Below are 122,061 nucleotides of genomic sequence, written 5' to 3'. Positions count from 1 at the left end.
AACCACTTTGTGCCGGAAACTTCAGGATGTGGAGAATGGTGGTCCCGGCCCTGGCAGGCAAATGATGTTGTCAGCATGTGTTGTTAGGTGGTGAGACAACCCAGAGAGGCAGTGTGACGCTCGAAATCACTTGGTGAGTGAGGCCCAGCCCGGGGACTCCCGTGGCCACCCTTGCACCCAACATCTGCATTAAACCATCTCTTTTCTCATCTCAGGAGGGAATAACCAGTGGGGAGTGAATGTGGGTGATAAGGAGAAGGCCCAGTGCAGGGACCTGTAAGGCAGTGGGTCAGGGCCAGGAGACCAGGGACCGGCACACCTTGAACTTGGGCAGATCCCTTCTGCTCCAGAGCCCTGGGCATCTGTTCATGAGGAGGCCGAACCAGACAGCCCCTGGGCCTTCTCAACGCTGGCCTCCTGGGTGGACTCGGGGGTGAGCCAGGGCACAGCTGGAGAGTTGACAAGCAACCGAAACTGCAGGTTTCTGGTGTTTTATCTCCTTCAGCCGACACGCGCACAGGACTTCTCAGGTGCTGGGCACACTGTCCTATAGCCTGACAGAGGCTGACATCGAACTCTGTGACGTGGGGACATCACCGGCCCTCTTAAAGATGGGCCAGAGGCTCAGAGAGGCCAAAGCAGACCCAGGTAGCCAAACGATTCAAGAGCAAAATTATAATAATCCTTTTCGAGTTTTTTTTAAACAATGACATTTGACAAGAGTACTCATGTTTGAGGTGATGTGGGCATCACCTCCTAAAGCAAGTGACTCGGGGCAACAATCAAGAAAGTTGACCACCCCTTGCTCACCTGAGGGCAGGGGCCCGAACCACCTGCTTAAAAACCACCCGCCCCGCCCGCCATGCTGAGCTCATACACCCTCGGCCTGTCTGACCCCGACACAGACTGCAGGGTGGGACCCTGGCCATCCCCATTCTGCTGGTGGGAAAACTGAGGCTCAGAGACACCGGCGGCTTACTGAGGGGCAGCACAGCGGGGAGCTGTGCCCACGGGCCTTGAGAAGAGGCAGAGTCTGTGTTTGTGTGTCTTGGTCTCACTTCGGGCCCGTCGACGTGTTTCTCCCATGCCTGCGCCGTCAGGCCTGGTGAGGAACCCTGAAAAGCCAGCAGGAGTTCCCACCCACTGCTGTCCTCTCCTGATGAAGGTGTCGGGAGCAGTGGTGCATTCTGGGAGTGACAGGTGAGGGGCTGAAATTAGTCTGAGGCCCACCTCTCACCCCTGGGGACTCACAACCAGATGCTGTGTGATACATGCGACCGATGGGCGTGTTGTTTTCCTGCACCCGCTGTGCCGAATGACCACAGCCTAGGCGGCTCTCTCGTGGTCCTAGAGGCTGGAAGTCCAGAACCAGGGTGCCTGCAGGGCTGAGCTCCCGCCAGAGGCTCCAGGGGAGGGGCCTGCCTGCCTGTCCAGATTCTGGTAGATCCAGGTGTCCGGGGCTCCGGGCTGCCTCCCTGCGGTCTCTGCTCCTGTGGTCACAGGGCCGTTCCCTTCTGCGTCCCTGTGTCTTGGATCTCCTCCTGCCTCCGCCTTATACTTGACACTGGATGTAGAGCCCACCCTGAACTCGGGATGCTCCCTCCCAAAAGCCACCACTTCCATATCTGCAGAGACTTTTTCCTGATAAGGTCGCTCCCGTTCTCAGGCTCCTGGCCGACACATGTTTGCCAATTCTGAGGGGCACCACTGCATCCACTACTTCTTTCGCAGGTGAATCATCCACTCCATCCTCTTCTTCCCGGGGCCCTGGAATCTCCCTCAGGGGCCCACCCCTTGCAGTCCCTGTGGACTGAGCCCCATGAGCCAGGCCTGGCCCATCTGTCATGGCAAAGCATCTCCCTGGCCACAGTGATTGGTCCAGGGCCGGTCTGATCACAGCCAATCTCGGACTCGGGCTGTCTTGGCAAGGAAGCTGCTGGGAGGACAGCTGCAGGCAGCCACTTAGTGGGAGGGCTGGGTGGCCGAGCATGGAACCCACAAGGAGGAGAGCAGGACCAGAGAGGAAAGTGAAACCAAGTGTTTGCAGTTGTCAACTGCGAAGTGCAGGAACCAACACACTCCCCTTCCCGCCGAGAGGGGGTTCTGTCCTCAGCAGGTGGTGATGGGAACAGATGTACACCATGAGCCCCCACTTTACTGAGGGGTGAATTTAGATGCACTTGGCTGTCAGGGACCTCCTTGCCAGAGTGGGAAGGGAGTCGCAGGCAGCAGATCGTGAGCACTTGGCAGGGCCCAGGAGGCCTCTGGTCCAGCCTGCTCATTGCCCAGGTCGGGGACAGAGTCCCAGAGAGGCAAACCTGTCTGAGGTCATACGTGCAGTGTGACCCCGTGACCCTCAACCTCAGCCAGGCCCTCCATGCAGCTCCCTCGGGCTGCCTTAGTTGAACTTGTCTTCCTGCCAAAGCTCGGTCGGTCCGGCTCGGTAACAGCCCCGTGGATTCTGCCACCACCGGTCACTGATGTTTTATTTCTTGTTGCCGATGCTGTTCCGCTCACCGAATTTACCAACTTATGCCTGGCCAGGCACGAGCTCCAGCCCCACATCTTGGGGTCTGGAGATAGAGTTCAGGACGTCTGTGGGCTCAGGTGGGGGAAATCCTCAGTTTCCCCATCTCTAAGAGGGAGGTAGCCTTGCTGCTTTCTGGACCATAATAGCCCAGGATTCCCTGAGGGTGCCCCCCCCCCCGCCTCTTCCCCTTGGCGCTGTGAACTGCCGGGCTCGCTAGGAAACGTGAGTCCTCGGAGGCTCTGTAACCAGTTCCTTTCTGTGACCCAGAGACGGCCTGAGCTCTGTGTTCTGGTGGTTCAACTAACCCCACTCTGGGGGGCCTTGAGACCTCAAAAATGGGGGCGAGCTCTGGTCGCCAGGCGGCTGCAAGGCCTGTGCTGCTCAGGCTCAGCGGGGGTCTTTCTGCACCAGAGTCTTCCTTCCCTATGAGCCCTCAGGAATGAGGGGGGCCGTGGGGACCATGCCAGGTCCTTCCTGCTGTCCGTGTGGACGGAGGGACAGAAGCAAGAGCCTTTGGGTGGGGGTAGCCCAGGAGAGAGAAGTGGGGGGAAGAAGGGCACTTCTCCCCGCCACTGTGGGGGCTTCCACTTTCCAGCCAAGCCCCGAGCTTTCTGACAGCAACCCTGCCCTCCCACAGCTCCTCCTCCCTTCTCCTGTAGGGGGAACCCAAGTCCACCCGCTCTCCTGCCTCTTGCTGACCTCGTCACCTAACCTTCCCCCCTCCCTCACTTCGCTCAGCCTGGGCCCTTCTTCCCAGGCTCCCCACACTTCCCTCCATTCCTCCTTCAAGGGGCAGCTCACACAGCCTTCCCTGACCACCTCTGCAAAAGCGCCCCTGCCCTCGGGGTGCCCCTCACCTGCCCCTGCCTTGTCTTCTTGTTACCTCTGCACACAGGAGGGGCTCCTGATTCTTCGCTGCATAACTTGAAGAGAGAAGGGGCCTCACGTCTGACTGGGGTCAGGAGGGGGCGTGAGGACTCAGGGAGGATGCGGAACACCTGGGTGCGGGGCGGCCTCCACCAGCCACACATTGATGTTCTGGGTCATCTCCTCGTCCCCAAATCTGCCGGTGTTCACACCCTTTGACCTCGGAGGGCCCAGGTCAGAGAGGGCAGGCCCAGATGATGCGTTAGTATGACTTTCCTGGACCCTGGGCACTGATGCCTTTGAGGGACCTTTCCTTGATTAATAATAATAATAATTAATTAATTAATTAAAAACTGTTGTACGACTGCTTTGATATAAAGACAAATATATCACAATTATATTCTAAGATTTTTTCTATGTGAAAGTCCGTTCTCCTTCTGATTCTGATAGAACTTGGCTAAGTCTGCCGTGGGGTGGAGGGTTCCCCCATGGTCAGCAGTATCCCCACCGCGCCCCCCCCGCCCCGCCCCCGTCTGAAACACCTGCGAGGGGGCGCCGCCAGGGGGCGCCAGACACCAGCGCGCAGCCCCACGGGGCAGGAGGAAGGGGCGCAGGAGGAAGGGGGGGCGACCAGCAGCGCACCTGCAGGCCCGCCCCAGGCTGCATTGGCTCAGGGGGGCTGGCGGCCTCCTGCAAACAGAAGGGTCGCGGCCCGTTCTATTCCCAGGCCGGACACAGGCCTGAGTGCCGGCCTGGTCCCTGGTTGGGGGCACGTACAAGAGGCAAACGATCTGTGTGTCTCTCTCACATCCATGTTTCTCTCCCTCTCTTTCTCCCTCCTTTCCCTTCTCTCTAAAAATAATTTTTAAGAAGAAGTAATGTGTATTAAGTGCCTACTACTGTGTGTTGGGAATACAATTACTCAAAAAACGATGGGAGGAAATACACCATGCCCTCAGGGTGCCTTCCACTAGGAAAAGGAGGGACGTCTGCCCAACAGCCACACAAAACCTTGTCAGATGAAACCACCACAGGGTGAGGAGAGGCTCTGGGAGCGCAGAGCTGGGGCTTGGACTCCTGGCAGAGCGGCAGGAAGGGTGGCCCCGGGAAGGGGGATTCTGCCGGGGCCCGAGGGACACGGCGGTCCGGCAGAGGGTCAAAGCCAGCGCTGTTGGCAGGAAAGGCCCCACTGAGGACTGCTGTGCGGTTGGGAGACCAGCAAGAGGGGGAGCAGCTGCCAGTGACTTTTACCCCAGGCCTTGTGTGTGCATGCGGCAAGGAGAGAATCTAGGAGAAGCAGGAGCCCCAGCTCCTGCAGAGAAGCCAGACACACCCAGCAAAGAAATGGGGAGGCACACGGCCTGAGCTCGCTCTCCACCCACCCTGCATCCTCCAGCCAGGCCCCGCTGGCCGGGCCCTGGGGAAGTGGGCGGCTCAGGAAGCCCCCAGATACCGAATCTCAGAGCCGCAGGTGCCCCAGGGAAAGGACCGCGTGGCATCTGGGCAGAACCTCCGCCATGCCAGGTTTGGCTAAAGCTTCCCGGGTCTGACCAGTGGGGGGTTAGCCGAGGCTCATGTGCGTGGTGTCTGTGTCCCCGGCAGAGGGCCCTCCCTGAGGGCGGGCAGTCCTGGCGTTTGGGGGACTGTGCCTGGCACACCAAGTGCGTGGAGAGTGGCGGCGTGGGTGGCTGACCCTCAGGGAAATGGGCCCCGCTGTCCTGTTCTCACAGGTGAGGACTCATCCCTCCGGAAGCTGAGGGGCCACTAAGAGTAGGACCCTGGGTTCAAATCTGCGCCGGGTAGAGAAGAGCACGGACCCCTCTCCCAGCCCCAGGCCCACTGCGCCGCCTCTGTGCAGGGCAGGCACCGTCTCCTTGATTCTTCCCGAGGCGGGGGGCAAGGGGGTGGCTCCGACCTCACCATTCCGGTTTACGAATGAAGACACTGAGACACAGAGAAGTCCGGTAGCTTACCTCAGGTCATAAAGCGAGTCCGAGCAGGAGCAGGGATTTGAACCCTGGCAGAATCACTCCAGCGTATGCCAGGAACTGCGTCTGTGGCGCAGGTGTGAGCCCGGGGAGCAGGAGGCTGGTGTTCGAAGCCAGCTTTTCCTGGAGTTCTTGCCTGCCAGACACTACCCCTGCAGGGCCAGCCCTCCTGCAGGGTCCAAACACAGCAGTGAAACGGACAATTACAGGGATAATGGGAATCCTCTCCAGTGTATTGATTGTAAGAAAATAAGTGCCAACATCTCAATACTGTACTCGCTGCCCGGGGCGGGGGTGACAGGAGTCTCACCTGCAGGCTGGGGGGAGGGTCGTCTCTGCAGTAGGAATGATCCGTCTTTAGAAGTTACGGGCAGAGTTGGTGGGATCGGGGTGGAGCCAAGGGGCCCAGGTACTGAGCCTTGTGGCCACTCGGGCCCTCAGCAGGGGTGGAGGCAGGACTTCCACCACCGGGAACCCTGGAAAGATATATGGGACTCCCAGCTCCCAGTTTCATTCTGGGGTCATGGGTGACCTAGGCCCGGCCCAGCTGGGGAACTCAGGGGCCGCTGTCCTCAGAGAAGGACACAGTGACCGACAGTGTGGAGAGGGCTCCCAGGAGGCAGTAGGAACCCAGGGGAGATGCCTGATCCAGCCTGATGCCCAGGAAGACTTCCTAGAGGCGGTGGTCCCTCAACTGCGTTTTGTGGGGAAGAGGAGTTCCTGGGACAAATGGAGCTGCACGTGGCAGTGGCCACATCAGACCGAAGCCTAGAGCCCTGTCTCCCAGGGTCCAGCCACCACCCCGGACCTGGGGGTGCCCCACCCAGCCCTCCATCTCCCCTACCACCTACCCCCGCCCTGCCCAGATACTGAGACACACACATAAAACGGCAGGGGACAGGGCAGTCACATAGCTCGTAACCCCTGTTTTCTCCTCTGTCAAGCTGGGTGAGGCTGAGCGGCTCCCCAGGCTGCTGCTGGGTGAGGGGCAGGGACAGAGGACGGGGCTGAGGGGCTGAACCAGGTCCTGCTCCCACATCTGCCTCTGACCCTCCCAGGTGGCCAGTGGGGGACAACTGGGCAGCCCCCGTGGTGGAGGGAGAGCAATTCTGAGCCCCCCCCCACCTTGCCCGACAGCCTCCAGGTCACACAGATAAGGGGACGTTAATGTCTAATCCAGCTTCATTCCAGAGATGGACAAACCAGTTTGTCTCCACTCAACTGGGAGGCCTCAGCTTCTCCCCAGGCAAGGGGGCGGGGCCGGACCCCCTAACCCTCCTCTGTCCTCTGGCCTTGATATGGGGTCCCCCAGAGCTTCTCTGGGACCATGCAGGCCTGTGCCCCACACTGGGACCGCGCAGGGGGCAGCGCAGGGGCCGTCCGTTAAATTCAGGCTGTAAATCGGTCCCCGACCTCCCGTCACCACTCATCTGTCCCTGGGTGGGAGAAGCTGCCGCGGGCTCCAGGGACTCACAGAAGCTCAGGGGCGGACGGGTCCCTCGTGGACACCAGCAGGGGGATGGCGGGGAGCACACCAGAGTCTGCCCACTGGGCTCTGAATGCTGTGTGTCCTGGCCCCGCCGCTCTCCCTCTCTGGGCTGCGCATCCTCAACTGCAAAAGGGGAAGTAGAAGGTGTAAAACCCACGTCCTCGATTTGTCCCCTCCAGGCCTGCTCTTCCACATCCTTCCCCGTCTCAGTTCAGGGCGGCGGGGGCCACCCTGACTCCCCCATACCCGCACCCCCCACACCCAGACCACCAGCAAGGTTTTGGCAGCTCCCCCTTCAAAATTCACCCATTGGTGCGAACATTCCTCCCGCCTCCCCTGATGCCAGCCTGCCCGAGCTGTCTCCGGCTCCTCCCAGAAGGGCGTCTGGTGTGAGCGGAGATGAACTCTGCAGCTTGAAAGAGCCTCCTCTCTCGTGCTTATAGTGATTCAACAGTTCTTTCCGTCTTTCATTCATTGAACACTGATGGGCATGTGCCCTGTGCAGGGGCGGGAGTCTCGATAATAAAGAAGATCCGATCACAGCCCAGGCGGGGCTCTAATGCTGGGGTCAGGGGGAGCGAGACCCACCACCAGCACGATGTCGCCACAGCCCCACAGGTCCTGTGCTGGAAAGACGTGGACGGAAGGCTTCCCGGAGGAGGAGGCATCTGGTCTGGGCCTTGGAGGACCAGAGTTGGCATGGAGGGGCATGGAGACCCAAAGGCCGAGAGACAGCACGGAGAGCTCGGCATCTGCTGGTGTTTAGTGGGGCCAGTACCAGGTGTGTGTGGGGGGGAGGTTGGCAGGAGCTCGCTGGCCACACAGTGCCCTTGGACGTGGGGGTTCGAAGTGTGGGCTTCATCCTGAACCCAGTCATTCAGGGCCCTGCAAGGTTTTACATGAGGGCGGTGACATCCAGATTTGCCCAGGAAGGGTGGCCAGCGGGGGAAGATGGGAGGAGAGGTCAGGGCGTGGAGGCTGGGGTCCTGTGGCCCAGGTGTAGAATCAGCCAGCTGCCCTGCTTCCGGCCTAGAGGGCACCAAGCGCCTCTGCGGATGGATCCAGCAAACGGTGCCCGGCGCTGCGCTGGCGCTGGGCTTAGAGATGGGACTCCTGCCCGGTCGGGGCCTGCCTCCCAGGAGGCAGTCACTCCACCCCTCAGAGCCTCGGTTTCCTCACCTGTGAAATGGAGGTGATAATCCTACCTGCCTCCCAGACTGAATGTCATAAGTGAGCTCATACTATATGTAAAACGCTTAGCACAGTCCCTGACATGGGGGGGGGGGGGGGTGACTTTGTTACCTGTCCAGACAGGAAGGCGTGGAGGGCGCCAAGCACGTGTGTGTGGCCGTGGAATCACGTCCCCCAAACCTGTAGGTTGAAACCTCCCCTCTGGCCCTCCGCGTGGGCCTGTAGGACCACCTCCTGTTTGGAGGTGGGCCTTTAAAGAGGCGATAATGTGAAATGAAGTCACCTGTGTCACCTTAATCCACCCTGACTTGATGTCCTCGGCAGAAGAGACGATTGAGACAGACACACACAGGGACCACCACGTGAGGACACAGGCGAGAGGCCTCAGGAGAAACCAGCCCCAAGCACACGCTGATCTTTGGCTTCCGGACCCCAGGACCGTGAGGAAATAAGTTTCTGGTGTGTAAGGCCCAGGCTGGAGCGTCTGTCACAGCGGCCGGAGCTGAGCCACCTGGTTAGAAAGAGGGGAGTAGGAAGACGCACCCCAGGCAGCCACAGCAGACGGGCTGGGAGAGGAACAGGGGACTGCAGTTGCGTTGTGCCCGGAGGGGACTGGGAGGGAGGACTTGGCTGCAGGAGACGGGGGACCAGCCTGAGGGAGGTCAGGGCCAGACAGAGGGTGATGGCCTGGGGGCTGTGGGCGAGACCGTAAGCATGTTCACCCAGGGCCATACTTCATGCTTCCGCTGTGCAAGGGGGCCCCCTGAGTACCCCTACGTTACCAAAAGAAGCTAAGGCTGTGCAAAGGGGCAGGGGCCGCCCCAGAGAGAACCAGAGCCAGGGCCCTTCTGGAACCCCCAGGTGCGTTGTACTGGAGCTCGGGAGAGAGGTGGGGGCTGTGAGAGCCGCTGGGAGCAGGGGGTCGGTGATGGAGCTCCGGGTGAGCTTGGGTCTCTCTGCCTGAGTTTTGTTTGTTTGGGTTAAAGTGACTCAGTCTCTGTGGGCAGGAAAGCTTGGCTTCCGGGCCCCTGGGATGTGGGAACGCTGACAGCAAATTCTTCTTGGGTGGGGACGGGGAGGGGGGTGCTTGCCCGCAACTTCCCTGACTTCTAAAGAAAATTGTCATGGAAACTGGCTCTGGCCTCTCTGACCCTTGGAGAGACTTTTCTGGGTCAAGAATTTCCAGCCCATAAACCCCCCAGGTTTCGAATTCGCAGGAGGCCTGCGCAGGCCTGGGGTTTGCAGGGCCTTTCACGTGGCGGGGCTTCCTGGTTCAGGGCCTCTGGGCCAGGGTTCAGAAGGAGGGTCGGACGGACAAAGATATAGGGACGGGTCTGAGTCACGCTTGATGATGAAGCTCGGTGCCCTGGCATCAACTTGATCAACAAGAGGAAAACTTTTTTTTCAAAAACCTTTCAGCGTGTCCACACAGGGGGTTGGGCCCCGGGGGGGCAGGCAGGCAGGCATCAGGGACCTGCTTCCCTCGCCTCCCTCCCTGCACCAGCCTGGGTGTCTCCCAAACGAATCGGCCCACGCGTGGGGTTCATGTCTCCTGCACGTCCCCTCCTCAGAACACACCAGACAAAAGGCATCTGTGAAGTGGGGGCTTGCTTATAAATCCAAGACTTTGGGGGTTTTTTGCAGAACATGTTTCAGCCTTAGCAGATAGTATCGTTTTAACTTTTCCCTCAAAATGTTGTCTCCATATTTGGGCAAGACCAGAGTGCAGGGGATTTTTGTTTGTTTTCCCTACAGACTGCTGGGCTTTGCAGAGGACAGCAGTTTTCTGGGCCTTCACCCTCCCGGGTGGTTCTGGCTGAACCTGCAAGGTCAGCTCCGTCGGCCTCCGACAGACTCCGGGTGCGCAAGCTGTGGTCCAACGAGAAATGCCAGTCCGTAAACATTCTCCGAGGGGAGCCTCGCCCCACTCGGGAGTTTCTTATCTCCCTGGTGTTTTCTGTTCCCTGAAGGTGAAGATCTGATAATCTACTCTTGACACATGGGAGCCGAGTCTCCTCCCCCTTTCACAGAGGGGAAACTGAGGCCCACAGAGGGGAAGAGTGCGTTTCTGCCTGAGCACAGGAATCTCTTTCTCCCAACACATTCATTTTAAAAATTTTTAAAAACCTGACTGGTGTGGCTCAGTGGGTTGGGCGTCGCTCCCAACACCAAAAGGGTTGTGGGCCAGGTCCCCAGCGGGACACGTGAGAGAGGCAACCGATGGATGTTTCTTTCCCTCTCTTTCTCCCCTCCCGTCCCTGTATAAATAAATAAATAAAACAATAAAACCCTGAAAAACTTCAGATCAATAGCAGCATTTGTAGAACAGGGCAGTGAACACCCACGTTCACCAGCTGTGACTATGGTCCTGCATTTGCTCAACAGCTTCCTCTCTCCCCCTCACTCCGAGTGCCCGTGTGTGCATGTGCGTGTGCGTGCGTGTTCCGGACACCGCAACACTTCCCCCACAGACTCCAGCCTGTGTCCCTTTCGCAAGCACAACACGGCGGTCTCACTCACGCGGTTTCGCATCTGATCACTGTTGGTCTCCAACACACACCCCGCACTACGAGTTTCTCTCGCTGCCGCGCCGACCGTGACGGTGTGTGTGGCCGCCTGTTCATTTCCACCCGAGAACCACCCTGTGATCGAGGGTCACAGGGGCAGTTAGCTTTGTCCCCTGGTCTCCTTCAGTGGACAGGTGTTCTCGGCTCTTCTTGTCACTGCCTCTGTCTTTCCCGACATCAACACTTGCAAGGCATCCGGGCCGGTGGGTTGGCAGGCGGGGCCTCAGTTTGGATGTGCCCAATGGTTTTGTGTTGATTGGATTCGAGTTCAACTTTCTTTTTTCTTTTCTTAAAAGATTTTATTTATTATATTTTTAGAGAGACAGGAAGGGTGGGAGAAAGAGAAGGAGAGAAACATCAACATGTGGTTGCCTCTCTTGCTCCCTGCACCAGGGAACCTGGCCTGCAACCCAGGCACGTGCCCTGACTGGGAATCGAACCAGAGACCCTTTGGTTCCCAGCCCGCACTCAATCTACTGAGCTACGCCAGCCAGGTGAATTAAACTTTCTGGACAACTTTTAATTCAACTTCTTAGAGCTGTGACCCCAGGAAGTCAGCCCTTCATTGGTGACATTAAGTTTGTTTCATTAAGTTGGTGTCCCCAGACTCCCACATACCTGGTTCCCAACAATTCTCTCACCCTATGATTTTAACATTTGTTGAGATGATGTTTTTATCACTATTTTGTGGATCAGTGATTGCTAGGATGATGGTAAAATTTTGAGTTTCAATTTGTCATTCTTTCTACATTTTATTAGTCAGTTCATGTTCATCTTTAAAGAAGAAATTTCTCTTCTCTTTTGAAATGTTTTCTAAAGCATCAGCCTTGACTTATGGGTCTGTGTTTTATCCAAGACCATTATGTATTTTATGCTCAAATTTACTCCGATCTGACCACTGGGAGGCCCTTCGGGGCCCCAAGCCGGCGCCTTGGACAGTCCATTGTGCTCCCAGCTCTCCTTTCCTTTCTAGGCTCTTCTCGACTTTTCCTGAGCCGGCCCTGGGTCATCCCCTCTCCCCGGGGCCCTGCTGCCTTTGGCTGGGGAATGGCGTTTCCGGTCGAAGAGCACTGAGTGAGCTCCTGCGGCGGGGAGCATTGCCTCTTGGCCCTTTCACTGGACGGAGCGAGGAATGTACCATGGTTACTTTTCACAACCGCACTACTAATTACGGACACCACAGGGTTCTTCCTCTTCCTCCATTCCAATCTCCCTCGTCCTGCAGGGAGTGAGAACCCAGGCCCCACTGCCAGTCCCGGGGACCTGAAGTTTCCTCAGGGCTGCTCTGCCCTCCCCAGGGCTCGGTGACCGTTCTCTGTCCTGTGAGTAGCTCTACCCGCCGCGGAAGTGTGGGCACAGGATCTCAGCCCGGTGTCTCCCACACAGTCTCCTTTTCTTTTTCGCACTTGATTGTCATCAGTGCCGCACATTTGTAAGTTTCTGCTGGGTTCAGCCCACCTACAAATAAGAGGGCCTTTCAAAGCAAGAGGCAACCAGCATTTCTTGAGCGCGATCAGAAGAGCTATTTGGGAATCACTGCTTCAGACAGAAGCCCAGATAATGTTCTGAGGAGGAGACAGAGGCGCCGGGTGCTTATGGGACAGGGAAGGGGACCCGTGACGTCACTAGAAGGAAGGCATTTCTGTCTGTGCAGATCAGCTAACTCAGGGACCTTCATTCTAGATGCTGCTTTTTTAACTTGCTGTCCAGTAGCCATCAGTCCAGTGCTTGGTCGTAACTGCTTCCTCGCTGTTGTCATAAACAGGTTTTTGGGAAACAGGTTGATTGGACCCAGTCCAAAGGCCATCCTGCCCTGTTTCAGCACGCCGAGGTGTGGGGTACCTGTTGGGGAAGGCAGCCCCGGCTCCATTTTAAAGGGGCTCACCTGTGTTATTGTTCACAGTCCCAATTTTAGTCCTCCCCGCATCCTTGCTGACCAACTTTTCTTTTTTAAATGTAAAATTTAATACTTAACGTGCACTCAGAGATGTGCATGATTTCTGGTGCTCATAGGAACCATCTGATCCAGGAGAAGGCTTCGTCACTAGTTTCAAATGCTCCCCCAGAAAGTGGGCCTTAAATCCTGGCCCTTCCCTTTTGAAGGGCCCCTGCGCTGGGCCCCCACGTGCCTCCAGCCCGGGACTTTCCACGGAGTCCACGTGCAGCCTTGCCCTTGCACCTGTGAGCAGATAGGGTCACGACACAGGTCTTGGACGGGTCACAGGCCCAGGGCTTCAAGGTTTCCATGACAGCACTGTGGCTGTTTAACCCAGTTCATCTTCACAGGAGCCAGGGAAGTTCTAATACTTAGGGGACTCTCTGTATAAACAGTTGTAGTAATTAGCGTCCCCGTTTACAATATGGAAACTGAAGCTCGAATTGAAGTGGCTTGTCCCCAGGTGTCCTTAAGCGAGAGACGCGGTGTACGTTTCTGCACTCCGTGGGCGCTTGGGAAAGGGCTCCCTGCGTGCTGGGATACCTGCCGGCCAGGAAGCCGGGGGCGGGGCGTATGCAAATAGTTCTCTAGGAGGTCGCGGATTGGCTGAGAGAACGGGGCGGGGCACACGAGGGCCCAGGGCTGGCAGGGGTGCTGCTGTGGAGAAGCACGGTGCGCTGGTCCCAGGCGATGCCTCCGCTCTGGGCCTTGCTGGCCCTCGGCTGCCTGGGGCTGTGCTGGGGTAAGCAGCTGATGAGAGGAGGGCGCCAAGCCCAGAGAGGGCGGGCAGCTGGGCCCTGGGGCGTGCCTTGCACCCCGACCCCTCGGAAGAGTCCTGAGAGGAGCGTTGGAAATGGGCACTTCATTGATTCACTCCAGAAAAAGGCACGGACGCCTGCTCTGTGGTGGACCCCGTGCCGGCTCCGGGGCCCGGATAGCAGTGATGGGCAACACTTCTTAATAAGCTTCTCCTGGTGGGGATTCTAGGGCTCCTGGGTGGCAGAGCCCTGTGAAGGGGGGCGGGGGGCTGTGGGAGAGCCCGGAAGGCATTGGACTAGACTCCTGGTGCCACCTGGACTGCGGAGGTGGAGGGACATTCCAGGTGAAAGGGCAGCAAGGGCAGGTTCAGGGCGGAAGGAGGTGGCATGCTCTGTCCTAGGAACCTCCTCTCCAGCGTCTGTCTGAGGGGCTGGAGCTTGGGGTGAAGGAGGTGTGCACAGAGGTGAGGCTGGAGACCCCGTGAAGCAAGGCCCAGAACGGTGGAGCCCTCCGTAGCCCTCCTGAGGGACTGGGCTGCTTTAAGGCCTGGGCCGGATTTGCATGTCCGAGAGCAGAGGATGGGGGAGGGCTTGTTACTGGGGTTCAGGGCAATGGGGTTCTGGTAACTGACCATCTGCTGTCTCGGGTTGGGGGGTGGAGAGAGAAGGCAGCAGCAGTTCGGCTGCCCTGCCTGGTTCCTGGCCTCGGCCGGCGGCTGGGCGGGGGCCGGGGTGCTGCCTGGACGAGGCAGGCAGGTTCCTGCGGTGGCCTGTGGGGAGGGAGAGACCCAGTGCCCGGCACACAGCGGGTGCTCATAACTGCTGGGTGGGGACGTGTGGGCGCACGCTCTGGGAGAGGGCGGGGAGTGTCCATGGATGTGGACGGTCCTGTGGGGGCCAGATCCTGTCCTCGCTGCTTCCTCCAGGGGTGAGCCTCCAGCCCCAGCTGGCCAGTGTGACCTTCGCCACCAACAACCCTACCCTCAGCACCGTGGCCTTGGAGAAACCCCTCTGCGTGTTTGACAGCACCGAGGCCCTGTACGGCTCCTATGAGATTTACCTCTACGCCCTGGTGGACTCGGGTGAGGCACACTGAAGGGGTCTGACCTGCCTGCAGGGGGGAGGGAAGGGGGCAGGGAGAGGGTGCTCCATCCCTGTGAGTAGCCACCCCCTGCAGCTCCCCAGCCCACCCTGTGTCTGCTCTGGGCCAGCCCTGGGCTGGGGGCTGCAGCCAGTCAGCAGCTTGCCCTGGAGGGACACCAGCCTGCAGGCAAATCCCCACAGCACCCATTGCCACGTACCCCCCTCATGCCAGGTGCTCTGCACACCTTTGAGCTGACCTTGGCAGCCAGCCCGCAAGGCAGCTATAGCTGACCTTGGAACAACACGGTTTGAACTGTACAAGCCCACTTACACGCTGTTTTTTTCAACTGATTCTGGAAATGCACTTTTTCTTATGTTTTCTCTCTCCAGCTTACTTTGTTGTAAGAATATATATAGTATATGCTACATATCACATACAAAATATGTGTTGATTGACTGTTCGTGTTATTGATAAGGCATTCCAGGGAACAGTAGGCTATCAGTAGTTATTTTTGGGGGGAGTGAAAAGTTATATGCTGGTTTTCAACTGTGCCCCTAACTCCCAACTTCTTCAAGGCTCAGCTGTGTTAGGGTGCCCATCACAGAGCAAAGAATTAAGGTTCAGAGAGGGGAATAAGTCTTGCAGCTGGGCGGCAGAGCCAGACTCTGGTCCTCATGCCCAAGTTACTCCCGAGGTGGCTCAAGGTCGGTGCTTTCGCCCCAGCCAGGTAGCTCCACTGGTTAGAGAGCCGTCCCAACATGCCAAGGTCGTGGGTTTGATTCCCGGTGGGGGCACACACCAGAATCCCCCAGTGAATGCATAAATAAGTGGAAAAACAAATCCATCTCTCTCTCTCTCTCTCTCCCCCTTCCTCTTTCTCCAAAATCAAGACATTTTTAAAAGTTAAAAAAAAAAAATCAGTGTTTTCTAGGGAACCTGCTGGCTCCAATCCAGCCCTCTTGGTCACTGGCGGCCATCCCGGGCTCCCGAGAGAAGGAACGCAGTGACAACCTCTTAGGTTTCTAGCCACCAGCCACGTGCCACAGCCCACGTAGTGCCCTCACTTGATTCTTTCAGCAAACACTATTGTCCGCCTCCCTGGGCCCGGTCTGTGGGCAGGGCACGGCAGTGTTCTCCCATTTCACAGGCCTGCAACCAGACAGGGGACCCGAGTTGTTCAAAGTGACCCGGCTAGTAAGGAAGAGACCCAGGGCTGCCCTGGGGCTGCCTGCTTCCACACTGTCCCCCATGCTGTGTGGCCCTCCTCCCCCTTTCCAGGGCACAGAACGCAGGCTCTAAGGGAGGAAATAGTCCGCTGGGAAGGGGGGACTACAGGCCTGTGGCCAGAGGAGGAGGGTGAGAGCCGCACGAGGCCGGAGTTGGGGAGGTGCCCCCTGCCCCGCCACCTCCACCGCACAGGGAGTCCTCAGGGACAGGGCCTGAGCTGCCCGGAGCCTGCCTGCGACCCAGGGCCCAGCGCAGTGCTGGCTCAGAGGATGTTTAGGGGCGTTTCGTGAATGACTGAGTGAGTGGCTGTGCTGGGGTGGCCAGGGGCCTCACTCCCTCCCACACCGCCCCTCCAGGCAGCCCCAGGAACGCCTCTGTGCGGGACAGTGCCAACACCCCGCTGAGCGCCACCTTCCAGCAGACGGGCGGAGGGAGCACAGGCCCCTACAAGGCTGTGGCCTTTGACCTGACCCCCTGCAGCGACTTGCCCAGCCTGGATGCCGTGGGGGACGTGTCCCAGGCCTCGGAGATCCTGGATGCCTACCTGGTGCGGGTGGGTGCCAATGGGACCTGCCTGTCCGACCCTAACTTCCAGGGCGTCTGCAACCCGCCCCTGTCGGCGGCCACGGAGTACAGGTGGGTGCAGGGCCCCCGAGGCCGGGCAGCTGGGCCCCAGCCCCCGCTCAGAGTAGTGAGTGGGAGAGGCCACGTGTCTCAAGGGCCTGCTATGTGCCAAGAGCATCTCAGGTCCCCCGAAGGGCTTCTGGGGTGAGTGGCTCTGCACAGGGCCACACACACAGCCGCGTCCCCACTTGGCTTAATGCTCCGCCACCTTGAAATTCTTAGCTTTTTAGCAAGGGGCCTGAATTTTCGTTTTGCACCATACTCCTCAAGTTATACCCTGGTCCTGGCCTGTCACCCAGGTGGCCGTGGCCCACTCAACACCCTTCCATCTGACAGGGAGGGACAAGGTGGTCCAGGGAGGGAAGGGCGCCACCCGGTGGAAAGCTGGGGCTCAGCGTGACCTGGAGCCCAGTCCGGGGCTTCCCCAGAGTCTGGCCGACCCTCTGAATACCGGGCCCCCTCCAGCTGCCTTTGTGTGGCCCACCCCACCACAGGGGGCCCCTCATTCATTTCCACAGGTGTTTGCTGAGCATCTTCTCTGTGCGGAGCTGGGGGCTCAGCCCTGACCCATGGCCAGGGGGTCTGACCTGGCACCAAAGCCACTCTCATTGCCATGGAGATGCCTAGGTTGGGGTCTCTGTGCCTTCTAGGCTGCACTTGGGGGTGGCCAGGCCATCACTTGCCTGCCATTGTCTCAGCCGGCCCTCCTTTGACCCCAGCCACCAGGCAGGCAGGGGTCCTCAGCCTCCTCTGCTCCACCTGCAGTCCCCCCTTTGACCTTGATCTTAACCTCTCCGTCCTCCTTGATCGCAAAGCCCTCCCCCTCTGGGGGCGCGCCCCTGGAGCTCTCATCTTTAAACCTAGAGAAGCAGGGGATTAGAGATTTTGAGGGTCTTATTATTATAATTTTTTTACGCGTTAAGTGATAGGCTATTAATTTCTTAGTTCTCAGGAAATCCATCATTTTAAACTGACCCATCAGCTGCGGGTATTTCGCACTGCACCTCCGATCTTCTGTGCGGTTCGCTGCGCTTGACGGGGGTTTTCTGCCACGAGCCGTGGCCCTGACCCTAGAGCGGTGGGGGTCGGGGTGGAGGTGGATGTTCTCGGTGTTGTTGGGGCCCGTGTGCAGGACCCAGGACGGGCTGGGAAGATGGAAGGCGAGAACGCAGGGGGGACCAAGAGGTCAACACTCAGTGGATGTGCCACCTGTGTCCCGCCTCTGATAGAGAAACAGAGGGGCTCCTGGGGCAGGGGCTTCGGGGAGGGCCTCCGATGCTGAAGGCTTCCTGGGGGAGGTGGCCTCTGAGCTGGGGAAAGGGTCCTGGCAGTGATATGTGGCACATGGGCCAATGCAAAGCCCAGCACCACCTTGGACTTTGTCCAGCGGGTGCTCGCAGCCCACCTGTGGCCGCCTAGATCTCCAACTAGAAGTCCCCACTGTGTCCTCAAGCCCAGCGGTCTTAATCCCTCCCACTGCCCTGGGCCTGGGGCTCACGGGATGGGCGGAAGTCATCCTCGATCTGTCTCCTCGCAGGTTCAAGTATGTCCTTGTCAATATGTCCACGGGCTTGGTGCAGGATGAGACCCTGTGGTCGAACCCCATCCGAACCCGCCAGTGTGAGTGGGGGTGATCTGGGATGGGGAAGTGGGTGGGGGGAGGGGACGTGGGCCTCCCTGAACCTGGGAAAGCAGACTCAGGCCGCCACTCTGAAAACTCCGCGGACGCAGGCAGGCCGCTGGGTCACGAGGAAAGTGCATTTTAAAATAATTTAACCCCAAATGCCATCCTCCCTGCTGCTTTCTTGAGGAGCAGAATTGGTGGTGTTGGGCCGGCTGGACGGCTGGACCTGCGACAGTGGGGTCAGTCGCTGCCTTCCCAGCTCTCACGATACATGTGCTTGTGTGGGCGTGCGGTCATCCTGCATTCACAGCTCAGGCGGCCCTGTGTTGACGCCTCACAGTGGCAAACGGGGTCCCGGGCCCCAGGGTTCCAGGCTCCCGGTGGCCCGGGTCCCTGCCTGCGGCCCTGCCTTGGACTCCAGCATAAGATGCTTGGTCCCTTAGATGGGCCCAGCATGGAGCCTCCTGCTGCCCCACAGATACCTGGCGAGCCAGGTAGCAGCTGTGGAAGGTGGCCAGAGGTCACATAGCTAGTGAGCGGCAGAGCCGGGCCTGGGCCTGGGTGCTGGCTGGTCCCCCTCTGCACCCGTGCATCATGGGCCCGCTAAGACAGTACCTCCCAGGGTCCTGAGTGCAAGCCCAGCCTCTGGGCCTGGCTGCTGTGTGAGCCCAGAGGGCCTCAGGCTCCCTGTTGAAGAACTGGGGAGAAGGACGCTCACCCAGCCTCCCCAGCAGGGCCCTTTGGGTGATCTGGGCCAAGAGCGCTAGGCCTCAGGCGTGACCTTGGGGGGGAGACAGATCTACAGGCTCGAGTCTGGATCCCGGGTGGGGGGGGACCTGGACTGTCCCCTGAAACTACAGTGAGCCAACTGCAGAACAGGGGTCTTGTGGGACCAACACGTCACCATGGCTGGAAAGAAGCCAGCTCCCAGTAGGACCTGACGTCCTTCACTTAGTCCCAAGGGTGACACTGGCCGGAGCAGAGGGGACCCCGGTGCACCTGGCTTCACCGGCCAAGGCCTCTGCGGCCTGTGTTCTGACAGTTTGTAACCCGCATCCCAGTCCTCGCTGCAGAAGAGTTGGGTCAGTTGATCACGTGAAGTTGTGCAGAAGGACAGTTAGAGGGGAAAGAGCAGACCTGCACCAGAGGAAGCTCGGAACTGGGACGTGGGGTGAGCCCCTCCAGGCCGGGGGAGGGGCAGCAGTCACAGAACCAGGTCCCCGCCTCATCCCTGGGACTTGCGGCCACGGGGGCTGGGACGACCCTGTGTGTCCCAGGGAGAGGGCTGGGGTGCTGTGTCTGGGAGTGACAGGCCTGTGACCTGCCAGCCACCCCGTACGCCGCGATCGACACGTGGCCGGGCCGGCGGAGCGGCGGCATGATCGTGATCACGTCCATCCTGGGCTCCCTGCCCTTCTTCCTGCTCCTGGGCGTTGCCGGCGCTGTCATCCTGAGCCTCATGTGAGTACCCACCTGCTGGAGGGCCGGACTCGGGGGCACACCGTGCACATTCTGTGGGGAGGGTCTCCGGAGGCAGGGGCGGCCCAGCAGGCAAGAAAGCCACCTTCCACCCCAGGTGGGGTGGGGTTGGGGAGAGGGGAGCTGAATCCTGGGGCAGCCAAGGTCACGGTCAGCTGGGTAGGTCAGTTGATGAGCAGAACCCAGTTAAACAACCTCAGGTCCCTCTTCCGGGAAGCGAAGAGTCTGGTAAATGTTACCCCCTTGCAGCCGTTCAGTGAGACAGTCCCTGTGGAGCCCTCAGGGCGCAGTCCAGACCCCAAACAAGTACTGTTTTTGTGGTCACTGTGACTCACCCTGCTGCAGCACAGATGGAGAAACTGAGGCCTGGGGGAGCAGGGTGACCAATTAAAACAGAGGCAGGGCCAGAGCCCCAGTGCCCTGACTTCTCGAGCAGCTCCGATTTGCGGGTTGGAGTCTGGTCTCCGTGGAGTGACTGGAACCGCTAATGGAGCTGCCGGTGGGAGGAGAGGTGTGCAAACAGCCCATTATTCCTGGGAGGACTGAGCGGGGGCGAATCAGGCACCCACTGATGCCGTGGGAATCTGGAGGAGGACAGGGCAGATCCTGGCTGGAGCGTCAGCGTGGGCTTTCTGGAGGAAGGAACAGCAGGAGCCAAGCCTCATCAAGACTGGGAGACAGGGATGGATGGAAAGGTCACGCGCAGTGTGCTTCTCAGTGAAAGAGCGAGCCCCAGGGGGCCTGGAAGATCAAGAGGGAGCCTGTCCCGGGGGAGCCGGGAGCAGGTGAAAACCTGGGCAGAGGCGAAATGAAGTGGACAGGTAGAAATCAGCCAGGCAGGAAAAGACGTGGGTGGGTCGGGAGCTGGTGAACTGGGAAATCAAGTTGCCTTCTGACGTTTAAATTAACAACAACAGAAATACTCGGTGGGATTAGCCTGAGAGCAGTCAGCAGTGGTTATAAGTCCCTCCCTGCCCGGGGGGCAGTGCCCTACATGGCTGCAAATGTCCTATTGTCTGACTTGGGCCTGGCTCTTCCACTTGTCCCTCCTGTCATTTCTGGCTCCGGCTGCCCCAGACACCCCGCCAGACATTCCTGTCCAATGCCCAGAATGCCTGTGTATGCCCACACTCTTCTGCTTCAGGGCCAGACTAACCCCTCCTCCAGGAAGCCCTCCTGTGGCTTCCACCTGGATTTGTCCCTTCTCTCTGGGCATTGCTATGGTCTGGCTCCCCATACAGTCTTAGCCTCCAAGTGTTCAGCGTGTGATCAAACCTGTCTGTGGCACACATAGTCCCAGCACCTGGTGTGTAGTAGGCGCACCAGGAAGTTCGGTTGGCTGGAGGAGTGCCTGCGGCGGCCTCTGTGAAAGCCGGGACGCTCCAGGTCCCTGACCAGCTAGTGCGGTTGGGCTTGCTCTGCGCCCCTAACCCTGGCTCTCTTCATTTTCTTGGTCAGGGATGTGGGCGGTCCTGATGCGGAAACCACGCACGACTCCCAGATCACGCAGGAGGCCGTCCCCCATTCCCTGGGCACCTCGGAGCCCTCGTATGGGGCTGTGAACCGAGGGCTGCCCCTGGACAGGGCCGAGGCGTATGGCAGCAAGCTCCAGGACTGAGCGGGGCACCAGCCGCAGCCTTCTCCCCGGACCCTGTCCCGGGCTCTGCGGGAACAGGTGTTCACCCTGGAGACCACCCACTGTGACACAGGGCCAGAGGTCCAACTGCAGGAAAACTTTTAATAAAGTCTTCCCAAGAATTTGAGTTCAGCGAAGATGCACAGAATGAGTGACTCCGCGGGTGAACGAACCCATTTGTGTTGAGGGGAGGGACTGTTTCTCTGGGTGTGGGGGGGGGCAGGGGACCCACTTTCAGTCCAGGCCAAGTGGTGATTGTGGAGGAAGTCAGGGCTGTGGTCTGGCCGGCCCTCCCTGAATGCCTCACCCGAGCGGCAGGGGTCCTGGGGGATGGGCTGTGCGTGCAGTTCCGGGGTGGTGTCTGGGGCGCACCGGCTGTGAGGTCCTGGGGACCTGGGGACCGGAATGGGTTCTGGGGGCCGCTCTCTGGCAGCTCGCTGTGTGACCCCGCAGTCATTTTTCTCTCTGGGGCTCAGCTTCCCCATCTGTGAAACGGGCTGATGTCCACGGCTCATTTCAGGGCCACACCCGGGCCTGCCTGGGCTCCTCTCCGGCTTTCTGATGCCACTGGGAGGACAGAAGAGGCTGGGGGACACAGAGGAGGGGTGCCCGGCTCCCTTGCGGGGCGCGAAGGGGCTCACCAGCCCCCCATCTCTGCTCAGATGGCTTGATTCTGTCTCCCGAGCCGGCAATCGAGACTGCTTCCCTTTGTGGGATGGAAGAGTCTCGGGCCCACTTCCCGTCGTCAAAGGAGAAGAGCCTGTCAGCGGGGGTGCCCAAGGCAGGGACACAGCGCAGGCTGGCGGGGCCCAGGGGGCACGCATCCACAAGGGGTCCTCCAGCTGCAAAGCCAGGAGGCAGGCAGCAGGGGCCCAGAGGACCCAGTGCCCCGCCGTGGAAACGGGCGGGGGGAGTGGGGGCGCTGCTGGCGTGCCCTGGCCTCTTCCTGGATCCCCCAGACGGTCTTCTGGGCCCCTCAAGACAGTCTGGGGGCACTGGATTTCCCTCCTCCGTCCGGGGCACCCTCCCGGAGCCCTGCCCCCCGATGGGCAGCTGGCCGGCCCTCTCGGCAGACCCCCCGCAGCAGATGGAGGGCAACGCTCCCTTGACATCTGCCCTTGCTGGGAATTCATGCAGGTCTGCGTTCTCTGTCACGACAGGCCTGTGCTCGTTTTACTTTTTAAGTGGAGCCGAGACTCACGTAACATGAAATTAACCACGTAGAGCGAACAACTCGCTGGCGCTCGGAATGGTCCCGGGCCCGGCAACCTCTCTCTCTAACTCCAGACTGGCTTCCTCACCGAAGGGGAACCCATGGAATCCGCAGCCCAGGACACTTCCTGCCCGTGGAGGCACGCAGCACGTGACCTCCTCGTGGGCCTCTCTCACGGGGCATCCTGTGTGTGCGGTCCATCCGCATGGGAGCACGTGGCGTCCGTGCTTCACTCCTGTTGTGGCTGAGGAATGTTCTGGGCCCTCACTCGGGGCTGATGGACGTCCGGGCTGTTTCCACGCTGGGCTGCGTGTGGCCACGTGTGGCCACGTGGAACGGCCCCGGACGGACTGGCAGGCTCGTGCCTCAGTTTGCATGTGTTCTCAGTTCTCGTGGGCACACAGTGAGGAGAGGAATCACCGCGTCACGGGGCTGTCCTGTCGTTCTCCGGCCAGCTTTCTGAGGAAGTTTCTGAGCAGCCATCGCTGCTGCCAGTGTCGGCCGTGGGGTGAGGAAGGCTGGCACCTCGGTTCTTTGTTTTGCTGTCTCAGTCTACCCAGACTCTGGGTCTGTGTGTGTGTGTGTGTGTGTGTGTGTGTGTGTGTGACCAGCCAACTGCGTCCGCCTGGCCCGGGGGGTGCCGGGCCGCACACCCCCACGAGGCTCTCTGGTCCGCTGGGCCAAGATGGTGCTGGAAGCCCCAGCGATACAGAGCAGGCAAAGGACAGAGCCCTTTCAGCTTTGGGGCCCCGAATGAGGGACAACCCGGGAGGCACCTGCTCTCGTCCTCAGTCCCAGAACCTCGCTGTCACTGAGATGGTGACAGTGCTACTCCGTGTCCCGTAAAGCCCGCCCTGCACTTAATCAGCCCTTCCCTCCTTCTCGCTCCCTATCGGAAGCGGCTCCCACTCAGTGCAGCACCAGGGACAGGTACGCTGTCATCTGTCAGTGGGCGACTGAATTCTGGGCCGTGGGGGCGGAAGCCTTTGTTACCTTCCAGCCAGCTTGATCCAGTTCCCGCAGAATGAGCCAGGCTGGTGGGTGGTGGTGGGTGGGAGATGCTGGGCTGGCTCGTGAGCTCTGGGCTGGACTCAAGCTTCACAGAAACTTCTAGTTATACACACCCACAGAAGCCATTTCTCCATCTCCCTGCTCAGATTGAGGGACCCCTCCTCCCACTGGCTGAGAGGGCGGGGCCTTCCGGGCTGACTTTCCACCCTCAGGGATGCTGCCTTCCTTCCCTCCCACCCCCATCAGGGGTCGTCAGCTGATCCCTGTGACCTGCTGTGTGAGTCTGGGCAAGGAAATAACCTCTCTGGGTTCCCCTGACTTTTTGTGTGCAGCAGGGGGCGGTTCCAGGGTGCAGCTATCACCACAGACCGAGCGCTGTGAACACACGTCCCTGTACGGGCACGGCTTTCACTTCTGGTGGGTGAATTCCTGGGTGTGGGATGACCGCATTGTATGGTAGATGCATGACTCATTCTGAAAGAAACTGCCGAATTGTTTCCCAAAGTACTTGTACCATTAAAAAAAAAAACGCTTTATTTTGAAATAATGATAGATCTGCAGGAATTTGCAGAAGATGTACAGGGAGAGTCGGGTAGTCCTCACCCCGCCCCTCAATGCTAACATCTAGGACTGTGGCTGAATTATATCAGAACCGGGAGGCCCAGGCCGGCACCGTCCTTGGAGCTTGCTCCTGTTTCCCCGTGGTTCGGGCTGTGCGTCTAGATTTGTGTCCCCACCACCACCATCAAGACACAGAACTGGTCCATCATCACAAGGCTTGTCCCCACTGTCCCTTTATAGCCACACACTGCCCTCCCCCAACCCCTAACTCTCCCCACCCCCTACAATCACAGATTTCCTCCCCATCTGTACAATTTCGTTATCTCAAAATGTTACAGGAATGAAAATATCCGGGTTTGTAACCTTTGCATAATTTCCGCGAGGTCCGCTGGAGTTGTTGCAAATATCAGCAGCCCTTTCCCTTTCCTTGCTGCGTAGGAGCCGGTGATGTGAATGCCCTGGTTTGTTCACCTGTTCGCCTGCGGAGGGACAATGAGGTTGTCTTCTGTTTGGGGCTATTATGAGTATAGTTTCTCTGGACAGTGGTGTAAGGTTTTTACATGAACGTAGTTTTCCTTTTTCTGCGATAATTATCCAAGAATGCTATTGCTGGCTTGCCCGGTAAGCTCATTTACTTTGAAAAGAGACTGCCAGGCCGTTTGTCCTGCTGGAAGTTGTACGTTCCCACAGGCAGTCCACTTTTTCTGCGTCCTCGCCAGCACTGCGTGTTACCCGTTTTCTAGTTAAGCCCTTCCTTGTGGTGGGTGGGGTCGGCCCACTCCACATCCCCACCAGCAGCGTGGGAGCAGTCAGCTCGTCCCCATCCAGGACCGCGCTGGGATGGCCAGGCTCTTTAATTGTGGCCACCCTGGTGGTCTGTCGTGGTGTCTCGCCCCTCACTGAGGTTTTGATTCACACTTCCCCAAAGAACCCTAATGTCGAGCCCCTTCACAGGTCCTTGTTTGCCATCCGTGTGTCTCCTTTGATGAATATGTGTTCAAATCTTTTGGCCAGTTTTCGAAAATTGGGTTGTTTGTCTTATTACTGAGTTAATGACTTCTTGCTGTATTCTAGATTCGGTTCCTAGTCAGATACAGGTTTTGCAAATCTCACCCAGGCGGTGTCTTGCCCTCCGACTTTCACAGGTGTCTGTCCCTCCCCAGCTCTCTTCTCTACAGTCTCACCACGCCCCGACGCGTGTTTCCTGTGGATTCCCCGTCTACACGGCGGGCTCCGTGGGGGCAGGGGTTCGAGTTCCCACTGCGGCCTCCGCTGCCAGCACAGGGCAAGCTACTGCCTGGCGCCTGGCCGGAGCACGGCTGGGGTGCTGTGGGGGGAACGGACACGGACTGGTGAGTGGGACCTCAGAGCACCCTGTTGCCAGGCCAGTAGGGAGGAGGCCTGAGCTGGAGCATGGGTGGGATGGGTGGGGCTGGGGCGCGGGCCCACCCATTGTCAGAGAAGGAGGGCCAGAGAGACTTTTCTGAGCTGTTCTGGCCAGGCTGCCCTCCTCCCTCTGCCAGCAAAGCCGTCTGGCAGGTCCGCACACCCCATGCACTGCCCGGTGCCCGCATCCATTTTTTGGCCAGCCTGCCCCGTGCTGGGCCACACTGGACTTTCTGTGGGAAATAAATATGGAGTGTGTGTGTATGTGTGCGTGTGTGTGCACATGCATGTACATGTGTGTCCAAAAGGCTTAATTGACTCCTTTTGTACGAGAGTGTCCACAGCACGTATGTGCAAGGAGGGGACATGTACACAGCGGGAGGGTGTGTTATGTGTGGAGGACAAGGTCCAGGGCTCTCCCGCATGCAGACCACTGGCCCTCACCGCAGGGCAGGGCATCCGTGTATCACGATGTGGATCTCTCCACCCAGCAAAGCTGCGGGCCCTGTCCAGGATGGAAGGGTTGTCCTTGGGTCCCTGGTGTCTCTCTGCTCACTCTTCAGAGCGTCCCTCCTAGGGCCCTGCCTGTGACTCTGTCCCTTCTCTCTTTTCTCACGAAGTGAATCCCCTTCTGTAGCCACACAGTCCCTGCCAGCAGTTCCAAGCAGTTGGCCCACCTTCCAGCTCAGCCTCGTTACCGTAAATCCTTTCTGTTTTCAGTCTGTTAAATGGGGACTATTAGTACCTAGTGCAGAAGGTAACTGTGAGGAGAAAGGAAGATGTGTATACAAAGAGTTTAGCATAGCACCTGGTGCATAGTAGGTGCTCAATAAAGAGGGGTGAATACACACACACACACACACACACACAAGCATGTTCTTCCACACACACCAGCGTCTCACTGGGCAGCCTGGCCATTTCGGGCACACACATAGTTACTCCTTTGTTCAGCACACACTGACAAAGATGTGCTCACACCAGCTGGTGGAGGCAGACAGGGTCCCCTGCACCTGCGACCTTCAGCAACGTGAGACACACACCTGCACACCAGCACCATGCTGGCCCCTCGCCACCTGCCACGCCAGCCCCTTATCTACTCTGAGAACGCTCAGGGCAGCCAGGTGGCAGTGCCTCTCAGTAATTTTCCACAACCTGCGAGACGCTGCATCTTGCTCAGAGACGGAGGAGAGGGGGCCGTTGCTCCCAAGGTGTCCCTCCTGCTGGCCTTGTCCTCCTAACGGTGCTGGGCTGAGTTTTTGGGTGGATGGGCTGAGGACTCCCTGCCTGTGCTGGGGCTGCCCTGGTGGCTCCTCCAGTGCCCAGCACCCTGGGAGCCCCGCCCGGGGCCCCGTGGCACCTTGGGTCTGCCTCTGATGGCACCTACCCCCAGGGCTGTGGTTATCAAGGCTGGTGCTGGGACCAGGCCTCCTGCGGGTTTGGGTGCCCACCCCTGAGCACAGGAGCAGGTGAGCACAAACTGAACCCCACTGCATCTCAGTCCTGCAGCCAGGGGTGGGGAGCTGTCTCCCCGGTGGGGAGATGTGTGGCCTGGGGCATGGAGCAGCCTGGGCAACCTTGCAGGGCCTCAGCGGCCTCCTGTCAAATTGGAATAATGACAGCACCTTCCTCATTTGGTTGTTCTGAGGACTAAATGCTGGAACACGTGCCGAGTGCTCAAGCAAGAGCCTGGCACCACATACGAAGCCCATATTGGCCCTGTTCACACCTGACTCACTGGCCCTCACAGAGTTCTGGGCTCCAGGCCCCCAAAGTCTACAGGCTGCTGGAACCCACCAGCAAAGACGGCATCCCCCACAAACGGGAGGCTTCCATGTGGGCTGGAGGGCGGGCAGAGGAAGTGGCTTTTTTAGATCCTGAACAGGAAGGCTTGTTCAGGGCAGGAAAGACTTCTAGCGGCAGAGTAGGGAAGGGGGAGGCCACCAGAATAACAGGGCCACCAGGGCACACTAACCCAGCTGCGTGCCCTGGGGCCAAGCCCATCTCATTTAGTCCTCTCAGCCACCCCAGGAGCCGACCTAGCATCCACCCGCAGTGTACAGACACGGAACCTAGGCACCGATAGCCGACAGGTCACAGGGCCTGACGGACGAACCCAAGCTGACCCCCATTATCAGCCTCCTAGGAGGATTATTTCTTGATGAGGGAAGCACAGCAGGAGGACGCGCACGCATTCATAAGCAGACGTCCGGGCACCGGCTGTGTGTCCTGCCCCGTTCTTACTTGTGGGGACTAGGGGTGTACTTGACACACACACTCGGCTTTCTCAAGGGAGAGAGAAAATAAGTGAACGTCATTCAGAGAGTGGTAAGGATTCTGAAAGAAAAGAACGCGGGGCTTGGGGAGGGGACTGGCGGTCTTAGTGGGCGGGGATGTTTGGGAAGCAGGACGCGTGGGAACCGGCGGCGGAGGCTCAGGTGCTCCAGCGATGCGCAGGGGTGCTGCAGAGGGGCGCTCTGGATCGCACCGAATACTCGCCACGTGCCAGCAAAGTGCGCCGACCCCGCTTTGCAGATGAGAAACCCGAAACGCGCGGAGAGCAGGGGACAGACTGGGGCTCAGACAAAGGTTTGGAAGCGGGTGGTCTCTTTGCGAGCACAACCCACCTGCACCCCAGATTCCGAGGGGGCGGGGCCTCGGTGGGGGCGGGGCCGGCGGCTGGGGCGGACCGCGAGTCCTGGCCCCGCCCCCCGCAGGGCGGTTGCTTTCGGGGCGGAACCTTGGCGCCGCGAGGGCGTGCGCGCGGGGGAAGGTATTGCGGCGGCGCCGCGGCCGGCGGCGTGGGAGTCGCGGCTGAGGGCGCCGGGCGTCCCCGCCACCTCCCGCACGGGTGCGCGCGCAGCCCCTCCGGGCAGACCGCTCCCGCCTGACCCCTCCCAGCGCCAGCGGCGTGCGGCCGCCGGAGCCCGGGGAGACCAGGACTGCTGAGCTGGAGGAGGTGGCGGGAGCCTCAGCTCCGACCAGCGTCTGGGCGGTGCCGCAGGTGAGAGGCGGGTCGGAGAGGCCAGTCAGGACCCCGAGAACTTCTGGGTCCGCTCCGGCCCCTTCGGGGCTTCCGGGCCCCTGACACTCTCGGGATTTCGGGCCATCCCAACGACCTCGGCAGCAGACTTCGGTTCCCAACAGCTCCCCTTTCCCTCGAGAACAGCATTCCCCCATTCCCCGAGAACCCCTCCGGGTCCGCCCCGGCCCCCTGGCCCTGTCCGGGTCCCCAGCTACCTTTGGCCCCTGCCACTCTGAGCACTCTTCGAACTCCAAAACCCTTCAGGATTTTCCCCAGACGTCGAGGTCCCCAGACGACCTCCCACCGCTACAGGGCCCCGAGACTCTCAGAACCCTCGGTTCCAGAAACCCCCAAAAGATTCGCTCAGGGTCCCCGAGACCGTCCAAGATGTCCCCACCCCCAGGCCTCAGAATCCCCCTGTACTGCTCAGGCCCTTGGTGCCATCTCTCCCTAGCTCCTTAGGTCCCTGGACCCCCTCCCCACCCTCGGCTTCTTCCCTGCCCCTCTCTACCCCCTTCCCAAGTTCGGTCCCCGTTTGGCTCCCTCTCCACGCGGGTCTCCAGGCGGGTTTCTAACACCTGAGGTCCCTGGACCCGTGAGGCGTCTATGAATGTATTCCGGGGCTGTGTGGATCCTGGATGACAGACAGCACGAGTAAAAGGAGAGGCAATCACCAGGTCACCCGATGACCCTCTGTAACCGAGCAGGGCGGTGATCTGAGCGCCCGCATTTGCATTTGCGTTTTCTGCTGCATTGAGGCCAGAACCGGGACAGTGATTAACTTTTAATGCTCTTTGGTGAGACTCCAGTGGCCCTGGAGTCAGAGCTGATGGGGCGCAGGGAGGAGAACTAAGTAGGTGAGGGACTTAGGGCAAGTAAGGATGCTTTGAGGTTGTCTCTTTGTCTTAATTTTTTTTTTCACTCTTGGAACTAACATTTTTTCGAGTGCCTGATAGTTTCTGGGATTTGGCAGAGGAACTAGAGAGAGCTTAGTTCCCACTCTCAGGGCCTGTGCAGGGCGGTGAGGAAGAAAGAAGGATGGTTTGATGTGGAGATAATAACAGTGTAGTGACCTTGAATTTAGCTGGGGGCAGGGTGTGGATTCCTGGAAGGGCTGTAAGGAGGGCTTCTGGAGGGGAGGAAGTGACAGGTGACGGGTGAACTGATCCCCAAACCTTGAGGTTGAAGAGAAGTTTGCTAGGGAGGCTCGCTGTGAACCACACCGGATTTTGGAAACTGGGAAGCTGGGCTGGAGCGTGGATTAATTCTGGGTGGCCGGAGAGGAATTGCTTCCTGAAAGGAGAAAGGCTCTCGGGTGGAGTTACAGAGACTCTTAAATGAGGCAAATCCAGCTTTGTTCCTGAGGCCCACCCCGCCCTTGGCCCTTGCTGGAATCACAGCCTCTGTTGTTGGCCTGAGTCTGTGAGGACCCAGCACAGAGCCGGAGGAAGAGGGGAGCCGGCCAGTGGAGGTGAGGGAGGGAGGTGCTTGGAGGAGGGGAGACCGGAGTGGGGGAAACAGGAGGGTGCCCGAGTGGGGTTGTAGCTGGGGCGTGGCAGGGAAGGGGGTAGGCGAGGGGCGTCAGGACCAAAGCAGGAACCTGTCTGGAGGCCTGGAGGGGGTCTGGCAGGGCAGCGCAGGCTGCTGAAGGGGTTCAGGAGAGGACTGACGACAGCTTTGTGCTTTGGGACAGTCACCGTCTGGGCTGCAGGAGGATTGTTGGAGGAAGCAAGGGCACGTGAGAGATGGTGGCCACCCGGACGGGGTGGTGGCATTGGGGACCTCGGCTTCCTCGGCATGGACCTGGAAGGCTGGGTTGAGGTTTTTTCTCTGTGAGACTACAGTGTCCTGCCTGGGGAGTGACATTGGGAACTTTACTCCCTTTCATGAGGTTTTGTCCTTTTCCCCTAGGGTGGGTGGTCCCCTTGGGCTTCCTCAGGGTGACTGCGACCCCACACGGGAGCCGCATGCGTAGCCGGTGGGGCAGGACAGAAGAGGTGGTACTTGGAAGGGGAATGGCACCTGGAGCGTGTGGGAGCTGGGCAGGTTCCCGAAGGACGTGGGAGGCCCTTGGAAAGACAGACAAGTTCAGGTGTGTTATGTCTGAGGTGTCACTCTGGAGACAGTGTGGGACCACCGGTGCTGAGAGGGAGGCAGGGAGGCTCTCAGCTGGGAGACGACTTGTGAGGACTTGAGGCAGAGACGGAGGCTGTGGCTGTGAGACTCTGGACCGACTCGGAGGAACTCGGTCGGGTCTGGACTCAGGTGCAGAGATAGGCCCGCGCTCACGCAGTGTTTAAGCGTATTTCGTCACAGACAGCGGGTCTAGTGGGAGGCAGACTGGTTTTGTTTTCTTTTCTTTTGGAGAGGCAACACACATTTATTTGGGATTAAAAAAAGATAGCTGTCCACGAAGCACCGACTTGGGCAGAAGCCCAGGGCTCCGATTCAGCGGCAAGGACAGTGGCAGGCTTACTCGTTTAGATATCATCCCCCCGTGAGGGGCAAGAGACTGATTTTATGCAGATAAAGGAAACAGAGGCTCTGAGATTGTAACTTACTTTGTGCTAAGTTGTACAAGGAGTACCCGGATGTTCAGCCTCTAAGGCTGGGCTCTTTCAGCAAGATCCCACATCTTCCCAAAGAAGCTCAAGGTGTCCCCTTGCCAGGAGCATGACATCCTTTTGAATGGTGGCATTGTTCCCTGCCTAGCCCTCGCTGAGACAGCGAGATAAGACCAGCAGCAGCCAAGTAGAAAACTGTCCAGAGCAGGTTGTTTCGCCTGAGGCTCCTTCCCACAGTCTGACATCGGGGACTGGGGAGACGGCAGGGGTGACTGCCGATTAGCTGACTGCCACTGGTTAGTCAGGCAGGTTAAGTGTTACCGGGACTGTGGTGAAAGGTTTGGTGGCAAAGGAGGTAGAAATTAGGGTCTTAGGTGAAGTTCTGGAGTCAGTGCACCAGGTGACGCCCGGGATGGTGGCAGGTGACGAAACGGGAGCCAGCAGTGGGTTTCCAGCTTGCCCCTAATTCTGGGGGACGCTGACCTAGTCACGCCTCTCAGCCTCGCGCTCACCTCTGTGACCCTGCTGCCTTTCAGACCCCTCCAGCCCAGGGACGCCTCGTTGCAGGTTGAGCTGGCCATTTACTTCTGGAGCATCTCTTGTGCCCCTCGGCCCGGGGAAGTGGCCTCCCGTTGGCCTGTGGCCCCTGTGCTGGTGTGTCCCACCATCACTGGCTTAGCGTTAAGGGACATGCGTGTTCGAATTGTGCAGCGTGTCACAGCTGATGGACAAACTGTAAAGCAGCTAATGATTCAGCGGTTGGCAGGGTTCCTCGAGAACGGTCGTGTGCGAGTTTGCCGTTCCGAGCTACACTAATGGGAGGAGAAAACGGGCAAGGCCGTATCTGGCACCTTGGCCTCTTGGGCGGGGTGGTCGGCCTTGGCTGGGTCGGCCGTGGGCGTCACAGCGGCCGCTTCACAGGCCATCGAGAGGGTTAAATGAGACGAGGCTCATGAAGTGCTGAGGGCTTTCCCTTGAATCTAATCAGGGCACAAAAGCGTCAGTAATTAATGTATTTGAACTAAACTGTGACCTTTACATTTTTTCTTCGTGGTGGGTTTTGTTATTTCCTTGGTTTATGCCCAGGCAACTGTGTTTGAAGCACTCACTGGTTTCAAGCAGCAAATGAACAGGTTTCGATGACTACAAAATAACCATTTTCCCATTTGGACTGAAGTAGTGTGTGTTCCTGATTTTGTGTTTTCTGTAATTAAAGAAAGCAATTCATTCCAAAGACCCCCCAGCAGTAACGGCCCCCAGGTCAGGGTTTGCCAGCCCCATGGTTAAATTAGTCCGTGGTTCTGCTGGCTGCCTCGGAAGAGTTGCCTTGGCAGCCAGCTGTGGCTGAGGGAGATGAGCTGGCAGCTGACGTGGTTCATAGTAACAGGCAGACGTTTTGTTGCATGTTCGCGCTCCACAGTCTGCGCAGCCCTGCGGTGATGGGGCGGGGCGGCCCTACCAGGGGGCAGACTTGCAAACTGAGGTCCAGGAGCTCTCCCGAGGGGGAAGCAGTGTCTCCGTCACCCCAGACACTGTATTTTCCCCACCCTAGGACCCGTGCTACTGTGGGTCGGGGGGTTCTTGTGTCTTGCGGTTCTGGAAGCTCACTCTTTGTGCTGTGTTTCCAGGTCCCGGAAATCTAGTCATCCGAACCAAACTCTGAGGAAGCGTGTTAGCCAGGCCACAGGGGGTTCACTGGTGGTTGGGCGTGTGCTTGTCAGATGCACAGACGTTACTCTTGCTGCCCATTGATTTCTGCTTTGCCGCCCCTCCCCATCTCCATGGGAACCAGATCTCCATGGGAAGGGCCATTTGTGGGGCTCCAACCAGAGCAATGGGGGTGCTGCTGTGCAGGACCTGGGTGTGTCGGTGTCAAGGTGCTGGGCGGGGCCTGCCTCCAGAGCACAGTGGATGGTTTGGGCCTCTGACCCCACGCCCTGGCCTTTAGGAGCCACTCTGGTGAGCTGCGTGGATTACACCTGGAACTGGTGGTTGCAAGTCTTGGGTCTCCTGTGAGCAGCCCATTGACACATTGTTTTTTTCCATGGGTTCCTTCTGGGCCAGGAGCAGAGCCGTCCTGGGAATGCTGAAGGTGGCTGCCTGCCCTGCTGCGTGGCCCCGACTGGCAACCAGTGTGTGACTGTCCCACACGGTCTGGGCCTCGTACTCCATCACTCCGGGGACTGATTGCAGGGGGGTTACAAGCTGCTGTTTTAAACGTCGATGACTCTTCATGACGTCCTCCCCCGCTGTGCAGGAGGCGCGGACTCACCTGTGTCTGCACTGCCTCTTCGCTGAGCCCGGGTGGGGTCTCCCTGCTCTGGCCCAGGAACCCGCACGCCCGTTCGTTTGCGGAAAGGGAGGAAGGGGCTTTCCTAAGGATATTTTTGAGGATCCCACAGACTTGAAACTTTTTGATTTGTGTGCGTGAAGTGAAAGTGTGGTTTGTAATGAAAGTAGTTTTAGGTTTTTGTTATGCTGAGTTAATAATTACTGTTCTTTTTTAAAAAAGATTTTTTTACTTTCAGAGGAGAGGGAGAAACAGGGAGCAAAACATCGAAATGAAAGAGAAACATCGATCTGTTGCCTTTGATACGCACCTGAACTGGGAACCAAACCCACAGCCTAGGCATGTTCCCTGACTGAGAATCGAACCCACAGCCTTTTGGTTCAGGGGTGACACTCCAACTAGCTGAGCCGCCCGGCCAGGGCAGTGATTCTGTTTTGACATTGTTCTCCCCTCTTCCTCAGACCTCCGGGAACTCTTTCACTCACTGGCTCATTTCCTTTCTGTTTCTTGGCACGTTCGTCTTCCCCCGTTCCCGTCCTCTCACCCTCATGCCTGTGTAGAGGGTGGTGGTCGAGAGCATTCCAAACACCCATCAGTCCTGGGGTCAGGGTCTTGGCCGGGTTCCCCAGGTCTCTGCTGGCCTTGGGGCCGCTCGTGCCACTGGGGCTGTCTGCCTGCTTGACCGGCACTGGATAGCCCCAGGTAGCCCGTCACAGGTTGGGTGGGTGGCGCTGGCTTCTCAGCTCCGGTGCCTTGGCCCCGCTCGCCCTCCCAGGAGGCTGGACGGGGCTTTCTAAGACACAGTTCCAAGAGAGGGCAGGCTCCAGTGTCTAAGTGCTTACTGAGCTCTTGCTTGCTTGTTGAGATTCATTGGCCAAAAAAGTCACCTGAGCAAGCCCAGAGCCAGCGGGTGAGGGACTGGGCCAGGGCATGGTTACTTAGTGGCCCAGGGGTGGGCGGGGTGGCCGTGCACTGCCCAGCACAGTGGGGTTAGGGAGGGAGGGGGTCGTTTGGACAGCTGCAGGTGACAAGCTTGGTGCTTGTGGTTCATTCTCTGTTGCATCGGGTCGGTTTGATGAGTGTTTATTTAGTGCCAGAAGCTGGGGGTTCAGGGAACAAGGCGGTCTCTGGCTGCCCTGGAGCTGGTGCATAAAACACTCCGGGTCTCAGATTTTAAGCAGAAAACATCCTGTTAGGAGTTCTTTTCATGGCTTTCGATAACAAGGACAGGAAAATTGCTCGTACAAATCTGTGTTGGGCCTGATTTTGCTTTCAGAAGACGCCGTTAGGTCCTGGAAAAAATGGGTTGCTGTGAAGGCTTGGCTCACGGGCTGCAGGCTTCAGGGGCTGACGACTTCGTCACCGGGGAAACCAGAAGTTGCAGCTTCCTAAAGCTCTTGGAGGCGTGTGTTAGTATCCTCTGGGGTGGGATTGCCCTGGAAGAGTGGTGTTGGGGGAGGGAGCAGAACCCTGCTTGCTGTCTGTTTGAAACTTCTGGGATCCGGTACACATTGCTTTGGGTATTTCCCAAGTGGCCCTTGGTTTAAAATCAAGGGGAGATTTGGAGTGCTTTCTAGGTGCTTGCACTGCTGAGGGAACAGGATTTGAGGTGCTGTCTTTGACTGTGCGCCAAGGGGGACTCCGTACCAGCCACAGTGCTGAGCGTCCTGAGTCGCTATGTTGAATTCTCAGCTGATTGGGTGCTTCCACATCGGCGACTTGGACCTTTCAGGGCAGATGGCAGAGTTAAAGTTGATGAGGGTGGAGCTGCTGTGACCGGAGCCAGGGAGCAGGGGAGTGGGTGCCCACCTGCCGTGGGAGTGCTCAGTCAGGTTAGGTCAGGGTGATGACTTGTTCTTCTGGGGACCCTGGAAATTACTTAGCATGGAGTTAAGTCCAGCCCAGGAAGATGGAATTGTTTGTACTTTTTTGCAGATGTGTAAATGCAGCATTAGATTTTCCAACCGGTCACTATAACCACACATATGTGAAGAGTCAGGAGCAGTTACACTGCAATGGAAGGGCTCGAGCTGGGCCTTTGAGGTCGGCACCACGGACGCAGTTTGGGGCAGTTACTCAGTCTTCGGGTGACCAGTGGCTGTTTAGAAAGGTTCTGAAACGCAGTTGTGTAGAGAAGGCTGAGAAAGGCCACTTCTCCCGGGTGGGGAGGGGCGACAACGTCAAAGTGACGTGAATTATTTGGGGGGCAGAGATGAGGGCGGCGGGGTTAGTGCGTGGGTCAGCACCTCACATTAACTCTTCAAATCAAGCACACGGTGGAGTAAGCAGGTGTCATGTACAGAGCTACACACCGGAAATGTGCATGTGTAATAAACCAGGGTCACCCCAACCATTTAGTTAAAGAAAGAGGGCCCTGGCTGGTGTGGCTCAGTGGACTGAGCACAGGCTGCGAACCAAAGGGTCGCCGGTTCGATTCCCAGTCAGGGCACGTGTCTGGGTTGCAGGCCAGGCCCCAGTGGGGTCTACTTGAGAGGCCACCACACATTGATGTTTCTCTCCCTCCCTTCCCCTCTAAATAAATAAATAATCTTTACACAGAGAGGGTGAGTGGGAGTGATCCTTTGAGTCCTGCTCTGCTCGGGAGGTTCAGACAGGAAGCGTGTGGAGGGCGGACTCAGCCGCAGGCCGCAGCCCAACTCGGCCTTGGCAGCTCAAGTTCCCAGAGCGCTGCCCTCGGTCCCCAGCCGCCGACACTGGGTCCGTTAGCGAGAGTCCCCGTTTCACTCCTTGTTATACAGGGTTGGCGAAGAGTTAGGTGCGTCGGTGGAGCTCAGGGCTGGGCCAGGGCCGCTCATCCGGTGGGAACTGCAGCGTCACTTTCCTCAGAAAACACCCCCGGGGGGGGAATCACAGCCGCAGCGGAACGGTCTGACCTTTGGCGGCCGTGACGGTCACTCCCTGGAGGGAGGCCGGGTGGGCGAGGGCAGCACCAGCCCTGACTGTCCCCTGGGCAGGTGGCTTCTGGGAGCTGCGTTCGTATCGCCTGGGAACTGCGGTTTCTTCACACCTGGGGGGGAGGTCGCAGACACCTGCGGGCGCGAGGGAAGCCCCGCGCCCTCTGCCCTGGGGTGGCGTCCGGTGTACAAAGTGTAAATGTTCCCGGGGACAGTCTTAAGGTCCCATTTGCTGTGAAGTGTAACGATGCTTAGATGCCGATTAAGCCGTGTTTTCTCGCCCTGGGAAATTATTTCAGGTGACCTTATTCTACTTCCGCGGCCTCCAGGACGGCCTGCGGTGTGAGGAAACCGCAGTTCCCGGTGATACGAACGCAGCTCACAGAAGCCACCTGCCCGGGGACAGCCGTGTCGGGGGGAAAAAGATCGCACATCTGAGAAAAGGCGGTTTTCAAGCAGCGCAGGTGCAGCAAAGTGGCGCTCACCTGGTCTGCTGGCCACCTGTCGCGCGCAGAAATGCGCGACAACCCTCACCTTCTCTGACCCAGCAGCTCTGCTTCTCGGAAGCCTCTCCTGAGTAGAGGGTTTCAAAAGATACAAAAACTGTGGCCCAGAGACGGTTGTCAGATGGCTACGGCCATGTCCTGCGCTGGGGGCGCGGGCGCAGGTGAGTGGCGTTCTGGTGAGACGGGTCTGGGCAAGGAGCCGTCACACCCGCATTTCCGCGTGGTTTTCCTAACACGCGGGAGACGCTGTCACTCTGACGGGTGGGGAAAGTGGGGTGTGAACTCCGCTCTCCAGTGATCGCAAAGTTCCAAGTAAAATGTGGAGGGAAAATCATAGATGGTAACGGCAGCTGTCGCTCATTGGTGGCAGGACTGTGACATTGCAGATTGCATTTTCCCTGTACAGTTTCCTGTTTCCAGTCAGTGGTTCTGGCGCGGGGACGGCGTGGAGGCGGTTTGGCCGTGAGACCAGCCGGGTTCAGTGCTTGTTCTGTGTGCGTGAGGAGCTGACCTTGGGCTTCCGTAGTTTTTCCGGGCTGGGTTTCGCACCGGCCACAGGGGGCCTGGCGCCTGGGAAGACTTGCTGAGAAGTGTCCCCAGACACCTGCGGGGCAGTGGTCAGCACCCCAGGGAACACACACCCTCCCTGAGGAACGGCTCTGCCTCTTCCTCCGCGGGGAGGGGCTCGTGTTGGCGCCAGCTGGACGCTCTTCCGGGACAGGGTTGGAAAGGGGCGTCGTGAGAACAGGGCGCCTGGACTGGCACCGGCTTCCCCTGGTTTCCTGTCCTGTGCCGAGGGCAGAGTCTGGGTCCGAGCCCCTCCTGGCCTGGCAGTGTGAGGAGACATGGGTGTCTGGTTTTTGTGCTGGTGTTTTCCAGGTGTCCCAGTTTAAGGCGACATCCCGGACCTTTGATTTCAATTCCAGCCTTAACTCTCTTCCAGGGGGCTGATGAGAGAACTTTTACCTGGGAAATAGAAGCCGCTTCTGACTGACTTTTCTCCTTAGGTTCACAGATGGATTCACTGGAGAAGATGACAAATAGAAGTGAACAAAAATCAAGGTAAATAAGCGCTCCCGCCTCCGTGCAGTGTGTAACATCCATACCGTCTCCTGCCGCTCGGCACCTGTAAGGCGGGAGCCAGGGGAGAACCCTGGTCAGGACGGGGTCTCGGGCTGTGTGCTCACCTTTGCTCCAGCATCAGAACATTCCAGAAGCCAGTTGTCTTGCCCAGGGAAGGGACCTTAGCCAGGTCTCAGCAAGCAACAGGGATCGGGGGGGGCCCGTGCAGGCCAGGGTGCCGGGCTTTGCTGGGTCTGCCGCCGTCAAGTGGTGGAGAGCAGGAGGCCCTTTCCCCGGAACGGGCTGTGACTGGTAAGGGGCAGAAAACCAGCCTCCTGCCGGGACTTTCACCTGTCACAGAAGGCAGGGTCATCTGTCACGGGAGGCGGGGACCGTTCTGTTATCGCAGTTGTTTATAAGCTCTTTGCAGCTTCAAAACACTAGAGTGGCTGGGCTTTCTGTTCAGTGATAAACATCGTTTACAGTGCGCTTAACCCCCGGTGAGGGAGGGGGGCCCAGGTGAGCGAGGCCAGACCGGGTGAAATAGAGCAAAGGGAATGACGCTTCCTCTCGGAGGAAGCGTTGGCGTGTCTGGGTCAGGCCGCACCCGACCTGACGCGGCACAGGCCTTCCTGACGGCATTGCCGTTCTTCGGGGTCTCGGTATTTCCATGTTGACTTTCACTCTCTCTGTCCCTTCTTTTTAAGCAGAAAGTTTTTAAAAAGCCTCATCCAGAAACAGCCGCAGGAACTGCTCCTGGTGATGGGGACGGGTGTCAGCGCGGCAGTGGCCCCGGGCATCCCCGCCCTGCGCTCCTGGAGGAGTTGCCTGGAGGCCGTCCTGGAGGCGGCGGAGCAGCTGGAGGTGCTGCACCCTGGGGACGTGGCTCGCTTCCGCAGGAAAGTGATGAAGGACCGGGACCTGCTGGTTGTGGCCCATGATCTGATCCGGAAGATGTCACCTGTGAGTCTTTGGCAGACAAGCACTTCTGGGTGCCCGGGGGTGCCCGGCTCTGCGCCAGGCTGGTGAACCCGTCACTCTGGCATTCACTTTCCAACGAGCCTACGCACGTCTTTTCTCGGCGGAGTCAGCTGATGAGCTGGGAACCGTTAGGGCCTTCAGAATGCCATCTCCTTAGGCCTCGGGGCTGAGTGTGAGCTTCCCAGATAACCGCCCCGGGTCCCTGGAGCCGGGCTGTGTGAGGCTGTGTCCAGGATGGCGGCCGGCTGCTTTGGGGATGAGCTTAGGATTGTCTACTGCGTGTGTGGTGACGGGGTGTCTGGAAAGTAAGTTTCGGGTCTAGGCCGGCAGCCACGTGTCTTCCAGTGACAGGTGCTTCCCAGAAGCCCTGGGAGATGGAGAAGTCGTAGCCCCGTTGTCTGCTGGGGGCCCCCTAGTGGGGGAGAAGCACTTGGTGCTGAGAGAGACCAGTGCCCAGCGAGGCCCTCGAGTTGGCGGCCGGCGCGGAGTGGGGTCAGTCCCACTCGGGTGTGCAGCCAGGCCGTCACTGCGCAGGGAGCCGCAGCGCCGGGGCAGGCGTGGGGCCCCAGACCCTGTGGTGGGCACAGGGCCGCTTCTCGCCACACCTGTCTTCACTGAAGCAGCACATCCCACCCAAGGAGTGGGGTGGGGAGCAGGTGTTGGAGGGCTGGCACAGGAGCGAGCATGGACCAGGAGTCAGGAGGGGCGAGAGACCCCTCCTGTACAGAGACACCCACGGCCCTGGGAGAGAGTGGCAGCCTGACTGTCTGGGAACCCGCTGCTGTCCACCTGCTGTGCTGACTGCACCTCCCAGCCCGTGCTCCGGGCCAGAGCCCCGCGCCGGCAGGGACTGACCCCAGTGGGTGGGAAGGGCCTGCCGTGGAAGTCACACGGACCCCTTCTGTTTTCATCGTGGTGGCCGCATGTGGTCAGGCCCAGCTGTGCCAGAGTCTGGGAAGTGTTTCCAGCTGGGTGATGGCCAAACTGGGTGTTTGATCGATGGGGGCAGCTAGCATCACTGATGGACAGGCGGGCCCGACCCGCCTGTAGCCTGTTCTGTGCAGGAAGCTCCGTGGGGCGTGGCCACACCCATGGTTTGCACGCTGTGGCGCAGAGCGGGGCAGTGGCAATGGAGGCCGGCCCGCAAAGCTGAGAACGGGTCCTCTCCATGGAGGACCGGAGTGTGGGGCCCTGTCCTGGGAGAGCGGGGAGAGCGGGGAGGCGTCAGGAGACAGAGCGGTGTCACAGGGCTGCGGGGCAGACCTGGGGCCGTTCCGAGGAGGGCCTTCCTTTGGAGAAAGGCCAGGTGGGTTGCCGCTCGTTTAATCCAGGAGATGTGTATTAGGAGCTTTATTCTGCTTTTCTCCTTAGTTTTGCATATTTTTTAAAACTTCCATAAAAAAAGAGGTAAAGCGTAGCCAGTCAGAAGGGTTGTGTTTTCCCCACCTGTGTTCAGCAGGTCAGGACCAGGTGAGGGGTCAGTGCGTGCGGAGCTGGGCTCTCAGGTTGGGGTGCCTCTGGGGATGAATTCCAGCAAAGTCGGGGAGGTGGGGCAGGCTGGAGCTTACCAGCCTAAGGGGGTCGGCCCTGTGGGGGCGTCTTCTAAGCTGCTCACAGGAGATGGCTGCCAGCGAGGGCATGAGTGCCAAGGTCAGCCATAGCGGGGTCACGGCCTGCAGGTTGCAACCGGGTGGCCGGTGTCCTGGGAGCCTGCAGGTGCTCAAGTCGGGCAGATGGGAGACAGGCTGCACCGGCAATTCCGGAGAGGCTCCTGATGGTGGTGAGGTCCCGGGTGTGGCTGTGGCGTGATGGCCAGGCTGGGACCAGCTTATTGGAGGAGAGGGATGGAGGGGTGTGGAGGCCATTGTGCAGGAATGGTCCCCTAAGTGGACCTGAGGTCAGCACAGACTGCGACAGAAGGACAGCCAGACAACCTTAACAATGATCAGGGCCATCCCACCCCCCAGGCCCCCAGACCAGGGCGCTGGTCTGGGGCCCTGGGGGGCAGTTTTCTGTTGGGGACAGAGGTGAGGATGGAGATGTGGAGGTTTACCCACGACACCCGCTGGGAACATTGGAAGGGTTTTCAAGATTGGGGAGGGTGTCAGAAAAGGAAGTGGCCAGAGCCAAAGGATTATGGCACCAGCGATAATCTGGGAGTCTCGTGACGGCCGACATCAGCAGGGACAGGGGTCGATGCAGACGCTCAGGCAGATGGTGATGGTGAGGCAGGGCGGGCACAGGCGCGCCGCACGGACGCACGGTCTGCTGCCTCGCCCGTCCTGGTGGCTGGGCGAGGGGCGGCCTCATGGGGGTGCGTCCTCCCAGCTGCTGTGCCCACTTGTCCGGCCCCTCACGGGAGAGCGCTTCAGAAGGGCTCGCCGTGTTTCCTCCTCCTCACAAGTCCGCCCCAGCCTGACTCCAGCCACTGGAGCAGGTTGCCGAGGCCACACCTTGTCCTCCTCCTGTGGACTGTCTCAGAGGCGCGTGCCACGCTGTCTGCCACTAATTCGAGATGCCGTAAAGACACAGCACTTCCTAGGCCCCACCGAGGGGAAGACGAGTAGTTAGCTGCTCTCAGAGGGAAGCCTCTGCCTTGGTCTTCAAGGCCCCACAGCACGTGGGTCCGGGTCGCCTCTCCGACCTCGCCTGCTGACACAGCCCTCACTCTGCTGCGCTGCGTTCCCACCTGCGCTCTCCCGCGGTGCCCCGGTGCCTGTCCTTCCCGCCGCAGGGCGTTCTCTCTGCAGAGGCCCCTCCCCGTGCCTGTGTCCCAGCCCCCCTGTGCCCTGGCCATACCTGTCCCCCTTTCTCTCCTTCTCTTTCCCCAAACCATTTAGCACCCTTGACGTATCACTAACGCCTCCCTCTTCTAGAGCTTAGTATACTGCGGGGTTGGCCGCCCCCCGCCATCCCCAGCACCCAGAGTGTCGCCTGGGCAGGTGCTCACGTGGCTGGGAGAGGACGTCTTTTGCTAACTCCCGGCCCACCTTCCCGCAGCGGACGGGCGACACGAAGCCCAACTTCTTCCAAGACTGCCTGATGGAGGTTTTCGACGACCTGGAGCAGCACATCCAGAACCCGCTGGTGCTGCAGTCCGTGCTCAGCCTGATGGAGAGGGGCACCATGGTGCTGACCACCAACTACGACAACCTGCTGGAGATCTTCGGGCAGCAGCAGAACAAGCCCATGGAGTCCTTGGATTTGAAGGACAAGACCAAGGTCTGGGCTGGGGGGGCCCTCGGGCCGGGGGAAAGGCGCCGTGGGTGTGGGGCAGGTGTGCGTCTCTGCAGTGGGTGGCGGGGGTCGGTCACAGTGAAAGGTGCCGTCAGCTCTCCACGCTCCTGTCCAGTGAAACACGACCCTAACTTGGTCTTGAGCTTGTGCCGGCCCCTCCGCGGGCAGCTCCAGGGCAGGGGTAACGCCCTCGCTTGCCTGGACACTTGGAACTGCCTGCTCTTGTCCTTTGTGTTCTGCCCTGTGGATCTGCAGGGCTGTCCGGTCTGCGTTTGCTCATGGTGGTCGTCACAGGGAGGCCTCTCCTATTAGTCAGCCTTCATTCTTATAAACAGGTCACTCAGCATTGAAAATCCTTACACTTCTGTGTCTCTCTGTTTATTCCTTTAGCATAAGTTCCTAGAAGAGGTTTAGGGTCCAAGGGTATGACTTTTAAAGACAGATGATATGCATCACCAGTTGTTTTCCAGAAAGGTCCATAGTCCCACCTGCTGGGTGTGGAGCGCAGGCAGACCTCGCTTTCCTTGCGCTTCACAGGTGTGCGTTTTGTACCAGTTGAAGGCAGGACTTTCGTCAGCAGAAGGATGAGACTTGTTCAGTACGATGCTCTGGGACCAGACTCGCAGCGTGTCGGGTCACCTGGTCCACCTCCTGCGTCTTGTCCACATGTGGTGTCACTAAAAGACAGAAGAAATGCATTTCACCTGGAGGAGAGGGGGACGTTTTGCATTTTTATTTTTTTACCAGCAAGGTTGGACGTGACTATATTCCTTCGTTGCGTCTCTGCGCGTTTTGTGCTTGTGCTTCCAGGTTGTGCATTGTCACTACTCCCGGACGCTGCTACTCGGCCGTCTGGCTCCCCCCTGAGGCGAGGCCTCAGCCCGGCTCTGCTGGCTGGCAGCTGTCCTGAGCACGGCTCACCCGGGCCCCCATCAGACGGGGGGTACCCCAAGAGCTCCCCTCGGCCCCCTTTCTCAGAGCTTGGCCGGGAACGTGTGCTAGGTGGCTGCAGGCACACGCCCTGGGCACAGGCTGTCCTGGCAGGGTGGTGCTGGGGCTGCCAAGCAGGCCCCTTGGTGTAGCTGCACCTCTGAACAGGACACCTGCTCACATGCCCGAGCGGCCGGCCCACCTGGGAGGCTTCCTCACTGTCGCAGGTGGTGTCTCTGGAAATAAATGCAAGTGGCGTGTGGTAGAATTCCAGCTGCTCGGCTGCTGGTTCTGTGTTGGAGCTGTTGGTGTCTGTCTGTCTGTCTGTCTGCCTGGTGTGTCAGCACTGCCTGCTGAAGTGAAAGCCTCAGTGTGAAAAGGGACATCCACCCTGTGTGTCTTTGTAAGGACCTTTGTTCTGGATCTTGAGTGGACATCAGTGTAGGTAAATCGATACGTTACTTCTCTCATACATTTTTCCGGGTGTTAACCGCTGTATACAGAGCGGTTACTGAAATACGGCAGGTGACTTCTGATGGGGAAGTCCTCTCGACTCCCCCAAAGTGGCCAGTCTCACCGGCCAGCTGAGCCCCAGGTGTCGGGGTATTTTCCGCATTCCCGGCTGTCACGGTTCTTTCCGATGCGATGTGACGGGGGTGAGTAGTGCTGACAGCGGAGTTACTCTTAGATTTCAAAGGTGTAATTATTAGTGCAAGCTTCTCTCTTACTCTTTCCAAGGTAGCTCTGAAAAACCATGCATCCAATTCAGATGTTTCCTCTTACATCTGTTTTCAATAACAGGTTTCCTTTTTCTGGGCTTGACTTTTGACAGGTCCTTCAGTGGGCAAGAGGCCATGTGAAATACGGAGTTCTCCACATCCACGGCTTGTACACGGACCCCTGTGGGATGGTGTTGGACCCCTCGGGATATAAGGATGTCACTCAAGACCAAGAAGTGATGGTACGGCCACCCGGTCTGGCGTTGCCTGTACCCTGGGGACTCCGGAGCAGTGGTCTGAGTGGTTCCCCGACCCCCAGGCTGCCCTTGGAGCTCACACGGCTGCTGGCCGGTGCTCATGTCATTCGCGGCCTCAGTCCCGTCTGACTCACCTTGCCACTGGTCATTCGTGACTCAGCTGCACAGGGACAGCTATGTTTCTTCAGGGTGACGAGCAGGCCCACAGGCCACCCCTCCCTCCTTGTCATCTCTGTTCATTCACGCGTCCTGCTGTCTGCACTGTCTCCTCTTCTTGGCGTTCTCTCTGGCTTTCAGATCCTAGTATTAAATTCCACTGCCTGGGAGGTTTCCTTGATACCAGAGACAAAGTAGACCTGCTTCCCCACTTTTTGGTGCTGAGAAGCCACAGGGTCTTCGCCGAGTCCCTGCGAGCCCAGGGCTGGCGCTGGCCCCTCGGCCCTGGGCCACCTGTGGGACGTGGCCAGGTGTGGCGCATGGTTGGGGAGCCGAGGCTCCTCGGTGCTTCAGCGATGTGTCCTGGGTCAAGAGACACATGAGCTGATCCCCTCTGAGATGTGGGGTGTCCGAACCGGTGGGTCTCCACTGCAGGCCTGAACCCCGCCTGTGCCCACTCCCCTGGGTCGCTGTCACTGGACCTGCCTCAGCTCTGCTGTCCTCACTCCCCAAACCCTGTCCTCCTGACACCAGTCCCCACCCTCCAAAGGTTCCTACCCATGGTCCTCTGAGACAGTTGATTCATGGCGTGGCCCGGGCAGTCATGGACCGAGACATTTAGTGTCCTTCATTGAGTGTTTTAGAGTCACACGTGATAGGTCGGAGTGAGTGCACTCAGCTCAGGCCCGGTGGGTGGGGCGGGCCAGGCTTTCCCCACTGTGGGTACACGTGCCCTGGACACCCACTTGGGCCTGGCCAGAGAGGAAGAGGCTCTGCCTCTCTGACTGTTGGTCAGTGTGGCTCCGGGAAAGGCCGTTGGGGGCGGTGGTGACTCGGAAGCACGGTCCTGTGGCTCGCGGGCCTGCCGGACCTGCTGTCCGTCAGACGAGCAGCCGGTTTCTCGGTTGGTGTCCCAGGAGGCGCTCCAGAACTTGTACCGCACCAAGTCCTTCCTGTTCGTGGGCTGCGGGGAGACCCTCCGGGACCAGATATTCCAGGCGCTCTTCCTGTACTCGGTGCCGAACAAGGTGGACCTGGAGCACTACATGGTGGTGCTCAAGGAGGGCGAGGACCAGTTCTTCAAGCACCAGGCCGACATGCTGCTGCACGGGATCAAGGTCGTGTCCTACGGCGCCAGCTTCGAGCACTTCCCGGGGTACGTGCAGGACCTGGCCTCGCAGATCTGCAAGCAGCGGAGTCCAGGTACGGGAGCCTGTGCGCTCTGCCACGCACAAACCCCGGAGGGTCCTTCCAGCGCCTCCCCCCCTTTTTGAGATATAATTTACATACCACAAAATAAAAGTGAGGTCTCAGTGTACTTAACCGTGAAATCCACCGGTCCTTTAGTTATGTTCTGAAAGTGCCTCTGTGCACTTTAGAACGGAAGGCCGCCGTGACAGCGGGTCCGTGAGCTGAAGGCGACGCCTGCGTGGAGCTGCACGCGGCTGTGCCAGGCGCCCCGCACGCTGCGGGCGGGCCGACTGAGACCGGAAGCCTGAGTCCTGCATGTGTGTCACACCTTTACCCTGTCCCGGGCTGCAGGGAGACTTCTTTTACATCACACGCCTGTTCCGAGGTCAGCCACGTGCAGCCGGCCGTCTGAGTGACACTCCTTGGCCCTTTGTCAGGTGTGCTTCACCTGTCAGGAGCAAACCGGATCACTGGGTCACTCTTAAATTGGCCGGGTCGACATGCGGGCAACTGGCAGCTTCGAGTTGCAGCCGTAAGTCATGGACGACGGAGAGTGTGGAGAAGCCCGTGCCACTGAATGGTCACGGGATGCTCACGACGCAGGGCATTGGATTCGGCACGGGGACAGACAGACAGCTGGACCTGACTGGCCATGACCGTGAAGACTGGAGACACTGAGATCGTGGGTGACAGATACACAGATGACCCAGCACCTAGATTTTTCTCCATCAACCCTTTCCATAAATAATGAGTAAAGTGGGCCCATGTAAGCGGCATTTCCATTAGTGAAAGTGTGACAAGGGCCGTAGTCGGCTTCTTGGTAAGAGAGGAGAAGGGAGCTGTGTTCTGTCACACGCCTGTGAGTGTTACATCCGTGACCTACTTTCGTGTCCAGTCACGGTACCCACTGCGGCCAAGGGCTGACCGGTAGACAGACGAGCCCAGAGGCGAATGACTAGCCCGGCTGGTGCCAGGATATTTGAAGCTGGGATGGGACTGTGGATAGAGCAGGGCGAACCGTCCTGGTTCGGGTGTCCTGGAACAGGCCTGTGTGATGGCTCTGGAGAGGGACAGTGTTCTCGTCACCTCTGCCCCTAATTGCCACCTCTCACCTCCACACGCACAAGCATCCGGGGCACCAGGGCCCGCGTGAGCCCAGGCCCCTGGGGCGTGCCGCCGCGTGTCTTTCTGTCCCCCTCGACGCCTCCTTTCCAGACCTCGTGAACCTGCGTGTCGTAGGGACGTGCACCTGCATGCGTGAGGTGCCAGTCCCGGTGGAGAAGGTGGCACACAGGTGGTGACGGAAATAAGCGACAGCGGGTGCCATGCCAAGCTCCCTGTGTGCCCGGCCACCTCAGGTGCTTCCCACATGGCCCCTGGGAGGAGAAGAGGGCAGTAACCAGCCTGCAGCCCCTCCGCGCCGGCCGGCCGGGCGGGCGGGCACATGGAGGTGAGGCCGCTGCGGCCGCTGATCGATTTCCTTTCTCCCCAGACGCTGACCCGGTGGACAGCACCACATCGTTGGGTAAGGCAGATCTTGAATTCTATCAGCTTGGTGTTTGCCTACACATTCTATTGTCTTCCTGCTGTTACTGAAATCATAAAAATGTCTGCAAGTTAAATACTTAGCCTGTGCCCAGGCTGGGTGGCTGGGTTGGTGTCCGTCCACCAAAAGGTTGGAGGTTCGGTTCCCGGTCAGGGAACATGCCTAGGGTGCAGGTTCAGTCTTTGTTTGGGGCGCAAATGTTTGGCATTTCTCCCTTAGTCAATGTTCTCTCTCCCTTCCTCTCTCTCTCAAAATTAATAAAAGTATATTAAAAAAGTAAATACTCAGCCTGTGCTAACACACTTGTGCCACAGACGGGACGGTCCCTGCCACGGGGAAGGGGGGGAAGTGCCTCCTTCTACGAGGGAGCACAGTTTGTCAAACGGGCCTGCGAATAATCCCTGTCCCCCAACCAAGAACCCAGGGGAGTCAGGACAAGCTTCTGCTTTGTGAGCGCGTTCAGCCTGGCACGTGGTGCCTGACCCGCCCCTTTCTGAAACTCTCATCGCAGAGGCTCTCAAGCTTTCATATACAGTTTCTAGTTCATACGCGTTTGAAGTGTAATTGCTTCTCTGCTGGGCTCAGCTCCGCCTGTTTGAGTTAACGAGGTCTGGCCGAGCTCGCTGACTACCAGCATCCTCCCTGGGTGAGCCTGACAATGGCCTTCCCCACGCCGGTCGGTCTGTTGGTCAGGAGGGCCCTGGCTGTGGAGCGGGGGCCCCGCGGGGCTCAGTGACCCAACTATGAAACTCGTGAGTGTGGGGGGCATCAGCTCAGGAATGACGACATTTGTACTCAGCTTTCCGCGTCCGCCTGCTTCCCTGTGAAAGGGCACATTGTGGTTGTGCTGTCCCATCAGCATGACCCTCAGCACCCTCCTCTTCTGAAAGAGCGTTATCTCGATAGACGTCATCTGGAGTAAACCAGGCCAGTACACTGCTCTGTGGACGGTGGGTTCTGCAAGGGAAACTTTCGATTTACTGATGATTGATTTTAGAGAGAGAGAGGCATCGATTTGTTGTTCCACATATTTATGTATTCACTGGTTGCTTCTTGTATGGGCCCTGACTGGGGATTGAACCTGCAACCTTGGCCTATTGGGATGATGCTGTAACCAACCAACTGAGCTACCCAGCCAGGGCCTGGATGAGAAGCTTTTTAATGAGTGTCTTCATTTTTCAGGGAGAGCATGCCAGGGCTGTGCAAAGAGGAAGTTAGAAGAGAACGGAACTGAAGTCTCAAAACAACGCCGACAGTCAGGTACCAGGTGTTTTGAGTTCTGTGTGGGGAGCTTCTGCACGTTTGCCTGATTAGCTTGTGGGCTTTGCGGCCACAGCCTTGTTTACTGTCCTTGTCCCTGGAAGGAGTGAGGCATGACACAGGCTATTCAAACCACCCGAGGGACCTGCTCCTAAAACAGTTCTGTTCATTTGTGTTAATGCATCACTGAAAAAAATACAGGGCGAGTGCACGGATTGTGAGGCCAGCCAGCAAGTTTTCACAGCGGGAACACATCGATGTCATCGCGTCCCTTTCCAGACACAGACGTTGTCGGGAAGCCCCGCAGCTTTTCAGTCGCTTCCCCATCACCCAGGGGTGCCCACTGTCCTGACTTGGGACACCTCAGTCCCCACAGAAGACCATTCTAAATCGTTTGTTTTCTGTTGCCTCTATGAGCGGAGAGTGACCTAAACTCTCTTTCAGTAGACAAACTCTGTTGGCTCCAGGAAGGCAGTTTCCCTCATGTCCTATCCCCTCCCTCGCCTCCTGCAGTGGGTCAGTCCTTGTCCTTTAAGTGACGTGCTTATTCTTGCTTCCCAGTGTGAAGCTGGCCTGTGAGGGTCCACCCTCCTCCCTCCCCTCCCTCCTCTCACTTCCCTAAGTCACCCATGTTGATCTCCATCGCCGCGGGGCTGAAGAAAATTGGCCCTCAGTCTGGCTGTAGGCTGCATCTCCAAGCTGGAGAACAAACTCACCCTACTAAAACAATGGGAATGCCCGGGCTGGTGTGGCTCAGTGGGCTGAGCGCTCGCCTGCGAACCAAAGGGTCACCAGGCTGCCAGTTAGATTCCTGGCGAGGGCACATGCCTGGGTTGCAGGCCAGGTCCAAATGGGGACATGTGAGAGACAGCTAGTTTCTCTCCCTTGCTTCCCCTCAAAAGTAAATAAAATCTTAAAAAAAAAACCCAGTGGGAATATTTCCCCAGTTAGCCAGCTGTGTGCTGTGTTAATGGACCCAGTGGCCCAGTTTCTGTGCCAGTGGCAGGACATATTCTCATATCAAGGTCAAGTGTTTCCTCACATTCCACTAATTACGTTCCTCTTTTGATTGTTGCATGTTCCCTGTGCTTTGTATTTTTTGAGGAGTTTCTAGATTTCTTTTCCCCCTCTCGTCCAAAAATTACACTTCACAATACTTTTTAATGTATGCATTGTCTGACACAGGGCCTCTCATCTCCCAAGATGTCTTCTGACCTTCTGGTCTGTCCTGCTGTTTGCTGGTTTCCCTGGTCCCCCTCCTGTCCTGGGTCACTGGCAGGTCTTCCTTCTGCCTTCCGTCCATTCTGCTGGGAGCTCTTCAGGGAGCCCCTGCAGGCCAGGTGCCCCGGGGATGGTGTGTCTGCAGCCTCTTTGCCTGGTCCTCATGCCCTGTGGCTGGTTGGAGTGTAGGTTCTTGGTTCATAATGTCCCCTTGGAGTCCAGTTTTGTGTCCAGGTTTCCTATTGAAAAGAGTCTGATTCCAGCTCAGTTCTCAGTGATTTGTAGGCAACCGTTCCTTTGCTTTCCTTTCTGGAAGCTTTTAGGATCTTTTTCCTTGGTGTTTAGAAATTTTGTTAAGGTGTATTTAGGTGGATTCTTTTATATTCCTCACTCCCTTTTCCCCTCATTTCTCCAGTTCTGGAATAATCCATGGTTTTCTCGATTATACCTTCTATCTTCTCCCCCCTTTTTTCACATTAGTTGGGGTCTCCTAGATTGAGTTCCACTGTCTACTGTTTCTCTGATGTTTTAATTTTTATTTTTTAAAAATCTTTCTGAGATTCTCAGAATTATATTCTAGCCTTTGGGTTAAACTTTTATTTTGACAGTGTTATTGTTAATTTCTAGGGGCTCTTGTTTTCTGAGTGCTTTCTCATAGTCTGTCATTTTATGACTAATATCTTTTAAATCTCTAGAGAAACCAGAGACTTCTCTGGGTACCTGACTCTACTGCATTCCTGAAAACATTGGTATGTAGGGTTTTCAGATAACAGTTTATTTTTTAAAAGTTTTATTTATTTCCAGAGAGAAGGGAGGAAGAGAGGGAGAGAAACACCAATATGTGGTTGCCTTGCATGTACCCTCTGCCCCCCACTTCTGGGGACCTGGCTGCAATCCAGCCATGTTATCTAGACTGGGGAATCAAACCCACGACCCTCTGGCTCGCAGGCTGGCGCTCAATCCGCTAAGCCACACCAGCTTGGGCCAGAGTTTTGGGTTTTTTTTTTATTACTTTAAAGGAAAACCTCAGCAAAACACTCTTAAACACCTATATAGTAATCCAAGAATTTTTGGAGCCATGAAGCATTTACCTACCCTGCTAGTGGTTCATTTAGCATGTAAACTAATTTCCTGGTGGATACATGTGAGCCATACTGTGATATGCAGTTTCTTCTACAAGGATCATGTACTGTCGAAATAGTCTGTTGTATATAAAAAGATTCATAATGAATGCAGATAACATGTAATCAAAGACAGTCAACAAACAAAGCACTTGTTAAAACAGCTGCTTGTAGAGTGAGTGGTGACCTGAGTTAGGACTGTTGCAGGAGACGGGTGAGGCTGGGGTCTTTTGCTGTCTTTGGTGGGTGGAGGGGAGCATGTACTAGGGACCTTGTGGGAAAACGACCGAGCTACAACTGCGCAGATCCCACAGGTTTTCACCTCGATTCTGCACAAATTCAGTGTGTTTTGTAAAACTTCAGCGTATAGTCATTAGGAGACTCCTAATGATAGCATTTTGTATAAAATTCTTCTAAGTCTTGTAGCAAATATGTGGATTGTGAATTCAGCTGGCAGAGACTGTAACTGAGTAAAAAGATAAGACCTGTGCTTTTGAGTCGTTTCCTCCAGGTGAGTGGTTCTTTTCCAAAGGGGTCTTCAGCACCAGCAGGTGTTTGGAAAGGCAGGCCCAGGTGGTCGTTTCCACCGCTGCTGCAGACACGCAGCTTTCCTCCCACGGTGGGGATTTGGAGAGGGAGTGTGTGGACCAGGCGGCAGGGCTTTCTGCCTCGGAACTTGCTGTGCAGTGAGCAAGCCGTGCAGCGCCATCCTCGGACCCATCTGATGCCAGTGCCTGTCCAGCAGCCACCTATTTAGACAGAGTGCTCGGTCTTGCTTGCAGAAGGCTTGTCCTGTTCTGCGTGTGGGTGAGAGAGGCCAAGGTCCATCTTCTTGGTGCTGCTGGCCACTCCCACAGGCTGGAGAGCTGAGGGGACCACGTTGGGCTCCCATCTGTGTGGGCTGAGCTTCATTTGTCTTTTGAACTTGAACAGGCTCCGTTACATGTGCTGAAACTGCCCCCTACCCCCGGTGTCCCAAGAAGGGAGAGAGCACCCATGTTTACGATTGATTTCTGCATGTCTTTGTAAACACAATGTCCCCTGATGGTACTAACCCCTCCGTGGTCATTTCTGGACCATGGCTACTACTTCCATTGTGGAGGTGTGTTCTGAGTCTTTGGCACAAAAGGAAAACTTAAATTTTCCAAAATAAAAATTCTATGGCAAATACTTTTTGAAACTGAACCTTAATATATTGGTGTTCCTTTTTTTTTGTTTAAACAGATGATGCTGGAGCATCTTGAAAACTTTAAAACCAGTAAAACCTGCAACTTGAAAACCAGCCTTCTGTGACCACAGTGCCGCACCCGAACAATGAGGAATGTTCAGAGAACTCCACACGGACCCTCACTTCTAAAGCGTCACGCTCCCCGAGAGAGCCCTGTGGCAATGTGGCCTGAGGAGGCTGGGTGACAGTCCCCCGGGTGCGTTTAACTGTCTGAGGGGTGAAATGCACACACTTCAGGTACCTTTGTGAGGGTTGGTGGACAGCTACCTCAGGGGCCCATTCGGCAGGAAGGAAGGTGCCTGGTATTCTGGGCTCCCACTTGACACGCCCTCTTTGTCAAAGTGGGTTTTTCTAATAAAAGGGAGAGAGTGAAGACTGTCCAAGCACAGTAGTTGCCAAAGAGAAAATAAAAAACTAGACTCTTAAATTTTACAATTTTTATGCAGAAACCTCTATTACTATAGAAAAAACTTATCAGGTGTGTTTGTTATATTGTTTTATAGTAAAGAATATTCGAGGCATTGACTCTCCCAGTGAGTCGTATGACTTTTAAAAGAGTGACTAGATCAATAGGGCTTCTTTGGAATTCCGTAATTTTAGTAACTTCAGTTCCAAAGAATGACAGGTGTAACTATCAGGAGAAGCGGAGTCACAGAGAAGCAGAAGGAGGACCTTTCAGAAGTGCGGTTCTGAGCTGTGTATGTCCGCTTTGCCGCTGGTAACTGTGGAGTTACAAGTGGAGCACAGACCAGGCTTTAACTTTTAGCCAGAGTGTAAGTTCCAAGCTTTCCAAGTCTATCCCAGGCTGGGGAAAGTCCGGCCTCTCTGTGCACATCTCCTGACAGCCCCTCCCATGGCCCGTAAATGGATTAACAGAGGGTGGCGGGCAGACCTTGTGAAGGGAGGGACTGCAGCGCCAGAGACGCCAACACTAGATGTGTTCTGGGGCCCCGAGGGCAGGTGGCAGGGACAGCTGCCGCCTGCAGGGCCCATGCAGGGAGTTGCTCTGTGAACGGCAAAGGCCCTGCTTGGTGTCTGTTTCAGAGGCTGTTTTCACAAGGCATTTCTTGTCAAGCACTACGCCCCTTCCCACTGCTGGCACTGGGGCCCCCACAGGTACGGAGAACAGGAAACAGGAGGTGGGGACGTGTAGGGAGTGTCAGACCTTTGTCTTCCTTTCGAAGCATGAAAAATTTTATGCTACTCTGGTCATAAATAAAACTTTAACTCTGTGCTCAACTTTTCCTCAGTTATGACAAAGCCTGCTTTAATTTATTTAATGAGACTTTTTATCGTGAGTTGTCACTCAGTTGTGAAATCAGGTGATTACTTGAATGTGTTTCAGGTTTTTAAAAAGCAGTTATAAGTTGTTTTTTAAAGACTCACAAAGTGCAATCAGGGATGGTTCCGTGAGTCTGCGAGTTGGCTGACACAGGGTATGGCAAGGTCACAAGCACAGAGATGACATGAAACAGATGCGAACCTGGAAAAGTCACGCAGAGTCCGTTCAGGACCTGCTCTGAGCCGTGCCGGGGGTGCAGGCCTTGCTGTTACGGGCGGATCTGTCCACAGTTCTGCTGTGACACTTGTTTTAAAGTGCAGACTTATCCCGACGTGACTGATAGAGGAGAAACAATTGAGCATGTACAGTGCTGTCCATGAGAAACATGAGGTCACATTTTAAAGTTACACAAGCAACTATGTAATATGCTCTTTGCTGTCTCACCAAGGCCTGATCCGCTTACTCTTGGGCCCTGAAAGACAACTACGCAGCTGAACAGAGCTGCGTGCACCTGCGCCAGCCCCAGCCCCGCCAGCTCCCCAACTCTCCCCTTCCACCACTGAATCTGGTGATGCTCATCATAGGCTGACATCAGGGTGCTTTCAAGATAAAGTGCCATGTTTACTACAATTTTGTGTAGTTCTTAACCATTTAATGTGTGTAAACCAACCATTTTGTTAGGTTCCTCTTTTGAGGGGGAACATGGTGTTCCAACCCCGTGTTTCCCATTGCCCAGTGGTTTTGGCTGTCTTCGATAGCAAGGTGGCTTCAGGACTGGGGTGGGGATGCTGCTTTAGAACTGACAGTCTGACTCCAGGTTATGTGAGCAGCCCAGGGAAAGATGAGGGTTGACACTGCGCTCAGGTGGCACTAAAGGGACGTTACAATGTTAGACTGGTATCTTCCAGGCAGAGGAGGTTGGGGATTTAGATGGCATTGCCAGTACTGGAACAAGGACAAAGGAGTGGTCTCTGCTCTCTGCAGTTCAGAGATGAGCTGCTCAGGGCAGGAAGCAAGGCTTGGGACTTAAGTGCTTGGGCACAGAGTGCGTTGTCAGTGAGTGCTGTTCAGAAGCAGAAGCAATTCCACGACTTCAGGAGGCTACTCCTCAGTTGGTAGCTCTCGGGCCCACAGCAGTCTTACATAGAAGACTGCCAGCGCCCTGGAGTGTTTCAGTCCGTTCTGAAATGGAAGTCGAATACTGTGGACAGTCACGCAGCTTTCCTTCCCACCTGTTCACGGTGAATTGAGTGGAGAAGGCAGCTGGGAACACCTGTGTTCGTGTCCCTCCTAACAAACTGCGTTTAGGAAAATTTAGATTATATTGGAGCAGTCGTAATTCAATTTTTCCTTAATTTTTTTGCTTATAAAACTAGATTGGAGACGTTTGAAATTAGAATATTTTTAATTGATATTTTCATATTGACATCAGTTCCTCTGAAATTATTTCTCATAAAACCCAGGTTCAACATCCTATAACTAGTATATTTAGAAACCAAGAGTGTCCTTTAAAGATTATTGAAATGAACAAGGCAAACCAGTGTGAAGACGATGTGGAATTCAAAATTTTTCTGGCTTTCCAAATGGAAGTGAAAACTATGGTACAAACGTACCCTGTTTTTGCAAGTGACTCAAAGCTGACTCTCAGAGGAAGCCACCTACGGGAAAGAGGCCCGGACACCCCTCAATGGAAATGAGCAACCACTTCTTTGGCTGGAAACGGTTAAGCTTTTACTTTTTTTAAAATCCCCACCCCAAGGACTTATTTTTATTGATTTTTTGAGAGAGAGACGTCATCAATCAGCTGCCTCCTGTATGCTCCCCGACTGGGCACTGAACCTACAACCTAGGTTATGTGCCTTGACCGGGGATCAAACCGGCGGTCTTTTGGTGCACGGAACGATGCTGTGGCCAACTGAACAACCCAGCCTGGGTTTGAACGTTAGAGTGAGAACTGAACAGTGAAGACCCTGACCACTACCTGATCTGCTCTGAGAGCCGGCAGTGGTTCAAGGGCACTTTGGACCTAACGAGACTCTTGCTGCCTCCTGCTGCTTTCTTGGCCTTCAGTGTCTGGATACTGAGAAAGATCGAGGGTCAGTACTCGGCTGAACATGTGGTCATCGTGCTGAAATGAGAGCAGAAAGTTGGAAGTTAGTCCTTCTGCCTGGGAAAAGGTGTCGTTACATGTAAAGTAAGAGCCAATAGTGAATCTGGATTTACATTTAAAAAGGACATTCCTTACGGCCACCTAAGGAGGTATTAATTGTCTGCATTTACATCAGCTTTACTGATTTATTTTTTGTATTATCTGGTAAAGAGTACTAGACTATTCCATGCCAAAATATGGTTCTTGGGCATGTGGACTGTTTTGAGCTACTGAGAACCAGCAGATGGAGGAAAAGCTGGAAGACCTGGGTACAAGCTTTCCTCTGGTGAAGGAAACGTACATTTGCTACATGATGATGCCTTCCCTACTCTTACCAGCTTGTCCACGGAGGAGGCGCCCGTTTGAATCTGCGGAGCAAACCCGACCTGTTTCCCACACTCCTCCTGGTCACCTTCCCATCACCACCCTCCCCAGGAGCCGGAAGTCCCTTTTGCTCATTACACCCTACAGTGGTGGAGAGGCCCAAGCTCTAGCCACCCCTTTGGCTACTCAGGCACAATGCCGTGTTCACCAACCCTGCTGGTTTCTCTCTCGGGAACCTGTCTCGCCCTCCTGATGCACAGGCCCAGCCAAGGCCCTAAGAAGGAGACTGTTTTCCTCTCCCACAGGGGGTGAGAGCTCCCAGTGCCCCCTAACATTCCATAGGCACAGGGAGGGAAACTGCTTTTTATCTTAGCTTAAAGGAAAAGTCAGAAAGGAAAGCCTCGCTGTTCAAATGTGGAATGATCAGAACTATGTGCTCTACTCCATTAGCTTGAGTATTTTGAACAGCTTAAGAAAGGTGCATTCAAATTCTACAAGTTACTATGCAACCTGGAACTTCTGGTCAATTTTTTAATTTTTTCCCCCCTCTGGTACTTTGGGAAGGTAAATGGTTCCTTGTTAGTTCTACCACAATGCATTTGTCTTTGCCTAAAACAACCAAATATTACAGAAGTAGGAACTACAATATTAAGGTTACTCTGCATAGTTAATATGTACTATTATTTTCAAAGAAATGCCCTTCAGTTTTCTATTTGCTTTTTATATTTAAATCTCTGTACTGCCAAAAAATATCTGAGCATTTTAAGCCTTATTTGATTAAAAATGATTTCAGCCTGTAGTTATCAACAGAAATCAAACTATCTACAGTCGCCATGAGGAGCCTATGGTTGTGCGTCAGGACCTGAAAGGTGTTCTTACCACCCCCTCCCCTCAGCTTTACCTCTGGGTAGATGCCAATCAGAGCATCGGCCTTGGAATAGAACTCCTCTTTCAGGGAAATGATTATCATCTGAACCTGTTCCCGAGTCTGCTCTTTGATGTAACTTGACACCTGGGGGGAAAGAAAAGGCACACTTGCCACCAACAAGAAAAGCCCTAGTTTCTGGACCCGGGGAGAGTGTTCCTGCAGGTCTCAGTCGGCCTATTTTAGGTGACAGACACTTGCCTGCTTTCCTGGTGATTTGGTAACCCAGGACAACCGCCGAACAGAACCGGCTCAGATTCTAACGTAAGAGGTTAGTAAAATTATAAACCTCATTCCATCTAGGATCTAAAACTTCAAAAATATTTTTAAGAATAAAACTTTTTTTTAACCCACAAAATGCTATAAATATGCAAGCAGCCTTTATAACAAGATAAAACAAAAGCTACCACTCGCGATGTTTTATGAGGGTGAAGGACAGCTGGTGTTTAAACTTCCAACTTCCTATTTTGCCAGCTCACAGTCTGAAAACAGGGAAAATATGGCAATGACATATGTATTTATAATCCAGTCATTTGGTTAGAGGTGAACTCAGTAGTTTCTTCAGGAAGGTCAGTTCTAAGGAATGCAAATTAAGAACAGAACAGTTTGGATAGAAATGGGCCTTAGTAACAAACTGCTTAGACTTGGAGAATGATGAAGAATGTAGACTTAAACCATAGTTTAACAAGACCCTTGCCAACCCCCCAGATCTCCCTGTGCCCAGAATGGGTCTTCTCCATGTGCTTTAACTTAGTTCTGACTGCACCCGAGACACTAAGGACACAGCACTGGAAGCAGGAATGGCAAGCTTCAGGTGAGGACTGAGTCACTAGTGGAGCTGAATGATGAGAAGAGGGAGACTGCTTTTGGCTAAAAGATCAAATTGACAGAAGAACCCTGGCATTATAGGCAATAGTAGTCACTAGGCTGCAGGACTAAAAAAGTCTTGGGATATTGGTCAGAGAGGAAGAGGAGACAGGATGTAATGATGGAAGGCATGGATTTTGCTTGGAGGGTTACCTATGAAGAATGCTGGGCACCCTGGTCCCAAGTGGGAGGGGAACTATGTCATACCTGCTTGTACTGCGTAACTGCTAAGACTCAGTATGGCAATGGAGTGCCAGGAACGCACATCTCAAAGGGAAACTGGAAGTGAAGAAGTTTTTAACACCCAGGATGGAGAGTAATAGAAGAGAGTCTTAAGTAAGACCTAGTTCCTGGAGATGCCATTAGTATAAACATCTACATTTTGCTACGAGATACAGACATCTTAAAAGCCACTGAGAAAAGATGCAGTCTACCAAGACAGATGCCCACTACTCTGTAACACACAGAATATAGGATATAAAGTGCCCAAATTAATCAAAGGGGTGATTTCTCCCAAATGAGCCAGGCCTTGGAGTCCAGTTCCCTGATGCAGACCGGTTGACATTCAAGAGACAGGATGTTCTTTTGTTCCTATATTCTTCTCGCAGTTACCCTAAAGTCTGGAAGGTCACAGAATGTGGCTTGTGCCTGTCCTCTACAAGGTTCAGGGGACTGAATGTTGTGGGTCTGGAGTTGTGCTTTCTTATTTGCACTGAAAACATGTCCAGAAAGCAGGCTCCCAGAGAGACCTGGGTTGGGTGAATGCATTGAGAAATGCTGAGAGGCAACTTGCCTGCCATTAGAAGGCACCTGGGACTGCAGCTCCTGAGAGTCCTGACTCCCAGGCCTTTTGCATGAGACTCAGTAAGAAATCAGGGAGGTTGGCTTCAGACTCAGGACCTGAATGGCACCCCAAGAGCAAATGCATGTCTCAGAGAGGGGGACTCTAACTAAGCTCATGAGACTAAGGTGTAAACCAGAATGCCCACTTACAAGCTGATAATGAGAAACTTATCTGTCAGCATGACTGGAGCAGTCTCCTGGTCAGCAGCTGTAAACACAAAGCCCAGTCACTTTTGGAACGTGGATGTGCCTCAAATCGGAACCAGGAGTCTAATTCATCCAGCTCTAAAAGTGGATGTTCTCGGGCAGGAGAATCATGGCACGAGGACTCTGTGGGCCACAGGTCCCCCTCCCTGGGCAGTGATGGGTCCTGCTGGTGTGGGTCTCTGTCCTTGGGTCGTGCTTCCATGGCTGGCCTCCTTCTCATGTCAGAAGTCCGGATGTGCAGCCTGAGAGCCTCTTCCAGGTGGCCCGGGTATCTACGCACTGATCTTTACAGCTGACTTGAAATGGAATCTCGGGAGTTAATTGCTTCCTTGGTTCCCTCACTGTCTCCAACACTGGAAATAGGGCCACTCACAAGTGCAGTAACTGGATACATTTTAATAAATAAAATGGAGGAGTACCACTTTGAACTTTAATTACTTTGGAATTTTATTTAGAGATGTTATTTTTGGACTTTACTAAACAACTAGTTTGGTCCTGTTTGCCATGAGGCTTATTAGTGACTCTAACGCTCCAACAGCTAAATCAGAAGGCAGCTACTCAGGCGCACTGCTGGGGATCCGGGACTGCCATCTTCACTTGGCTCCGTGTAGAACCCTCAACTCTGACTGTCCCCTAAGCTTTGAATGAAACTATCCAAACCATTTTGTTTGTAGATATTTAACTTATATTTGATTTTTCATCAATAATTATCAAACTATTTTTGCTCAGGGTACACTGCCTCCTGACCAGAACATGATCCTCGAATTACAGGCATTCTGTTGGAAATGAAAAGCAGAAGGACACTTACTTTGCTGATGTTAGTATTGTCCAGGGCTGCATCCACTTCATCCAAAACAAAGAATGGGGCAGGCCGAAAACTAGAAAAAAAGGCCAAGTTACAACTTTCCATTTGTTTTACAAAAGACTGGGAGGAAAGCATTAGCCATATTCAGGTAAATAAGATACATGCTTTGCATGCTTTTATCTAGGTCACCAATGAGCTGTATGTTATCAAATCTAATGCTCAGTTCTCAGTCCACATTCCCCCTTGACCTCTGCAGGTGGTGGAACCTGGGGTGGTCCTCTTGCCTGTTCCTCCGATGTCAAGGATGACAGGGTCTATTCCGCACCACCCGCGCTCACTGCCCCTTCTCAGTCCAGTCTGCCCACTCCTCTCTCTCCACCCACCCCTGCAGTGCCCTTGGGGCCCAGGGCTTAGAGCACTCCTCTAACTGGCTCCCTGCTGATTTCACCTGCTCTCAGGGTTGTAAATAACACCCAAATGTGAATGGCTCCCACACTCTGCTGATAGCTCTGATTTCTCTCCTGAACTCTCCTCAAATATCCAACAGCTTACTTAGCAATTCCTGATGGGTGTCTAATAAATAACCCAAACCCATCCAAAATCAAACTCTTCGCCTGTCCCTCCAAACCTCCTGTGGCCTTCCCCTCCTCAACTGATGGCAGCTCCTACCAGCCTAACTGATTTACCAAAAGCCACGTAAATCACAACCATGCCTATCTCCGCCCCTTGTGCTCTCACCCTTGCCCCACAGTAGTTTCCTAACACGCGGTGACTGCCACAGCTGCACAGTGTCTCTCGGGCCTCAGGGCCTTTTCACTTGCTAGTCTTTGTGTCTACAACCTTCTTTCCTTAGCTGTCCACAGCACTCGCTTCCTTAATTCCTTCATATCTTTGCTCAGTTGTTACCTTCACAAAGAGGCCTTCCCAGATAACTTTTTATTTTTATTTTTTAAGATTTTATTTATTTAGAGGGGAAGGGAAGGAGAGAGGGAGAGACATATCAATGTATGGTTGCCTCTCGTGCATCCCCTGCTGGGAACTGGCCTGCAACCCAGGCACGTGCCCTGACTGGGAATCAAACCACAATCCTTTGGTTCTCAGGCCCATGCTCAATCCACTGAGCTATACCAGCCAGGGCTAGATAACTCTTTTTAATATTACATCTCTCTTTTGCTACTTAGAATCTCCATCCCCTGCTTTGTGTCTCTGCAGCATCTGTCCTTTTCTCAGAGTCTCCACATTAGAGATTTCATTTGGTAATGCACCTGATTTACCATCTGTCTTCCCCACCTAAAACAAAGTATCTCTGAGGCAGGGGTTTTGTTTTGTTCACTGCTGTCTCTCCAATGCATAAACACCACCTGCCACACAGTAAACACTGAATGAATAGCTGTGGAATAAATGGATGGGGTGACAGCCGGAAATCATTCCACTCTGGTACGATTTCCTCAACACGGGTGCATGTTCAGGTCCAGGCCCTGCTTTCCTCAATGGCCCCTGCACTGCGGTCTCTTCCTCTTCCTTCTTGAGACCAGTAAAAGCCAGTCGTAGAACTTCCACATTGCAATACCAGACCATGAGAACACAGGCAGCATCATCTGCACCTGAGATGTTCACTGAGTAATGCTTTGGATGCTGAAAGTTAATTGCCTTAATTAGCAAACTTTTTCTTGACTGACCTTATAAACAGTGCCACCATCATCAGTGGAAATGAGGGGGTGAAACTTTTTTCTTTTCTAGAAGAAATACTTTGCTTAACATTGTTTACTAAACAGCAGATCTCTGAATCTGCACTAGGAAAATACTGTACACAAACTGGGTGTTTTTGTTTTATCTTGGTTTGTTGTTACTTTTTTTGTGGCAATTCTGATGTTACATTTGGCCATTCCAAGTATTTATTTTTCTACTTACTTTTGTATAAAACTGAAGTATTAGTAACAGAAATTTAATAAAAATCTGTCAAAGATCAAATTCTCTCTTAGATTTCTGTTTAAATTGTTATAGACATAAAACATCACCTGAATTGTCTGGCTGAGGAAAAGAGCTTTGTATCACATACTGCTACACATAAGCAAAGACAGGCAGTTAACAGGATCCAGCAGGAGGTCCACTGGTTTCTGCCCTGATGCAGAATCCCCGGCTCACTGCGACCTTACCTGTGCACAGCGAACAGGAGAGCCAAAGCGGCTACACATTTCTCTCCCCCCGACAAATTGTCCATCGGCATGAACCGCTTGCCTGGGGCCACGCAGTTATAGCTAATTCCCTCCAAGTAAGGCTCTTCAGGGTTCTCTGGGCTAAGAAATGCCTGAAATACATGTATTTATTTATCAAAATCAGGAAAGCAGTTAGTAAATTTTAACTTGGATTTGCAATAAGGCTAATTGCAAAATATTTTATTGGTTAGGCTCCGCCCCCCCCTCCATTTTGATGGAAAAGACCAATGTTTGCAAATAATGATTTAGCGCCACATGTCTTCACAGACCACAGGGCTTTCTGTTTGGGAGGAGGGACAACATTCTCACACACACAAAGGATCAGGCCTTCCATGAGGCTGCCATTCAAACTGCAGCAGCGCATGCCAGTCTTAAAAAGGTTTTCATTCATTCATTCATTGGTCCATTTGTCAACTGTTTACTGGGCACCTGTTTTGGGCCGTGTGCAGTAGGCACACAGATGAATCCTGTCCTCAAAGAGTTAGTGGGCCTTTCTCAGGCCTACTTTACTGAAACTAAGTAAATTACGTCTGGTTGAAATTCGAAACACCTGCTCCAGGGTCAGTGCTCAGTCATAAAGGACACCACGCAAAAGAGTAAACGCAGATACACACGACCCGATCTCTGTATTTTTATTCCTCATGCAGGTCCACAGGACTTGCTGTGGGCACTGGTGATGGGAGGGGGAGTGCTTACAGCACAGACTGCCTTTACAGCCCACCTATCTGGGTTTGGATCGGGCCTTCAGTTCCTCCCTCTGCTTTGTTACTCAGGCCAACTCCACAGACCCCAGCTCAACCGTTTCCCAAGACCCTCTCCATTCCCCTACCTTCACCACTGGCAGTTCAATAAAACCGAATTAATACCAGTCAACGTAAGTTCAGAACTCAATAAAGAGACCTTGGAAACCAGGTGAGTGAACCCACTCATTCTGCAGATGAAGAAACAGGACTAGAGCCCCAGGCTTGTCCAGGCTGGCCGGAGGTCAAGTACGTGGGGTCTAGAATAGGCTATAGTGATAACCAATCTTCATCAGCTGAATGTGCCCTGTCAGTGGGTCACTCAAACAGTGTGGTGGCTATTTATTCCCCTCCAGAAAAAAGCACCACCAGTAACACAAAGTCCCCAGTAATATTTTGGGGTGAAAAGTACATACTTGGGCACTGTTGTTTCTGCAGAGCTTCTTGTAGATTTGATCAATTGAGACTGAGATGTGCTCAAAACACTGGCTGAAAAGATCGTATCTCCTTTTTTTCACCTGCTCAAACTCTTGCCTACACATTCTGGCTTCCTTTCTGCTGGCCTCAAAAGCTAAGAGAGAACCAATGTGCTTTATTTCAGAGACCACTGAGGAACTTCTCTTTGATTTTACAGCATAAATTATTTAAAAAACTGGATTTTGAGGTGGTTGTCTTGAATAAAACCTACATTGAAAACATAAATTATTATTAACTCCACAAACATGGCTCTTGCAATTGATGAGCCCTTTTTCTGTTGGCGTGAATTTTTAAATAGTAATGACTATATTATTTGTTCAAAAACAATGAACTTGTTTTTAAATTAAAGCAGAACACTTTTCAAAAGGGAAGCAATTAAAAGTGATTCAGTATTAAAAGCACACATTAATATAAGACAACAAAGAAAAAATGGATAATAAAAACATATACACAATCCTGGGGAGTTGTCGATCACTGTTACAGAAACCAAAACCCAAACACCTGAGGGCACAACCCTGCTAAAAACTGAAGCTCAGTTTCACCATCTGTGGACTCCTGAAACTTGTCTCTGACGGTCCGTAGGTTCTCCAGGGCTCTCAGGTTTGGGGCTGCTGTCTTCAACAGGATGTCTCCTTGCGATGCTACTTGCTGCAGCAGGAGCCTAAGGTGGGCCTCGACTTCTTTATCCGATTGTAGAGACTATTGGTGGCAAAGAACAGCAATGATTAGCATGCCTTTTACATCCAGACAGCCAAGGGATCAGGCACAGGGCCCTGCAGGGTCAGGCCTGCCTTTCTCACCAGCCCTCTCCCCGTCTGAGCGTCAGGGGCACTGTTTGTGGCTTCCCAGGTGGGCTGGGATTTCACAGCTTTAGTTATTGTTACGGATGCTACTGTCTTGAAACATGCTTCACCTCCATATTTCTTAATAGGGCTAAAAATCAACAATTCATGTACTTCCTTCATTTACTTGTTCATTAAAAATATTGACCTTCTACTATTAGATATGGAGAATTCAATGATTAAAAAACAAAAAACCTGTCCCACTCCAGGTGGTGTGGCTCAGTGGATTGAGTGCCGACCTGCAAACCAAAAGGTCACCAGTTCAATTCCTGGTCAGGGCACGTGCCTGGGTTTCAGGCCAGATCCTCAGTTGGGGACGTGTGAGAGGCAACCGATTGATGTATCTCTCGCACACTGATGTTTCTCTCCCTCCCTTTCTCCCTCTCTGAAAAAGAATAAATAAAATCTTAAAAAAAAACCCTCCTGTCCTATTCTTGCTTTTGAAGCGCACACAGGAAGCCAGACGCACGCCCTGGCACCTGCAGCCATGCGGAAAGCCTCTGGCGGGCAAGCACAGGCACCGTGGCCAGGGAGGGCCATCCGACCCGCCCGGAGGGGGTCACGGAAGCCGAAGCCTGAAGCATGACATGAATTAGCTCGAACAAGAAGGAAACAAGTGGTGCGGGCATGACCTCCCAGAGGGGGTCAATTACTACACGATAAAGGGGACTTTTTAATTTATCAGGAAAAGAATTATTTGAAAAACACTGAGTAAATTGGTTAACTTAGGTACCTTTTTCAAAACAGATTCTCACCTTCTACCATATGCTAGAATAAATTGCAGATGAATTATGTAAGTGAATGAAAACAAAAAAACCATAAACAGGAAAAATATTTATATTTATTCAGTAATGAGGTGTAAAGAACTTTCCAGATGTGAAAGCAGTAAACAGACTAGAAAAGATATAAACTTCTCTCTGATTGCCTAAAAATACCACAAATACAATCGAAAGGCCCAACGAATGTGACAAAGTACATTAGGAACACATGGAAAGATGTGGTGGACACTGCTACTCGGCATCCTTCCACTCACCGTCCCCTTCTTGCTCACACAGCCCATGTTTGACCACGTCTCCCTCACAGACCCTCTGCGTCTGGGGGGCGGGGGGCTGGCGGCCTGCTGGGTCTGAGACTAAGTCCAGTCCACCCCATAGTGACTGGTTTGAAATGAACATGGGACCCAAGTCCAGGCCATGTGATGAGGAGACAACTGCTGGAGCTTTGTAGGAAAAGCTCTCCTTCAATGTCAAGAACAGCCCCACTGCAAAAGGCCTCTCCCTTCTCTGAAGGTCATGGCTGTGGCTGGAAAGCCAAAAATGGCTACAGTCCCTTTGCCCTCCTGAAAGCAGTGCAGGACCAAATCAAACACGAAGAAAAGCGGCCCATAGCGACGACTGAGAACAGAGCCAGAGACGCTAGTTCGACACCATGACCTGGATGCCGCCTGTGCTCTGCAGCCAGGAAGGCTCTGTCACCTGCTGAGGTGTCCCTAGGACACTGTCAAGGCCAAATCAGCATGCTGGAGCATGTTGGCTACTTCTGTCTATTTCAAGACTTTAAAAAAACTTTAATTCATTGGGAATCAAAATACTGGTAACCACAAAAAGCTTTCTTCTTCCACAAGACACTTCATGGTACTAGTGTTCTGCAAAACGCACAGTGAGAAATGCTGATGTAAATGTTTAATTTTTATCAGCTATTTCTTCATTAGAAAATCTACATTTCCCTTGAATTTATGCTCTAAGGTCTAAAACTTATCCTATATCATTTAAATATTCACTATATTGCAAGTCAGTCATAAACAACAGAAATCTTTCAATTACCTTCAAATCCTCCCGCAGAGAGCTGTAGTCTATCTCAATGGCTGCTTCCTTTTCATATATATCCAGTGTTGCCTGGGTACTTTCTACTTCAGTTCCCAGCTGAAAAATACAGGAAGCCCTTTCCTCATTATCCGACATGGCGATCTCCACTGATCTGTCTGCTCTGCCTCTCCAAGGGACTGTCACCTCACTAAAGTCTGGCCTGTAAGACATGATAGTCTGACCCTAGCCAGCTGGTGCTCTGTCACCCCTTTAACTGCGTTCTGTGCCAGTCTGCCCCGCTCTCATTCTGCTCCAATTGCACAAGGCAGGAAATATCCACCAGGGGCCAGCACACGGCCCTCTGCCTGGACAGCTGTCCCTGAGATGTCTGAGTTACTTCCCCTCTCAACCCCAAAAGCTTTAACTCTCTGACTTTTCTTGGGTGTCTGCACACAGGTAAGAAACTGGTCCACCCATGGGCTAAAAGGACCTGGATGAGCAAGCGGGAGGAGAGAACTGCAGAAAATGCTTGGTCCTCTGGAGACGACCGATTGGTCCCCTCTGTCCCAGGAGGAGGAGCAGTCTTCTCTGCCCCTGCAGGGGTGCTGAACATGGGGAAGGACCTGCAGAGCTGGGATGTCACCGGGCAGCAAAGGGCACTGCATGAAGTTCTACACAATTGTGCCCATTTTAACACCACTGCTAGGATACCTCAACTTCAATGATGTCATCCAGTGACCCCGACAACAGGATCACTTCAATGTCTTGAACTTTGCAATCAAGCAGCATATTATGCTTCTCTAGCTGTTTCTGTTCCAGAGAAGACTGAATGGTTACAACTTCTTTTTGCCATTTTCCCACTTCCCTGTAAACACACAGATATGAAAGACTGATTATATTGTACTCATTATGTAGAGTTGCATCAAAGAAGAAAAATGTTAAACTTACACAAAATTATTTTTTCCTATGAGTGCTATTAAGTTCTCAAGTGATCTCACTGATGCAGGTAATTGAAACTTTAACACCCTGGGATGTAATTAGTTAATCCAAGGGAGACTTATTCAACAATGAACATTCTTCCTTTGTTGGGCTACCAATAATACAGTTCTTTCCTGCTTACTCTGGTTTTAAATCTGTGCAATTTTTCAAGCTGCATTTCTTTTTATTTATTTACTTACTTAATTGAATCGAATGGGTGATGCTGGTTAATAAGGTTGTATGGTTTCAGCAGTACAATTCTGTAACACACCATCTGTAAACTGCGTTGTGCTCACCGCCCCAGCCAAGCCACATTCCCCTCGACACAAGCTCTGCATTTTAGACCCTCCAACCAGACAGTCTCTTGGTAAGAGAAATGTCTTGCCAGTTAAGGTATCCCACGCTCCACAGTCTCTTTTACTGCTTCACACCCCACGAAACTGTGTTACTACTACCAACTCTAATGGAATGCCTTCTGTCTTAAGTGAGGGCTTGGGGATTCTAGTAGCTAAAACAATATATGATTTTAAAAGGAACCTGGAAACAGAACCAAAAAATAAAACTATATGGTTTTCAAGAATATGCCGATAACAACAACAACAAAAAGAATGACAACAAAAGATGTGGTTCTGTTTAAACTTAATAGAAGAAGAGTAAAAAAACTTTCATTGCACTCAAGAATCTTAGACAAAAAACTTTTGGCTGTGTCCTGGGCAGATAGAAAAGGGGCCACACACGGACCCTCACGAGCTCAGGGGAGCTCTGCATGGTGGGCCCCACAAACTCAGAGACAGAAAGGGGCCTCACAGGATGGTCTGAACATAACATTCCTCGCTAAAAACAAGACACGGAGAGTCGCGTCCTGGACCTGCAGCTTCCCTGCAAAGGTCGGCCTCTGCCCTAAGTGAGCTTGACCACTGTCTTCCTGCATCCAGTGCATGTGTGGCAAGTCAAAGTAACCCCCTTTTCCAGACCCCTCAGGGCAGTGCAAGCCCCCCCCAGAGCCCCCCAAACCGTGCCACAAATCGTGGCACGTGGGCAACGAGAGAGCAACATGCTGTAAGGCTAGATATTAACTCTCCTGACCCACCAATGTGTCTGTTTCAGTTTCTACCCAATCCCAGGGATTTCCCCACTTTACTTTCTCCCCCACCCTAATCTACATCCAGTGGATTTCATGTGACCCCTCTGTCTCCTCCTCAGATTTGAAAGTATAAAATAAGCTGTAGAACTGCTGTTCTGCAGAGCATTTTCTCAATCCATTGCAATTTTGCTTCCTGGTAATTGTCGAAAGCATGGCTCAAGTAAACTTTTGTAAGACTTGGTCAACACTTGAAACACTGAACATCCTTAACAGTGAGGAAAACTGTGAAATGCCAAGAGGTCGAGCAGAAACAGAGCTCATTTCACCTGATCACTGACAGTGGTGTCGGTCGTACAGGAAAGCCGTTGTCACGGTGGTGGGACAAAGCCAACTGATCTAAAAAGTTACTGTCATCATTGTGGCAAATGCACATGCCCATCAGGCGCCGGCACTGTTCTGAGAGCCACATAAATGGCCATATGTTCAACCTCACAGCTAACCCCTGAGTAGGCACTGCCATCCCCATCTACTGGCAAGGGAAGGAGGGCACTGTATTTAGGGAGCAGAGATGGGACATGCAGTCATGTGGTTGTGCTCCCTCCCTGTCATGCTCTGTCACACAAACAGACTAGAGGAAGACTTTGCAGAAGGAAAATACCAGTGTCAAGAGGAATTTAGGATAAGAGGCTCTTTTAAAAAATATTTTATTTATTTATTTTTAGGGAGGGGGGAGGGAGGGGAGAAAGAGAAGGAGAGAAACATTGATGTGAGAGAGAAACATCAATCAGTGGCCTTGGGGTCTGAACCTGCAACCCAGGCATGTGCCCTGACTGGGAATCAACTAGCAACCTTTTCCTTTGTGGAACGAAGCCCAACCAAGCCACACCAGTCAGGGCGGGTGAGGGACTCTTTATACAGGTCCACGTCTCCATCTGTGAAAAAGAACCACTCTTGCCCTGGGCAGTGTCCATCAGTTGGTTGGAGCCGCACCATTCCGTAATCGAAGGGTTTCAGGTTCAATTCCTGGTCAGGGAGCTTACCTGGGTTGTAAGTTTGCTCTCCAAACAGGATGCGTATGATCCCCCCCTCTGGCGTGAGTGGGGGGCAACCAATCAATCTCTCTCTCTCTCATCAAGGTTTCTCTCCTTTCCTCTCTCTCTAAAAGCAATGAGCAAGTGTCCTCGGTGAGGATAAAAACAAACTCACTCTGTTTACTCCCTCTAAACAGCTAAGCAGTCTCTTGGTCTTCCCCTAAATTAGAATGTTTAAAAGCTGTAACGTGAGTACAAAAGCAACAAAGGACACATATTGAAATAACAAAACTTCCTATAATAAATATCAAATTCACGGTAAATACTTTAAAACTCTGGTTATAGCCCTTCAAACTGATGAACTTCTTAATTACCTGTCGACAGCCAAAAACCTCTTCCGTTCCTCTTCAGTTTGGGCTTGGACTTTTTCAACGTTGGAATTCTGAGCAGCAAATGTGTCCAGAAGTTGCTGCCGCTTCGCCATGAGTTCATCCACAGCCCGCAGGCAATTTTCTTCGGCCTGAGTGGAGACGATTAGCATTGCAGCTTTACCGTCTTTCACATCAATAAGGTCGGCGGTTCTGCTGCTTACCAGTGAAGCCAAGCCAGTCATTCTGAGGTGCACCCCTGCCCCGAGGGCCACCTGAGGCTCTCCTGGAGCAGGACCCTCTCACTGCACACTCCTCGGGAACTGATGATCACCACTCTGCCTTTGTCCTGCACTCTGGATTCAGTCCTCGGCCTACTGCCACCCGACTTCTGTTCCCATTGTCCAGTGACAATGATCTTGCCACTACAACCTCTTCAGCAGCGAACTAGATATTTTCCAACTTTCCTTGTTTGACAAGTTTCACCACTTCCTCCTTCTGGAAACTCTGGGGCTTCTAGGCTATCGCCCCACTGGTTTCCTTCATAACCTATGTGAATGCTCCCCCCACCCCCCCTCCCCGCTCTGCTGCTCTGCGCTGCCTTCCTCTGCCTGGGAGTCTCAACCACTCACAGGTGGTTTCAGTTTAACCCCATAACCCAGTCTAGACCTCTCCTGTTATCTACATGCTCTTTAACTACCCGATGGAAACTGCTATCTCGATGTCACATAGGCAACTCGAGCCCCACAGGTCAGAATTTCCTCTCCTGAACCTGCTCCTATTTACCGACTGCCCAAGTGACGACCAGTCCTCTGCGGCATGCCCCCTCCACCTCCTCTCCCACTTCCAAATCTAATCATTCACGAAACCATGCCCGTTCTACTTCAAGTTATTGCTCAAACCTGTGCCCCCCACCCCCTCTATAACACGCAGGAGCACAACAAAGGTGTATTCAATGAAGGAAGTCATTATTTCAGTGACGAGACACTTCATTACTATTTACCTTCTTTAGGTTGTCAGTATCTTCTGTACCTTTCTGGATGGTTTCTTTTAGTGTGTTGATCTTATTTAGTTTCTTCTTCAGCTGATTGCGACTATATTCAAGTTGAATATTGAGCCGAGTCTTTTGTTTTTCGAATTCTAATCTAGTATAATAAAGTCAAGCATTACAAGTGGTAAACATAGTCCTTCAACGCTTTCTTTACTGTTCGGAAAATTTCAAACATACAAAAGTAGAAGGAATACTATAATGAACCCCCAGGTCACCACCACCCAGCTTTAATAATTTCCAACTCATGGTTGATCTTGTTTCACCTCTTCCCCCACTTACTACTCCTTCCCATCACTGGATTATTTGAAGCAAATTCCAGACATCATGTAATTTCATCTCTAAATATTTTAGTACGTATCTCAAAGTGAAGTGACTTTTAATATATAACCACACTATTATAGATTAAAATGATAATTTCTTAAATACAAAATTGGTATCGTTGACAAATTTCCTGAGTCCCATTATTTTTTTTTAAATTGCTTTGCTTGACTCAGTAGCCATACATTGCATATGAGTATGTTTCTTAAATCTTTCATAATCCATAGGTTTCCTCTTCTCTTTAAGTCAAAATTTTGTATCTACTTTTATTTATTTAGTCAGTCATTTGAAATAGCTATTCATTCACAAACTCCAAACGTGGGAATTTAAGACCATGCTCCTCCCTTACCCACTTCCCTGTGCTGCAAGCTCCATAAAGTCCTCCCAAGGATTCTAGTAACAGCTGCCACTCGTCCTTTCCACCCTCAAATCTGGCCAACAGTCATTTCTTTGAGAAATACTTTAAACACTAATTGTATCAGATACTGTGCCAGATATTATTGATACAAAAACAACAAAAACAATAGTAATAATAAAAACAAAGAATACTATTTAATGACAGTTTACTAATGTGCCCGGCACTGTTACAGGCACAGAGAGGTAAGTATCTTGCCCAAGGCTACCCACTTAGGAAGTGACGGAGCCAGTGTGACATACTACGTACAGGTAACAGAAGCCCTGCTCCTGACTACTAACCGTTCTGCCTGTACGAGTGGTTAAGAACAAACTCGAGGGGTTTATTTTTGCTACAAGAGGCAGGCCTACAGACTGTGTATAAGTGCGACACTTCTTTACTTGGCTTTGGGACACCACACTACTCTGGCTTTCTTCTCCCCTCACTCCCTGCTCCTTTAATGACTCCTTCTCATCTGCTCCATCTGTTAGCCTCAACTGGGATCCCTTTTCTGTCTACATTCATTTCCTTGTTGATCTTATCCATCACATGACTTCAACTATCATCCGTATGCCAACAATCCCAAATGTACACTTCCAGGCTGGACCTTGCCCATGAACTCCTAACTTGTATATGTAACTGCTTACTCTATATCTCCAACTGGACAGTAGAGGCATCATCCTAGGATACGCAATGGATCAGCTATGAAAAGTCATGAAGTCTGTCCTAGCCATGTGGCTCAGTTGGTTAGAGTGTCGTTCCATGTGCCAAAAGTTGCCAGTTTGATTCCTGGTCTCGGCACATGGTTGGGGCACATACGGGAGGCAACCAAGTGATGTTTCTCTCTCACTTAGATGTTCCTTTCTCTCTCTCTCTCCCCCCCGCCACCCTTTCTCTTTGTCTAAAAGTTGGTGGAAACATGTCCTTTGGTGTAGATTATAAAAGAAAAGTAATAAAGTTTTATTAAGTTATCAGATGTTAGGCCAATCTAAAATTTGATACTATTTTCTACATCAGTACAACTAGAAAAATACCATGTTTTGAAGTGTATAACACATTTTTTTGACCACATTTTTGAGGAAAAAGTAAAGAATCACATTATACATGGATATAATGAATACATGCCATGGGTATAATGTGGGGTATAATAATCCTGCATATAATGTACACAAAAACCATGGGTGCAACATTACACATGGCAAAATATGGTATCATAAATACAGCTACTATTCATAAGAGAAAAACTAAAATATGCAGGAATTAATAAGAACATACGTATTTCTATGAAAAAAGCTTTAAAATTATAATAAAGAATATGATGATTAGAATAAAAGACATTCAATGTTCTTATTGAGAGGACTTAATATTTTGAAGATGTTCTCCCCAAATAAATCTATAAATCCAATGCAACTGCAATCGGAATTCCAGTTTCATTATATGAGAAGCTCAATAAAAAGTGACAGGCAGAATTCTTTACAAAGAAAATCTGTTGAAGTTCAAATAGACTTCAGAATAAGGAGTATGACAGGGATGAAAAGGGATATTTTATAATGATAAGAGAATTCATCCAGCAATAATACAACAACCCCAAACATGTATGGAGCTAATCACAAGGCTTTAAAGTACAGGAGGTAAAAACAGACAGAAAGTGGGTGGAGGAACTGACAGACCCAGAAGCACACCTGGAGATCTCAGCACTCCTCCCTGAGTGGCCGGCGGAGGAACTAGACAGAGTCAGCAAGTACACGGAAGCTGCGAGAAATACCAAGCAACTCAACTGCCACTCAGAGAACACCCCATTCAACAGCGGAATGCACTTTTTCAAGTGCATATGGAACACTTACTAAGAAGAACACATCAGATAAGCCTCAATGAATGTAAAAGGACTGAAACAATGTGGAATATATTCCTTAGCACAACAAAATTAAAAATCAGTAGCAGAAAAATATCTGAACCCCCCCAACACCATGCTTCTAAATACCCCATCAGTCATAGAAAGAAATCACAAGGAATGTTAGAATGTTAGAAATATCAGAATGTTAGAAAACATTCTGAATAGAATAAAAATGAAAATACAACATGTCAGAAGTAGTGAGATGCAGCTTAAGCAGTACTTAAAAATACGAAGTCTGTCCAGAAAGTATCCAGTCATGTCATATGAAAAATAGAGACATTTATTGAAGAAGGTACAAGGAACATTGCACAGAGAACAATGACACCTCGGTCCCCTTCCAGTAAGCACCATGGGACCTCACACACTTTTCCCAATCACTGTCAGCTGCCCCGCTGTATTTTCTGGAATGTCATCAATGGTCTGAAATCTCCTCCCTTTCAAAGGTGTTATTAGTTTTGGGAAAAGGAAGACGTCACAGGGCGCCAAATCTGTGCTTTGAGGGGGCTGAGTCACCTGGGTGGGTGATGTGATGTTCTGCCAAGAAACTCTGCATGAGACATGATGCATGAACAGGCGCGTTGCCATGATGAAGCTGCTGATTACCCATTGCCCATAGCTGCAGCCTCCTGAATATCTGAATAGTTTTGTGGAGAAATGTTCAAGCTTAACACAAAATTTGTTGCAGATTTGTTGCTTTACTTGCTCATTTGGAATGTGATGGCCACACAATACACATGCTCATTCAATGATGTCTACCGCCCCCACCGTTTAGTACAGTGAGGTCATCACTGTTCACACATGCACATTCCAGCCCACTTTCCTTGGCTGCCAGGTTACATCAATGTTATGCAAACCATTCTTGTTATATTAACAATGGCTGGACTTTCTCTGGACAGACCTCATATACAGCTTAAAATATTTATATTATAAAAGAAGGAATGTCTAAAATATATAATGTAAGCTTCTATTTTAAAATGTAGAAAAAGGAGAGTAAATTAAACCCCAAATAAATAGGAAAATAATAAAGAGCAGAAAGCAACCCTATAAAAAGACAAACTATAGAGAAAATCATTGTTGCCAAGAACTGATCTTAGAAAAAATCAATAAAATTAAATAAAACATCACTAGCTAAACATTAAGAAGAAAAGAAAAAAGACAAATCATCAATATCAGAAATTTAAGAGGAGACATCAGTACAGGCCCTACAGATATTAAAAAGGATGACAGGAAGTATTAATAACTTTATGTTTATAAATTAGGCAACTTGTATGAAATACACCAAATTCCTTAAATGACACAAACTACCAAGAACAACCCTACATATATTAAGGAAACTGAATCTGTAATTAAAAACCTTCCCACAAAGAAAGGTGGATGGCCCCGGTGGTTTCCCTTACAAATTTTACTAAACATTTAGGTAAGAAATAATACTATTCTACAGAAACTCTGTCAGGAAAAAATAAGAAGAAAACAATTTTTGACTAATTTTATGAGTCTGGTATCACCCTGACACAAAAATGTGACAAAGACATTAAAGAAAAATAACTATAGGCCAATATGCTCATAAGTGTAGATGAAAAAATCCTTAACAAAAATTTAAGCAAATCAAATCCAAAAACATTTGCTAAGAATAAGACCATGTGGGTTCATCATAGTTATGCAAAGTTGGTTTAACATTCTGAATTTAACCACTGTAACTTACCATATTAATTACCATCCCCCCAAAAACCCAACCATACAATCCTCTCAACAGGGACAGAAAAAGTATTTGACAAAATTCAACATTCATTCATGATAAAAAATTTAAGCAAACGAGAAATAGAGGGGAACTTAGCTTGCTAAAGGGCACCCTACAGTTAATATACATAACCATGAAAGACTGCTTTGCACCTAAGATTGGGTATAAGGCAGGATGTCTGCTCTCATCATTTCTACTTATTCTACATTATACTGGAAGTTCTAGCTAGTGCAATAAGACAAGAAAAAGAAACAAGCCATACTAATTGGAAGGGAAAAAATAAAGTTTTTTATTCACTGACAACATGACCATGTCATGTAAAAAATCCTCAGGAATCTATAAAAGAACTAGAACTAATAAATGCAACAAAGCTACAAAATACAAGGTCAATTTACAAAAAAATTTTATTTCAATATACCACCACCAATCAATTTGAAACTAATCATTAAAAACAATTCTATTTATAATAGCATAAAGATATGAAGTACTTAGTAATAAACTAAACAAAATATGTGTAAAACATACCCTGTCAATGAAAATGAAGATTAATGAGAGAAATTAAGGAAAGCCTAACTAAGTGAAGACAGACACCATGTTCACGGTGTATATATACATCACTTTGTGATCTATAGATTCAACATAAGCCCAATCAAAATTTTAGCAAACTTTCTTACAGCAGTTAAAAAGCTGATCCTAAAAAGTAATGAAAGTGCAAAGGGGCTTGACCTTCCTTGATCACTGTTGAATAAATGAACAGACTATGACAGAATTATAAAAAGAGAAGTGAGCCAAATGCTGAATTTACTTCTGGACAAAGGGACAATGACTGATTTGTAAAAAATATTTTCTCTATTTTCTCCAAGAGGCACATTATTACTTTTGGATTTAAAAATTATATTTAATTATTCTTTCTATATGAGATGACAGATGCTACTAGCTAAACTTACTGAAGTAATTACTTCACAATATATGCTGTGCAGCTTAAACTTACAGAGAGGTATTATCAATTACATCTCAGTAAAACCAAACATGGAAATGCTAAATACAAAATAAATTGATCATCTAGATGAGTATAGCACAGGGAAGTCTAGATCTTAAATAATCTGTAGTCATAAATGCTTTGTGTTTACTATTTTTTTGTGTGGACTTAACTCCTTTTAAGTATGGGGTGAAAAAAAGTAGGTTTACAGTTGTGAATACATGAAACAAAGTTTATTCTTGTATTATTATTTGTTAATTATTATATTATTTGCATCAGAACTGTAAACCAAGCCCTGTATAAAGTGACAACATCTTGGGAAAGGAAGAATCCCTGATGTTCAGTCCTCCTTGTTCTCATCACTATTGCACACTTGAATTCAGAATTTATAGTCACCAAGGCAAAAAATTATATTTGAATACGGTACAAAATTTTAAAGGTGTAAAAATATCAGCAATTCAACCTAAAACACAAAATAAACAAGCAGAACAAAAACAGATTCACAGACACAGACACCATTTTGACTGTGGCTAGATGGGAGGAAGCTGGGGAATGAGTGAAGAAGGGGTTGAGAAGTACTAATTGGTTGTTACAGAACAGCCAAGGGGATATAGAGTATAGCATAGGGAATACAGTCCATAATATTCTAATAACTATCTATAGTGTCCGATGAATGTGAGATTTATTGGGATGATTATTTATAAATTATACAATGTCTAATCACTGGGGGTGTATACCAGAAACTAATATGATGATGTATGTCAACTCTAACTGAAAAATGAGAAATGATTAAACAATAATTTAGAAAGAAGAAAGGTGCAGATAAACTGCTGCTGTAGGGTGTTCAGAGGACTAAGTCATACTTATTTGGGAGACCAAAAAAGACCGTGTGCAGACGGGTGGGTGGTTAGGGAACTGGGTAAAGGAAAGGAAAAAAAGGTGTAAGAATATACAAAAAGCAAAGTATCTCTTTTGCATCCTCCCAGCCTCTCTACACTAGAAGAGTGTAGAGAACAACGGCTCCTACAATTTCTAAACATATACATATGTATATTTTGCTTGAAATTGTCATTTGTCTTCTCATTTTCTTCATAGTACTTTTGCTATGCAAAAAGTTTTTTTTATTTCTATACAATTGCATTTTATTAATCTTTTCTTTGATGGTATCTGGCTTTTGTGTCATACTGAAAAACCTCCCTTAATCTGAGACTATTTTTAAAAATTCTCTTATGATTTATTCTAATATTTTTATGCTTTTATTTTAGTTACATTAACATCTTTGATTCAGCTGAAATGAATCTGAGTCTACGGAATGAGACAGAGGCCCAAATACATTCTTCCTAGTTGCTAACACAGGTAGCCCAATGTGATTTACTGAACAGTGTTTATTTTCTCCAATGATATAAACTACCACCTTTCTCTTAAGTCAAATTTCCCTTATAAATCTGAGTAAGTGTATTTCTGGACTCTATTCGTGAGCCAGTACCTCAGGATTTTAATTATGTAGCTTTACACCATGTTTAAATTTAGGAGTTCTAGTCCTTTCTCATTACTATTTTCAAATTTTTCTTGGCTAGCTCTGAATATGTGAACTCTAGAATCAGTTTATCTAGTTAAAAACAAATCTCGTCCATACATATATTGAGATAATATTTTAGTTATAAATTAAATTAGGGAGAACCAAGTTCTTTACAATATTGAGTCTTCTTATGAAAGAACTAGTGTGCCTGTCCTTTTTATTCAAGATTCTGTTTATGTCTCTCAATCTTGATTAAAGGTTTCTTTATATACTGCTTTTACATTTAGTAAGTTTATTCTAAGTACTAAGTATTTTATCTTTTTTCCCCTCACTAATATAATTGGAATATTTTCTTCCCAATAGATTGTCTCCCTGGCAGTTTGTATATAGAAAGGCCACAAATTTTAAGTTAATTTCTATATTAATTTTGAATAAAACTTCACATTAATATTTGTATTGTTATAATACTGAATTCTCTTCTTTTGTTTCTAATAGTTTTCATTTGTACTCTAGGAATTTCTGGATGCATATCATATACCCTGCAAAGAGGGAAACATTTGCCTCCTCCCTTTGCAATATTTATACCTTATTTATATTTCTTGTCTATTCCATTGACTAGTTTCCCCAGAAGAACGTTAGACAACAGTGGTGATACCAATATACTCCTCATGGACTCGACTAGGAACATTTCTAGTGTCAATTCATTAAAATTCAATGCCAATTTAGAATAAGATGTATCTTCTCATATCGCAGGTATCTACTCATATTTTAAGAATTTTTCATCAAGGATTGATGGCAAATTTTGTCAAGTGCCTTTTTTATCATCTATAGAATTGATTATGTGATTTCTCTCCTTTGACTATTAATATACAAACCATAGCAGCGATCCCAATCCTGAGCCGTTCTTTTATTTCTGGTATAAGGTTCACTAGATAATGGCATAATGTTTTGCTGATGTTGTTGCAATGTGTTTCTATGTAACTTTATTTTACTTTGTTATTTATAGGTTTATAGTTTCTTATTGTACGTGTATGTACCTTTTTGGATTTGGGCATCGATATTATGTTCATTTCATAAAAAATGTATTTCTCCCTCTTCTAACTATGAAACAGTTTAAATATTGAAGGTTTTCTGAAACACTAAATGTCAGTTTCCTCTGCCTTTAAAGTTTCCTGGGATGACTGATTCCACTGTGAAACCACATGTCCTGGTAACTTTGGGGACAGGAGTGGGTAGAAGCTTTTTTACTTTCTTTTCCTACGGTAGCTGGTCTCCTTAGATTTTTCTACCTTGGTAATAATTATTTCTTGAAAATTACCAATTTTATCTATCTATCTATCTATCTATCTATCTATTTACAGAGAAGTAAATAAATCAGTGTTTTATTATTCATTTAATAGCCACTGTGTAGTTATGTTGTATATTTGTATTTTCTTTCTTTAAAAAAATAAGAGAAATCTTTATAAAACTATGAATGTTTACTAGCTATTTCTTGATAAACTGAAATAAAGTCCACCTCAGACATAATTCCCTTAAATTATGAAATAACAGTTACATTTCTATATAGATTGTTTAACAATATTTTAAAATAAAAGTACCTTTTTTGATCAATTTCTTGTTGCTGTTTAACATGTTTTTTCTCAAATTCACGAATATTTTCCACACCTATTTCTTCACAGAAGTGTTGGAAAATATCATCTTCAACCTTTTAAATGATTTCAAAACAATTGATTTAATATGATTAAATCTAAGTTTTCCCCTCCAAGGTTTCCCTGGATTAGGCCAAAATATAATGCCAACAAGCACTATGGTTCTCCGAGGAGCTAGTAAACTCTTGTTCTTTAGCTCCATAAACTGTGCCCATCTATTTCGAAATTTCCAATTCTAAAAACTAAATGAGAAAGTGCAAAACTAATTTTACTAAGAGTTTTGGCTTCACAAACTGTTTAAAATAGAAAACATTTAAATTACATCAGACACACCAAGTACATTATTTTACATAAATGAAATGTTCTTTAGGACAGACTAATCGATGGAGAGCAGAATGACAGCTGGGGGGAGACATTAGGGGGTGGAGGACTGAGCAAAAAGGAAAAAGGATTCATGGACCTGGACCAGACCACACTGTGGTGGGAGAGAGGGGTGTATGAGGGCTCAATGGTAATGAAAAAAGAAATACAATAATAGTTAAAATTTAAAAACTTGAAAAAGTTTAATAAAATATTCTTTGTATGAGTAATACTATAGTTTCTTAGGTCATATAAAGCCAAAGGGACTATAGCAGAGAATTAAGACTCAAAAATATTTAGAAAAATGAGAATGATCCAAATTCAACAAAATAACATTAAACCTCAATATTTTTAAAGTGCTGCATTTATGTTCAATTATAGAATAAACAGACCTATTTTAATAGCAGGGCATGTTAAATACTTTAGGTTTTACTTGAATTTAAATGAAATATATGATTAATTCAGTAATAAACTATCATTTACATAAGCAGATAATCCGAATCGTAGAAGTCTCAGCCCCGTGTGTGCCGCGCCGCATGGCGCTCTGTTGGGGTCAGACCACACTCTGCTGGCGCGCTTTGCTCCGGGCGCTGACAAACAACAGGACGCCCAGAGGACGGCTGCCAGAGGTGGTCTGAAATTTATGACAAATATAAATGATCGGGGGATTAGGATATTCAACCTGGAAAAGATTTATTTAGGGAGTTACACAAGTGTGGTTTCAAATCATGTGATAGAAGGTAGAACTAAAAATAATTACTGAGCGATGGTATGACAAACAACTTTCTAACGATTAAAGATAAGCAACAGTGGAATGAATTAAAGCAGAAAGTTCTTGTCACTTTACATAAGCCGAGGCTAGAAGACTGATTCTTTGTTTCCCCAGGGCCAAGCACTGTGCCTGGAAAATACAATAAACATTCTAGAAATAATTTCTGAGTGAATAATTAACCTTAAAAAATGACCCAAATGACAAAGTTATTTTTTTTTCCTGTCAGGGGCAGTGGGAGAAAGAAGGAGGCTGTAACTTTTACAAGGAGCCAGGAGTGGGGAGCAGAGGGGAGCAGCTGTTCACGGTTCACTGTCTCCTGAGATGGGCAACAGGGGCTCTCAAAAGACCCAAGAAAATTAATTTCGCACATATTTAAAACTCAGCACATATTCAAGAAGCCCTAAATCCGGTGGCTGGTCTAGAACTATATTCTGCATGCCAATTAATAATAAATATACCCTTCAGGACCTTGTCCATCTTTTTTTGGAACTCTTCAATTCTTTGTTGCCGTTCTTGGATTGCTTCATCCAGCACAGAGCACTGGGAGTCAATGTTCAGCAGTTCACTCTGCAGCTGAGACTGTTCCTAATCACGAAAGGGAAAAAATCCTTTTTTACTATGGCTATTTCAGCTTTGCATAGTGAAGCCAAAACATGACTGGTGTCTTTTAGCACAAAAAGGGAATCCATGAGTTAAGGTGAATTCAGGTACAGTTGTATAATAAGGTTAACAACCATAAAAATAAAGTAACTAAAGGACTATAATACAATATCAGTCATAGAGTAAAGTGCGGAAATTACGTGGTACTTCATAAATGTAACTTCTGAAATTCTATGTCCTGGTTTAATTTCCATAACATTTTATGTAAGACATTACCTGGGAAGCAGCAGCAAGGTGCTTCTTTTTAATCATATCTAGCTCACTTTGTGAGTATTTGAGCCGTGTATGAGTTCCTTGTACGAGAGTCTGTATTTGTTTCAAATCTGCTTCCTTGCGAAGCATCCTCAATAAATCCTAAAGAAAAAGAGAAATGTGATAACATTTTACAATAGTAAAGCACTCTCATAAGCCATAATTTACTGACTTTTTACATAGGGCCACATCCACACTCCATCTTCTCTTCTTCTGGGCAATTATGTCCATAAGCCATCTGGAGTAACCAACGTGCCCTAGAGCATCCTCAAAACACCAACGTACTTCCTAATGGGAAACAGGCATGAAAATGGAGGAACGGGGAGTGCATGTTCCAACAAGGCACATAAATGGGACCACATGATGCAAGGTGCCCGGTTTGTAGTGCACCCTTGCCTTTCTGCTTGCCTCGTCCACCCACCTCTCCCTTCACCCACTCAACCAAATCAACTCCCTGGTGTATGTTCTTCTGTATTTTTATCCCAAGTCTTTAGGCAAATACATATACAAACATACCCACCTATATATATTTTTTCAGTCTTGTTTTACAAATTTAGAATCACATTGAACATACTTTCCTACCTTTTTTCTCTCCAGTTACAAAAGTCAACTAATAAAGCTCTAAATGCACTCTTGAATAACTGCATATTATCTGAGTGAGACTGTACCAAAATTATTCAAGTATTCCCTAAATGACAGGCATTTACATTGTTTCCAGGTTTTTGCCACCACAAACAATGCTGCAGCAACATACCTGCATGTACACCCTTAAGTACTGGTGTTTTATTTCCATGCAATTGATTCCCCAGGTAAGATGGATGGAACAAAGTTATTCATATTTTTGGTGGCTGGGGCTGATTGCTTTCCCCAACACTATAACAATTCACATTTCTATAAATAATGTATGAGCTTCTGTTTTTTTTATATCTTCACGAGCATATACATTTTTTCCAAGTCTTTGGTTCAGTATTAAGTAATTTTAATTTAATCAGTATTTCCTTGAGCACTATATTCTATTTTGAGCATTTTTTCATGTTTACTAGGCCTTATGGATTTCTTCTTTTTCTGAACTGCCTAATTCTATCCTTTGCTCAGATGTGTCTCCATGTCTTTTTTTTGTTTAAAAATTGTATTTTTAAAGATTTTTTTGTTTTTCATTTACTTTAGAAAGAGGGGAACAAAGAGGGATGGACAAAGAGAGGGAGAGAAACATCAGTGTGTGGTTGCCTTTTGCATGCCCCCCATCAGGGACCTGGCTTGCAACCCAGGCATGTGCCCTGACTGGGACTTGAACCAATGACCCTTTGGTTCTCAGGCTGGCACTCAATCCACTGAGCCACACCAGCCAGGGCCAAAAATTATATTTTATTGGTTATACTATTACAGTTGTCCCAATTTCCGCCCCTCATTACTCCCCTGCCCAGCACTCCTGACTCCCTCAGGCAATCCCTTTATCATTGTTCATGTCCATGGGTCATGTGTAAGTTCTTTGATTACTCCACTTCCTGTACTGTACTCTACATTCCCATTGGCTATTCTGCAATGACCTATTTGTACTTCTCCATCCCCTCATCTCTTCACCCATTTCCCCATATGCCCCTTCCATCTGGCAACCATCAAAATGCTCTCCCTACCCATCATTCTGTTCTTCTTGTTTGCTTAGTTTGTTTTTTAGATTACACTGTTGATAGATATATATTTATTGCCAATTTATTGTTCATAGTTTTTATATTTTTGTTAGATAAATCCCTTTAACATTTCATATAATAATGGTTTGGTGATGATGAGCTCCTTTAGTTTTTTCTTGTCTGGGAAGCTCTTTATCTGCCCTTTGATTCTAAATGATATCTTTGCTGGGTAAAGCACTCTTGGCTGTAGGTTCCTATTCTTCATGAATTTGAATATTTTGGGCCAATCCCTTCTAACCTGCAAAGTTTCTTTTGAGAAATCAGCTGACAGTCTTATAGGAATTCCGTTGTGGGTAGCTATCTGCTCTTTTCTTGCTGCTTTTAATTCTCTATCTTTAACCTCTTGTCCAAGGTTATACTGTTAGCATGTGACAGAACCAGCATTCAAACTCAGGCAGTGCTGCCACCAAATTCATGTTCTTTACCACAATGTTATTTTCCCTCTCTAAATAATGTTTAATGTTGCATCATTTGTGATAGCAAAAACTGAAATGACAAAGTTATTGAAGATTAATTAAATTTAAAAAATCTTTACAATAAAATACCAGGCAGAATTCATTACAAATAAAGTGGTTTTCTATATGGTAACATAAAAACATGTCCATATTATGATATCAATGAAAAAGCTTGTTGCAGACACTATGTCAAAAGTGTTTTATAAAATAATAGGAAAAGTAACACATATAGTTGCATGTGCAGAGAAAACCTCCAAAGGCTATGTATCAGATTGTTCAGTAAATATTGCTGAGATGTAGAATGGGTATTTTTATTTTTTACTTTATTCCACTTTGCATTATTTAAGTTTTTAAAAAACTACAGGCATGGTACATTACTAAAATATTACTTAAAAAAACACAATTATTCTACAACTTTTACAACATGAATTTACCTTTAATTCTTGCATTAGTTGGGTTCTTCTCTCTCTTAAATTCTTTAACTCTTTCTCATCCCAGCATCGAGCCTTGTATTTTAAGTCACTTGAACCTCCAGAAATCACCCCAGATTTTAAAAACAATGTTCCATCAAGAGCTACTGTCTGTAAAATTAAAAATATTTTACCTTGGGGAAGTGTACATAAAGAAGATAAACCAGAACACAATTAGACAATTTTTACAGCTGAGAATTTATAGATGAGAAATACCACCCAATATTTAATAAAATGTCTAGCATATAAAAAGACACCAACCAATAAACCACAAATACAAAACCCTGTTTTGCTAAGGCCCAAAGCAATTTTAGGCAACAAATTAGAAATTAAAAAGCCTCAAAATAAATTGTGTGTTAGTTCCACACATATTCACTATTGAGAAGAAAAAACTGAGAATAGTGTTTAACATGAAATAATTTGCATTATATAATCCTGTATTTTGAAGCCTTTGACATCCCATGTCTATGACATATTACGAAAACCAGCCATAGCAACTTTAGGATACCCAAAATATCACATTCTCCAAGGTGGATACAAATGGGGACCAAGAACAAAACTTTAAATGGAGTCAAAGGTATAAAATAAAAAGAATGTGTAATAAGTATGTTATCTTAAATAATAAAAAAGAGATCTATTTAAAAAATAGCTTGAAGTTATAGTCCTAAGTAGACATATACTTTATGGAATAAATAAAAGCAATCCTCAATGTGTTGCAAATGTTTCTAGTTAAAGCAGAAGGAAATCACCTGTGGAGAACTAAAACCATGTAGTATGAGCTCATTTTTTAAAAAGCCAACAAATAGGAGTCTCACTGAATCCTTGGTTCCCTCATTCAGACCAACATTCCCTGCGTGACCACCATGATTGAGACATTCTACACTGGGGGTTGGAGTGACAGAGTGAAATATGACATTGATCCTCAGGCAGTTATGTGAGTAGGAAAAAGACACATATGAACATATCATTATGGTATTAAGTGACGAGCAGACAGAAGTATATTCAGGAAAGTGTAAGACCGGGAGGGTCTAATACAGCCCAGAGAGCCACAGACGGCTTCCTGAGGAGGTGAAGGCTTGCATGTCTTACTGGAATCAAATCAGTTACATTTAACAGAAAACCTGGTTTATTTCTCTCGTATGATTTCAGAAGTAAGCATTCCAGGGTCTGTATGGTGGTGGCTCCAGAGTTAACCGGGACTCTTACAATACAGTTCTAAGATCCTTAGCATTTGGATGTCTCAAGGGAGACAGGCTTTTTATTTTATGCAAGGCCCTGAGGGCACCCTGCCCTCCCAGATGTTAGCTTGGCAATAAGTTTGCTCCTCAGGTCTAAACTGACCAAAACATCAATTTGTGATGTGACTTGCAGTATTTGAACTAAGGAAATTCTAAAATGTGGTATCAGGTCTAGGAAAAGATGTGAAGTCCATGAAAAACCGAAGCACCAATTGAAGACAGGCATCTGTGAAAACGTGCCGTCTATCCAACCACTGCGTGCACCCTAAAGCACAGAGGAAACCCCTCACGGGACACAACAGTGACAGGAAGGAGATGAACTTCCTGTGATATACTTCAGACATAAATGACAAAGCTGATTACAATTTTGAAATAATGATAAGAACAAGATATGGCCTAACGGGGTAAGACTTCTTAACATGAGCAGATATAAACCATTAGTATTTGTTGAATGAAGCAAGGATTAAACACCATTTTATCTTTATGTGGTTTCTTTAAAATGATCTCACAAATCTTCAGAAATCAATTTTACAAATATACAAAAATAAATTTTAAAATAGTTAATTAGGTAGCAAAATAAGATATGTTAGTAGCTCACTTATTATACCTGCTTAAAGTTAATCTGTAGAAATCAATGGCAGTGATTACTAAGACTGTGATCACATTGCCATTAAGATCATTTCTGGCAGAAGTACTAAACTATGTGAGTGTTAGACAGTTAATACATTTAAAACTAAAAACTACTATCTTTCATAGTAATAGCCTGTATTGTGTTAATTTGCAATTCTGTACGCTCCAGATCAAATATTTTAATTCACTAATAAGTAAAAAACTGACTAGCACTTTTTCAGTTTTTTGTGAGGCACTACAATAGTATCCTGAATGTTATTACTTAATTTAGCCTTTACAACTCTATGAAATAGGCACTACTATTTCTCCAAATTTTGGAGGAAAAAGTGAAATTGGAGGTTAAGAAACTTACTAAGTAGCATCACTGATTGTACATCATAGCTTATGTCCTAGGCACTAGGGCATAAGGTGTAGTATAAAAAAATTAATCTCCCCAGCTGGTGTATCTCAGTGGATTGAGCACGGGCCTGAGAACCAAAAAGATCGCAGTTCGATTCCCAGTCAGGGCACATGCCTTGGTTGCAGGCCAGTTCCTAGCAGGGGCCAGTTCCCAGCAGAGGACACACCAGAAGCAACCATACATTGATGTTTCTCCTCCTCTCTCCTTCTCTTCCCTTCTAAAGATAAATAAATTAAATTTAAAAAATTAATCTCTGGCTGGTGTGGTTCAGTAGATTGAATGCCGGCCTATGAACCAAAGGGTCACTGCTTCAATTCTCAGTCAGGGCACCTGCCTGGGTTGCAGGCCAGGTCCCTAGTTGGGGGTACTAGAGAGGTAACCACACACTGATGTCTCTCTTCCTCTCTCCCTTCCTGTCTAAAAATAAATAGATAAAATCTTTAAAATAAAAATACATAAATAAAATCTTAATAAAAAGCTAAGTCAGGTAATCTGAGAAATTAACACTGCTTAACTAAATACAAACTCTATTCAACTGAGACTAAAACATATTTATTTTTAAGACCAAAATAATTTTCTTGAGAGATTAATATTTAGTAACCTCATTTTCAATTATGCCATTTTTGTAACTTCAAATGTGTTAAAACCTTGAGTGTGTGAAAGGAGTGGTAGTATCCCTATGAAGCCAGGGAAGAATTAACCCAGAAGATAAAATAAGCACCTAAAATCTTTCCTGATATTCAAAAAACATATATACTATATATATTTAAATGCAGGGCATATTGAGATTCAGAAGAACATTTCATGCATGTAAAAAATAAGTTAACTGCTTTGAGGGTATTATTACAATAAATCTAATTTTCAAAATATAGTGTATGGTATTCGAAATACTACAGAATTAAATTTTTTAAAAACCCAACTGAATATTACGAAAAGTACTGAAACCATAGCCATTTTAGGTTGTATGTTAGTTTTCCTTACTAAAAAGAGTCATATAGCATCTTGTATAAGTATCTGCACGTATAATATGTTAGTCTCACAAATACTGCTTCAGATCATCCAAAAGCACAATCGTGGCGTCTCACCTTCCGTCTTTCTGGTCCATCGAGTGCAATGTGCCGAGCTTCTTCCACGGTCTCACAGACAAGGCCATTGCCACAGACAAACTGGATTACTTTCTTCAGCTGCGGAAACTGAGTCTTTATGACATCAATCACCATTTTACAGCCTTTAAGCTCCCGTAACCTCTCATTGATTGGCTTGGTCTAGAGGTTTAAAAAATACTTAATATATTAGATACACTAAAATAAAAAACCAAATAGTGCATTCTTTCTAAAAATATACATAAACATGACAGCAAGAGATTAATTAACAGTATACACTTACATATAATAAAGGTTTGACAAGAACCTGATGAACTACATCGCACCATTAGTACTACAGCTTGTGTACTATTTTTTAAAAATACACTTCATCAAAAGCCAGAAGACAAACTTTCCGAATCCAACTCTGTCACTAACTATCTGGGACAAAGCAATGCAGAAGGAGTGCTCTGTGCTCGCAAAGCCGTGAAGTCCAGTTAGAGATGAGGGCCGCTGACACGCGTCCAGAGTGGCTCGGCGCTCTGGACCAAAAAACTCACTGTGGGCCTAAATGAGCAGGAAGGCCTTCCCACCTCCTTGGACAGGACTTTAAGTTGTATCTACACATAGATCAAAAAGTACCAGCAATGTCTTACTGAAAAATAGCATGGTCTCCTTTTGCAAAACAAAACAAAGCAAAAGCCCTATCCGAGGGGGGACCCCCAAAACTGGAATTTACTTATAAAAACTGTGTATTTATTCTTACATGTTTAAATTCCAGTCACCCTCAAAGTCCTCTCCATGTGATGCACTGTACCCATGGAGACATTTTCCTGCTCAGAACAGTTTTTTAGCTCATTGACTTTGATGCCTTTTGGTGCTTCTGCCACTTTTTGTTTCACATCTTCCACATCAGCAACAAATTTCCCTTTGGGGACTTTTTCATCCAGAGAAACCAAAAACAAAGTCGCTCAGGGCAAGATTGGGTAAATAGGAGGGTAGGGCATAGGGGTCGTGCCAGTTCTGGTAAAAAATTGCTGAACGCTCAACGTGGTGCAGACAGGAGCACTCACAAATCACCCATCATGAAATGGGCAAACAGACTGAAAAAAGTCTTCAAAAAAAATTCACTGAAGCTGAACTCAGCCTCTCGCAACGCTGACTGGTGTACTGATACACATGGGTTCCTAGAACTCTCACCCAGCGGGGAAGCCTGTACTACAAGGGGCCTACCGAACAAAAGATAACTCCTATTTCGCGGGGGTTCCCGTCTCCTATGCAACCAAAATGTGTATATACACAACATACCTGGCAATATATATTTATAAATTTGTATGTATAGAAGCAATCTAAAGTAGTTATAACTAAGGAATTGGGCATTGAGAAGGGATAGGAATAGTTCCTTTATATTTTATAACTTTCTGTATCAGATTTTTAGAAAATGAGGGTGCCTTGAAAAAATCTTAAGCATGAAATAAGTAAAACAGGATTTTAACAGGTAGAAGAATTAGGTCAAGTAGTTTTAGTGGGCAGAGGGGATAAGCAGCAAAGGTGTGGAAGTGCAAAAGTCAAGTCTGGACCGTTGGTATACAGCTAGCATTTGCTGGGTTCGCCCCTGTGCCAGGCACTGCGCTAGGTGCTCTCCATGTAGTGATTCCCTGTAATAATCTTACGAGGTAAGGACCCCTTCCTCTACAGATGCAGAAATTGAAGCTCAAGAAAAATTAAGAACGAATTAGTGAGAATGAATTAAAAGCAGGGCTGAGATTCATACTCAGGTTGGGCCAAGTCTAGAGCATGTGCTCGACTACTACGCACACTGCCTTCAGTTCAGGGTCTGGAAGGCAGGACCAGCAGAACATTTTCTGTGGTAGCCAAGAAAAAAATCACTGAAGGACACCAATCTTGATACTGATCGAGTTCCTGCCTTGGGAATTTAGAATCTGGATACTCCAAGGCCTCTCACTACATTCTCCAAGGCTTATCAGCCTGATTCACCGACTGATGCATAGTTACTGGGTCACATATTTACAATTGAGACTCTTTGTTGGCATTTCACCAACAGACCATCTCGACACTTCGCTACTGAATAAGAATATGGATGGCTTAGTAGGCTGGAACAATGTCATCAAAATCACTAAGGTAGAACTGTGGGAAAGTAGATATGGAAGAAATGATACGAAGACAAAAGGACAGCACCCACTTGATACTATTCTTGGCCTGCCAACACATCAACACCAGCCATCCGAGTGACTGACTGACAGGCTGGCATCCAAGCTGTGACACTTTTCAATCATTTAACCATAGTTTTAGGCAATCGAGACGTATTTTAAAGGACAAGATTTTATCACTAAGTACTAAACATAAATTTCTTACATCAAGGTAATCTAGAGCAAGGAATGTCTCAGGTTCAGCTCTTTCCTCCTTCAGAAATCGAATACAATCTCTTGCTACCTTTTCAGAGGTTACAACAATGGCAACCATGTACTGGCCAAAAAGCTTCGTAACAGCTAGCTGGTACTTCTTATGAATAGGATGACACAGGTCGAGCAGTCTTCCAAACTTGGCAGGTTTGAAAAAAGGAGAGAACAGCAAATACATTTGTGAAGAACATACAATTCATTGTCTTCTAATGTAGCAAAACAGCACAAACTATAGACTACTTTTATAAAATTATAAACATCAGAATGTAAGAGTCTTATTCATTTTGGACATAAGTTTTACTGTGAAATGTCCATTCATGTGGTCACAATTCATTTAAGAAAAGAGTAATGAGGGGGGAATAAACCTTACCAAGATATTAAAATATCCTTACAAAGTTACAATGATTAAATTCATCCATCCCCTTAATTACTAAATGAGAATCTATGCGGACCCCCCATTTCACCACCGCATGCAGACACCGAGCTGGACACTGGGTAGCGTTCCAGGTGCTTGCTCATCTCACAGAGCTGTAAGTCTAGTGGGGGAGAAAGAGCTGAATAATCATTTGATTACACACACGTGTGAAACAGAACTGTCCGAGACACTGCGATGGAGAACAGAGAGCTCTGAGTGTAACAGGGACGAGGCCGAGATGAGACGGCAGAGAAAGCTTCCCACAAAGACGTGTTATTTGAGATCTGATGAATGGTTGAGAAATCTTTAGACTGAAATTCAAAAGGTTTACTTAAAAATGTCAGAATGTCAGCACATCCTGTATCAATGCCCCCTAGGCTATCTGAAGATTCAGTTTTACATTCTGGACTTTTTTTCATTTGCTCTGTTCTACTTCAGGAATACCATTTTTTAAAGTGATAGACTATTCTTGTTAATATTTATTATCCTGCTCTTTGTCTTTTTCTTCTCCATTCACCTGCAATTATAGTGGCTCCATTATCTGTGGTGTGGCTTTCCATGGTTTTGGTTACTGTGGTCAACCATGGTCTAAAAATATTGAATGGAAAATTCCAGAAATAAATGACTCAACAGACAAGTCCTAAGTTCTACACTGTGCACTGAGTTCTGTGATGAGCTTTCATGGTGTCTCTTCAGGGACACGAGCCACCCCTTCGTCTGGTGGACCTGCACTGTGTCCGCTCCCATCAGCCACTCAACAGCCACCGCAGTTTTCAGAGGGACGGTGGCTGGGTGCCATCCGTCTTCAGGTCACCCTTGTCTTACTTAATAACAGCCCCCCAGCACAAGAGCAGTGATGCTGGCAATTCAAATATGCCCAAGAAGCTGAGAAGTGCTTCCTTTAAGTGAAAAGGCAAAAAGTCTATAGAGTTAATAAGGAAAGGAAAGAATTGCATGCTGAAATGGCTAACATCTACAGTAGGAACAAATTCTTCAGGTGAAACTGTAAAGGAGAAAATAAAATCATGCTGGTTCCACTGTGGCACCTTACACTACCGAAGTTCCAGCCACAGTGCATAAGTACTTAATAAAGAAGGAAGAGGCATCCAATTTGAGAATGAAATATGTGAACTGAAAAACTATGTCTCATATATGCACATACACATACACACCCCCTACATATGCATAGGGTTCAGCACTGTCTGCTGTTTCAGCCACCTGCTGGCATCTCCACCCCCATGGATAAGGGGTGACTGCTGTACCTCCAATCTTACTTCTAGGTCAGAACTTCAGTTTTTGGTTGTGTGACCCATTCCTTGCTATTTGCAATTTATTAATTCAGTAATGTTTACTATGACTTGTATTCTTAGTTCTATATTTTGCTTTTATGGGGGATTTTGTTCTGTAACCTTCCAGACTAGGTTCTTTGACTTTTTTTTAAGATTTTATTTATTTAGAGGGGAAGGGAAGGAGAGAGGGAGAAAAATATCAATGTATGGTTGCCTCTCATGCGTCCCCTGCTGGGAACTGGCCGGCAATCCAGGCATGTGCCCTAAATGGGAACCGAACTGCAATCCTTTGGTTCACAGACCCAAGCTCAATCTACTGAGCTACACCAGCCAGGGCAGCTCTTTGACTTTGAAATGCTTTTAAAATCATCCTCTCTCATGCCCTGACTGGGTGCATCGGTTGGTTGGAGTGTTGTCTGGTACACCAAAAGGCTGTGGGTTCTGTCCCCAGAATGGGATGCAACTGATTGATGTTTCTCTCTAAAATTAATAAACATATCTCTGAATGTGGATTTTTAAAAATCATTCTTTCTTGCCCTGGCTGATGTAGTTCAGTGGATTGACTGCTAGCCTATGAACTAAAGGGTCACTGGTTAGATTTCCAGTCAGGGCACATGCGTGGGTTGTGGGGCCAGGTCCCCAGTAGGGGGCGTGAAAGGCAACCACACATTGATGTTTCTCTCCCTCTTTCTTCTTCCCTCCTCCTTTCTCTAAAAATAAATAAAATCTTTTAAAAAATCATTCCTTCTCTATATTATTATATGTACCTATAGCTGCCATGCCTGCGCTTTTCACCATGCTTATATTTAATGTGGGCATCTCTGTTCAGACCTTTTATTTGCTGTGATGGATACATTTTGATTGCCTCACCTAGAACTGAGATGGTTATTTCCTCTGAACAACAGCTGATGAACTAAGTATTTTCTGTTTATCTTCTAAGTATTTTCTGATCTGTTACCTAAGGGCTCGGAGGGCAGAAGCAAGCAAGAGCTAAGCCTAGGCTGTGCGTATGCTTTGCTTGAATTCCAGAGTTTTTGCTCTTTCCTCTGAGCTTTAACCAATGTTCCATACTAAGGTTCCTCTGCCTTGGGGGAAAAGGACAAGTCCCACCTGGGGGGAAGGCTTTGAATGGGCCTCTCAATATAGTGAGGAGTCCTAGAGCCATCACTTCTATCTAAGATCATCAGAGGTTCACATTACCCAATTCAACAGTTTTTTAAGCAATGCAACAAATACATATGAAATTCCTTCTTGCTAGATTAAGGGATACTAGGTGGGATTTCTCAGGAATTAATCAATTTATCAGTTTGCTTCTTGCAGGGATAAAATATGCTTATAAATGCTTTAAATGGCTATCATCAATAAATCCACAAATAACAAGTGTTGGCAAGGATGTGGAGAAAAGGGAACCTTTGAGCACTGCTGGTGGGAATACGGATTGGCACAGCCACCGTGGAAAAGAGTGTAGAGTTTCCTCAAAAAATAGAAAATGGAATTCCCTTATGATCCAGCAATTCCACATCTGGAAAAGACACCCAAAACACAGATTCCAAAGAACATACGCACCCCTCTGTTCACTGAAGCACTATTTACAATTGCCAAGATCTGGAAGTAGGCCAAGTGTCCATCAGGAGACAAGTGGATAAAAAAGCTGTGGTACATTTACAGAATGAACTACTACTCAGCAATTAAAAAGAAGGACATTTCAGCTTTTGTGACAACATGGATGGCCCTAGAGGGTATCATACTAAGTGAAATAAGCCAAAGAAAGACAAATACCATATGCTTTCGCTTATATGTGAAATCTAATGAACCAAACAACCAAACAAAATAGAAACAGACTCCAAGATACAGAGAACAGACTGACAGCTGTCAGAGGGAGGCAGGCTCGGGGCTGGGTGAGACAGGGGAAAGGATTAAGCAGAAAAAGAGAGAAAACTCACAGACACAGACAACAGTATGGTGGTTATGAGAGGGAAAGGGAGTGAGGGGCAGGTGGAAAAAAGTAAAAAGGGGTAAATGGTGATGGAAGAAGACTAGACTTTGGATGGTGAGTGCACAATGCAATGTGCCAATGATATATTGTAGAATTGTACACTTGAAACCTACATAATTTTATTTACCAATGTAACCCCAATAATTTCAATAAAAATGCACAAATGGTTTAAAATACTAACCTTCAATCTTTTTTTTCTAATCCTGGACTATTACCATTTTCTGAAGTTCATGGCATTAGATGTATGAGCCCCTTCCCTTGTTTGATTGTTGAACTAATTTTTAAAAGATTTTATTTATTTTTAGAGAGATGGGAAGGGTGAGAAAGAGAAGAAGGGTGGGAGGGAGGGAGAGAAACACTGATTGGTTGCCTCTTGCACATCCCCTATTGGGGACTTGGCCTGCAACCCATACATGTGGCCTGACTGGGAATTGAACCAGTGACCTTTTGGTTCACAGGCTGGCACTCAATCCACTGAGCCACACCAGCCAGAGTGAATTATTTTCTTAAAAACTAGTTTGAGTCATTTTGTTTGTACTGGGGGAGGGATTTTGTGGCCAAAATTTACACCTCCTCCATCACTATCTAGAAGTCGAGACCAACATTTAAGAGTTAGAAAGTCAAAAAGGATGCTATAAAGGAGAAGACATGGTGGCCAGAGAGACAGGAGGAAAACTATGAGGCTAATGGCAAGGCGTTTCGAAGCAGTGCAAGTGGTTAACAGTGTCACATACTGAAGATGGGCCATCATTAAGTAAAACTGCGACATGTACACTGGTGTTGGGATACAAGAAAGGGATGCCCGACCCCAATACCAGAGGAAATAATTTTGTGAAGTTGACACGCTAAGCTACAGGTTAGACATTGCTGTTTGGGGGCTATGAAATATACTAGCAAAACTGGGTGCACAGTCAGATTTAGAGAATAAAAGCTCATTGTTACAAAAGAATTCCAATGATATCTACTGAAAATATAATTTAAAAAAACTGAAAGCATGAAAAATGTGAGGTTTGAGGCTGTGTGATTTTTGGGGGGGAGGCTAGTTCGTGGTATTCAAGTCCTTTGGGGATACTGGCCATAACTTGGACTTTCTAGGTAATGTGTTCACATCAATGTTTCTCCCCAATTATTACTTACCTAGAGATACTACTAAAAGTTACACTTTACCCCAATTATTTACTATTACCTTTTAAATATAAACTATCAAACACAAAACTTAACAAGATTTCTGAGATAATTTTGCCTCCAAATGACAATAACACTTTAAATCCCAACTAAGAGAGCTTAGCCTCTTGGTTCGACGACCACTCATTCCGGTTACCACGGAGTCTGGGTAGAGCCTCCTAAGGCGCTCCATCGCCTCCGCTCTCTTCTGCTGCCGTCTCCCCTCGTGGTAATCAATGCCAGCATTCTGCAGTTCACTTCTGACAAGGTTCACCTCCTCATTAACTTCAGAAATTCTTGACTTTGTTTTCTTAATCTCATCCACTAGGGTTTCCTCCTGCTGTTTTTTCTCTTTTAAGCAATCCCTACATAATAAGCACAACAATAAATTATACAGCAAAAAGAAAACCCCAAATCTAGGAATGACAAGGTACAATACACTCAGGTCGGACCTTGCAGGGCAATGGAATAGGGGAACTCTAACAGTCTTAGCAGATGAAAAATGCTGCAATAAAACAAACCCAGCACCAAATTTGGGCAAAGAGATTTTGATCATTATTTGATCATTATCTTTTGATGATTCAAAAGATAACGTATTTCTGGATACTGAAAAAGCAAGGATAGATCACTTATAACCACAGTAATCATCATTAGCGCAATGTAATAAGTAAATACCAATTTAAAAAATTCCTAATGGTAGAATACTTAGGTTGTACTACCTTTCATGACATAACTTTAATTATAAAATATCAATACCCAAAAGGAGTTTTAAGTTTCACCACTGATAAACATTTATATTTTCAAAATGTAAATATTGCATTCATGTGCTTAAGTGTAATTTTTAATTGTACACGATGAAATAAAAGTAATGGAGGAGCAAAAACATTGATACAATGAAAGCATTCATTTGATTGAATATACCACAAATAAACCAGATCCTTGAAACGTAAGACAGCTGCAAGGAACTTTCTTTTTAAACAATACCCACATGCATGTTTTTGTGTACTCCTCCAGCTTCTCTATTCGTTTTTTATAATCTTCTATTTGTTCTTTTATTTGTTTTAGATTTTCCTAAATTAGAAATAAAATCTAAAATCAATTACAGAAACTCCAAATAAATAAAATCAATTATTTTTCACTATATGCTTAGAACTTACTGTAATAACCTTAGTTGTTCTGAATTGGAAATATATAAAATATAACCACACAAAAATACTCATAAGAGCAAATTTTAATTTTGAAAAGGCCGGATGGTACAGAGCTTTCAGGTTACAGGAATCAGGGTTCAAAGCTGATCACGAAGTTTACTCTGGGAAACTCAAACACCAACAGGATTATTTTCAAATATCTATACATAGTTCTTTTTTCTCAAATATCTGGAACTTTTTAATTAAAAATTTTTAAATTTGTATCAGATTGAGATGGAGTAAACAAGCCATCCACAGAGAAATAAAAGACAATGGAATAACAACAGAAACTAACTCTGAATGTGACTTTTAATTAACAATTAAAAGAAAATAAATCTCAGAAAAATAAAAACAAGGAGTCCCTTTTCTAATAGCAGTTAAGAAAAAATACCATCTTGCATTATAAAATTAGCTCATAAATGAAAAGATATGGTTTGATAATGATATATAAAACTAAATATTTTACAAGAATATCAATCATTTCCTCTGAAACTTCTGCTTTGTGTTACTATAAATCTTCCTGTGCTTTGTTATATATGATGAATCTTTCTAAGCATTTATTTTTCAATTACAGTTTACATTCAATATCATTCTGTATTAGTTTCAGGTGTACAGCAAAGATGTTAGAAAATTATGTATTCTACAGAATAGTTCTCCTGGTTGCTTCAAGTACCAATCTGGCCCCACACATACTCATCCCAATACTAGTGACTATATTCCCTAAACTGCGAACTAATTTATGCAATAAATGTTTATTTCCTGGCTACCATGTGCTGGGAACTAGATATACAATAAAGAACAGGAGAGAGTCTCTGCTCTCAAGGACTAAGGTCTGGTGGGAGACAAAATATTAAGTAAGTAAATCTGGTAGAGTGGCTTAGTGTATGCAGGACCTATAAGGTAACTATAGGTTTGGGGCAGGAGGACTTCACAAAAGTCTTGCTCCATTAACATTATCACTAAATCCAAATACAATTTGTATTCCTGCCTTTAACCTCTCCCCTGTCTAATTCATCCTATACATCACAGAAAGATTAATCTGTCTTATTCCATTACTAAGTAATTTAAAACCAGGAGTATACATAAACAAAAAATACAGTTCTTTTTCAGTATACCACACCAGGAAACAGAATACCAAAGTTTTTTAAAGTATATTTTATTGATTATGCTATTACAGTTGTTCCAATTTTTTCTCCCTTTTATTCTCCCTCATCATCCACCTGCCTCCCTCCAGCATCCCCCCTTAGTTTTTATCCATGAGTTGTACATGCAAGTTCTTTCACTCCTCTATTTCCTATACTATTTTTAACCTCCCCGTCTATTTTGTGCCTACCAATTATGCTTATTCCCTGTACCTTTCCCCCCATACTCCCCCCTCTCCCTCTCCACTGATAACCCTCCTTGTGATCTCCACTTCTGTGACTGTTCCTGTCCTAGCTGTTTACTTAGTTTTTGTTTTCTAGGTTCAGTTGTTGATAGTTATGAGTTTGTTGTTGTCTTACTGTTTGTAGTTTTTGATCTTCTTCTGTTTCTTAAATAAGTCCCTTTAACATTTCATATAATAAGGGCTTGGGGATGATGAACTCCTTGAACTTGACCTTATCTGAGAAGCACTTTATCTGCCCTTCCATTCTAAATGATAGCTTTACTGGATAGAGTAATCTTGGATGTAGGTCCTTGCCTTTCATGACTTCAAATACTTCTTTCCAGCCCCTTCATGCTTGTAAGGTTTCTTTTGAAAAATCAGTTGACAGTTTTATGGGCACTTCTTTGTAGGTAACTGTCTCCTTTCCTCTTGCTGATTATTTTTAATCCTAGGTGACTTCATTATGATGTATCTTGGTGTGTTCTTCCTGGGGTCCTATTTCTTTGGGACTCTCTGGGCTTCCAGAACTTCCTGGAAGTCTATTTCCTTTGTGCCATATTGGGGAAGTTTTCCTTCAGTATTTGTTCAGACAAGTTTTCAATTTCTTGCTCTCCCTCTTCTCCTTTTGGCACCCTGATGATTTGGATGTTGGAATGTTTAAAGTTGTCCCAGAGATTCCTAAGCCTCTCCTCCTTTTTTTGAATTCTTGTTTTTTCATTCTGTTCTGGTTGGATGTTTATTTCTTCCTTTTGTTCCAAATCATTGATCCAAGTTTCCTTTCCTTCACTGTTGGTTCTCTATATTTACCTTTATTTCATCTTGTATAGCCTTCATTTTAAGACCAAGCTCAGTCAATTCTATGCATTCTGATCACTGGTGTTTTGAACTCTGCATCAGATAGGTTGTTTGTGTCCTCATCACTTAGCTCTTTTTCTGGAATTTTGATCTGTTCTTTCATTTGGGCCCTATTTCTTTGTCTCAGTGCACCTGTTGTGTTGTAAGAGGCAGAGCCTTAGGTATCCACCAGGGCAGGGCAATGCTCCTTGCTGCGTTATGGCGCTGTCTGTGGGGAGGGTCAGAGAGGGAGCAGTGCCCCTTGCTCTGCCCTAGTCCCACTTTCCAACCAACTCTCCTGTGAGTCTGGACGTTTGTTCTGCCTTCACAACCCCACAGTATCTTACAGCTAGAGGTTTTGAGTCTTCGTTTCCCAGTCAGCCAGCCCTGTCTCGCCTGTGTGGTCTGCCCCCTTGCTGCATGTCCTCTTCACCCATTCTATCAGTCTGGATGAATGTTTAACTCCTTGGTTGTCAGAGTTATACGCCGTTTGACTTTCTGGCAGTTCTGGTTGTGTATTAAGTTGGTGGTTATCCTTCTTTTGGTTGTGCGAGGAAGTAAAGCGTTTCTACCTACACCTCCATCTTGGCAGGAACTGAAATACCAAAGTTTTCAAGTGTAATTATTTCAGGAAGGTACTTATCCCACTGTACTCATGTATCACACAAATTCGCTGAACAAACGTCTGTGACAGGTGTCAGAGTTCTTAAAATGAGCAAGGCACAGTTAATTTTCTCTAGGAACTCACATTTTTGAAATTAGAGCCCTCATATTGACATTTTAATATCTCACTTAAGAATTCCATGCAAAGGGGGAAAAAACCATGGTTAGTTAATAAAGAGTACAAAATTTAGCCAAGTGGAAAAACCTGCCTGTCTTTACTCTGGCCATTCCCAAGGCTTGTGTGATGCCAGAAGGGCTCCTCTGTGCCCGTTACTTCACATGCCAGGTAGGTCTCTGAGGGATAAGAAGGGATAAGAGCCTGGAACAAACTTCAGACATGGCCTAGGCTGGAGAACAGGCTCTACCAGAGGAAATGTGAAAGGCCAGGGGCACTATCCTATGGGGAGGCATGTCAGGCACTAGGTGCTCCACTGGACACATAGTGGGGAAAAATCAGATGGCCTTGGTACCTGGCATGTGGCATTTGAGACGCCAGCCAAGCATGCTAACTGTCTGGGAGAGCCAGCCATTGCCCAGCACTGCCATCCTGGTATCTGTGGAAAGTTACAGCTCCTCTTGTCCGGAAAGGGAGTTAGCAGTCCTGTGGGAAACTGAATATAGGTACAAATTTCTCCATCTCTCTCTACCTGGATATATTTCTTCTTCTATCAGTGTTTCCATACTCAAAAGACAACAGCAATCCAATCAACACTTACTGATATCTACTAAGTACAATGTTTACAATGTACATTATGAATCCTGCCTTTAAGAAGCTTCCAGTCTAGTAGAGCTGTACTAATTAACTGTACTTTCCTCCAATATGATAAAATCCCTTAGAAATAGGTTTAGAATAATGAGTGACTATATGCAGAAGAAATTAGGTTTTTTTTTTTGTGGGGGTGGAGTGGGGAGAAAAGGCAAACTAGGTGAGGCTTTGCAGTGTGGGTAACCATAGATTCAACATGTAGAAATAAGTTTAAGTTTTTCCGAAATTAGCATGCACAAAAGCGAAACTGTGCAATGAGAATTTGCAGAAATCAGTGTACAGTTCTATAATGCAATACAAATTATACAAGTGTTTAAAAATAAATGTCTGGTATGTTACTACATTTATTTTTTCCCTCCACAAAATATCCTTTCTTCTACTCATATGATTATTCTATAATACACCATGACACATCAGAGGGAAATACCAGCTGCTTGGTGTAATATCACACTCACTTTCATCTTATTCAATCTGCCCATCACTATGAGGTAGACACACCTATCCTCACTGTGCAAATGAAGAAATCACAGTTCAGAGAAGTTAAATAACTCAGTTATTTACCAAGAACAAGTAAAGAACAAGGTAGACTGGAAGCCAGGTCTATCTTACTTTAAGGCAAATCATTATAATGCTGTCATTTAAAAAAATCTTATTTATTTCTATAAAGAGGGGGAGGGAGGGAGGAAGAGAGGGAGAGAAACATCAGTGTGCAAGATACATCCATCAGTTGCCTCTGCACGCCTCCAGTGTGGGACCTGATCCAAAACTCGGCATGTGCCCTGACTAGGCACCATACCAGTGACCTTTCTTCGCACGCCAGCACTGAATCCACTGAGCCACAGCAGCCAGGGCTATAATGCTATCTTGATGGTTAATTCTCATGTAGACTATTATGCTCTTCTAGGGCTATGTCCTTATTGTTTCCAAATAACTTTGCATTCACCTCTATTATGATACCTAGCTGTCTTTTCCTTCACCCATCCTTCTAACCTCACTGACCTGTAATACATGTTAACAACAGAGGCTCCATCATCTGCTAATGTCTATCACTATACAGATGCACAGAAAATGCTCACTGAGTGTATGAACAAAGGCACTATCCGTATCTTAGACCATAGGAGTATCTACATGATACTAATGAGCATTAAGAGGTAATCCAGAATTTTTTCATTAATCACTTATGTCTGATGCAAATCCACTTATATATTGAAAAGCTAATATAGAAAGGTAGTAAAATTTCACTGAAAGTAATTCTAAATCGTGACTGCACAAATCAAGGTACCTGAACTTCTCCGCGCCTCCTCTTTTCAAATGCCAGTCTTTCTGTATCAGCCTTCTGTTCCCACTGCAGTTTTTCCAGTTGTTGGTTCATTATGGCCACCTTCTTTCTTACTTGCTCCTTAAGTTCTTTGTAACGATTCAGCTGTACAAAGAGCAATTAAAAATGGCTAACTCAAATCCTTTCTTAAAATCCTCACCCAAGGACATGTTTATTGATATTAGAGAAGGGGGAGAGTGAGAGACAGACAGAGAGACATCAAGCAGCTGCCTCCTGGAAGTGCCCGACCAGGGATCGAACCTGAAACCTATGTACGTGTCCAACCTTTCAGTGTCCAGGACGACACTCCAACTGAGCCATCTGGCCAGGATGAGGGGAAATTCTTTACTACTAAATAATCTTGCTAACAGATGACCTTAAGAAAAGTGTGTTTTACATAAATTAGATCAGAATTGGCCATCTTCTCCAGATAAGATAATGTGAACTTAAAATGAATATTGTACTTAAAACTGTTTAGATACATCAATAAGGTATTCAAACTCTGTAAAGTCTAAGAAATTCTTAAAAGAAAAAGGAGATTAAAACTAGTAGTCTAAAGGAAGAGGAGCTCAGAGAAAATTATGTATTTTTTAAATCTATATAGTCACAAATATTTTAGTATATGTATTATAAGATTGTTATTAAGTTAACTAGAGATAGTAAAAATTTAGTTGAATGTCTAGGAAATATGAATTACCAATTTTTGAATATCAACTATTGATTATAATTAAATCTTACATACTGAATTAGATATTAATTCATCACTTAACATTTTACATCACCTTAAGCAATCAATTTCCCTTCTGTCAATTACATGACCATGTCTTTTCAAAGCCATGTGTATCTGGCTTAAAAGCCATGTGTATCTTTTAATTTTTCATAATATTCAGGAAAGAAACAAAATGATTAGTTTAAAAATACAAGAATTTCCTTTTATTACAAGATACCATGTAATCTTCTTGAAGTATTTCCTAACTTGAATAAATTAAAAAATGTTAATGCCATTTAATCTTATAAAGAAAAAATAGCCTGAAGATTAAATTTAGATTTCATATACAAGTTGAAAAATTCAAATCCCCATAATGTAGGTTCTGAGAACACTCTCTTCAAGTATCACGAAGAGAGGTCATTCTTCAAGTGTGTTCTAATTGAAAGGAGAAGCTGGAAACAGCAGAAGGAAGACTGCCCTACATTGTCTTTTTCACCTGACTGGCTTCTAATTCAATGTCTCGCACTTTCCGTAGCACTTCCTCCTCAATCTGCTTTTCAAAGCTTTTCCATGCAACATCCAAATCAACCAGCTCTGTCTCTAGGGCTTTTATGTCATCTTCCTGTTTAGAACGTTGTTTTTCACTGTCCTTCATTGATTTTTTAGCCACTTCTAATTTCTTGAGGTGGTGAGAAGTGTTTTCTTTGGCTTTAATATATTGAGGCCTCTTCTGATTTAAAAGTGCTTCAAGAGATCTAAAAATAAATATAAAGTTTGCTTTAAAGGAAACTAAAATTTATAATATATAAAGAAGTCTTTTGATCAAGTCATACATTTAAAAATAAATTCTAAAAACTAACTTTCAGAGACCATAAGCACATCAGTGGTTGTCAGAAGTTAGGGGGAGGATTGAATACTTGAAGTATAGGGGAATTTTTAAAAAAGATTTTATTTATTTTTAGAGAGAGGGTAAGGGAAGAAGAGAGGGAGAGAAACATCGATGTGTGGTTGCCTCTATCACATCCCCCACTGGGGACCTAGCCTGCAACCCAGGCATGTGCCCTGACAGGGAATTGAACCAGTGACCCTTTGGTTCCCAGGCCATCGCTCAGTCCATTGAGCCACACCAGCCAGAGCAACATAGGGGAATTCTCTAAGAGTGGTAAAATAATCTGTGTGATACTGTAATGGTAGAATATAACATCACACATTTGTCAAAACCTATAGAACTTTACAGTACCAGCAGTGTACTTTAATGTATGTAAATTTTTAAAAAATCACTTAGAGGTGCCCAAGGCCTCCTAAATGGAACACAGGAAGTGACAAAACACTGTAACTATATTACATATATATGAAACCACCTTACTGAAGGGGATAAAGGTGCTAACCAAGGTAACTTTGGAAATGAATAGAGGCTGTAAAACTACAAGGAAAAGGAACCGTACATAAGTATCATATGCTAATTGATACAGCCGCTTCCTAGGAGGGTATGGATTAATAATTCTGATACTGCCATACATGATTACTGGAATTGAACAATTAAGCAAATGAATGGCATTTTATGGATGGCAGATTTCTTACTCTTGGAGTGGGAGGCTGTAGATAAGCAAGGATAGGTCAACATCGACAGTGATGTCAGGTTGATATTATGATACATTAAAGATACATCACATGACATCTATATTAACATCCCTGATAGAGTGGGATGAGAATGGCATTTTTCTACCACTGGGATTTTCTTCCCTCAAATTCACAACCCTGTCTAATTATGAGGAAACTGACAGATCCCAAATGAGGAACATTCCACAAAAACACCTGACCAGCACCCCTTGAAACTGTTAAGACCATCAAAAACAAGGAAAGCCTGGGACACTGTCACAGCAAGAGGAGTCTATGGAGATATGGTGACTCAAAGAAATATGGTATTCTGGACCTAAAAAAAGACAATAGGTAAAAACTAAGAAAATAATGAACTATGGACTTCAGTTAACAGTAATGTATCCACACTGGGTCATTAATTCTGACAAATGTAACATACTGATAACGTAAGATGTGAAAAGCAGGAGAAACCGAGTGTGGGGAATACGGAAACTCTGTTCTCTATAATTTTTCTGTTACCTAAAAGTATTCCAAAGTAAAAGTTTGTTTTAAAAAATCAACTTTAAAAACGTCACTTTTATTTTTATTTTCTCTCTTGATATACATAAAATCTGTTAATAACTATTTTTAAAAACTCACTTTAATTCTTTTTCTGTTTGTTGTAGCTGTCTAGTTAGCATTCCTTGTTCCTTTTTCTTGGCTTTCACTTTGGTTTCATGACGAGAAAGAGACTCTTTTGTGACACTTAAATTTGTATTTGCCTGTTCTAACTCATTGTTCAGAAAGTGAATTTTTTTCTCATTATGATATAGTTTGAAAAGCTGCAGTTGAATCTTGTTTATTTTCAGTTCTTCAAGGAGACTCTGGTAACGTTCTGCCTATAAAACAGTACAATTCAACAATAGTTAAATGGAAGTATATTTAAAACAAACTTTCATAAACTCAGCTATGGTGCTAACAAATGATCTCTAATGAATGTTATGAAACAGTATTCTCACTAAAAGTAGCATTATTTGGAGAAGGTTTGCAGATACACTGTACAGTAAACCAGTACAACAGTAAGTGACTTTTAGATTCATTCACTCAGTGGTATGGGGGTAAGAACAATGGAGTGATACCCCCCAACCTGTATTGTCATCCTATTTCAGTCTTCACTTCAGAGTGTGGCAAGTCCACTAACATTTCTGACATCAGCTTTATTTGAAAACTGAATGCAGTTATATGACTCGTAAGACCCCTAGCAACTTTAAATTCAATGATTCCAGGAAAAATTCCTGCTACGGGGTGTAATTTTTCTACTAAGAGAACTGATAGGACTATTACAATTCTAAACTACATATGAAACAGCATTTGTACTATTAATGAAGGAATGGGCTGCCTTGAGAGGAAGGCTCCTCATCAATGAAGTATTCCATGTCGCAGGTAAGCGGCCATCTGCCAGGATGTTGTAAAAAATAATTAGGAAGTTGGACTATTCTAACTGTTCATACAATGTTTCAAGTTCTACAATCTTTCATTTCCATAAGCTGCTTCAGTATAAGTACTATAGTTTGACTTTCAATGACAAAACTGAGGACATACACACACATGTAAAAACATAAAGAAACAAAAAAATTACTAATAAGGAATACATCTAACTCTCACTTATTTCTTCAAATATTTTTTGACTGCCTACTATGTGCCAGGACCTGTTCTTGGGAATACAGTGAAGAACAAGATAGAAACAGTCTCTGTTCTTGTATACTTATAATCTAGTCATTCTAATGGGGTGGGGAGGAATGAAGAGAACTTAGAGGGAAATTAAGCAAACATATAAACAAGATCTCCTATAGCAATATATGCTACAAAAGAAACCAAATAGGATAATGCCAGGGAAGGGGTAGGGAGAAGGTGCTAATTTAGGCTAAGGGCATGGACAGCAAGTGCTGGCCCAAGGAAATGGCTTTTCAATGAAAAGTTGAATGACAGCATTAACCATGTAAAAATCAGGCATGCAGCTATCTAGACAGAGGAAACAGCTAAAGCTCCAGGCTAGAACGGAGTGTGGGGAATTCAGTAAATAGTAAAGGTCAATGTGGTATTAGAGTAGAGGAAGTTAAGACATGAGGGGTGAAGAGGGGCCAAATCAGAAGGCTGGACAGGATGGCAGATTCTCAGTGCAGTGGGAAGCACTGCACCGGAAGAGGTTTTATACAAGAAAAAGACAGAATCTGATTTGCATTTTAAAAAGACCACTCTAAACACAAATAATTTATCAACCATTACACAGAGTACTCTACTAGGCAATGTGAAAGGTACCAAGAAATTATCACAGAACAGTGTTTGCAAAGCATGGCCATGGCCTCCTAGGGGGTCCCCAACCCTGTATTAGGGAGTCCCTGAGTTCAGAACTATCTTCATGATAATACTAAGACTTTGCTTTTTTCATTGTGTGGACATGTCCAATGACGGTACAAGAGCCATTGGTGAGTAAAGTGGCTAGGCCTTGACACAGATAACATTTAATACAGAACCAATTGTCAGACTTCATCTGTCTTTTATTAAGCTAGATATTAAGATTACAAAAATGTCAAACAATGTTACACTTTTAATTATTTAGTTTAGAAAAATGCAGTTTTTTTCATTAAAATGTTATTTATGTTAACATATAATGAGGTTATTATTATTTTTACACTGATCATTAAAATATATTTTAAAAACTTCCAAGTTTTAATTTCAAATACGATAAATATTGGTAGACATAACCCACATGAGCAGAAACTGTTTGCGGTCCCTAGTAATTTTTGAGAGTGTAAGGGATGAGAACCAGAATTCTGAGCACCTCAGCGACATAAAGCACATACCCTTCAGGTTTATTTCTAGTTGGGAGAAGAATCTTTTTGTAGTTCAGGTTGTCCTACCTATTTGGGGGGAAAAAAACCCCAAAAGTTGAAAAACATATCAAAAAGTTTATCTTTAATGAATTTGGGGCTTTATTTGTCTTATGTCATTAAAAGAACCTTATTAGTATTCCCAAGCCAATATTGAGCAATTTTGACAGTTCTCGTATACAACACTCAATCGGTTATATCTTCATGACACCTTACCTCTTCTTTCTCTAATTTTGCATGTTTGCGCTCTGCAGCTATGTTTCTTTTCTTATTAAAATTAAATTGTGCATCCTCTTCGGCTCTCTGTAACTTTCTTTTCTTTTCCTCATATTCTCCTACAAGCTCTCCTGAAGAGCTGATTTCCTCAAAAAACTGGGTTCTTTCTCTGGGTTTTTTCATAGAAATTGACTCTACAGTTCCCTTTTAAAAAGAGTAAAGCACACCAACATATAAGTTATAGTGGTATTTTTCAAAATCATAAACCAAAGAGCCTTAACAGCTACTTACCTGAAAAACTAAACAGTTCCGTGCTTTGACTATTACACCTATCTTTTCCAACTCTGCTACGTAAGCAGAACGGCTCACAGGACTATCATCAAAACGAAATTCCGAGCATCCCCCTAAAATGAAATAAAGACTGTCGTAGGAAGTATAAATGCCAGACATATCTCAACAGCTATTGGAAGTTTTATAAAATTTTTCTGATTGAAATGGCCAGTTATGCGATGTATGTTAATAAATGCATTTAGTCAATCAACAAACATCCCCTACACTGAGGAGTATTCTCAGCAGTAACAAAACAGACAAAAGTCTGATCTCAAGGAGCTTATATCTCAGGAATGGAGACAGGTCAAAACAACGTATGTAAGTAAAATCAATATCAACATGAGAAAGTGTTAAAGTGTTAAGAACTAAGTAAAATAGACTGGGAGAGGGGATATGAAAGTTTTTGTGTAGCAGGAATAGGCCTTGCAATTTTAAATAGGATGGTGATCTGAACTGGGTGTCCCCCACCCAAATTCATCTTAAAGTCCTGACTCCCAAAGGTGATGGTATTAGTAAGTAGGGCCTTTAGAAGGTGATTAGGTCATGATGATGGAACCACATACATGACAAGGAGTCATTATCCAAAATATATAAGGAACTCATATAACTTGATAGCAAAAAACCAAATATATAATATGAAAAAATAGCCTGGATTGATATTTCTCAAAAAAATGACATGTAAATGGTCAAGAAGTATATGAAAAGGTGCTCAATATTAGAAAATATCAGGGAAATGCAAATCAAAACCACAACGAGGAATTACCTCACTGTGTTAGAATCAGAAAGACAAAAGGCAAGTGCTGGTGAGGACGTGAAGAAAAGGGAAACTCTGTACATTGTTGGCTGGAATATAAATTGGTTCAGGCATTATGGAGAATATGAAAGTTCTTGCCTATCTCTAATCTCTAAACAAGATTAAAAACAGAACTACCTTGTGATCTATCTAGCAATCTCTAGTGAGTATTCAAAGAAAATGCAATCACTATCTTGAAGAGATATTCCCACACATTCACTGAAGCATTACTAACAATAGCTAAGGAATAATTTAAATGTCTGTCAGTGGATAAATAAGTAAAGAAAACATGGGACTATTATTCAACCAAAAAAAGAAAGAAATCCTGTGATTTGCCATGTCATGGATGAAGCTGGAGGATGTTATGCTAAGTGAGATGAGCCCTGTACAGCAAGACAAATCTGCATGACCTCCCTTGCATGTGGAATTTAAAATAGTTGAAACTCACAGAACATTTAGCACAATGGTGAGTGCTAGGGGCTGGGGGAGAGGCAAGTGGGGAGATGGTCAAGGGGTACAAAGTTTCAGTTAAGCAGGATGTAAAGTTCTGGAGATCTAATGTAGAGCAGCGTGACTATGGTTAACACTGCCATGCTGTACACCTCCAATGTGCTAAGAGGGTAGGATATTCTCACCATACACACACACGCACACACATGTACAAATAGTGACCAGATGAGGTGATACAATTGTTAATTAGGTTCATTATGTCACTTATTTCACAATGTATACTAAAACATTAAGTTGAATACCTTAAGTATATACAAACTTTGTCAATTATACATTAATAAAGAGGAAAAATTATGATGGTTTATTAAGTTAATAGAATACGCTAAGGAATCCTTAGTGAGATGAAGACTTTTGAGTAAAAGCTGAAAGAAAGTGAGAAAACCAATGAAGATACCTAGGTAGTAAAGAGAAATACTTAGACATGGAGGTACTAGTATGTAAGTATTTTTAAAATTAGCTGTGATCGAATTTGGGGAAAATTAATGAAACAGCATCTATACATTAGAATATAACAACCATGCTCCAGTGGGTCAGATTGAAAATAGAAAAACAAAACAAAACAAAAAAACCCAAGAAACACCTATTTTACGAGACTCTGTAAACTCCTAGCATAGTGAAAAAAATAATATATAAACACCTCCGGTCCTGTTTACTCAGAAAATAGGGATTTCAGGAGTAAATCCCAAATACAAATTCTGTTATTTCACTGAAGTTGCTTTTTGATGGCAGAAGAAGCCTGCTACACAAACCAAAAATATGCACGAGTCGTTCATCACTAACAGAACCATATAAACACCACGAAGAACCTCGGGAACGACAGTGCGACTTCTCTGTCCTTCAGGTGGGTCCCCTCCTTCGTCTTCACTAACGCCCAGGCACAGACGCGGTCGGACAACGGAGGCGTCTGCGCGGATGGACGCGTCTGCTCCACGGAGCGTTCCAGGGGAGCGTCGGAGCGCGGTGGGGTGGGGGCGAACGCGCTAGTGAAGCAGGCGATCGGACTTCGCTCTGGAAACACCCATGACACGTAAGAACATCTACAAAGGTATACCTCGGATAATCCTTGTGAATGTTTTCTCTTCTCCACTGTCCTCCACATACACAATCTTCACACTTGCGGAAGGGGACACAGGCTTTCCGACATGCGCGCCATGAATGAGTTCCTGAATATGTTTCACTCTCAAATTAGCTATTTTCTCTGCCATTACAAAACTGAGTGCATCCATCACATTAGATTTTCCTGGGGACAAGAAGAGGGGAGGGGAGGAGGAGTTACCCATTCTCGATGATAAAAAACAAGCTTTGCCCAGAGCCAAAGAAACCACTGGCGCGCCCCGCCGGTGGAGGCGAAACCCAGTGGACAAGCGCGTCTACGCGGACGGCCGTGTCTACACGGCAGGGAGTGCGACCAACAACTCCGTGGACCACTCGTTCTCTCCCAGGCGGCTGCGCCCGCCCCAGTACGAAGAGGTCCGAATACGGAGCCGCGACCGCAACCCCACGTGAAGCAGGGCGCCAGGGCCCATCGCGGCCCGCCTCCGGGTTCGGTGCCGCCTGCCCGAAATGGCCAACGCCGCCCAGGCCGCCAGAGCAGCCGCGGGGGCTGCGGGCAGCAGCCAGCGGGCGCCCGGGGACGGGGACCGAGGAGCGTGTCCCCGACTTCGCGGGCGCATGCGCGCACGGCCGCAGGCGCCGCAGAAACTCCGACTGGGCGGGGCTAGTCGCTCTGGGAAAGGCGGGAGCGCTGTCTGGGCTACTGGGGCACGTGGGACATGTGGCCCTCGGAAGGGGACGGCCAGGAGCGCGGGAGGGGTTGTCACAATGACCTCGCGACAGGTTCTGAGGGCGCCACTTGTATTTCTGAATTCACAGAATGGGGTTATTTTGGAACTAGTGTAAAACGTGTGGAGCACGCCTGTCCCGGACCCTGAAAGGGCAGGGCACAGGGCGAGGCGGCCTGAAGTGTGCGCCCGAGCAACGCTGTCACCTTCTGTCACCTGTCAGGAGGTGACAGTCACTGTCAGGCCGGAAGCACTGGAGGAACGAGGGTCGGGCTCAGTCCCCCTGGAAATGGGGGGACAGGCACCGTGGTCCCCCTGCTGCCTGTCCCTTTGCCGAGGTGACACCAAGGTGACAACGGTCATGGGCCTGACCGGCTCACACGCGGTGCCTGAGCTCGGGCGGGAAGGTGACACCTTCCCGGGTGGCCAGAGGGCCGGGCCCCACCTCCGGGACAGAACGGCCACAGCGCCCACGCGTGAGGGGCGCAGGCGCACGGGGGGGCCCGGCCCGCAGCGTCATCAGCACCGCACCCTCCCGAGGCCCCGCGGCCTCCTCCAGGCCCCACTCCCACGCTGTCCTCGGGGCAGAAAGGGCAGGGGCGGCAGGGGTGGCTGGACGAGGGCAGAGGGCGAACCCCCAGAGCGCGGGGGGCGGGGTCAAAGGGCGGGGTCCGGCGGAGCCCCGGGGCCGAGGTCGAGGGTCAGCTCCCGGGTCCGGCGGCAGGAGCCCGGGTCCGCGCCCCGCGGCCGCCCTCACGTCCCCTCGGGCAAAACGAGGCCCGGGGTTCCAGTTACCGGAGCCGTTGGGGCCGATGATGCAGGTGAACCTCTTGAAAGGGCCGATGACCTGGCGGCCCCGCCACGACTTGAAGTTCTCCACGACCAGTAGCTCCAAATGGCCCATGGCTGTGCCCGCCGCGCCTCAGGGGCGTCCTCACACGCAGCGGGGAAAAGCGCGGGAAGGGCCTCGCGAGGTCTCGCGAGAGGAGGGGGGCGTTGCTGCAAGCTTCGCGCCTCGCCGTTCCTTGGCAACCGGGCTGTTTACGTTTCCGAGGAAACCTGATCTCCGCTCGCTTCGCGCGGTGGGAGAAGGCGGCATTGAAAGCCTGGGGAGCCGGCTCATACCTGACCCGCCCACCTCGTAGGAAGAGAACCTCGCTGGGCTCCCGCTGGTCTTATCATTTAGTCTCCTCTTTATCTCGCGTGGTTTAAAACCTCTCAGAATTTCTTGAGGATTCCCAGCCATGGAGGTAGTGCAGCCCAAGGACCTGCAACAGCACTTTGGTTTGGCCAGAAGAAGGAATGTGGAGCTGTGCAGGCAGAAACGGGTCTTCGACGCCCGGAACAGGATCATTGGGGTGAGACCCTAGACCTAACAGGGAAAGGGACCTGGGGGGAATGTGGAGGGGCAGGTGGGGGCGAGAGCTGGGAGGGGAAGAGGAGATGGACCCCTCTAATGAAACTGTTGATCTAGGCACAGCCAGGCGACACCAGGCGTTTACGGGGGGGGGGGGGGAGTAGATCGATATATTGACTTCACTGAAGATAAGAGAGGCCCTAACAGAAGAATTATACTCCCTCTCAGGCAAATGGAGTCCTGCAGCAGGCAGGGAGTTGGCCTGGAGTCTGTGGCCAGAGACTAGAATGGGTTCTCTCTCAGCCAAATTTTCTGCATTGCCATGGAACTGCGGTTCCATTAATTTGACAAAATTCCTACTTTGTAGTATGCCCAGGCTGGTGCCCAGGAGATGAAAGATAAAGCAATTCTTGACCTTTAAGGTTTATGGCCCAGTGGAGGAGGCAGACAGTTAACGGTCACATTAACGTGTAGGGAAGGAGGGGAGCACAGACTGGGGCTAGAAGAGGAAATCAGAGAGGGCTTCCCAGAGGTGGTGATGTCTAAGCAGTGTTGCGAGGATTGGTAACTAAGGTAAAGGGGAGGGAGGCTCTGAGGACAGTGAAGAAGACAGGTTGAGGAGCCAGCTATAAGCAAAGGCTTTCAGTTATAAAAAGACCGGATGTGAACCTAAGACAATACACTGACAGTGAGGCAAGGATAAAAAGATAAGAAGGACTTAATAATGGAATACAGTTATCTGGCTCTGACTCCTCTCCCCTTGTTTTCCATTCCAGGGAGATGCAGAAGCCTGGGATATTCAGGTTCATGACCAAAAGATAAAAGAAGCAACCGAAAAAGCCAAACATGAAACATTCGGTGAGCTAAGTGCATCCAATTCATTAGCTTTTCCTAACTGCCTGTCTTAGCAGTGTGGGGCTGTGTGCCTTTATACACCCGCCCTGACTTCTTCACATGTGTACAAACTTGCCATTTTTACTCGCTTCCTCCTTTTAAAATTTCACCATTCCTTGTGCCCAGTTAACTCAATGTGCTCATTCTTCCTCCATTAAAAGAAAAGCAGCTATTCTGTGTGAGTTCTAAGAAATATATTTTGAGGATAGATGTATGTTTTCAGAAGGAAAAAACCTTGAACATGCACATTCTCTGCCCAAAAGTTTAAGACCTTCTATCAGGGGCAGCCTTTCACACTAGACGACACACGCAAACTCCCAGCTCACACCCCTGAGCTGGCTTGGAACTAGGTATGGTTCAAATAATAGTGTTCTAGGTCTTAGATAAATTTTTCAAATAGAGTTCATTTTCCCACATCGTGTGCAGCAATTTCAGCTTATTCCGTTAAAGCACTATAAGGACTTTTTAAATAGAAAAATGCAGAGGGCCCACATTCTTATGGGACCCCGATATATACGTACATAATAAATGTGGTTATTTTCTCCTGTTTAGAAATAATAGAGAAAAGGTTACAAAATTTTATATACAATGGGTTATCAATTAAATTTTAAAACATATGAAAGATACACCTAGAAAAGGAAAGGAAATATGCCCAATCGTTAGCAGTGGTGATGTTGGCGTGATGAAATTATGAGTGAAGTTTATTTTCTTTTTTATATTGTTCTATGTTTTCTAAATGTTTTACCCTTTTAATTTTTAGTTTAAAATAAATCAAAGTCACAAAAATGATACGAGAGATATATACGTACCCACCACTAGATTAGATGTTAACATTTGCCAAATTGGCTTTAGATATATTTTAAGAATGCTTTTTGAAAATATATGTATATTTCTCACCTCATCATTTTCCTCTTCCTCTCTCTTCCGAGACGTGCACCATTCCCCCGCCTGTTTCTGGATGGTCACGTATGTGTCCATGACCATCTAATGCAGTTTTTTGTGTTTTTAAATTTTACATACATGATATATTAAATAGATTGTTTTTGGTTTTAAAAAAACTCAATGTTGTATATTTAAATTTAATCATTTTAACTATTTTTCTATGTTTCGTTATATGAACTAAGCATAGTTTATTGTCCATTCCTCCACTGATGGCTCATTCGGGTTTCCCATTCTTTTCAATAACTGCCAGCAGGGCTGTGATGACCACCCTGCACTACGCCCCTGTGTACATGCGGGAGCCACAGCACATGTGGAAGTCACGTTGTTAGGTCAGAGGATATGCGTGTTCTCGGTTTCGCGGGATGTTGGAAGACTGCTTTCCAAAGTTGTGAGTGTACCAAGTTACACTCGCACAAGCAGGGAGTGAGGAATCTCGTGTCCCCACATCGGAACACGTGCTATCATTAGCCTCTTTAATGTTTTGCCAATTTATGGGATGTTTCTAACCACCTTGGAAGGCTGATCATCTTTTCCCAAGTATGTCAGTTGTTCAGATTTCTCTGTTTGCCTGTTTCTGTCTGTCCTTTGCCCGGTTTTTGGTTGCTTAATTGATTTATAGGTGTGCTTTGTACGATCAGAATTCTAATCTTTTCATGGTTATGTTACCTTTTTGGAGGGTTGTACTACTTTTAGAATCACTAAAAATAATTTTTTTAAGTGGAACCAAATTCATTTTTTCCTCTGAATCTTAAGTTTAGGAATAACCTCTGTCCCTTCCAGCTGCTGAAATGAGGCACAATGACAAGATCATGTGCCTGTTAGAAGACAGGCAAAGAAGAGACAGGAAAAATGTCTGCAAAGCCATCAACGACTTCCAGCAGAGCTTTCAGAAGCCAGAAACTCGTCGAGAGTTTGACCTCTCCGACCCGCTGGCCCTCAGGAAAGACCTGCCTGCCCGGCAGTCGGATGATGATGTTCGGAACACGATATCGGGAATGCAGAGGTTCATGGGAGAGGATTTAAATTTCCGGGAGAGGAAGAGATTCCAACAGGAACAGAACAGAGAGTGGTCCTTGCAACAGCAGAGGGAATGCAAGGATGCTCAGGCCAGCCAAAAATGTGCAGGTGAGGAGCAAAAAACACCTTGGTTTCCCTGCTTTCTGGAACAAATCAACTCCTGTTTCGGGGTTTTTTTGTTGGCTTTTTTTTTAAAGTCCTATTCGTGTGCTGCTCTGGCTGTGGAGGGAGGGACATCAGCACCTGTGTTTTAGCATCCTAACACCTCTGGTCATGCGTCCTGTAGGAACACTTTCTGAGCTTGTGCTCCGTCTGGGCCTAGTGTGGGCTGGAGGCCCCTGTGACTCAGACGCAGGCCCTGCCCTCAGGGTGTTTACAGTCTGCCCCGGAGATTCAGGGAACGACCTGGGTCCAGCCTGTATGGAGGAGTCTAGTGAGAGGCCCTCCACACCCGGCCTCCCACCTCCATCGATGGGAACTCCCTTCTTCCAGGCGCCCAGGCCCCACCGCCTAGTCATTGTGACCCTTTTGTTTTCAAAATGCTACATCAAGTCTAACAGGAAGCCATCCTCATCTCAACTACCTTGCACCATTCCTGCCATTACCACTCCGGACTCAGTTGTCATCGTCTGTCCGCAGGATTGCTGCCACAGCCTCTGCTGGTCTCCCTGCTGCTGCCCTTGTTCCTACTGACCTCGTCCCCTCTGACTTTGTCTCTCAGCCCAGCAGCCAGAATGGTCCTGCCAAAGGTTAAGCTACCTAGCTCCTTTGCTCAGAATCTTCCAGTAGCTTCTTTTTTCACTCAGTAAAAAACAAGTTGATTTTAAGGACCAGGAAGCCCTCGGTCTGACCTTACCTCCTGCTGCCCTTCATCCTTCCCGTCCTTGCCACGCCTCGGGTGTAACTGTCCTTGCTGTTCCTCGGGTGTAACTGTGTCAGGCTCACTTCTGTCTCAGGACGTTTGCACCTACAGTTCCCTCTGCCTAGAAGTATACTCCCCAGATCTTTGCATGGGTGCCCCCCTCCTTCTTCAGGTCTTTGCTGAAAGGCCCCAATACCAGTGAGGCCTCCATTGACCACTATTACAAGTTGTAATCTCCCCTACCCCCACATTTCCTGCCCTCCCTTGCTTAATTTTCCCCCATGGCATTGCTCAGTGACATACGGCATGGTTCCGTATTTGTCATCCCTGTCCCCAGCACCGTCTCCGAAGCCCCATGAAGGTGGGAGATGTTGTCTGTTTTATTCACTGTTCTCTCCTTAGTTCCTAGCACATTGATAAATATTTGTTGAAATAATCCCTCATAGGGCTTTGAAAACCTCATCCATCTCTTAGGTACCCCACTTGCCCACTTCTGGCCTGGAGCTTTGTCTCAGCTTTGGACTTGGTCCTTGAGCTGCCCCTGGAAGTCTTCTTAGGCATCTCCCAACACCCTGGAAACTAACCTGGCATTTCTCCCTGGCCCCGCCCCCCCCCAGCTCCCTCCCTCACTAATACCTCCTTCCCTTAGTCAAGCCAGAAAGCTGCGGGTGCTCGTCAACCCCTCTTGTCTCCAGGCCATCCTCAGCTCCCATCCCGTCTTTTCTGCTACATACATTTCTGATTCTCATCTCTCGTGCCACCACAGTGCTGCAAGCTGCCACCTTTTTCACCTGCATGGACCACACCAAGGGCCTTCCTATTGTCTTCCACTTTCTTTCTTGTCCCCTTCCGTTCCATTTTCAACACGGCAGTCAGAGCGCCACTTTCTAAACAATGTCAAGGTGAACAATGCCACCTGACTCCCTCTGTCCGGCTTAACACCCTCCAGTGGCTCCCATTACACATGGGACACAGCGCAAAGGCTGCCTGTGGCTGGCAAGGCCCTGCATGTGGGCCCACTGCCCACCTCTCTGATGTCACCTTGCACCCCCCGCCCCACCCACCGTGTCCCAGCCGCTCTGGCATGTCTTCACTTCTGGGTCCTGTCAAAATCTCCCCACTTGAGAACCTGTGCACCTGCTCTCCACCCAGCTCCTTATGTCCTTCAGGACTGAGCTTAAATGCCACCTCCTCCTGGTGGACCTCTCACTACCCAGCCTCCAGACACATCCCAGTCAGGCAGCCTTTCCCTCTGTAATGCTGTCACAGTCTGTCTTGATCCATCTGCGTCAGCTTTTGATTGTTAGTTATCTGTCTCATCTGGACAGTGAGTCCCCACCGCACCCTGGGCTCCCAGCGGAGTGTGCGGCCGGCCCTCGGAAGGGTCTCGATAGCTCTTTTACATGCTCACGAAAGGTGAGAGGGGAAGCTGAGGCGAGCGGAGGCCAGAATTCACTGCCGAACAGTTAGGTAATTTTTTTCTTGCCTTTTTTAGTTGAATTTATTGGGTGACCTTGGTTAATACAATTATGTAGGTTTCAGGTGCACGGCTCTATGATACGTCCTCTGTATGTCAGTCTCTGCTTTGCCACATGGAGAGGAGACCCGCAGGCACAAACGCTGAAGGAAGGACCTTCTGATTGCCGACTTCTTTTAATGTGACACCCCTGTGAAGTGAGGCTTGTCCTGCCTTGCAGGGGAGGGTGGCCCAGAAAGGCCGGGTGAGGCACAGGGCGGGTTAACAGCGCCTGGGCTGGACCAGGAGACTCTGTCTCCAGATCTTTCTGTTCTGAAGTTTGGACGCTGTTCGGAGGAACCCTTCTCCTCCTCCTCCTCCTCTTAGCAAAGTGCAGCGGCACTCCAGAGTGTCTGTTCCCTGACACCCCTTCCTCTGGGAGCCCATCTGGTTCCCAGGGCAGAGCTCCCCCTTCCTGGGCTCCCACCATCCCCTCCTGGCTGGTTGTGAGGATGCAGAGGCCTGAGAGGTCGGAGGGCAGGGAGCCCACTGGGGTCCTCCGAGACCATGGCGGGCATCACCGTCTGAGAGCTCTACTTGAATTAGCTCATTGAGGTCTCCCAGCAGCCTCTGGGGCACCTCCAGGCTGTAGTTGAGCGCTGGATAAGAAGCGGATGCTGGAATGGACGCCCTCAGGGTGCTCTGCGTGCCCGGGAGGGCGCTCTAGGTGGGCACCAAGGTTTGCTTACACATTTCTTCCTTCCAGAGGACCTCTTCAGGCAGAGCAGGCTGCAGTGGGACGAGACTGCCAAGCACATTCAGGGTCTGCAGAGCGCCACCAGGAGGGCGGCTTGTGCAGCTGTGAAAGAATTCAACAAGAGCCAGGTACTGCACAGGCTGGGGGGGGGGGGGACGCAAGGACAAGCATCCGCTTACCCTGGGTGCCCTAGCACCCCTAGACCCCAGGCTCAGCCCATTTATTGGGCCACATCACAAACCACACCCCGAAGGGGCCCTGCGTGGCGGGGGGGGGGGTGGTGGTGAGGGGAAGCCAGGGCTCCCCAGGCACAGGAGCAGATGAGCTCCAGCCCCAGAAAACTAGCTGTGCGAGCTGGGGAGGGGTGTCAGTCCACCTCGCCAAACCTCAGGTTATCGGATATGAGGACAGTGACGTCTCCCCAGACCGATACCAGGTCTGCCCTGGCGCCTGGCCTTGTTTTAGGTCCTTCTTACACCCATCCTCCCACCCCCAACCACCACCCCTGAAAGTTCCTCCTCACCAAGAGCAGGCCCACAGCGCCTAGTGCTGGGAGCAACTGTGACAATGATTTGTGCAAACTCTGGGGGTCTCCTGACAGCTCCCTCCTCTCAAAGCTCTGCCCAGCTCCTTACCAGCATTCCTCTGCCTGCCAGTCCCAGCCTGATGAGTTTCAAGTTCTCTGTTCCTTTTGGAAATTAGACTCCTTCCCCAGGTTTTCTTTTCACATGCTATTGTATGCCCTGGGTGGGGTGGGAGTTTGGCTTGGATTCACTTATTGGACCAGCTGGTGGACCAGGACTGGGGTCTGCAAGGTCGAGCCTGTGGCGTGGTCCACAGCAAAGCAGGGAGGCTACGCCGGAGCTGCGCTCGTCTGCGTTCCCAACCTCCTGATCTTCCTTCCGGTGTGTCTGTGCACGCATGCGCGCTGATAAGGAAGCACGCGCTGTCTTTACGGCCAATGGTACTGCACTGTGAACTAAATGTATTGGAGACACAAGCCCACATGCGTCTTGCTGGTGGGGGTATGTGACCAGAGACCCTGGAGAGGCTGGACCACAGACCAGAAGGAATGCGGGTTTTCTTTCAGCATCTGGGACAGGAACGAGGAGGGGTGACTGAAGGGCATACTGTGGAGGCACCTGCAGCAGCCCAGGTCACCAACTAGCTGGTCAGCTGCAGGAGGTGTTGGCGACCATGTGGCCCTTGCCCTTCCTTGTTCAGAGCACACCAGAGAGGAGGTCCTTACTCCAGGCCCCACAGCCACCTAGTGGCAGAATGGGGCTCTTTTCTATGTGAATTTAAGAATTTGTTTTCAGTTATAGTCGATACTCATATTAGTTTCAGGCGTACAGTGTTACATGTATGTAACTTACGCAGTGATCCCCCATAAGTCCAGTGCAGAATGGGGTTCTTCATTCTTAGTCCATTGTTGCCGGGCATCCAGCTGTTCATTTATTCCCTCATTATCTGTCAACAGGTACTCATTGGGTCTTCCTGCTGGGCACCAGCATGCTTTTTGCTGAAATGCATTGCTGCATTTGTCCATTTATTTCCTCATTTCACCCAGTAAAATTTTTAGTGAGCCTCTACAATGCTGGCACTTTCAGGTCCAGCAACTCTCCGATGGACACTGCGATGCCCCTTGTGCTGGAGAAGCTGGCAGTGCTGTCATCTAGGATCTAGATGACTGTCCTCCGAAGGAAGGCCCAGGCAGGTCATTCAGACGCAGCAGGTGGTGACACACTCGCCAGCCCCCGCGTGTTCCGTTAGAGACGGTGTGGCTGTAGCGTCCGTTTCCGCGTGCAAGCGCCTGAGCCCCACTGCGCAGGCGCAAGGCTAGGTAGGCTCCTCTCTGTAGCTTTGGAAAAGCCGCTCACGCGTCTCAGTTTTAGCGTCGGGAGAATGGGGACAGTGAAGACACCTACCTGTGCCAGTCAGAACGAGAAACCTCTCCCAGGTCTCGGTGGCTTAAAATACAAAGGTGATGTTTGTCATGCTCCTTGTCCCCCTTGACTGCGAGGGGCTCAACTCCTCCCATCCTCACTCTGGAGCCCAGGCCCTGCGGCAGAGCAGCCACCAGCAAGGGGACTCTAGCAGCCCAACAGAGAAGGCACGTGCTGGATACCGCCAGCACGTCCTTCCAGAAATACCCTGGTCCCCTCGGCCACATGGCCGCACCGTCTCTAAGCAGGCAGGCAGTGCCATTGTACCATGTGCCCAGAAAGAGCGCTGGCCATATTTAGTGGCCCACGTGGTCACATTTGCTGGTGAGGCTGTGAGGTGAAACCTGGTAATCACATCACATGCCACAACACAGGGCACGTTACCAGGACTCATTGGTGATGGTAGTTATTTTTAACCCCAGCAACAATCAGCTGCTCTCATTACTCACTGCGTTCAACAGCCTTACCCGAGGGACCAACCCCGTTTAACTGATAAAGAAATAGGCTCAGAGGGGGGGACTGACTCCCAGGGGCCCCCAAGTAGTGATCTGCTTTGGCCGACCCAAATACTGGGCTTCCAAACACTCCGAGTCCAGTATTTGAATCCGGCCTGTCCAGCTGCAAAGTGTGTACCTCTGTGATGCCATCGAGCCGGCTGCCTCATGAGCCCCCGCACTGTGTCCCGTCCTTGCAAAGTGCCCCGTCTGCCAGTTACTCAGGAGAACCAGTGATGCTGATGAATGTCCCTTAATCTACCTCCTGACTTGGCAGAGGAAGGACTGCAGCCCAGAGGGGGAGGTGGTTTGCTCCAGGCCACACAGCCAGGGCGGGGCCCTCCCTCATCACACTCACTGGAGTGGGATTTGAATTTACTTGTGCGGGCCCGGTAGTAGCCGGTGTGTTCCTGGAGCACTGAGGTGACAGTATGCTTTCGCATTTTAAGTCACCCATGTTGTGAACCATTCTTGGGTGTTCTGTGTGGCCTGCATCCATGTAAGGGTGACCCAGGGCCACAGGGGAGGGCACAGAGCCCTGCCCCAGGGTGAGTGAGGCCAAGCAAGGCAGCATCTCCCCGCTTGGGCAAAACGTCCCAGAAGCAACTCCACACACAACCACCAGGTGGCGAGTCCCACAGCCCAGCCACAAGCCCAGCAGGGGGCGCAGGGCAGCCCACGTCCACACCTGCTGAGTCTACTCCATCTGTCCACCCCCATCCCCACCCCTGCTTAGCGCATTCTTCCCTCAAGCACCCCCAGTGAGATTTGTGGCCTTTTCCCATGTTTCCCTGGGGTCAGTCGGAGCATCTTCCCTAATGTCTTCCCTGACTAGGCCACGGAGTCAGCAGAAAGGAAAAGTCGAGAGAAAAACCAAGAGCAAGAGGACAACCTGGCAGAGATCTCCAACCTGTTGCGTGGGGACCTGCTCTCAGAGAACCCGCAGCAGGCAGCCAGCTCCTTTGGGCCCCACCGCGTGGTCCCGGACCGCTGGAAGGGCATGACCCAGGAGCAGCTGGAGCAGATCCGCCTGACGCAGAAGCAGCAAGTGCAGGAGAAACTGGTGCCTGCCCCACCCCCATGGCCAGCAGACTCGCTTCCTGCCACCTCCCTCCAGGACATTAGTCACAACTGCTGTAACCCTGGCCCGGTAGCTGCCATCAAGCGGCTCACGGGCCAGTGGGGGAGATGACACGGGCCAAGCAATCCCTGTCATGTAGGATGTGGCTTGGGCAGCGAGTGCTAGGGAGAGAAATAAGGCCGGGGGAGAGGGGATGGAGGATGCTGGCCAGAGGAGGGTCAGCAGGGGACCGAGAAGTGACATTGTCACAGAGACCAGAAGGGGGGCGGGACTGAGCCCTGCAGACGTCTAGGGACAGGGTGGCCAGAAAGGGTGAACTGCCAGGGCCAGGACTGCTGGGCCTGTTCTGGGAAGAGCAAGGGGCTTGGTGGCCGGCGTGTGTGAGGGGCAGGCCGAGGAGGCCGGAGAGGCGGGGGTCCGGGGCCTGGCAGGCCCCACGAGGACTTAGTGTTGTCCTGTGACTGAGGTGGGGACAGTGCAGGTGTGCAGCGGAGGACCCCCTGCGGTGAGGCGGAAGAAGAGAGATCCTTGGGTCCTGAAAGCAGCGATTTTGACCGATTTTCAGCCTTTGGGAACATCTAAGACAAAACACAAAGGGCAGAAACCCCACATAAAGCCTCACCACTCAGAGCACCCCTCCCCCGTGCCCCCCACACCTCCTCTTCCACTCGTGGAGGTAACTGGGGGAGTCGAGGCCAGGTGAAGAATAGTTAGGTTGTCTTTTCTCGGTCCGGGCCAGAGTGTCCCCGCACCATCTGTATTCTTGACGAAAGCATCTGTGTCACAACGCAGGGCCTGTGAGTGGCCTCATTTTGCAGGAGAGGAATCTGAAGTTCAGAGTGGTCATGTCACTTGGCCTGTAGGTGGCAAAGCCAGGCACCAGCCAGCCTGCCTTTTGGTCTCTGGGTGAGGGCCTGGGCCCCTGGCATCCGGTTCACTCCCCGCCTCCTCTGGTCAGGGATGCCCTGCCCTAAAGCCTGAGGAAGGTGCTTTAGGTGTCCGACCAGGTAGAGGCCCAGCCCCTCTAATCCGGTTTCATCTAGGAGTCAGGGTTTTATAGAAGGGTCTGGAAACCAGTCAGCAAGGAATGAGCTGGGATGCAGAAATTCACCCCCGAGATCATGGGCCTGTCGTCCTGCATGGGGCTGTGACATTGGTGAATTCTAGAAGCAACCAGGCCACCCCAGCGTTCAGCCAGGGGCGGCAGGGGGTCCTCTGATTTCCCGCATGGTGCTGCTTACTGACCAGAGCCTCGGTGTCCCCCAGCTGGCCCTCCGAGCCACTCAGCCTGGCTCTTCTGGAGGGACAGGTGGTGATGAGTCACGTCTCCTCTCTCCAGCGGCTACAGGAAGAAGAGTACCAGCGAGACAGGGGCCTGGACCGGCAGAGGGTTCAGACTGCCCGCACGGCTCTGCTGTTGGAGCGGCAGCAGCGGCGGCAGCAGCGCGACCTGCGCAGAGCCCTGGACCGCAGCAACCTCAGCCTGGCCGAGGAGCAGCTTTCGCAGTGAGTGCTGGGCGAGGGCTGGGCAGGCCCGGGGAGCCCAGGCCGAGGGGGCTGGGAACGGGTCGGGGTCAGGGGGTGGCGGGAGGTGGGCGCTGACCAGCAGGGCCCACGGAGCAGGCTCTGCACTTTCCCGGCCCCCTGACCCTAGTCTTTCCCACCCAGAGGGCCCAGGACCCCTGGTGTGGAGTCCCCCAGAGAGACCCACGGTAGCAGTAGTTTGGGCTGTGGCACCGCCTCCTGGGGAAGATGCAGACAGAAAGGAAAGAAGGGCCCAGAGCTAAGAGGCCAGAAACAAAGGGCGTGGAGACCACCAGTCCCAGAGTCCCAGACCTGGTGACAGAGATCCCATCACGCCCACATCCCCGAACACCCCTCCCTGGGGGATCCTCTCCTGGGCCCCAGGGACCCCAGTGGCCAAGACTCAGATGCTGGTGACGCGGTACTCAGAGGGCACCAGCGCCAGAGGAGGCCCCGGGTGGCCGGAGGTGTGGAGGAGGAGGGCGCCCCTCGCAGCCTGGAGTCTCTTCCTTGCCACAGACAGGCCCAGGCCCGAGAGCGGCTCAGCGCCCCCCTGCAGGCAATGCCAAGTGCAGGTCGGTGGGCGAACATGTCACTGAAACCCACGTTGTTTGTTTCCTCGTGTATCCATCCATCAAGCTCTGGCTTGAACTTAGAAGGGACCCCCCTGCATGTTCGCCAGACATCTGACCCCTTTTGCCAGTGGGTCCATTGTCACTTCCGTTGGAAGCCTGAGAGGAGCGCTGAGACCTGATCTGACAGAAGTCAGATGGAACGAGCAGGTGTCTTCATAGCCACACCTGCGGACACGGAATCCGAAATACCCCCAGTATCTCGCCAAGGAGCTGCCCCTTTCCACCGGGACCCGCAGAGCCGGGCACATCCTGGGGATACACTGACCAAAAAAACAGACAGGTGGACTGCTTAGGAGGCCAGGCTTCTGCTGATCGTTTCTCTCCTTGTTTTACTTTCAGGAAGAAATATATGAAGGAAGTCTATACAAACCAACCCACTGAAGATTATTTCACACAATTTAACACAGGAAGTCGATAATGAAAAAGACACTTCCTCCCCCTCTGAATTGTTTTGTATCGAACGCGGTAACCTCGAAGGGCCCATTTATTAAAAAAATATTCTCACTTCTTGGTCGACAAGTGCCCTTGAACTTTATTCTCCCACACTGGACAAAACGTTTGTTAAACTCTCCCACGTATTTCTATGAGGAGCATTAGTTTCTGTTCGGGGCAGCCCGGAGGGTGTCCCACAGTAGTCTGGGTGGCGTGGGGACAGGGCAGAGCAGACACGGCCCTGCGAAGTTTCCTTCTAGGGACAGCTGTGGGCCCATGTGTGGTGTGGGCTCCAGGTTCAGCGGCTGCAGTCACTGACACGCACGGCTTGAGTTCTGGGCAAGGCTCCATTCTACACGCTTCATGTGGAATAAACTAGTTCCACCCTCACGGCGGCCAGAGGTGGGTCTTTTTATCACTCCCACATACCAGGTGAGGAGCCCGAGATCCAGACGTGTTAGGTGACCTGCCCAAGCTCACACTGACGAGCAGCGCGGGACTGCGGCTGAACCCTCAGAGTCTGGCTCTCCCCACCTCACCCCGGCCTGCCTGGTCCCGGGAACACA

At 49.3% G+C, this 122,061-nt stretch overlaps 4 protein-coding genes across 9 annotated transcripts; 3 read left to right on the top strand and 1 right to left on the bottom strand.

Annotated features, from left to right (window-relative positions):
• Positions 1-13,213: 13,213 nt before the first annotated feature.
• On the top strand, positions 13,214-21,063 carry UPK3A (uroplakin 3A). The gene is made up of 6 exons (XM_037160605.2): positions 13,214-13,310; positions 14,253-14,408; positions 15,994-16,273; positions 17,799-17,881; positions 19,214-19,346; positions 20,823-21,063. The coding sequence occupies exons 1-6, from the start codon at positions 13,259-13,261 to the stop codon at positions 20,980-20,982; spliced, it is 864 nt and encodes a 287-aa protein (XP_037016500.2). The 5' UTR covers positions 13,214-13,258; the 3' UTR covers positions 20,983-21,063.
• Positions 21,064-27,388: 6,325 nt separating this feature from the next.
• On the top strand, positions 27,389-52,626 carry FAM118A (family with sequence similarity 118 member A). 6 transcript variants are annotated; one of them, XM_037160325.2, is made up of 9 exons: positions 27,389-27,496; positions 37,476-37,530; positions 38,238-38,493; positions 41,512-41,733; positions 43,511-43,639; positions 44,728-45,013; positions 46,494-46,526; positions 47,730-47,807; positions 51,374-52,626. In XM_037160325.2, the coding sequence occupies exons 2-9, from the start codon at positions 37,484-37,486 to the stop codon at positions 51,391-51,393; spliced, it is 1,071 nt and encodes a 356-aa protein (XP_037016220.2). In that variant the 5' UTR covers positions 27,389-27,496; positions 37,476-37,483; the 3' UTR covers positions 51,394-52,626. The 6 variants fall into 6 exon arrangements, with proteins under 6 accessions (XP_037016220.2, XP_037016221.2, XP_037016219.2 ...); XM_037160326.2 differs by having other exon boundaries at positions 27,390-27,496; positions 38,241-38,493; XM_037160324.2 differs by lacking the exon at positions 27,389-27,496 and adding an exon at positions 27,960-28,172 and having other exon boundaries at positions 38,241-38,493.
• Positions 52,627-54,097: 1,471 nt separating this feature from the next.
• SMC1B (structural maintenance of chromosomes 1B) lies at positions 54,098-107,731 on the bottom strand. Its single transcript, XM_037160327.2, has 24 exons — positions 107,369-107,731; positions 104,976-105,088; positions 104,685-104,888; positions 102,238-102,476; positions 100,496-100,754; positions 99,255-99,395; positions 94,145-94,227; positions 93,314-93,521; positions 88,246-88,431; positions 85,873-86,052; positions 82,484-82,630; positions 79,871-80,008; positions 79,463-79,579; positions 77,812-77,918; positions 69,324-69,465; positions 68,327-68,472; positions 65,571-65,724; positions 64,878-64,976; positions 62,755-62,911; positions 62,152-62,306; positions 60,936-61,087; positions 58,783-58,852; positions 56,034-56,144; positions 54,098-54,787 (listed from the first exon to the last, which is right to left on the bottom strand). The coding sequence occupies exons 1-24, from the start codon at positions 107,595-107,597 to the stop codon at positions 54,686-54,688; spliced, it is 3,639 nt and encodes a 1,212-aa protein (XP_037016222.2). The 5' UTR covers positions 107,598-107,731; the 3' UTR covers positions 54,098-54,685.
• Positions 107,732-109,342: 1,611 nt separating this feature from the next.
• RIBC2 (RIB43A domain with coiled-coils 2) lies at positions 109,343-121,481 on the top strand. The gene is made up of 7 exons (XM_053661445.1): positions 109,343-109,456; positions 110,232-110,313; positions 112,072-112,416; positions 115,393-115,511; positions 118,659-118,886; positions 120,244-120,410; positions 121,403-121,481. The coding sequence occupies exons 1-7, from the start codon at positions 109,343-109,345 to the stop codon at positions 121,479-121,481; spliced, it is 1,134 nt and encodes a 377-aa protein (XP_053517420.1).
• Positions 121,482-122,061: the final 580 nt, after the last annotated feature.

The sequence above is a fragment of the Artibeus jamaicensis genome, unplaced genomic scaffold (assembly GCF_021234435.1).
Source record: "Artibeus jamaicensis isolate MK-2021 breed Jamaican fruit bat unplaced genomic scaffold, CSHL_Jam_final contig_233, whole genome shotgun sequence".
NCBI lineage: Eukaryota > Metazoa > Chordata > Mammalia > Chiroptera > Phyllostomidae > Artibeus > Artibeus jamaicensis.
Note: the sequence above shows the minus strand (reverse complement) of the source record. Positions and strands in the feature narration are given on the sequence as shown.

Bases quoted from the DNA above. Each gene is read 5' to 3' on its own strand.
- UPK3A (XM_037160605.2), top strand. From the start codon at position 13,259: ATGCCTCCGCTCTGGGCCTTGCTGGCCCTCGGCTGCCTGGGGCTGTGC. The intron at 16,274-17,798 runs GTGGGTGCAGGG...GTCTCCTCGCAG, and splicing joins TCGGCGGCCACGGAGTACAG to GTTCAAGTATGTCCTTGTCA. The intron at 17,882-19,213 runs GTGAGTGGGGGT...GTGACCTGCCAG, and splicing joins CCCCATCCGAACCCGCCAGT to CCACCCCGTACGCCGCGATC.
- FAM118A (XM_053662105.1), top strand. From the start codon at position 36,590: ATGGCTACGGCCATGTCCTGCGCTGGGGGCGCGGGCGCAG. The intron at 41,734-43,510 runs GTCTGGGCTGGG...GACTTTTGACAG, and splicing joins ATTTGAAGGACAAGACCAAG to GTCCTTCAGTGGGCAAGAGG. The intron at 43,640-44,727 runs GTACGGCCACCC...TTGGTGTCCCAG, and splicing joins CTCAAGACCAAGAAGTGATG to GAGGCGCTCCAGAACTTGTA.
- SMC1B (XM_037160327.2), bottom strand. From the start codon at position 107,597: ATGGGTAACTCCTCCTCCCCTCCCCTCTTCTTGTCCCCAGGAAAATCT. The intron at 64,977-65,570 runs GTATCCTAGCAG...TGTATTTTTCAG, and splicing joins ATGACATCATTGAAGTTGAG to CTGGGAACTGAAGTAGAAAG. The intron at 62,912-64,877 runs GTAATTGAAAGA...TGCCACCAATAG, and splicing joins CTCTGCGGGAGGATTTGAAG to TCTCTACAATCGGATAAAGA.
- RIBC2 (XM_053661445.1), top strand. From the start codon at position 109,343: ATGGAGGTAGTGCAGCCCAAGGACCTGCAACAGCACTTTGGTTTGGCC. The intron at 118,887-120,243 runs GTGCCTGCCCCA...TCCTCTCTCCAG, and splicing joins AGCAAGTGCAGGAGAAACTG to CGGCTACAGGAAGAAGAGTA. The intron at 120,411-121,402 runs GTGAGTGCTGGG...TTTTACTTTCAG, and splicing joins GCCGAGGAGCAGCTTTCGCA to GAAGAAATATATGAAGGAAG.